Source organism: Thermobia domestica, chromosome 2 (assembly GCF_964235325.1).
Source record: "Thermobia domestica chromosome 2, izTheDome1.hap1.1, whole genome shotgun sequence".
NCBI classification, from domain to species: Eukaryota; Metazoa; Arthropoda; class Insecta; order Zygentoma; family Lepismatidae; genus Thermobia; species Thermobia domestica.
Genome location: NC_137455.1, coordinates 277324921 through 277469099, shown reverse-complemented (window position 1 = coordinate 277469099; position 144179 = coordinate 277324921).

Below are 144179 nucleotides of genomic sequence, written 5' to 3'. Positions count from 1 at the left end.
TAATTAGTCACGAGAAACAAGCTTTACACAGACGCGTTTTAAAAAAAGAAAAGCATACTTTCATAAGCTGTATTCTTAACCCTACACAAAATATAAGCAGATTTTTAAAATTATACACTATACTCTTAACCTTTTCCAACTTTTTTCGTTACCATAGGGATCAAAATTTACCACCTGTGGTCGCAAATAGAAAACATTAAAAAAGAAAGTGGATGTTTAAATTTTATTGTTATTATTCAGATTTGGTTTACTTTCATTGTTAGCGTGTGCACCTCGGAGTGCATGGTCCGTGGTTCTATTCCCGCTGTGAGCACTAACATTTTCTGGTATTTACCCAGCAGTATGAGACAATTGGGAAGTTATCACGATTAAGTGGTATCGAACTCCGACCCAGAAAGCCAGAAATAATGGCCACGAGAACCCATCGTCATCAACTCTGACACATGATCCACGCCCTCCTATACTGACTGAAGAGTTTACACTTGTAATAAAACAAGGCTGTGAAATTATTTCTAATCGGAGATTGAATCTCTACGATCAATCGTTCAAGCACCACTCTGTTACAATACCGGTGGATCTGACCTTTACGATATAAAATGGTAAAGTGTTGGTCATGGGCCAATTATTAAATTTAATTATTATATATGTAATTATTTCCTTGTTGCATTACAGAATCATTTCAATGAAAAATTGGTGGAAATTTGAATGTCTCAAATCAAGGTATATAGGTCAAAGTAAGGAAGTTCTATTGCTATTATTACAATTACAAATAACAATATCCAAAAGTGCCTGAAGTTCTTTTTTCACTTAGATATATTCATCTCTGGTAAGTAAATATAAACAAATGAAAAAAGAAGAAAAATGGTGACATTGAAAGCAAAACGTAAAAAAATTCACCAATGTTCAGACGATGCTGTCTACAATACACTGAGCAGAGTGGATCGGTAGGTAAGAAGGGGTCCAAGTGGTTCAGGGTGGATGGTGGGTCACATCCTGTGTTCCACAACCCACTGACTCACTCACAAATCTTCATCCACTTAACCCACTGAGCCACTTCATCTCTGGTAACCACTGCATTCTTTCCCTACCTCTTTTCTATTACTACTAACTATTCCTATTTATTACTTAGTACCTACTTAACTATTGAATTTTCTAAACATGTATTGTCTCAAGAGATGATAGGTAAGTCTACAATACAACTTTTCTGTTGTCATTTTTTTTCTAAATTAGTTGAACTATAAAATTTTTCAGAAATGTATGTACGATATAACACTTTTTTTTTTAAAGACGAAAGGCATTGTAATTACTCAACGTAATGAATGTAACTGGAAAATTCATGCCAAATATGTGCCATTTTTTAACCAGCGGTAGCCTATACAGTACTTATGTAAATGAACAAAACTTTAGTTTTATATTATGTTTGCAACAAGTTCCAAAAACTCTGATTTCGTTTCGTTTTCTAACAAACACTGCAGACAACAATTTTCTTTTTATGCAACTTGTTTACTAGATAAAACACTCTTGCTTTCAATTTATGCAAAATATTATATAACAATCATATTTTATATCATCATCATAGGTATTCTGCCTTTATTGGCAGGTCACTTGCCGCAGCTGAGAAGCTTCCATGCTCCACGGTCCTCCGCTAACCTCTTCGTCTTCGCGTATGATCTTTCTGTTTTAATATCATCCATTAATTGTAGTCTCCTTCGCCTCCACCCTCTCTTTCCCGCCACCATACCCTCTAGGACGTCCCTCATGATACAATCTCTTCTTAGGCAATGTCCCAACCAGTTTCTCTTCCTGATACTATCTAAAAGTGTTCTTTACTCACCCACCATTTCTAACACTCTCTCATTCGTTTTCCGCTCGACTCAACTAATTCTTTCCATTCTTCTCCACACCCAGATTTCGAAGGCTTCCAGTCGATTTTCGTCACCTTTACGTAATGTCCATGTTTCCGCCCCATACAGTACAACACTCCACACGAAGTATTTTATGAGTCTTTTTCTCAACTCTTTATTCAAGGTCCCACAAAACAGACTTTTCTTCCTCCTAGAGGCTTCTTTCACCATTCCTATCTTTGCTTTAATTTCACGTTCGCACTTCATGTCATTAAGCCGATAAAAAAAAGAAAGGCAAGAAGGAAATTGTAAGCTGTAGTGGCAGATGTTTACCACAATATAATTGGCTCTTAAATTTGTCCCTTGACAAAATTTGAGGCAATCATCCCCTTTGCAGTATGAATTATGTTTTCCCTTGTATTCCATCTTGTCATCATTATAAAATATGTCAAAAGCGTCAAGATTCGCTGGCTCTAACTTTTGTAAGTAATTTGGAGCTCAAAATCATTTCAGTTGAGCTTACCTCCATCAATCTTTTGAAGGTAGCCGCCGCCAATAATGACCTGTTTTTCACCTCCAGTTCCTTCCGTCGTGGTCCCATTTAAAAGTTTTATATTTATTTTTATCACATCAACCAATACAGAGAGGATGTCTTCATTAGCTGTTCTTGGAAACATGTGGCAGAACTCAATTCCCAGGAGGTGGGCAAAGGTTTGGCTTCTTTTATTTTCCATCATGGCGGTTCATCGTGACGAATCCCTGCAGTGGCGCCCTCCGGCGGAAACAATCAACAGGAAAACAAAAGACAAACATCAAGCGTAAGAGAACCCCACCTATAAATAGATGAGAAAAAGAAATATAAAGATGAGAAGGGATGCTAAAGAAAGGGGATTCATATTCTAAAATGCAAGAGTCCCTGCTGCTGAATTTAAAGAGTTGAGAGTCGTTGTAGAAATAAAACAAGATATGTTGAATGTTTTGTGAAGAACTTTGCTTTTCCTTTTTTTAATCAGTAGGTGGTTTTTCCGAAGCTCAAAAGTTCTCAGGTTTCTTTTCAATCTTGAACGCAACCATCTTGAATACGATGGGTAATGTTTGAAGTACATGTAGAAACACTTCTCTTAGAAATACACTTATATTTATTATATGAAACACAATTGGAATGTCTCAATATTGTATGTGTGAATTCAACTAATATTCACTTCACGGTTCTTAGTAACCTTTTGGATTTGGTATTACTCCATACCTTTAGTACAGTAGAAACAGTTATGAAGGTTAAACCATCAAAAGAGCATAAGACCAGGATTGAGTAGATTTGCTGTTTTTTTTTTTTTTTTTTTTAATGGAGTTCAGTTTAACTTGCACATTACACTTTAGCTTACAAATTAAGACTAGCTTATTTTCAAACTCATAATTTGAAGGAAATCTCCTATAAAGACAACTCGGAGTGAAAAGGGTGAGTTAAGTTCACCTTCAATTCATAATTTAAAATGGCTTACTTTATGTAAGATACGCTACTTTAATCTCATTCACGTGAAATCAGAGATAAAGTTAATATGTAGTTGCAATATTTGTTTCAACATGTAGAATGTAATACATTTGTGGAAAAGTATTAAAGAACTCATGGATCTCGTCAAAAGTGCGTACGTTAGAAGACGGCAATTAATACGAATGTTATTTTAATGTGGTGTCCGTAATACATCCCTAACATGTTGTACAGGATGTTCAAAACATTCTGTACTCACCTTAAAAGTAACCTCTGCGAACAATAAGAAGTTGAATGCCCATCTGGGAGATCGTATGCCACAGTCCCTGTACATCGTGCCGTAGTTGAGCGATTACTGTTCCGAAGTCAGAACGTTCAGTTCTGTTCAGTTCACGCCGGTGGTCAAGCGAGTCCTACCTTATACCACATGATCTCGAAAGGTTTAGGATACTGAGACTTAACAAGCGAGGGTAGGAGGTGTAGAGTCACACTAAGGGTGAAGAGAGTAGTGAGGTGAAGTAGGTAATTTTAACGTTACGGTGAAATCGGAACGCAGCAAAACAAAGTTTTGTAGAAATCAGAATTGTTGTTAAAGCAGACAATATAAAGCTAACAAATGAGGAAGTGAGACGAACATTAAACTAACTGAAAAATGCAGAAATTAGTTTGTTTAAAGATGAGTAAATCCCACTTCTACAGCTTTCAAGTCTGACAAGCTAAAAAGTATATTATCGCATTTCTTGTATATTATACATTTGAGATTTTATAAAATAAGAAGTTAGGGTATCAGTGTGTTCATGAAGCATCTATTTTGCTATCCCTATACAATTAAATCATTTTATTGCTTGAAGAAATGTAAGCAGGTGAGGTGGAGAGAAATGGAGAAGTGGGCCTAGTTCCCTTTCATTTATATTGACGGCAATATATAATGTACTTTATGTGTACATGATTAGCTCTTTACATAAGTTACTTGTTTCTTTAAGTCATTTCTATGTGTTTTAGAGACATAAATACATATAAAATGGGAATTATTTGAAATCTAAAGAAATATAGAGGGAGTTTATTTTGGTATTATTTATTAATTGTAATGGGTGATAATTAGTTTCGTAATCAGACAGCTTAGGGAAATTCTCAAACTTTTGCACCGTACAGTTTCAGTTATAATTTTCGCATTACGTTGAATGTTTTTTTTTTTATTATTTTTAAACTAAAGAAGCAGGGATATGTATGTTAGTACATGGAGAACAAAGTTCAAATTATCAACGAACTCCGTTGACAAAATTTGCTTGTAAGTTGCAATTGCTATGTTAACGCATTATCGGACAAATCCATCTTTATATATTTCAGATGCCACGGAAGCAAGAGTACTGAATGCTCAAGGGAGAACAGAAAATATGTAAGCAATAGTTGAATCCATATGATTTGGGAACAATTAATTGAGTTAGCATAGTTTAGTGATTAACGTTCCTTGTGAAACATTATGCAGACATGTAATCAGATGCAAAGATAGAAAAGGTGGAGTAGACATTAAGAGCCACATTGGTTGCAGAACAATAACAGAAGCACAGTTCAGCTACCTATTCGGTCAAGAATGAGGGAACGTTAATGCAGTGGCAAAGGAATCGCTAGCTTCCGAGTCCCTGGAATTCAACCATTAAATTGCCGGATCATACAGAACGAACACAGTTGTTCGGTAAATTTTCCGTTGCAACTGAAAATCCTACCTAACGATAAGCAAAGAAGCCAGGAAGCAGAGATCCTATTTTAGGCTCGCCGATATACGCTGTTAGAAGGTAAAGGAAAGTAGAGAAGGATTGAATTGTAAACTGACATAGCAATATAGTCGACTGTGTCCTACTTTCTCTTTGCACTGCTAGCAGCTTTCTCTTTAAATTTTGGATGAGGTGTTGTAAGGGTGAATAACACATGTACGAGTATGTGTCTTGCATGATGTATTGTAGGAATGAATGACCATTTTATTTTTATTATTAACGTCACAAGATATTTTAACCGGGGTGAGTGACATCACTTCCTTTTACAGGTACGTATACATTTTTAATTCTCTCGGTCAAAACGGCTTGCATGTAAATATCAGAATGACGTCGTTTAAAAAATGCGGGAAATTTTATTTTTCTTGTTTTGTCAATATGGATTTGTTGTAAAATTGGCGGGAAAATATTTAATCATGCAGGATTTTCTTTTAATTTGCACGGTCAATATGGTCTTCTTCTACTTTTACTGGTACGTATACATATTATAAATTCTCCGTCAGAATAACATCGTTGTAAAAATTGTATCATTGTAATATAATTTTTACGTATACATTTTTAATTCGCGCAAACAGCATGGACGCATTGTAAAAATGCAGAGAACATATTTATTTATCGGGACACTGTTCTAATTCGCTCGGCTAGCATAGCATCATTGTAATTTTTAACAGGTATATATGTCACATGGCATATATTATTACGGGGATTTGTAGTGAACGATGAGAGAACTGTAATGGTACGTCCGCTTCTGACGGACTCTCTGAACTGACTGAGTTTTGGCGCGCTCGGAACAAGCTTAGACGATGATAACCTGCATTGGTGAAACTTCTCACAAGCTGCATAGGACAATAACTTTGACCTGAACGGAATAATGACATTGATGAAATCCCTTGGTGGTGATGGTGATGGTAGTGGTGAAACTTGTTATAACATGTATAACGTGCATAGAACAATAGCCCTGTTTTGTTGTTGGTGGTGAAAACCTTGCACATGAATGTCTCGCGGGTAGAAAAATGTTTACATACAAGCCTTAAGAAAATTTTATATATAGATACACCATGGAGTCTTTTAAGAACGCACGGGTAGTTAGTCCAAACGAAATTGTTGATGATCTGAATTTAGCATTAGATATCAAAAAATAAATATAGTACTCTCTAAGATGAAATTGTTAATATAGTCCAGAAACATCGCCACCCACAGTGTCGCCAACACCATGGGAATCCCCGATAAAACTTCCCCTGGTAAGTGGTAATTGTGGTTCTAGTTAGTATTATGTTGGGTTTTAGTGGTTAAAGGAAGCCGACAATTGCAGAATCTGTTAGTTTTAAAGGTTTCATCATGTCTTACAAGCTATAGAAAGTGTTTTAGTCTTAATTGATTGACCGTTACAGTGGTCTGAGTGTTTCCTGGAAAAATTGAATGACATTAGATGATGTGAATGACCCTTGTCGTCATTAGGACCATGGTTCCTGGTTTGAGAATGGTTCTTGAAGAGTGTCCCTGTGTAGGGACCTCCTATAGTCTTGAAGATACCCCTGGCTTCTCCAAATGGCACCCAGAAGCTTTTGAGGCTTCGTATGCCAAAGCATACTCGTTGTTAAAGTGTTCCCTGACTTCCCAGATTCGATCCTAGGTAGTGTATAAAAACTTGTTGTTAAAACCTGACCCTTTAGCATTGGGGCCCCATAAATTTCCTGTAGCCCTTGTATTGGTTAGATCCCTCAAAAATGGTTCTTCCAGGACGCTCTTATTTGACTTATAATTTTAAATTACTCGCTGTTAAAAATTCCTATGGAAAGTCGGATTAGAAATTGTTTTGTACGAATGTACAAGAGTGGGGATGGAACTTTAGTTCATGACAAAAGCACTTCTAAAAACCTACTAAAAGAAATCCTTTCCTGCTCCGGAGAATAACATTTCCGGCGTGTACGTTGAAGAAAATTAAAATAAGTGCGTGCATCCAGTAACGTGATATGCAGCTGGAAATATAGTAAAGTGCTGGCTAGTAGGAAAAGCACTGTACGATGCTTAGTGGAGGAAAAAAAATGAAAGTCCGGCAGGAGCATATGATTAATTTGAAACTGTACACTCGGACGACGAGTGATACGACCCACCATCTAATGCAAGGCGTTCCATATCACTGGTGCTCCCTCACATGTTGTAAACCGGTAAGCTAAAGTGTCCTCAGAACAACATATAGTACACAAGGCATCTGGTGCTCGTTGTATTGCATAAAGACGCGCACGTGTTGGGATAAGTTGATGGACTACTTGAAACCATAACACTTGCATATAGGAAGGTAAGATTGGGTTCCAAATGTTAGCCCACACTTGCTGCCACTCTATATGTGGAAACTGTTGTACTACTCTTAATTGAGTCGGCTGAGAGGACAATGGGAAGAGAACAGAATATAATGAGCGAGCATTGTGCTGCTGAGGGATCAAAGGTAACCCGGCATAAGTCCAATATCGAATAAAGATCAAGACATATTTCGGACACTGATCGGCAAATTCAATAAAAGGGGAATTGCCAGGGTGATCTTACTCCGGCCAAAAACAACTAAACCAATGGTTCGTAATAGAGTCAATGGAGAAAAGACCCACGAAGGAATCTGCCATGAAGAGAGTTTGACATTTGAGACGGATATGAACTAAACCTAGACCACCGCGGGAACGTGGGAGGTAAATGTCATTTCTGGGAATGCGAAAATAGTAACCCAGCCATATATGCCAAAGGAACAGGGATTCAAATCGTTTTGCGTAAATCTCAGGGAGAGGAAATACCCGAGCCCTATACCACAACTTAGATGTCACGTATATATTGATAAATTGAATGCGATGCCATAAATGAAGTCTACGAAAACGGAGAGAGAAGAATAACCCACGAATTTGCTTAAGGAGAGGTTGCCAAACTTCTTCATAATGGGGAGTGGGAACTGACGTGAATGAAATGCCTAAAATAGTTAAGGACGTAACATGCGGGATAGTCTGCGTACCTGAGGTAGGAGAGGGTAACTGAAATCCGTGAAATTGTAACACTTGAGTTCTCTTTTCATTAAACTGAAGGCTAGAGCAACTCGAAAATCGCTTGAGAACCGGAATGACACCCTGAAGAGCAACCGCGTAGACCCCTGTGATAGTCAAATCATCAGTGAAACCATCAATAGATGTTTTGACAAGTAAAGAGGGTAGGTCCTGGGGGAGACACAATCGCCAATCGATAGAGGAGAGGGTCTATAACTAAAGAAAACAAAATAGAGCTTAAACTACAGCCTTGGCGCAAACCTCGCTTTAAGGGAATGAGGTCAGATAGATGTCCATTAATTTGGAGACGAAACGTGGCGGTGTTGTGTAAATTCGAAATTACTTGACAGAAAAACCCCAAGCGTCTAGGGTTAGACGAAGGAAATTGTGATCGACACTATCCTAAGCCTTCTCTAGGTCTACTGCTAACGCACCTGCTGGAACATCGCGAGACTGAAAGTATGCAAATAGATCTCGAAGAGTACGAAGGGTGAATTGAATGTTATACGATTCGTGCAGGGCTGCTTGATACGGACTGATATGATAGGTCGTAATCGGGGTGTAAGAACTTTAGTAAATAATTTCAAATCAACTGGCAATAAAGAGATATGGCGGTAATCAGCCACAACCAGCGCCTTGGACGATTTGGGTATAAGTGCAACAACAGCGGTATTAGAATGAAAGGGTACATTAGCCAACCAGGAATTAAAAAGTGTCACAAGTGTACCACTAAGAATAGGCCAGTAATGACGGTAAAATGATACCCTCAAGCCATCTATGCCGGGAGAATTACGTCCCTTAGACTTATGGAGAACCGCCAAGATTTTGTCAGCAGTGATAGGGCGCAATAAATGCTGACAATTGTCTTCTGGCAGCCGCCTGGGAAGGGCTGATAGAAACTCAGGAGCAAAAAGAAAATCCGAATTCGACGCGCTCGTAAAGGCGACATAGTGTCGCGTAAATTCTTGTAAAATCTGTAAAGGGTCAGAAATGGTATCGCCATTGGCCAATATTGACGACTCAATACATGTAGCAAACACCGTATGCGTGGGTTTTCTCGGGGTTCTCCCGTTTCCTCCCACTTTCTTCATTCCACCATTTCATTCATTAGTCATCATCACCGTCTCCTTTAGCCTAACCGGCATAATCGTGGGACGTAAAACTCAAAGATTTCATTTCATTTTTTCAATACATGTAGCTCGTCGCTGTCGAAACAGGAAATCCACATGATACAATGAAGACGATTCTTCCGGAAAACAATGATATAGATCTTCTGAAAAATACGCCTGCAACGATACTCGAGAATCGATTTGACGCATTCTACGTTTAATATTGTTAATACAAGCCTGATTAAGTAGAGACGGCTGTGCAGCCCAGAGGTCACATAGTGCCTTATAATAAAAATCATATGGCTGACGATCGTGCTGTTGGGACAATTTCCCTCTCCATTGAAAGAAACTACGGAATTGGGGTTTACAATAAGTAGTCCACCACGCAGTATCCGTTGGAAAATAACATTGCGTTTTACGCCAGTACTTATAACGCTCGGTAAACTTTTCAACAGTGTCGCCTCTTAACATCACTTCGTTGTTGATCTTCCAGAAGAAACGTCCCCTTCCCGCCGGAAGAAAAAAAGGCAGCTTAAAATGAACTAATACAGCTGCATGATTTGAGAACGATAAAGGCCGTGTATGGACAGCGAGGACAGCCTTACTTAAGCTAGCATCGACGTAAATCCTATCCAAGTTACTCTGTGTCGTAGTACAGGTGTACGTCATTGCATGCTTAGAGTGAGATGCTAAAAGAGCATCGTGGAGTTTAAGAACTCTCACCAACTCAATTAAGGCATGACAGGGAGGTGATGGTGTGAGCGAATCACGTGCGTCGATCACTGCATTATAATCGCCGGCTAATAAACAATAATTAAGACCTGGCGGTAACAATGATGGAATGACACTGGAAAAAAATCTTCCCTCTCTCGTGTTGACTATCATACCACCTGAAACTGAAACCGAAATATTACGTACTTTAATGGTGATCTTTGGAACGATCAAGCTTCTTCCTGTAAGGTTATTTGCACCTAAGTGCACAACGAAATTCATTTATTCTATGACCTAGACAGAAATTAGTGCCCACTAGTAAAGGAAACAACAGGAAAAATTACAGAAATAAAAACATATTATGAATTAATTTCGCCCTGCAACTTCAAAAGTACACGAATAATAATAATAATAATAATAATAATAATAATAATAATAATAATAATAATAATAATAATAATAATTATTATTATTATTATTATTATTATTATTATTATTATTATTTCTAGCATCAATTGGCCGTTTTGCTGAGCTAAATTGAGAAAAAAATAATAATATGCTCCGTTATTCAATCACTTTTTCTATTACTAATGCGCTCTTTGATATCGGTCATTTTCGATGAGGTTTATATTTCCCACGTTGCGGAGCACGGCATCTTTAGTGTCACTGTTCATCTCAGCGACTCCAAAAATTATATATTCGATATTGATATCGGTCATTTTTCGTTCTCTTTTAAATGTTGCTATCCTTCCCCCTTCCTTTAGTTACACCATGAAAATGATATGAGTAAAACCATCTCGGGTTCGAACTTCATCTAGGTTAAAAATTTTATATTTCTAGGTTGAAGATTGGTACTGTGGTTCGAGACTTATTAAATTTTATTCATGTATATATATATATATATATATATATATATATATATATATATATATATATATATATATATATATATCCCATTCTCTAAGTTCTAGCGTCAAAGTGAAATAATAAAAACCATATCAGGCCCGAAGCTCATCTATGTTAAAAATTTGATCGAGATAAGTCGCGTGGCTCAAGAGTTATTAAGTTTTATTTATTTTTAATATCTGTCCACTCCCCTCCTCTCCCCTAAGTTTTACCGTCAAAGTTATATGATGAAATCTACTCCAGGCTCGAACTTCATCCATTTTGAAAATTTGATTCAAATCTGACCGGTAGTTCAGGACTTACTAACTAATTGGCATAGTCACTTTTATTTTTATTTGCATTGATTTTTTATATCTCCCCGACCTACCCGTTCACTACACTCCTCAATCCAGGTGAAGTGGTTAAAAGCATTCCATGCACAACGTATTCTATGTTGCAAATTTCATCCAGAATAAATGAATTTCATTGTGCACTTAGGTGCAAATAAGATTACAGGAAGAACCTTGATCGTTCCAATGATCAAGGCTAAAGTAAATAATATTTGGCTTCTAGTTTCAGGCGGCATGATAGTCACATTCGTGCTCGTGCCTTCGAGCAGCTCAGGTCGCAAAGCCTGCTGGGAGCATAATTCATAAGATTTTCACACATTGGTAGTGTGGTGAACTTAGTGTCATCTTTTTTGCCTATTTAGGCTAGTACGTTTGATATTTGTGGTGATTCCAATCCCTGTGTCTAGAAAATTTGAGTGTCATGTCTTATAAGAAAGAATTACAATACAAATTCATGTTTGATAAGCGTTATCGGAGTTCTCGACCTAATTCAAGTCAAGTTTATCAATGGCTGTTGGAGAAGTTTCCTCGCCTGTTTGATCAGATTTGTGCTCTTCAACTTCATGAAGAAACTTTTAGTATTTATATTAAGTTTAAATCACTCAAAGATTATGAACAGTTTGCCTCGACAGTGCCTGAGACTGTGACCTTTAATCACATGGACGGTAACGTAAGTACAGTACGAATTTTACCGGCTGAAGATCCTGTAAAATTGGTGAGAGTTTATGATTTTCCATTGGAAGCTCCAGTGCAATTATTGGAAGAACATTTTCGTGCCTATAAATTGGTAAGGCGAGTAGAACGACAATTTTGGGCGGCCCCGTTTCCTACAGGCATTGACAGTGGTGTGCGGGTCATACATATTGAACTAACTAAGCATATTCCGTCTAGATTGATCGTTCAAGGTTACAAAGTGAATGTTTCATATGATGGTCAGCCAATTACTTGTTTTTTTTGCCAGAGCACGTCACATACCGTGTCTAATTGTCATTTAAAGAAGAAGAATAGTGCTATGGGGGAAAACCGCCCCCGCCGCCAGTGATTATGACTGAATTGGGGAAGGTATGGCGATCTAATCCGCTTCCGGCTTCTTCCGATCACGTAAGTGACGAACCGAGTTTATCTAAGACTGGGTTTGCAAAGGATAACAGTGTTCCCGACGAATCTCAGTTTCCTGCTTTACCAACGGGATCCGTCGCGCCTTTACCATTACCAACCATGTCGTTAGTATTGGAGGAGAAAAAATCTTGGTGTCTGAGCAAAAGCCCTCAGAGTCGCCTCTGGTCTCTACGATACATTCGGAGAATCTCAAGAATGCAGATGTGACAATGTGTCTGAGTTACCCCCCCTCCCAGGGTCTTGATCCTTTTATCAATTCTGTTATATCACACAGTGCTACGATGATTGCCGTTGATCCGGCTTCCCAACAAAAACGCCGAAGGGTACCTAGATCGACTACAAAAAAGAAAGAACATACAGCTGTTGTTGGTGGTTCTCAAGGTGCGATACAGTCCAAGTCACGTGACCTCAGTTTCAAAGGCCGTGCTACGTCTAATTCCGAGATAGAGCATGCCTGCATAGTGTGTTTCTTTTTTCTTTTTTACGCCTTCAGTTCACGAGTGTTTTTCAGTTTCATTGAGTTGTGTGTTTAGCAAGGTGAAGATTTCTTTTTCAAGTTTTTATGTGTCATACATTTATTGTCTACTGCAGTGTTTTTCTATGGGCGTTACAAGTAAGTTTTTGTTTGTACTGCTGTTAGTGTTTTTGTGTGGGAGTATGGCGCAGATCAATGCTTTTACTTTAATTACTCTCAACTTTAATAGAATTATTTCTGCACAGAATTTAGCGTTATTACAACAATTTATTGAAAGGAATCGTGCAGATGTTTATTGTTTAACTGAAGTCACTTTTCATACATTTGACTTTCTCTCTGACTATAATGCTATAGTGAATTCTGAAAAAAAAACCACTGGTGTAGCGTTGTTAATACGAAAGGGTCTACATTATGATAGGATTATGCTATCTCCGGATGGGAGAGCCATCCGTTGCTATATTCACGGTATATGTATTATATGCTTATATGCCCCTAGTTGATTTCTTAAAACACGAGAGAGGGAAGATTTTTTCCAGTGTCATTCCAACGTTATTACCTCCCGGTCTTACTTATTGTTTATTAGCCGGCGATTATAATTACAACGACTCACCAAAGGTAGTCGTCAACCCTGGTTCGGCTAATAATATAAGTAAATCTTTAGTGGCAGTAATCGTTTACACCTTAAAATATCTTCCGTAATTATATTCACTAGTATTATCACCTTTTCTACTGAAATTACAAGTCCATGATAAGTATTAGATAATTTATTCATTGATACTCTTTTAACGTATATTCACACAAACTGACTTGCAATCATAACATGTCCATTGAGTATCTATAAACAACTACATAGCAACCAACTATACAACAATAATGTATATTTCTTACATATATTAAAAACATTCTTCTTTTGTTATTTTTAGTTAACACTATATCAGGTATAGTGCTTGTGTAGAAGCACTTTCTGCCCAAGATACAAGTAATTATCAACCGATACAAAGTATCTCGTTGTATAAAATGTCGCCCGATGATGGGACTGAATATAAAAGTTACAAGGTAGCTTGATTTTTATATTTAAGAACCACTGGTCCGTTTATAATAATGGTATTCTATTAATTGTGTCCTTTACATTTTGATCGACCCTCGTATATAACTTTATTAAGTTTCCTTCATATAAATACATTTATAATAAGTCTTTTATTCCTTTAATATTTATCTTTTATTATAAAAACGTCGTCGCTTACTAATATAATCAACGAAGGGTGCGAAGTCAAAAAATGTAAGAGGTAATTACAATTTTAAAACATAAATCACAATGATCAACAGTTTCAATCATCATTAAAAACGGTGATGTTAACAATGTTTGATTTTTCCAGGGCGCATTATATAACAGCTACGTTAGATGATATTTTTAATGTATACATCGTATCAATAAGGCGTCAGAATACAGAAGAATCTTATTCGAGTAACATATAAGGTGGCGCATGTAGACAGTCGTCGGATAATTAGCTTAATAGAATGAACCTTATACTTAACATAATCCTTGATAATTAAGTTTCAACACAAATCAATATAATATAAATAACCTTTGCTTTTAATCAATTATAAATCGAACTATAATTCTTCACATTAACAAGAAAGAATTAAAATCATTTGAAAATTATCATTTGTTGAAACAAACGTGATAAAGTATCTAAAAGTCATAAGGGTTGTTTTCATTATTGACATTAACACATAAATTTGAAGATAAATGTTCATAAGAATCTATAACTGATATGGGTTTAGCCCTTACTACATCAACTGCAGTCAGTTTAAATTCGTACTTGCATATGATTCTAATAAAGTACATTGTACTGCACAATCGTGATTATGTTCCGCATTATTTTGTACATGAATTGCGTCATTGTTTTGATTTTGATACGAAGTGCCATCTCTTGAATTACGATTACGTCTATCCATGTAGTTTACTGTATTTCTGGAATTTCGCCATGTATTTCGACTGTTTTTGAGTCTACTTCGATTAAGTGATCTGACATAATTATTGTCACGAATGGTTAGGTTAGGTGGATTCCCAACATATCTTTGCCTATTTTGCTCGTTCTGATTGTTTAAATTTGCTCGAATTAGGTTATGTTCCGTATTGTCTGCATTACGGATATTTAGATTCCGAACAGGTACAAGGTGATCTGAATTGTTTTTAATTTTACCTATTCCCGCTTGATGATTCAGTGCCTGGTATTGAGTTTCATAACATTGGACAAGCATTAATAGGTGATTAAAACTCATGCATGGCGTAGAAAACAGGATTTGTTGTAATTTAAACGGTAGTAGATTTCGAATAGATGCAATCACTCTAGATTCCGATTGCAACGGATTTACGACTTTTAATTCGTTATACGTATTTACAACAAAATCAACAACATATTTGTGCAAGCGAGGATTAAAAGGTTGGTTTCTAATCGTGGCATCTCTGTTTGCAAGTAAAAAGTCGTTTTCGTAATTTGCAATCAGCGCTGCTTTGAATTCCTCATATGTATTGACGTGATCTCGTACTGCTTTAAACCATAAAGAACATGGTGGGAGTAATAAATGAGGGATTAGTTTCATATATTGCGATTTATCTATACACATTATACTGCACTCGTCCTGAAATTTTTCTAGGAAAGAAGTAGCATTTTCATTACATTTACCACTGAACTTACTCATAGCACGTATTTCGCTCATTTTTACACTTAACTTTACATTTCTTTCACCATTTCGTGTTTGTGTTGAGTGAAAATTTCTACCTACTGCGTTATGTGTGGTTCCACCATCTCTTTTCCGCCCATTTGTATTCCTTGGTTGAATTCTTTCCAAAATAATATCCTCATCGGATGGGTTACTTGAAGAAGAGATAACGCAAGGTCCACGTCGATCTACTGCGGGTGAATGCGAGGTCATCTCTTGTGAATGAGGGAACTCCAAACGATCATTAACCATGTTGTTGTTGTATGCGTTGTCTTTAATCTGTAATGTCCTAATTTCCTCCTGTAAGGTAGATATCAATTGTGTATTTGCACGTATTTGGTTAGAATTATCTGTCACCTGAATCTTTTGCTGACGAACAGAAGATTCGATTACTTCAAAATCTTTTTTTACAATATTAACCTCTTGGATTACATGATTGTAATTATCCTTGCAATCTTCAGATAATCTTTTTAACTTCTCGTCGAATTGTAACGTGATGTCTGTCACAGCTTGTATTACAGATTGTTTCGCTTCTTCGGACTTTTGATCTATTTGTTCTAACTGCCTACCCAATTCTTCATGCTGTCTCTCTAATCGTCCATTCAATTCTTCATACTGTCTTTCTAATCGTCCATTCACTTCTTCATACCGTCTACTCAATTCTTCAGATTTTTGCTGTACTGTTTGCTTTACTTCTTCGGACATCTGGGCTAAATTTTGTTTCATAATTTCTAAATCATCCTTTCGGCTTTGTTCCTGTCGTTGTTCCAGTCGCTGCAATGCTAGTAGAATTCTGTCTTCTAATGTCAACATTCCGGGTGCAATAGGAGCTATATTCTGCTCGTTGTTAGCACTGTCAACAGTTTCATTCTCTACTGTCTCACCAATCATGATTTTTCTTGTGATTACTCTGCCACTTCTAAGAATAGTTGAGTTCGTATTCATGAACCTTCTTACTAAGGTAAATTCACCCTTACTTTAGACTTCGGGATATGAATTTACAAGATTCCCGGGTGAGGTAAACCAAAAATTTTACAACGACTCACCAAAGGTAGTCGTCAACCCTGGTTCGGCTAATAATATAAGTAAATCTTTAGTGGCAGTAATCGTTTACACCTTAAAATATCTTCCGTAATTATATTCACTAGTATTATCACCTTTTCTACTGAAATTACAAGTTTATGATAAGTATTAGATAATTTATTCGTTGATACTCTTTTAACGTATATTCACACAAACTGACTTGCAATCATAACATGTCCATTGAGTATCTATAAACAACTACATAGCAACCAACTATACAACAATAATGTATATTTCTTACATATATTAAAAACATTCTTCCTTTGTTATTTTTAGTTAACACTATATCAGGTATAGTGCTTGTGTAGAAGCACTTTCTGCCCAAGATACAAGTAATTATCAACCGATACAAAGTATCTCGTTGTATAATGCGGTGATCGACGCCCGTGATTCGCTCACACCATCACCTCCCTGTCATGCCTTAATTGAGTTGGTGAGAGTTCTTCAGCTCCACGATGCTCTTTTAGCATCTCACTCTAAGCATGCAATGACGTACACCTGTACTACGACACAGAGTCGCTTGGATAGGATTTACGTCGATGCTAGCTTAAGTAAGGCTGTCCTCGCTGTCCATACACGGCCTTTATCGTTCTCAAATCATGCAGCTGTATTAGTTCATTTTAAGCTGCCTTTTTTCTTCCGGCGGGAAGGGGACGTTCCTTCTGGAAGATCAACAACGAAGTGATGTTAAGAGGCGACACTGTTGAAAAGTTTACCGAGCGATTTAAGTACTGGCGTAAAATGCAACGTTATTTTCCAACGGATACTGCGTGGTGGACTACTTATTGTAAACCCCAATTCCGTAGTTTCTTTCAATGGAGAGGGAAATTGTCCCAACAGCACGATCGTCAGCTATATGAGTTTTATTGTAAGGCACTATGTGACCTCTGGGCTGTACAGCCTTCTATACTTAATCTGGCTTGTATTAACAATATTAAACGTAGAATGCGTCAAATCGATTCTCGAGTATCGTTGCAGGCGTATTTTCATAAGATCTATATCATTGTTTTCCGGAAGAATCGTCTTCCTTGTATCATGTGGATTTCCTGTTTCGACAGCGACGAGCTACATGTATTGAATCGTTAGTATTGGCCAACGGCGATACCATTTCCGACCCTTTACAGATCTTACAAGAATTTATGCAACACTATATCGCCTTTACGAGCGCATCGAATTCGGATTTTGTTTTTGCTCCCGAGTTTCTATCAGCCCTTCCACAGCGGCTGTCTGCAGACGCTTGTCAGGCTTTATTGCGCCCTATCACTGCTGACGAAATCTTGGCGGTTCTCCATAAGTCTAAGGGACGTAATTCTCCCGGCATAGATGGCTTGAGTGTATCTTTTTACCGTCATTACTGGCCTATTCTTCGTGGTACCCTTGTGACACTTTTTAATTCCTGATTGTCTAATGTGCCCTTTCATTCTAATACTGCGGTTGTTGCACTTATACCCAAAACGTCCAAGGCGATGGTTGTGGCTGATTACCGCCATATCTCTTTATTGCCAGTTGATTTGAAATTATTTACTAAAGTTCTTATACCCCGATTACGACATATCATACAGATACTTATCAGTCCGTATCAAGCAGAACTGCAGGAATCGAATAACATTCAATTCACCCTTCGTACTCTTCGAGATCTCTTTGCATACTTTCAGTCTCGCGGTGTCCAAGCAGGAGCCTTAGCAGAAGACCTAGAGATGGCTTAGGTTAGTGTCGATCAAAATTTCCTTCGTCTAGCCCTAGACGCTTTGGGTTTTCTCGCAGCTTTCTGTCAAGTAATTTCGAATTTATACGCCACCGCCATGTTTCGTCTCCAAATTAATGGACATCTATCTGACCTCATTCCCTTAAAGCGAGGTTGGCGCCAAGGCTTAGTTTAAGCTCTATTTTGTTTTCTTTAGTTGTAGACTCCCTCCTCTATCGTTTGTAGCTTGTGTCTCCCCCAGGCCCTACCCTCTTTACTTGTCAAAACATCCATTGTTTGGCTGATGATCTGACTATCACAGAGGTCGACGCAGTTGCTCTTTAGGTTGTCTTTCCGGTTCTCAAACGATTCTCGTGTTGCTCTAGCCTTCAGTTTAATGAAAAGAAAACTCAAATGTTACAATTTCACGGATTTCAGTTACCCTCTCCTACCTCAGGTACGCAGCCTATACCGCATGTTACGTCCTTAACTATTTTAGGCATTTCATTCACGTCAGTTCCCACTCCCCATTATGAAGAAGTTTGGCAACCTCTCCTTAAGCAAATTCATGGGTTGTTCTTCACCCTCCGCTTTCGTCGACTGCATTTATGGCATCGCATTCAATTTATCAATATCTACGTGGCATCTAAGTTGTGGTATAGGGCTCGGGTATTTCCCCTCCCTGAGATTTACGCTAAAAGATTTGAATCTCTGTTCCTTTGGCATATATGGCTGGGTTACTATTTTCGCATCCCCAGAAATGCCATTTACCTCCCACGTTCTCGCGGTGGTCTAGGTTTAGTTCATATCCGTCTCAAATGTCAAACTCTGTTCATGGCAGATTCCTACGTGGGTCTTTTCTCCGTTGACTCTATTACGAACCATTGGTTTAGTTGTTTTTGGCCGGAGTAAGATCACCCTGGCAATTCCCCTTTTATTCAATTTGCCATTCAGTGTCCGAAATATATTTTGATCTTTATTCGATATTGGATTTATCCCGGGTTACCTTTGGTCCCTCAGCAGCACAATGCTCGCTCAGTATATTCTGTTCTCTTCCCATTGTCCTCAGCCGACTTAGTTACGAGTAGTACAACAGTTTCCACATATAGAGTGGCAGCAAGTGTGGGCTAACATTTGGAACCCAATCTTACCTTCCTATATGCAAGTGTTATGGTTTCAAGTAGTCCATCAACTTATCCCAACACGTGCCCGGCTTTATGCAATACAACGAGCACCAGATGCTTTGTGTACTATATGTCGTTCTTAGGACACTTTGGCTCATCGGTTTACAACATGTGAGGGAGCACCAGTGATATGGAACGCCTTGCATTAGATGGTGGGTCGTATCACTCGTCGTCCGAGTGCGCAGTTTCACATTGATCATATGCTCCTACCTGACTCATTTTTCCCCCACTAAGCATCGTACAGTGCTTTTCCTACTAGCCATCACTTTACTATATTTCCAGCGGCATATCACGTTACTGGATGCACGCACTTATTTTAATTTTCTTCAACGTACACGCCGGAAATGTTATTCTCCGGAGCAGGAAAGGATTTCTTTTAGTAGGTTTTTAGAAGTGCTTTTGTCATGAACTAAAGTTCCTCTCTCGTTTTTTTTTTAAATATGCATTTATTTATTTCTAGTTCTTAGCATTTATAGTTGTAGACCCAGAATTGGTGATTTTTATTTTTATGTCTAGTGCTTTTCTTGTATAGACTCAGCTAGTCGAGTTCCTTTTGTATTTTTTCAAGAAGGTAATAATAAAACTGATAGTGTAGCGGTGACGTGCTGGAGTTACGATTAGTACAGCTGTCCAGCATAGGTTCGAATCCTGTTCACGCTACACTTGCATTTTTTTACAAAGTGATAGTGAAGAGTCCATTTCTCATATTATACGACAATGCTTAAAAATGTGGCAGCAAATACCTTCATCATGACAGAGACGATTTACGAATGTTTTGTTGGGAAAGGGCAAGGGATTTACCAGGATATTCGAAACACTTCATTGATCTGCACTAAACACTTTTCGTGTTATCGTTCTCAGAAAGAAATATTACAGCATTTGTTGGACAAAGTTGGATAAAGCAATCGGTGGTGTAGTGGTAAAGTATCAGGCTTCCAAGCGAAAATTCTAGGTTCGATTCCCCGTCAGGAAATAAAATTTTTCGCATAAAATAATGGCTGCAAACAGAGATTTATCTGCTGTTGGAGAACTTACAAAGCATCACTGGCGAGAATTCGAATAAAAAATGTATGTCTTCTTCATCATACAGTGTAATGATAAGTGTGTTTCATATTTATATTTGTCTCTCTCTCTCTCTTTCTTTGTTTCTTGACGTTTCCCTATCCTCTGTTTCATCTTTCACTTCTCTTCCCTCTCTCTCACGTACATACGCACTTCATGTGCGTGTGCATGTTCCAAAGTTAAAACGGAGTAAGAGACCGATAGACCTGGTCTGGAAAATGTAATTAACTGCCAACTTCAGCGTCGAGTTTTTGTGCTCTGGGGTAAACATCTCCAGTCCTGATCATTTCTGAAAGAAATACTGTTTAAACGCAAATGAATAAGCAGAATATCTTTTTTATAATCTGGGTTACCGAGTCTCAGTCGAGTCTCGGGTCACTATGGCTTTGAATCCTCGACCAAGTGGTGGTCCATAAGCTAACCAACATCATCTGATTGGCACCATGATCCGTTTGAGCTCTAGCGTGTTCATTCTATCTGTGCAAATTACAACGTTATATCCGCAAGAGATGAAAGTGATGCTGGATGTTCGGAACAGATAAATCTTCGGAAAAGACTAGAAAATGGCAACCTCTTTGGTTATTTGAAAACAAAATTTTATTTATACTAGTTCGATACGAATTTGTTTCCATCCTATAATTCAATGTGATATATTCACGTTGAAATTTGAAACATGCAAGGTTTGCTACATCTATAAGGAAGATCCAATTTTCCATTTGAACATTTGTAACTTTTCCATTACGATACTCTTTGGACTTTTAATATAGGATATTTCAGATAAAAATTTACCAGTAGAAAAGCATTCATTCAATTTTATCTTTCTTTCTTTCTTCCTTTTTCTTTTCGTTTTTTTTTGTTGACTTTGCATTAGTAGTCTGGAATGGAAGATATGACCTACAATACCTACTGAGTTTATTAGAATGTGGTTTGCATCAGTACGTCATATGAACACTACCGAATTTACAACCGAACTACGCGGAAACAAAGCATGTGTTAAACTGTTGACATTATCTTAGATGTGTCTGTGAGATCTAGAGTTCTACTGGAAATTGAGTATGCTATCCTTTTCGAAAGTGACTTAATGAATGTTTCAAGCATCCTCTATATATTCGAATAGTCCTGAAAAAAGTAAAAAAGAAACGTTATTTTTATATTACTGTTGGATTTCTGGTAACGGAACTTTATAATGTTAGGTTGTTTTCTTACTAAGTTTAAAATTCCACATTTTTATCTGTTCTTCATTTTCTTTTTCTTCTTCTCTCGCCTTCTCTCTCTCTCTTTCTCTTTCTCCCTCTGCTTCATTTCTGAACCTCTGTGTAATATACATCCATTGGTTTCAATTTTTCATTGTGTGTGTTTCAGTTTCTCCCTAAATCAACTTATGAATCTTGTTTCGTCTCTCGGTTTTGTTATTTCATTTCATCGATACTAATGCATGTGTAGTTTGAAATTAGAATTGCGTTCATGTTAGCTAATTTTAGTTACGGAGAGAAGAAAGGAGGAGAGAAAGCTGGTCTCTTTACAAGACACGATTATGGGATAAGAAGGTGTATATTTGGGTGGCCTAGCTGCACGGCGTTAGGTGTCGCAATTTTTTGATGCGGAGTGTACATTATCACAAATTAAAATATGACAAACGAAGTGTATGATGTCTATGTGAAATCACATTTTAATAGTGTAATAAATGAACTCTTGTATGATGAACAATATAGTCAGTTTTTAAGAAATCCTGAATATATTAAAGATTTATTAAATTTACTGCTGGAGAAGGACCGAAGTGAAAGTTGTAATATGTATTTTTTCTGTATACAGTATCATGATTTACATGTTTTGTTTCTTTTTATCTTCATATGTATATATTTAATGCTCATTATTATTTTCTATACTTGTATATATATTATGTTGATTATTATTATTATTATTTTATGCTTTGTGTACTTGTTTGCTATATGTAAATAAATATGTATAGAAAATTATATTTCTGATTTTTATTTAATTATGTTAAAAACTTTTCCTGAATAAAAGGTAATATTGGTATTTTACAAGGTGAAACTTGCCATATATAACTTCATTTTTTATACTTTTGATCTTATGGTACAGGATTTAATTTTTTCCTTTCTACAACTTTGATATTTCATGAGTATTTTAATTACTACTACTTTGTATTATTTAAAAGTTTGATGGGTCTTGAAAAATTTTACTACTACTACTAGAACTACAATGAATTATTTTAAAGTTTACATTTTGCACCAGCATCCGATAACTACTTTACTTTTTATAATTGAAAACGAATTTTGAAAGTTCACAATTGTAGTATTTTCGCAACAACTTTAACTACGATTTTCCAAAGGAATTTTAGTTTCTTCACATTCAATTTTGACAACGAAGTTCTTCCAGAACTGAATGAATCAAATTAAGAAAAAGATAGCAGAGTTTGTGTAACAATTATTTGACGGATCACATTCAATTTTGATAGCGATGTTCTTCAGAACTGAATGAATAAAATGAAGAAAAATAAAACGAGCTTCTGCAAAAATTATTTGACGGATTAAACTTTACGAGTGTTCTGTTAAGAAAGAAAGAGAAAATTAAAAAGTCATTTCTCATATAAATACACAAGTTAAAGTTTCGTTGCAAGAAGTAATTCTTCTTTATAGATTTTTCAAGTACGATATTGTATATTGTATTTATATATAAGAAAATTTTTAAAACTCGTGTAAGGAAATAATAGAAACAAGTAATATATAAAGTAATAAAAAATTGTATTTACAAATTTCAATATCATATTCCTTAAACTATTTTTAATACAATAAATACTTACAATATCATATGTACAATTACATGTTGGCCAATTTAAAGCTCAAAGTTTTTTACAATTTTTTTCTTTAACTTACACACATTGCTTTCTAATTGACTTACAGAAGATTTTTCATTTTCCATTATTGTTATTATTATATATTATTATTATTATTATTATTATTATTATTATTATTATTATTATTATTTGTACCTTTTTAAAAATGCATATTATATTGTAAATCCTATTGTAGGAATAACTCCGTAATTAATTGGATATTTTCCCTGCTTAACAATATGTTATATAATACATATGTAAATGACCAATCATCAATTTCAATATCAGAATGTATGTACTGTTGCAAATTCTTCACATGTCGTCAAAGGTTTGCATATTAACCAGAGCACGCCAGGCGTTATAGCATAGCATATCATAGTCTAAAGTAATGCATTCATGTTTATCTAAAATACTGCGATTTGCAAAAACAGCCATAACATAAAAGTTTACGCTGTGGCTTCCATCTTACAATACACAGTAACACATATTGGTCATCTAGGGAAAAAGAAGTGCACTGATATTCGCAATCATCATATGCACTAAGGGAAACACATTGATCCTCACACTGACGATTGTTGAAACACATTTTATCATGTTCAAGATACGCTTCTCTTAAATCAGAAATATGATAATCATTAAATATAATCTCTTACATTTAAATATAAGAGATAAGAGATATAAGAGAGATATGTATAGTTAAATTTGTTTGTAAGATATGGTATAATATTTACATCAATATATTTAACATGCGTTTTCAGATACTGTTTTAATATTTGGTCTCGTGTTTATTTTCTAATTACGAAATTTCACACACTAGTATTTAATTCTTCATCAGTTTCAGTTTCATATTTGTGAACACCCTCATTTTCACTACAACTTTCACAAAGTAGAGATTCAGAAGGTTTATAATTTTCTAAAAATTGTTTTACACAAAGTTCACTCACTTCATTAGGGGTACATTCAGACTTCAGTTCATTGAATATTAGAATATCATTAAAAATTGCATTTTGATCTATTGCTTCTTCTTCAAAGGGTATTTCATATGAATATCTGAAATTTCTTGTATACACACCATCTTGTATTATATCGTGCGTAGAGTAGATAATTTTAAATGCTTCTCCTTCTTCTTCTTCAGGAATATCAGGGTCAATTGGATGTACAAGCTTAATTTTCTTTTGTTTTTCAAGTTCAAAACGTTTTTCACGTGCTGAAATATACTTAGAGTTTACACGTTTACTTTGCGAAAATTAAAGATTGGTTTGAATCAAACTCTTCCTTTGCTAATTATAAGAAGAATATGTATTTTATATGTAAAGCATTATGTAAGTCTTTATTTATTTTTTGCTTTGCATCCGCTGAAACAGCTGACGTTTGACTGTACATCTTAACACGTCTAAATCACTTTATTGCACTAGCACAACCACAACCATGCGCTGATTTTATAGTTACCAACCTGGGCAAAAGATTGTGCAGTAAGATATTTAATTTGACCCGTCAGAATGAGCTTACTTTTAATTCGACACGTCACCTTTTCATTGATTACGATAACTTAAGAAATATATTAACCTTATGAAGATATTATGTAAGGAAATAGGCGTTTTTTATTGATGTAATAAATTACTATTTAGATGTTATGAGTAATGTCTCACAAAAACAATACGCATACACAAACTAAGAAAACACTTCAGTACTTTAGTAAGATATACATCATGTCAAACCAAAGGAGACGAGAAATAATACATAGCAGATTATTATGTTCAACTAACGCATATAGCTAAATGAAAACCCTGACTTAAGGTACGTAGCTAAGCTATTCATCAACTTATTACATGAGAAATGAGACAAAGAATGGATTTATCACATTCGGTGGTTGCTGACACACAGGAAAAGCTTTACGGCTACTTATAGGTATTGCAGTACGAAGTACATAATGTACTAATCATTGGGGAAAAACATGCTGTAGTCACACACAAAGATATCGAGAATGAGAATAAACCCTGGAATAAACCATGTAATTTAACACATTAATTTGAAATAGCAGATACAAACTTCTGAGAATATGTATATATTATGTGGACAGTTGAAACCCATGTTCAGGCTTTATTTGATTTCATAATGGTCCATACATTAAAGAATATTGATAAAAACACCTTTGTAGGAATAGCTATCGAGAGCACTGCCTCGAAGTTGAATAACCCAATTCATTTTTCTTGGCACAGGAAATTGGAATTCATCCCGGAGGTCCTCTTCTTGTGTGAGAGAACAACCTCAATTTAAATGATTTTTTTTTATTTGGAGGTAGTATGATCCATTATGCTAGCCTTTACAAATGAAAAGGTGAGAATCTAACTGAAGACCTTCAGAACAGTAGAAAACATGCTTAGTAGTAGCAAGCATTGTTTCTTTTTGGGGATCACACTGCAAATCCTTTCAATATGGAAAAGGTAGAACATGTGGTACTAGTACTAAATAAGTACGTTGATCTTACTATTCATCGAGAACAGAGCACCATCCCAACGGAGAAATATGTATACAGCCTTCAAAAGAACATCATCCTTGGATTGGGTAAAGGAAATCATAATTATAGACCAATATATAAATTTAAAAAATCACCCAGAACGATTATTGAAACAAGTCATAAAATAACAACTGACTTTGATGTTAACATTTAAGAATAGCAAAAATGTACTAATGAAGATGTGTGCTATTGTACTATGAGTACCAAATAGCCGTATATAAAAGAAACACTCTGAAGTTAGAATACCATATTATTTATCTATGATTAAAAACAAATCCTTATTCTATATAAGAATTCTTACAACAAATTAATTACGTGTATCACAGGTCTAATGGGTAAACAGAGATATTGTAAGGATTGTGAGATGGAATTTGTCATATGTGAAACTTAACTTTTAAGAATGTATCATCCACCAACATACTTGGAATAGAGTTAACAAGATAATCACAATCTTGTCGTTTGATTTTCATTACATACTGTAAATATATACATATTCTGTTATACGTATTTGAAGACATTATTATTATTAATAGTATTTTTTGAATTTCATACCACATCCTAAAAACATATGAACACTTATTTCTGGTTCACTATAATAAGAATCACACTCTAGCTTCCATATGTACAACTTTATAGTTTATCGTGCAACATTTACTCCTCCAGCTCCCACTTCCTATTAAGAGCTCTCCATTATTATTGTAGTGTACACTAATCATTTTAGGCAGGTATATCAGCAAAAACACTTGTTATCAGTTGAAGTAAAAATAATGGAAATAGTCACTTGTACAAAATTTACCCACCCCCTCCTATTCAGAAGAAATGCTTAATATTACTGTACGCTAAATATTTTTAAAACTTTTTAAACAGTTATAAGAGCAGGAATCCCTTGCTAACAGTTTTACGATCGCAAAACACTACAACCATCAGCCACTAAAACATAGTTTTATCAAATGGCGGATTTTTTCAATTGTAAACACAGTTTATAATTTAATCACTTTGAGTTCTAATCACAGTGTTCTAAAGTAAAAACTTTTTAAATTTTTTCTAAGAATATTTTTATCAGTTGTTTAATAAATGTGTCATTATTAATCGCTTGTTCATAAATGTTAAAAATATGTTGTAGCTTGTTAAATGTCTTTCCATGTGTCTTCTGAAATTCTCGGAGAACTACATTTTGTATTTCAATATCGTTAGTAATATTTATCAGAGTTGTTTTTAAACTATATCTATGAATAATAATACATTCATGATAGATAGATTGTTTGTATCCTTTTGAATATCCATTGCACAGCAATAAACTTCTTCTTCTAGGCTGCCACAAATGGAAGGTGTTTATTAAACATTGCATCTTTATATAATTTTCATTACAATGACAAATAAGTACATTTTGATCACACATTTTCTTGTCTTCTAATCAGCAACGCGTACAAAAACAAGCAGAAGCAGAAGCAGTTTTTTTCAAAATAAAGTCCTTTTTATGCTGATTTTTTCTTTTCTTTTTGTTTTTTATTTACATGTACATACACGAAAACGAAGAAGAAATTAGCGACTAGAACTACGGAATTATTTTTCAATGACTAGATACGAAGAAATAATAATCTTCAATGACTATAACACTCACTGATTTCTTCCTTTTAACTGCGGTATTTATATACTTTTTAGTGACCTCATTATAGCATTGAGCAAGTTTTAGTGGTTCATTTATATCAAACGCCCACTTAAAAACAGGATTTCAACAAGTAACAATTCTCCCAGCAGCCTATAGACTTCTTTCTTCTTATGCAGGGTTTGCAAACAACAAATAATTAGCACGATCACACTTTTTAGGGTATTTTTGAAACATTTTTCATAGGGTCAAAACTTTTAGTATTTTTGAAATATATTTTATCTGAGTTTTTAATAAAAATAATAATAAAACAAAAGCTGAGCTTGTACAAGTAAATCAGCAGAAATTGAAACGACCCGTAAAAGAATAATGATCAACCACTTTGTACTTCTCTCTTTTCTAGTTTTTGTTTACTACATTTTAACTAACTAACTAACTAACTCTATGGCTTTTGGGAGTCGGAGGTTCAATGCTGCGTTCACAAAAGCTCTGCATTAACTTCTATCCTTATCCAACTGGGCCCAGTTTCTATTTTCAATTCTTATTTCAGCGAGATACATCTTAATATTGTCCTCCCATATACGCCTAGGTCTTCCTAATTTTCCATCCTAGCTACATGATCTGCCCACCTAAGCCTCCTACATTTGATGTCCCTAAAAGTGTTTGGTACACCGTAAAAATTATGTAGTTCCTCTTTCCGCCATTTCCCATTCCCATTCCTCTTGGCTCCGAATATTGGTCTCAAGATATTGTTCTCCAATACTTTCAGTTTATGTTCTCTTTCAGAGTAAGCACAGCCATATAGGACAAAAGTCATTATTATCGTTTATATATTTTAAGCTTCAAATTCCTCGACAGAATTCGCAACAAGAGATTTTAAACTGAATAGTAACATGAATTCCATGCTTTTAGTCGACATCTAATTTCTTCGTGAACCATCCTTAAGTCTTTCTAACAGCCATTTTCTTACTTTGAGCATAGCTAAATATTTCCTACTGATCATTTTTTCTAGTTTCGACTATCACACATTTTAAGAAATATAATTATAATTATAATTATAATGCTTACTGGTCCAGCTGCATACTTTTACTGTACATGGTGATATCAATCCCATGTTTACAGCAAGTATTTATGCCTTTGCTAGAACCGTTTTCAAGTTCAAATTGTTTACATTTGGTAAATTTCGGAATATTGTCTAAGCTTTATTTATAACTTATTTCCCAATATATAGTATAAATTCAGCATAACTAATATATTTTTAAATGATGAGATCACAAGTTTGATTTCCGTTAGGAACGCTCTGTTTAAAAAGTGTAAAACGCATTTTCAGAGCAACCAACCACCGCTGTAAGATTTTCCAGGTTTTTTCGTCTGTTACAGCATTTAAATGCGGGTGTGGTACCTAACCTATAGGTCCCAGACAGGTTTCTTCCTTCCTCCTCCTTTTTCCCTTAAGTTCCCTTTTCCTTTTCCCTGGATGACATACTCGGCAAGGGACGTTATCCGTTATACGTCAAGGTCCAAACATGGTAAACGTTCAAAAATCTAAATCCTAAATAATCTTAGATGATAAAAAAAACTCAAAGAAAAACTCTAATTCCTAACAATATCTTAGTAAACTCTGTAAATTATAAAGTTTCTAAGTTTACTACCTACCCCTCCTCTTTCCTTACATGTACGAATATTTGTTTATTTTTACGGAAAAAGTCTGTTTCATGAACATTCAAAGAACATCTACTTATTGAAATACTTTTATATATATGTGTGTATATGTAATAGGTTGTACATATCCAATGTAATGGTCTTTGGCTCGATCCCCACACACACTCATATGTTCCTTCATTTCATTTATTTATTTATTCTTTATACTAGCTAAAAAGTCAAAGATATAAGTTCTAGTATAACTTCTGAATGTGAGTTTCTTTTCAAAACTTTTATTTTGCCAACACGCGATATCTTTAACAATATTACACACAATATGCAATAATCATAAATTTTGTAGTGCTTACCCAACAACAACAACATACTTTTTACCTGCAACATCGTGTTGAAAACGGCTGTTAAAAAAATGAGAAGCTACACAAATTTTGAACTTGATCCTAACAGTTTTTGAAAGAATTGTTCAGAAAATCTATCAGCACGTTAGGTATTGATCTGTATTACTTTAGTGAATTTATTTCTTATTTTTTATTCATTTGGAAGCTAATCTTATTTATATTTTCATTTCTTGCAGAAACTCTGCTTATGTATTCTATCGTTTGTTACACAAACTCGTTGTTAAAGATGTTGGGATCCGATAAAAATTATACAGTGTTGGACCATTAAATATTTCGTTTTCGTTAAAGAAATCTCAGCTTATGAATTAGATCTTTTTTATTTTAAATTGGACCAGTTGCTTTTGCAAATTCATAATAGCCATGCTGTGATCATAATAAAATTCCGTAGAAACGTCAGCTTATGTACTTCTTCGTACGCCAAGGGATACTCGATGGAAAGAATATTCGGAAATATTAAAAAACAGTGTGAACCATCAAATTGTTGTTGGGAAAAAATTGAAAATGGAGAGTGCGTTGGCTCAGTGGTTCCTTTTATGCATCTGTTTTGAATGATATTCATTTTGTCAGCATCATTCATCTCTCTATTAGCTTAAAATATATTCAATGTGACAATCGAACAAAGTTGTATGTTACTAGTCTCACATTATTAACGTATATGAATTCAATTCCTTCTTTTCTTACAAGACATGTTATCTTAAATGAAGTTTTTCTCAGTCCTATCAAGTAAATGCCAGAATGGTACAAGTTCTGAGCAATACCTGCCTAATTATTTTTGTCGTTATTAGATATCCATCATGATAAATAAATAAGATTGTTTTTGCCTTTCGTGCTTGCAATGCCAAAGTTCAAAAGACTTACAAGTCATACAAGTTATAACTTACATTCTTAATTTCTTGTACACCAAAACTATCATTTCCAAGACCTTTCATGTATATATTTCAAACTAGTTGTTTAAGTATAGTATACCTTTGGTGTATCGTATCCCGGTTTTATCCCGGTCCCTCAAAATAAGTCTTTTAAATGTTAACAGCAGCAAAAGTTTATTTGTATTTGTTCAAGTATAATACACCTTTGGTGCATAAAGCCATTGGTTCGATCCTTGCTAAAAGGAAGCTTGTGGTGGACAGCATTGTGCCCGTGCGTTTTCTGAGGGCATTCCCGTTTCCTCTCACTTTCTCATTAAACATTTTTCCATCATCATTCACATGCTTTAATCATCGTCATCCTTAGCCTAAAGGAAAGGACGTTAAACTGAAAGATTTCTTTTTTACTTAAAGAATATTATATTTGAAACCATTTTTTACACATACACCAATAGTTGGTATACTAAAGAACCAGCATTCAGTTAAATTCTTATCATTACTTGAAAACTCTGAAGAGTTTAGTACTACTACTACTACTACTACTACTACTACTTCTACTACTACAAGACAAAAAAGAGAATAGCATTCGAAACCACTGTTTTAATTCTTTTTGAAGTAATATATGGTTCGTCTTTTACATTCAGCGTTCATATGAAAAGCTCATTTTAAAGCTGTAAAACAAGAAAATAAAAAAGATTCCATTTTCAAAAAATATTTACCAAGGTCCTTTATAGCTAAGCCGTTGGCGTACGCGCTTTTCGCGTGGAAGAGCCAGGTCCGATTCCCGGTGGAAGCTCGTGTAAACCACGTAAAGCTGTAGGGCAACGTCTCATGTAGCCTCGCTGCTAAAATCACTACATTCTTGTGAGGATATACAATTATAGTGTTGTCCTTAGTGTTGAAAGGACCAATAAACTCAAAATTTATCCATTCATTTATCAAAAAATACCTACCATGATTTCAAGTAAGACTCTACACTTTGCAGTCTATGAAAGAAAACTATGTCTCCTGCATAGAATGAATTTTCATCATATAATATTTCACACTATTATCAATATACCTCAGCACTGTTAAGCAACTCAAAGTAATTGAGCTGAATAATGGTATTGTTAGGTTTTAAAAAGAGGTTAGGAATTCAGAAAAGAAAAAAAATTTTACCTCGCCCAACACCAACACCAACACCAATACATAATTTATTTTACAAATATATATATATATATATACAACTATTCACAAATATTTTAAAATTTTCTCTCTGTTTTTTCTTAAAATTTCTTTTCTGCAGTCTCATATTTTTCCCACGCCATTACTATAATATCATCTTCCCCATCGTTCAGGTACATATCAATTTCATTATAACTCCCCTCCCCCATCAGTGCCACTGATGATGTTGATGGTTCAGCATTCATTACATGTTGCACTGGTGGTGCTTTTGGGATTTCTCTAAACCTTTACAATAAAAGGTTGAATTCTTTGCACATAATCGATATACAAGGTTCCGTATGCATGACACAGTATATCCAGTTTTCCTATTCCATTTAATACCGTGTAAATTTAATATTAACCAATCAATTTGTTTTTGACAACATAGTGATCATAAATTATAATCTATTGGTGATTTTACCAAGCAATGGAAATTTACTGTGCAGAATCATGATAGGATCCTTCTCTACGTCCGTCGCAAACTAATGTATCGTTAAATCTCATTTTTCAATAGCCTTCTTTATACATTCACGATCCACTTTTTGACTATTACAACAACAATCTAAACCCCAAAATCGGGATGTTCTTGATAATACAACTGGAGATAGCGGTGGGGTTGGTGAAACTGTTCGCAGTGGTGATTCTATTTCATCAATATCATATTTTTCATCTGACGATGATTCGTATATTTCTGTTTCAACATAAGACAGTGCTTCAGTATTAATTTCGCAGGGTTCCTCTTTTTCAAAGGAATGCATGATATCTCTCTATATATATATTTCCCGCTATAAGCCGTATTTAAAGTATTTTCATACCCGCAAGGTAATCACGTGTTCACCATTTGTGGCGCCAATCAACATTTCTATTGCCAATTAGCATTGGAGCAAGTTTCAACATGTTCACCTACCGCAACCTCAATTTTTGTATTCTCCGCCGACATTGTCTTATGTTCACCTACCGCGGCAACAAACTTGTTTTTATTACTCTGACGGCATTCTGTGATGTCTACCCAGCCGGGCCTCGGTCTTCTTTTGTATTTGTGTTCATGTTTTGACACGTACCTGTAAGGTCACTACCCGACAACGCCATCTTTCAGTCCCACCAAACTGGATTCCAAAAAGCGTGCGAAAAGTTAAGTTCGTCTCTTGAGTTCACCAGCAAAAGACGTACGAAAACCATACATATACCAATATCAAGAGCTTCCATAAGTTCTTAACAACGAGTATGCTATGCATACGATCCCTCAAATAAAGAAATAAAAATATGTCCCGCATGAATAAAGTTTATTCCCTCCCATTTATAACAACGAGTATTATTACAAATAATACGAAAGAACAATTAAATTGATCACAGCATAGCTGTTCTACGGAGTATGCTTTACCATACGATCAAATAAAAAAATAATTGATTTGATCACTGCATAGCTGTTCTAATCAGCTTCATATCAAATCGAAAGAATAAAAAATTAACAACGAGTTTTTAATATTTCGGAATATAATTCCTTTGAGTTTTTTTAATGAAAACGAAAGAATGAAAGATACAGGTCATTCAACCTTTCTAGAAACCCTCCTAACGGTCAACCTTTCCAGGAACCAGTGTGACCACTTAATGGTCTGGCAATAAATCCTTCCCCCTCCTAATGACCAGCCCGACCACACCTGACAAGAAAATACACAGAGTACCAGTGTAATTAGATCCCCTGCGGTTCTATTCAAGTGTAGAATCACGTCTCTTTCTACTCTCTACTGAGTGAGACAATCTAGGTAGTGATCACTACAGCCCAGATTTCTATGTAATTACATATATTGTTTCCTGTACATGTACATGCTTGAAATTTAAACAATTAACGAATTACGTCAGTAGGGATATTATAATCAAGTTTTATATTACATATTTTTATATATTTTATTCCATGTTACGTATTATTGTGATATGAAATATTCTTTGCATTAAACTGCTCTTAAGAGGAAAATTAATTTGACTTTTGACCTATATATTAGTGAGATAGATAAAAGCTAAAATTTAAATCGTCTCCTCTCACTTTCTGCTCTCCATTTTTAGGTCCTAATAATACACTAACTTCAAGTTCGATTTGTCTTCATTGTACCTACGTTCCAGGTCTTTGATTCGCCGCATCGTAACAATTATACCAGGAATCGACGGTATTTTAGCTTCCACCTAGCAACAGGGAGTGGCAATCAACACACAACGAACGAAAAGAAACAACAATTCAGAAAGTACAAAGCTGAGTAGTACTTATCTTCCATCACTACTTTGTTGTGAGCGTGTTTATTTGTGCAGCCGGTCGATTTATGTTCGGATATCACGAGTACCGAAAGTCGAGTCGTTAAAATTCCTTCCGATTCGTGTTCCCCGTGGTCTAATTTACAAAATATATGAAAATGAGTTTGGGTCCAGTTTGCTTCCCTGGTCACTTTATGTTTGGATATCTCGAGTTTCGAAAATCGGATCGTTAAAATTCCTTCAGATTCGTGTTCCCTGTGGTATAACTTACAAAATATATGAAAATCAGTTTGGGTCCAGTTTGCTTCCCTGCAGTCCTCCTGATTGAAACATTGTTAACTCAACCATAGGATTTGACATACATAATTCGTCGGTTTTTCATATTAAGAGTTGAAGTTATAAGAAGAACATACGTCAGTAATTAATCCTTTGAGCTATACAAAGCCGGAATAGCTCCACCTGCCTCCTCGTTACCTCAGTAGTTGCGCTACTGAATAGCAGTCGACCATGCATTTACCACCAATGGCAAAGTTATATTTTTCTCGAGTTGCGATGAAACTGTTAGGTGCTCTATGAAGTCTCAGTTAAATCAGCAAATTTGCACTTCCTTTCATGTAAAAACAAACAACTGCGAAGTGGAAAGAAGCAAGTTCTAGTGACTCCCAACTGCAAGATTTTTCATTTGGTATGTTATAAAGGAAATGTGTGAAGCAATGATTTCAGCAAACATCGCTTGGAACAAAGTTCAAGTACCGAAACTCTGGGATTTCTTTGATAAATATTGTGGGCGTAAAGTTCCTTATGAGTCAACCTTTCGAAAGGGAGTTCTTCCAGTTTCCTGCAAAGAAGCTTTAGAATTAATTAGGGCAGAAGTATATAGTTCTTATGGATGGATTTCTGTCGACGAGACAACTCATGCTTTGGGACGGTATGTAGCTAATTTCTTAATTGGAAAGCTAACTGTTGATTCTCTATCTACACTGCGTCTCACTGTATGCATAGTTCTGGAGCTTACAAATCATTCCACCATAATATGATTTGTGGAATGATAGAATTGCAGTGTTGTATCCGAATCCATACAAGGGGAGAGGATTGCTTTTATGTTCATAGACATTGCATCATATATGTTGAAAGCTGATCGGGCACTTGTAGTATTTTATTCTAGCTTGATCCACTTCACTTGCATGGCACATGCTATTCAATGTGTTATTGAGAAGGTGAAAGCGAAGTTTCCGGAGGTCAACCAACTTATTTTTTCCACGGAATAGGTGTTTTTGAAGGCACTAGAACGTTCACAAATTAACAAGGGATAACTGCGAGGCGTACTACTTCCTCCGGAACCTATTATTACTAGATGGGGCACTTGGATACGGGCAAGTGAGTTTTACAACGAACGTTTTGAAGAAGTCAGATACTACGTACAAGCACCAACAAATTTGAAGCTGTTGGGCATCCTCTCCTGGAAGCGATGGATGTATTCGAGGATGTAATATGCCATTACAGTCTAATGTGATGATGTTTTAATAGGAGGGTGCCCGAAATTTTTTGCACCGACTGTACTTGACGTTTAACAAAAAATTTCTGGCTGTTCATATAATTCGTAATTTTGTTTGTTATTCTATTTCAAATTAACATGGAAAACTGTAAAACTTCATTAGGAATTATAGTTTTGGGAATCAATATCTTTATTTATATTTTAAATTAGTTATAAGTCTTGTATATGGATATGTAAATGGATTATTACAATTCTTACGGTGTCAGTGCGATCTGAAAATATAGATCCACAATTGGACGGAACTTTTCGAATAAATAACCAATCTAAAATTCGACAGAATTTTCAGGACCACCCTTCACCTCTCTTTTAGATACCTAGGTCCTTCTGAAATCTAGTTTAATCCAGATTTTACCAAATTTTATTCGTTTCAAAGCCCCACCGCCAAAAATGCTTTGTTTTGATTGGAGGATTCACCTACGATATGATATTAGAGCGCGATTATTCCCATTCCATGCCTGAAATTGTGTTGAAGACATCAAACCTAGATCTTCCAGCTCAGAAAGGTAAAAAGGAGCTAGAAAAGCTGCAGTAAAAGGTAAAACTAATATAACAGTTGAATAACTACCAAGCAGGAAGCTATGGAGCCATAATTTGCTAGATTTTCATAGTAAAAAACCGGACTGAAGAACTAAAATAGGAAGCATAACTCGGTGACGCCATGTTGTGCAGATATAGTTAGTGATGGACAGGTTCTGCGAAGTGCATCAGTTTGCGAGTTGTTCTTAGGGATCCACAAACAGTTTCGGAGGAGTAGTGTTTTCTCCCTTAAAATATTCTTATCCTAAAAACTATTTCTTTTCGAGTTACGTAAGGCCTGCCTCACTGCCGTTTGTGTTCGTGTATGTAGCGGATGTGATTTCTTTTTGTATTTATTTATTAGTAATATGGCGGTATTTAATTTCTTTGTAGTTAGGATAGTAATCATAATGCACGTGTAAAGTTTCAAGAGGGCTCCTGTCTACTCCCAAATTGGGGGTACGGCTTCCAGCGGGATGAGTTGAACATGTAGTTTGTTCCGGGTTCCTGCCCCTTCAGGGCAGGGGTCCTATTGTTAGTCAACACTTTGATATGTCCCCTCGGGGGCATTGATTAACTAAACAGCTTAAGAATGTGATTTAGTGAATACAAGGGCCAATTGGCCCTGTCCCTTTCTTTCCCTTTCCGTTCGTAAACCGATAGAGCCGATTTAAAATGGTAAAATCTGAATGTTGTCTGTGTATATTTATTAGTATAACATGTATTAATGTAGTGTGTAGTATGGATGTGGCATGTATGTGTTCGTAATGTAGTATCAGTAGTAGTGGTAGTTAAGTGATGAAAGAGTGTGTGAGATAATTAAATATGGACAGTGTAGTATTTACTATGCGATATTTTTTTTATTATTCCGTCATTAAATGAACTTATAAACAATATTTGAAAGTGAACGTAATATAGTACAATAATTCCGTGTACAAGGTCACATTCAGTGGTTCAAGGGTTGATTATATCGTCGCTAGCCCTCTAGTGTCAAAAGTCAGTACTAACCGTCATTCTTATGTCGATGTTCTTAGTGATTTAGTTTCCATGGAATTGACCCTTCTTTTCGAAATAAAACCTAGAAGGTATAATTCCCAGCCCATATGGATGTACAGTTAGGTTAAGTGACCCAAAATTAATATATTCTGAAAATTACAACATTCTGCTTAGTCTAGAAATCGAAATATTTAAGTAAATAAACAATACGTACGTAATTTCTTAACAGAAGTCGGGCGATATGATGCTAGTTCTTCGCTTTGAAATTATATTAAATGTTCATTTTTTTTGTGTGGCTGCAGAATAATTTCATTGTTGTCAGAATTTCATAAACATTAAATATTATCGCAGATAATTCTATTTTTCAGTGAACATACTTATGATTTTTCCTTTCTTAATAAAGCTACCAGGTATTACATAGTATTGTGTGTGTGGTGAAAGAGTCTTGAGTTCGAGTGAGGTTGTCGTGCAGTGATCGGAATGGGAAATGTTTGTAGTGACTATAGATTTTAAAGTATTATGATGAAATGTGTATATAGGCTGGGCGTAGATAGAGGAGACAGGGTGTTTGTAGAATAGAGCGTCGTAGTAAATGAAAAAAAAGATGAATATGAAGTATATGAATATTGTAGTAGATGAATATAGAAGATAGGACACCCATATAGTTAAATATATAGTAGCCCAGTGAATACTTCGCCACGTGTTGATATATATATATATATATTGAATAGATACGTATAGCTACAAGCATCTCAGGTTCTGACCCCTGCACCGGAATATCACACGGACCGGAGGGCGATATATAGTCGGACTATGGTAATACTTTGTAGTTTAATGTGTTATAGTAATGATCAACTATAATATCATCTGATAGCATGGGTAGCATCGTGCAATCGCTGACTAGACATATTTAATAATCAATTATACAAAAGACAATAGTAGCTGTAGAACGGAGCTGTAGTGAATTATATTTTCTGGTCGGTTTTAAAATAGAATATCCTGCTCCGTGAGATTTTTTTTCCTTCACGTTACCTACTCGGGCTAGCTTACAATGTTCATGGAGGCGACAGCTCTGACAGGGTTACAGAATCAAAACAATTAGTTATTAAAAATTTATTTTACCGTACCCGGGCATCGACCCCTCCCCCTTGAATATTTTCGTTTTCTTTTCTTAGTTTTCAAACTAGATAGTGATGGAAATTAATCGATGCCTCAGAATTTAGCGCATTCTGCGAAGGGGAGCTATCGGTGAAGTTTGGCAATAGAAATCACCGATCCAAAATCCAGTTTATTTAATTTCTTTTTGGCAAACCACTAATTAGGGATATCTTAGCTATTACTCTAGTTTCATTACTATTCTGGATTCTTTTACTTTCCGAGAGGTTGGATGAATTTTTTTCTTTTGAAATTCTAAATTAACGCCGTCTCTAACCTTCCGGAGGATTCCGGGATCTGCAAGGGTGTTGACCGGATACGGTGAGTGGTGGGATTTCCCTAAAGTCTTTGTCTTTCCGAAAATCCCATCAGGGACACAGACTTGTCTCATTTTTGCAGACATCTTTTATCGGCTATTTATTTGGTAAGCCGAACCCTTTTGGCATAAAAGAGAATATTTGGTTATAGTATGTTGTATACGTAAATTCGACCCCTTATCTTTCGTAGTTGTAGTGTTCTGTCTCCTCTCTTTTTACCTATACTTCTTCTACTTCTTCTCTAGAGTTTTTTTTTAATTTCAACCTCCCCCCCCCCCGATTTTTGAACTTGTTGCTTACGATTTATTTAACGTACAACTCTGATCTGAAATTACCAGCTGAGACGTTGCAAGACACGATTCATGGATAAAGTAGATAATGATTGGGTCCTCCATCACATTTTGACCTATCGCCGAAATGAATAAAGACTTCGTATTTGACGACACTTCAATTACGTTCTTTCACCGTCGTCCCTTTAAGTTTTTTTTAATCCATTGGTCACTTTCCTTTCTGTTTTGGTTTTTGTTTATCTTGTAGTTAATCTGGGCCCAGAAATTGTATTTTGGTTTATCTATTTATATCTTTAGGAATGTTTTGTGTTACGTGCCTGCCTCACAAAGTTCTTTTTTTTTAAATTATTTAAGCACTAATTGAATATATGAAAGTTAAAATTTATAGACGCGCGGTATCAGATAAAAAATTCAATTCTTTTCTATATGTAATGTCGGAAGTCATTTGTTTTCTTGTACAATGTTTGCAACCTTTTCTAAAATTATTGTTGGGGTTATTACTTAAAATGTGTGCGCGATTATTAAATATAAAAGTATATATATAGAGAGATAAATGAATACGTCGAAATGTACATGTACGTAGTATGTGAATATGATTTTAAATAAAAGTATGATATTAAATGTATTATATGGATATATGTAAGAGCGGTCGTGTCTGTCCCCCCAAACGTGTATTGGTTGCTATAGTTTACCAGTAAGTTTTCCGACGAATATAAGAATATAGATTTTGTCAAGAATACCGCCGTGCACTCAAATAATTTTCCTTTTCTTCTGAATAGATGTAAATGATAACCTATGTAATTATTTAATGGCATGTATTAAGAAGTAACGGCAGGTCTAAACGTAACCCACATCATAATGAATATTATCCCTGAACTACCAACCAAAACCATTGTGGAAAGTGTACCTTTAATCCCTCTCACCTGCATATGTATCCTGTGACTTGACCAGTTTTTTTTTATCCTCAATTTAAACCATCATACTCCTTACTCCTGTGGAAGATCGTTTTAAATCCGAACCATGTATACATATATACAAAAGTGACCCTGGATAAAGGAAAGGTCTCATGACGTGTCCCAGTGTTAAATAAGTAACTTGAAATTATTCAATTAATAAATTTGTGAATGGACTGTCTAAGAGGAGAAACATCCTCTGGCGAAAGTGATTTTCCAAATCCCTAGATGGGCATAAACGTCGCAGTGTGCGAGTGCAGATATAAACTGCTAAGAGTTACAAACTAAATATAGTTGATGAATGGTTTTTATAAACCAATAGTTATATATATATAGATATATATATAGATATATATATAGATATATATATAAACACAAACTAAGTTAAATGGAGCGAAATATTTTGGACGCTACGAGTAGTGCGTGATTTGTGATTTGAACGCTCAGAATTATTAATATTTTATTTCTCAATGTGAGGTAGAGACTCAAAAGTTCTAGTACACCTAAAAGTTTTTTTCTTTTCTTTCCTCTTTGTCCATATTTTTTTTAAGTGAAATAAGTGTCTCCTTTGCGTATGTCGCAAATCATAATTTTGCTTTAGCATGCCTAAGATATAATATATGTACTTATTTTTTTTTCTTTCCATTTGTCAATATGATTGAACATATAAAGATTTACTAAAGTATCACTTTATGTGTTCTATTGATATATAACCAAGAACTTGTGCTTTTAATATTTTCTTCATAATTATTTGTTTTGTCTTTTCTTTTCACTATGGATGTAATAAACTATTTGTATCCCTGTAGTTAGTTGGTTTCCTTTAAACATATATACACTGTCCTGAGTGAGTGAGCGTGTGAATGCATGATAGATTTAATTTAAGTAATTTTAGTTATATCATTTGGTTATATTAACATCTATAATATATGTGTCATGTTTTAATATATGTATTAAGGTAAATAACCTAGGTCATGAAGGACCGCTACTAATGGTTTAAATCGGCTCTAGGAGTGAAACGAAAATAGCAGGATGAGCCTAAATACGACATCTTTCTTCCAGGAAGTTGAAACTCTTATTGATACGATACATAAATTTATATTGAGTTTATAAGTTTGATTTTTTTTTCCTTTCTTTCTTGGCTAATTCATATGTGTGGTCGATCCTAGAGAACTTAGTTCAGATGCTGGATGGTTATCAATCACCGGTTGGAATAACAGCACAAAGAATGATTTCAATTTTCTCCTTTCCTGGTCTAGGTCTGGGCAACCCCACGATCGTGGTGCCTGGAGCTAGGTCTGGGTGGTATGAGGGAACATGTGTCTATTCCGAAGCATTCCAAAATTGAGTAGTCGTTAATAACATTTAGAATGATTCGTCTTTCAACGACTTTCCCGACCTTTTACTATATTTCCGGAATTATCCAGTAATCTGTTTCTTAATAAAATACTCTATTTGTTTCTTTTTCTTTCTTTTCCTCCCCTTTTCCTACCTCCTTCTTTTACCCTTCTACTTTCTTCTCTTTCTTTTTTTCTATTTCTGAATGAAAGAAAACGGAGTCATAACTGAGAGTAGTCGCTATTGGCACGGTCAATAAGTTGTTTCGATGAGTTTTCTTCGGGAGTCCGATATGGGATAATTAACCATGAGATGAGTATGCATTAAGGGACGAACAATAATAAGAAAGTTTATTGAAATTTACTTTATTGGAAAATAATCAGGATTTCAATTAGTAGGTGATGTTTCGTAATCGCCCTCGTTAAAGAGAATTAATTTTAGCGACTCCTCTACATTGCTCTTCTTCGTTTACTACTTTTTTTTATTTTTACGTTTTCTTACAATTGGCTAACCGTGACAAGATCTGTTGCCCTGGAAACGGCGGTTTCTATGGCAACGGACATCGTTTTCTTTCAATTGGCGACCGTTGACTTTGGACAGTTACCATGGAAACAATTGTTTTCCCTGGTAACGGATCTGAAATTATTTATTAAACACTGTTTAGGATCGAGCACATATTGACTTGGCCACAAAAGGGTGAATAATTAAAAAAAGAAAAGTTACAGTGAGATTAAATAATTTTAGTCATTGGCTGTTCTGCTATCTTTGTCTCTCTCTGTAGAAAGGGGGAAATGAAGGAATTTGTCAAAGTGAATTCTAAAATTTGAAAATGCTGGAAGTTGACCCAAGGAGGGAATTAGATAGGAGTCCTTTAATTTATGAACAGTATCTGAATAGTAAGTTTTGTTAGTCTGTAAGTATATAATTGCATATGTGTTTATATTGTGTCTTTTTTGTACGGAAACTATGGCAACCAATAGAGAAGTTGTATCACACGAGAACGCGGAAGTCTCATGTACACAATGTACGTTAGAAAGTAATGAGAAAAGAGCTCGCGTCTCCCGTAGGCTAGTGAGGTGTCACGAGTATGGGCTGAAATGGATTCATTTCAGTTGTACCAATTTAGAGGATACTGCTGAAAATGCAGAAAAGGTCCGGGCTGGTGAGATAATTAAATACTGTAAAGAATGTGAGGGGAAGCTCCACCAGTCGCGTGAACCCATGAGTCTATCCTCTGAGAAAGAAAATGAACATCCCGATTCAGACGGTGAGCGAGGGTATAGTACCCCGAAGAACCGAGGCCAAATATCTCCAGTGGAGATATCTGACCTCGATGATGATGAAAGAAATGGGGATTCAATTGGTGATAAAACCAAAGAAGAGCAAAGGAAGACTGTGTCATCTAATAATGACACTCTCCTCCTTTAATTACAACAAATGTTACAAAAAATAGATGAGAAAATAGATAAGAATAGCCTGGAAATGAGACGCGAAATACATGAGAAAATAGACACCTCGAACCGAGAAACAGAATCTCGATTCGAGGTACTAACCCAGAAAATAGACAACATATGTTCGGACTTTGCTTCTTCAATAACCACATTGAGGGAGCAAATGTCTAATGAAATTGACTTGGTCAGATGCGAGGCTCAGCAATCTATAAAGCAACTTCAGCAGGAGACTGAGGGTAAATTTGATCATGTAAATTCAGAGTTTGAACGAATAGATACCAAATTACATAAGGTCAACAATAAACTAGAAACACAGCAGGCCGAAATTGATAATTTAAAGTCAACTTTGTCAAATTTATCACTGGCAACCAAACGGGAAGTAACTGACCAAAAAATTTTGAAAATTCAGGATGAAATAGTGAATATTCAAAAAGAAATAACGAAACCAAGTCGCGAAAAATCAGAGGTAGCCTATCCTTTCCCCGGTAGCGATTCCTCAGAAATATTACCTGCTATAACAACTACCTGTAGCGCAGGAAAAGAAAATTTAATGTCAGTTGATGCACGGGATATTGCGACGCACTACCCCATGCATCGGTCAGAACTAAAGTCGTGATTTAATTCCAATAGTGTGCAGAATCAGTCGAGTGTTGTGACGGCTACGGTCACTAGCGTGATTGCTCCCTCCTTACATGGAAGTATACAATCACATAGCGTGTTGCCGGGAAGAGGAGATGGGTACCATTCTGAGTCGTTGTTCACGGGTGCGGTTGGTCCGGGGATGGAGCCCAACATATTCAATACGACCAACAGAATCCCTTTCAATTACATGAGTAATTATAACACCGCTACGACGTCGTCGGTGGTAAATCCGGCGACTACTCCGATTGTGCAGGATAATATGTTAATTCCCACTAACTATTCCCCTGCTTATGTTAGTATGAGTTCCAAGGTTTCGCTGAGGGACATCGAACGCTTTCCCACGTTTGATGGGAATATTACCAATGGACAGCCTCGTGTTTTCCTGCGCAGATTGCAGCAGTACTTGGAAATGTATCGGCTGACTGATAGAAAACGTTTGCAAATAGTTGAGAAACTTTTAATTGCAGCATCAGGCGCATGGTTTGCTTCTATTAAATACAGAATCCATACATTTGGCGATTTTCTGATCCTTTTCAAGGAAGAGTACTGTAACGAGCATATAGAGAGGCTTCAGAAACGCAACCTCCAATCTTTAAGGTATGATCGAGCCAAGTATGGGTCCCTTTTGGACTATGCTTGGAAGATCATAGAATTGTACTACCAGATCGCTGAAAATCCATCGCAAGCCGAACTAGTAGACATTATAGTGAACGCTCTTCCACCAGATGAGTCGCGGGCTATTGCTTCCCACTTGTGCCAAACGGTGCGAGAAGTTACGTCACGCCTAGCTGCCCTGTGTGGGAAAGAAACTGGAGGCCCACCAAAGAGGTATTTCGCCCGGCAAGCAAAAATTGTGAAACCCGTGAAAAGCAAGGCAACGGCTAGTTGCCAAACGGACTTTCTGAGTTACACCCAAGCTGGATATCGTTATCCGAGTGGGTGTGGCTCAGAAAGCAATCAATATAATGGTCGACGTCTGTACCGTAACCGACCGATGTTTAACAATCGCCGGGGTTATCGCCCCTATGACCGCACAATGGGGGAATCGAACCCGAATAGGGACGATAATAGGAGGAACTTTAATGGGGCCTACCGGAGAAGAGAAAACGGTAACTGTCAAGGCAGTAATGTTAATAATAATAGTGCAAATAGATCTCAGAATTCTGCCCCTTCGCAAATACAAACTAATGGCGGAAATGGAATTCTAGCGAATCGAGGGATTGATAGTCGCGAGACCGCTGTCAAATCGACAAACTAATTCCGCAACTACCTAGTGAAATGGGGGAGGATAGTTGCGGGAAATTATACCCCATTATTTTGAAAAATCAAAGTGACCACGAATATAAATCTAATTTGTGGACACAAAATTCATCATTTCGGGACTCGTTAAAATTTGTTATAAAATTTGTCATAGATGAGGAACCCTTTGCTTCAAGTGAAGAACGCTATTTTTCTACCTCTCCCAGCCTAAGAGGAAGTATCGGCGGCGTTGAAATTGTCGCTACAGTAGATAGTGGCTCGGAGCTCTGCCTAATGGACTGGGAGGTGTGGAGAAAATTAAAGCAACGGTTTCCATCCGCTAAGTTGAGACCATACACGGGCCTTACACTTGGCGCTTTCGCTGGGAAAGAGAGTTTTTCGGTTCAGGGTGTTCAAAATTTTAACTTAAACATACAGAATCATATATTCGAAATAGCCATTTTCGTCATAAAGTATTTGCGAACGGACCTAATACTGGGATGTCCGTTTCTAGACAAATTTCATTGCATTATTGACCGGGAAAAGAAAGAGATTAGAATGAAAGATAGTTTAGGAAACACTGTTGTCGTTCCTACAGATCGACCGAATATAATGCTAGTAAAATTACCAGTAGAAGAGATTGCAATCGGTGAATCAGGATGGCCGGTGGTGGATCAACATATGCTTGACCCCAGTTTAAATTGTCAAGCTGCCTGTGCAGTGACACCTCTCCACAAGGGAGGGGTTAACAGGGGAGATCAGCTGGATCCACTCCTGGGCACCGAATGCAATGTCTCGGAACAAGATATTGATTCGTATATTGCTACTCGGGATGACTTACCATCACCGATTAAATCAGGTCTTCGGAAATTATTAATAAATTACCGTTCGCTTTTCTCTGAGTACCCACGCCGCGCTAACGCGCCTCCCTATAAAATACAATTGAAGGATGAAGAACCAGTTGTTGGACCATGTTATTCCGTTCCTCAGGCTATACAGCCTGAGTTTGAAGCAGAGTTGAATAAATGGTTGCGGTTGGGAATAGCCAAGGTCCGTCGACCCTACTGTTCCGCGCTTTTACAGGTCCCTTCATAACTCCCTGTTTCTGCGTAGCCACTTTCTCCAGCTGTAGTGTGACGTCACCGCGGTGAAGCAGGGACAAATATCGTGTGCTAAGCCTATGTTCCGCCGTAGCGATTTGCAAAGGAAAACACATTTTTAAATGCAATAAAAATAGACTACATACAGATACAATATGTACTCACTATAGCATTGAGTAACACTTGAAGAATAGCTTTGCATCCACTATCTTAAAGAACATTCCTCCTGCGGAGTTCCTGTGTTTTTCTATTCAAAAACCGAATTCTGAAGTATGTCTCAGCCTTGTCGAATAGTTTCAAAAGCGAATTGTCTTTCTTAGGACATAAAACGGCCGGCCAATCACATTCTTTTTCTTATCTTCGATTCACAGTTTTTTTGTGAAATGTTCGAAATATAACTTTATACTATTTTATTGCTTCCATCCACCTGGAAGAAGGTGAAACGAGATCACCACATAGCCCCATATTGCCACCATTGAACTTCGAAAGAATCGCAACTATCTTGAATCCTGAGACTTAAACTTTCGATATGATTTCGAAGAGTAATTTTTTACTTTTCATAGTCTTATCGAAATCATAATGCACTGGCTGTTTCCACACATCTATTAAGCCTCGAATCATTGCCACCTGGACATTTCTGTGTGGTCCTAAAAATAAATAAACCTCTTGGTCATAGCATACGCGCCTATTAACATTCAATTCATCAAATATAAGCACCGAACATGTTTCCACACTCTTTAAGTAGCGCCCTTGCTAAGTCAAAATTTTCAAAATTGGGGTAAGAATACCAGGAAAAAAAAACGGTAATTTTGCATACAACGTCGAAATGTTGACACATTGGGTACGGGGATTCGAACTTATAACCGCAGATGATTGTATAATTTATCAATGAGGCGTGTTGTGTTAATGCACGAATGATATCTTAATCAATCCATCTTAGTTTTTTCTTGCCATTTATTAGCATATTTACTTGACCTAGTGTAAAACTTTTTCGTAATAATATATCATCACCCGGTTATTAACCACTTTATTGAAACGATCACAATATTATATTTTAGAACTGGCCTTTGAAATTAATTCTTTATTATATTTGCTTTCCAATTCTTTTAACTTCGTTTGTAAACATATTATTTGGCTTTGTACATACTGTTAGACTTCAGTTTTTCGTTCTCTTTACGCAAAAAGGAGAGCTCTTCTTTTGGTTTATGCCCCTCACTCTCCACAGAACAAACGGAAAATAACATAAACAAAGAGTTATTTTTTGTTTCAGTCACAATAGTTATTTCATCTGGCTGCACCCCAATGTCTGATTTGTTTTTTCTTTAAACACCTAATTTCCGTACATTTAATTATTTCATTATTTACATCAACACGGTTCCGTATGGTAATGGTAAGTTTAGTGAAGGCACATCTTGTTTAAACTTTTTCTTGGGTAGAATATTTAGAAGCTCACATTTTAAATTATGTCCATAAGCTTCGGGAATAAAATGATCGGAATAGACGCTGGCGTTTTCAACTTTAAAGATGTCTTTCCGACAGCATTTCTTTTTCCAAACTTTCCACAAAGGATCCGAGGGAAATACATGATAAATAACTTTGGAACCCGTAGTATTTCTACTATAATTGCGACTAGTACTTAATGTACAATTCGACATGCTTATAGGCTAATACGAGCACGTCCAGTAATTAATGTTTTCTTAATACAGGAAAGCAAGAATCACTCACTTTCCTGCAAAAATCAAAGAAACAAGGAAGGGTGAATGACAAGGACCTTGGGCGAAAGCTGTTTCTGCTCCCGCCGTGACGTCACAATTTTACTGCATCTTCGGTTTTCAAAGAAGGGTAGTTATGACGCGACCTTAAAAGAGGAAAGGAACAGTAGGGTCGACGGACCTTGGGGAATAGCAATAGAACAAATGTCTCCATATCGAAACCCTATTCATGTCGTCCGGAAGGCCTCTGGCGGTGTACGTCCAGTTTTGGATCTGAGGGCTACTAACTCAAAAATTATCTCTCCACAGGTGCAGGTAGAACCTATCAATGAGTTACTACACCGTGTTTCGCAGGCAATGTGGTTTTCGTCGTTTGACGCGTCAAGTGCATATTAGGGGATCAGTTTACACCAAGACTCTTACCAATGCACCAGTTTTGTGTACAAGGGAAGACAATATTGCCTTACTGTTCTGCCACAGGGGCTGAAAAGTAGTCCTGCTCTATTCCAATCAGTAATGACAAAATTTTTTAATGACTCAACCCGTTCTTTTGTTGTTTTGTACTTAGACGATGTTCTAGTAAAATCAACTACTGAAGAAGAGCATTTGGTTCATTTAGAGAGAACTTTCGAAATCTTTAAACAAGCAAATTTTTCATTAAATTTCAAAAAGTGTAAATTTTTCGCACGGGAAATCAAATTCTTAGGACATATAATTAGTGGCAGAACAATAAGGGTTGACCCTCGACTCAATGAGCCAATTCGTTGTTTTCCAGTATCGAAATCCAAGAAAGCATTACAGAAGTTTTTAGGGCTCATAGGATGGAGGCGAAAATTCATCCCTAACTTTTCTGGTCTTACTGCTAATCTATATCAACTCCTGAAAAAGAATCAGAAATTCGCACTGGATAACGAAGCCTTGGAAACTTTCAATAAACTGAGAACTCTTCTTAGCAATCCACCTGCATTAAGTCAGCCAGATTTCTCCTTGCCTTTTCACATCCATAGTGATGCGTGCATGGAGAATTTGGCTGGCCTACTTGCACAATATCCTTCAGATAAAGATAATCCTAACGTCATTGGATATGCCAGTCGACGGGTGAAACCCTATGAGTTGTCTCTTTCAATATCTCAGCTGGAACTCCTGTCCGTCCTGTTTCTTTGTGAACAGTTTGAGCAGTATATCATGGGTCGTACTACTTATGTCCATACGGAAAACGCGGCAGTCACACATGCATTCACCCAAAAGAACCTTGAGCCACGAACCACCCGCATTCTATTGAAATTGCAGAAATTTGATTTAATTTTCCAACACTGCCCGGGCAGAGACAATTTTGTAGCCGACACAATTAGCAGATACCCACCTGAGGTATTGCTTGAGCCCAAAACACATTATGTTCATTTTTTAACTAAAACGCAGGATGCTGATATTAATCTAGATTTTATTCGAGAAAATCAAATAACAGATGAGTTATGTAAGAACCTGTTAAAGCAATATGAAAACAATCGTAATCTGGATAGAGTAACAATGTACTGTGGGTTAATTTATATTAAACCTTTGCGTATTCAGAAATGGCTCCTAATGATACCGCAGAGTTGTATACCCCAAATTATCAGTGTTGTCCATTCTACCGGTCACTTTGGAGTTCAGAAGTGTTATCGTTTTTGTCGAGCTATATTTTATTGGAAAAATCAAAAAACTACGATTAAAAACTTTATTCGAAATTGCATAGAATGTGCCGAAACAAAGTTCACAAACCGTGCTATAGCTAAGCAGGAATATCATATCCAAGCGACCGTACCCCACAAGACTCTGGGGGTGGACCTCATTGGAAAATTGCCACCTAGTCAGGGATATTATTATATTTTATCTTTAACAGATATCTATTCTCGTTTCGTTACTTTCCTCCCACTGAAAAAGGCTCATACCAAGGACATAATCACAGTATTAGAGAGACGATACTTTCACCTATTGCCGTATCCACAGGAATTCTTATCCGATAAAGGACCACAGTTCCAATCCAAGTTATGGCAGGACTTTTGTAACAAATATAAAATCAAACATAAAAGAACGGCTAGTTATTCCCCTCAGGCTAACGGCGTTACAGAACGTAGCCATAAAGAACTCAATAGATTAGTCAGATTATGGTGTCATGAGGATCAAACCACTTGGCACAAATACTTAGTTAAAATTCAAGACCTTCTGAATAATTCATATTGTTCCAGTATTGGCTGTACGCCTACGGAACGCTTTCTTAGTTACTCTGCCGTTGATAACTATAGGAAAGTGTTCCCATGGCCCAAAGAGTTAGATTCTGTAGATAACCGTTTCCGATACGCTGAAGTAGAAGTAAAATTAAAAAGTCATACTAAACAGTCGTCAAACGCTATAAATCTGCAAGAAGAGCAATTAGTGATGTTGAAACTGCATAACTTATCCTCACTTATAAAGCATGAGTCAGCAAAATAGATGAAAGTCTATACCGGCCCGTTTTTAGCAGTTAAATTATTGAAAAATTACGCTGTATTACACAATCTAAAAGGTGAAAGTATCGGAACTCACAATTTCCAGAATCTTAAGCTTTTCAACTGTACCGAGGACAAAAAACGGGAACTTCTATCTCAATACCCAAAATGAATGTTACACTGTCTCATTTGAGTGTATGAGAGTATGAGTGAGTAGTTAGTTTATTAGTATTAATACATGTTAATTCTATTTAACAAAATTTTGTTATTCAAACAAAATTTTTTTAACGACGCCGGGGAACTGTAGTATGCCATTACAGTCTAATGTGATGATGTTTTAATAGGAGGGTGCCCGAAATTTTTTGCACCGACTGTACTTGACGTTTAACAAAAAATTTCTGGCTGTTCATATAATTCGTAATTTTGTTTGTTATTCTATTTCAAATTAACATGGAAAACTGTAAAACTTCATTAGGAATTATAGTTTTGGGAATCAATATCTTTATTTATATTTTAAATTAGTTATAAGTCTTGTATATGGATATGTAAATGGATTATTACAATTCTTACGGTGTCAGTGCGATCTGAAAATATAGATCCACAATTGGACGGAACTTTTCGAATAAATAACCAATCTAAAATTCGACAGAATTTTCAGGACCACCCTTCACCTCTCTTTTAGATACCTAGGTCCTTCTGAAATCTAGTTTAATCCAGATTTTACCAAATTTTATTCGTTTCAAAGCCCCACCGCCAAAAATGCTTTGTTTTGATTGGAGGATTCACCTACGATATGATATTAGAGCGCGATTATTCCCATTCCATGCCTGAAATTGTGTTGAAGACATCAAACCTAGATCTTCCAGCTCAGAAAGGTAAAAAGGAGCTAGAAAAGCTGCAGTAAAAGGTAAAACTAATATAACAGTTGAATAACTACCAAGCAGGAAGCTATGGAGCCATAATTTGCTAGATTTTCATAGTAAAAAACCGGACTGAAGAACTAAAATAGGAAGCATAACTCGGTGACGCCATGTTGTGCAGATATAGTTAGTGATGGACAGGTTCTGCGAAGTGCATCAGTTTGCGAGTTGTTCTTAGGGATCCACAAACAGTTTCGGAGGAGTAGTGTTTTCTCCCTTAAAATATTCTTATCCTAAAAACTATTTCTTTTCGAGTTACGTAAGGCCTGCCTCACTGCCGTTTGTGTTCGTGTATGTAGCGGATGTGATTTCTTTTTGTATTTATTTATTAGTAATATGGCGGTATTTAATTTCTTTGTAGTTAGGATAGTAATCATAATGCACGTGTAAAGTTTCAAGAGGGCTCCTGTCTACTCCCAAATTGGGGGTACGGCTTCCAGCGGGATGAGTTGAACATGTAGTTTGTTCCGGGTTCCTGCCCCTTCAGGGCAGGGGTCCTATTGTTAGTCAACACTTTGATATGTCCCCTCGGGGGCATTGATTAACTAAACAGCTTAAGAATGTGATTTAGTGAATACAAGGGCCAATTGGCCCTGTCCCTTTCTTTCCCTTTCCGTTCGTAAACCGATAGAGCCGATTTAAAATGGTAAAATCTGAATGTTATCTGTGTATATTTATTAGTATAACATGTATTAATGTAGTGTGTAGTATGGATGTGGCATGTATGTGTTCGTAATGTAGTATCAGTAGTAGTGGTAGTTAAGTGATGAAAGAGTGTGTGAGATAATTAAATATGGACAGTGTAGTATTTACTATGCGATATTTTTTTTATTATTCCGTCATTAAATGAACTTATAAACAATATTTGAAAGTGAACGTAATATAGTACAATAATTCCGTGTACAAGGTCACATTCAGTGGTTCAAGGGTTGATTATATCGTCGCTAGCCCTCTAGTGTCAAAAGTCAGTACTAACCGTCATTCTTATGTCGATGTTCTTAGTGATTTAGTTTCCATGGAATTGACCCTTCTTTTCGAAATAAAACCTAGAAGGTATAATTCCCAGCCCATATGGATGTACAGTTAGGTTAAGTGACCCAAAATTAATATATTCTGAAAATTACAACATTCTGCTTAGTCTAGAAATCGAAATATTTAAGTAAATAAACAATACGTACGTAATTTCTTAACAGAAGTCGGGCGATATGATGCTAGTTCTTCGCTTTGAAATTATATTAAATGTTCATTTTTTTTTGTGGCTGCAGAATAATTTCATTGTTGTCAGAATTTCATAAACATTAAATATTATCGCAGATAATTCTATTTTTCAGTGAACATACGTATGATTTTTTCCTTTCTTAATAAAGCTACCAGGTATTACATAGTATTGTGTGTGTGGTGAAAGAGTCTTGAGTTCGAGTGAGGTTGTCGTGCAGTGATCGGAATGGGAAATGTTTGTAGTGACTATAGATTTTAAAGTATTATGATGAAATGTGTATATAGGCTGGGCGTAGATAGAGGAGACAGGGTGTTTGTAGAATAGAGCGTCGTAGTAAATGAAAAAGATGATGAATATGAAGTATATGAATATTGTAGTAGATGAATATAGAAGATAGGACACCCATATAGTTAAATATATAGTAGCCCAGTGAATACTTCGCCACGTGTTGATATATATATATATATATTGAATAGATACGTATAGCTACAAGCATCTCAGGTTCTGACCCCTGCACCGGAATATCACACGGACCGGAGGGCGATATATAGTCGGACTATGGTAATACTTTGTAGTTTAATGTGTTATAGTAATGATCAACTATAATATCATCTGATAGCATGGGTAGCATCGTGCAATCGCTGACTAGACATATTTAATAATCAATTATACAAAAGACAATAGTAGCTGTAGAACGGGGCTGTAGTGAATTATATTTTCTGGTCGGTTTTAAAATAGAATATCCTGCTCCGTGAGATTTTTTTTCCTTCACGTTACCTACTCGGGCTAGCTTACAATGTTCATGGAGGCGACAGCTCTGACAGGGTTACAGAATCAAAACAATTAGTTATTAAAAATTTATTTTACCGTACCCGGGCATCGACCCCTCCCCCTTGAATATTTTCGTTTTCTTTTCTTAGTTTTCAAACTAGATAGTGATGGAAATTAATCGATGCCTCAGAATTTAGCGCATTCTGCGAAGGGGAGCTATCGGTGAAGTTTGGCAATAGAAATCACCGATCCAAAATCCAGTTTATTTAATTTTTTTTTATTTTGGCAAACCACTAATTAGGGATATCTTAGCTATTACTCTAGTTTCATTACTATTCTGGATTCTTTTACTTTCCGAGAGGTTGGATGAATTCTTTTCTTTTGAAATTCTAAATTAACGCCGTCTCTAACCTTCCGGAGGATTCCGGGATCTGCAAGGGTGTTGACCGGATACGGTGAGTGGTGGGATTTCCCTAAAGCCTTTGTCTTTCCGAAAATCCCATCAGGGACACAGACTTGTCTCATTTTTGCAGACATCTTTTATCGGCTATTTATTTGGTAAGCCGAACCCTTTTGGCATAAAAGAGAATATTTGGTTATAGTATGTTGTATACGTAAATTCGACCCCTTATCTTTCGTAGTTGTAGTGTTCTGTCTCCTCTCTTTTTACCTATACTTCTTCTACTTCTTCTCTAGAGTTTTTTTTAATTTCAACCTCCCCCCCCCCCGATTTTTGAACTTGTTGCTTACGATTTATTTAACGTACAACTCTGATCTGAAATTACCAGCTGAGACGTTGCAAGACACGATTCATGGATAAAGTAGATAATGATTGGGTCCTCCATCACATTTTGACCTATCGCCGAAATGAATAAAGACTTCGTATTTGACGACACTTCAATTACGTTCTTTCACCGTCGTCCCTTTAAGTTTTTTTTAATCCATTGATCACTTTCCTTTCTGTTTTGGTTTTTGTTTATCTTGTAGTTAATCTGGGCCCAGAAATTGTATTTTGGTTTATCTATTTATATCTTTAGGAATGTTTTGTGTTACGTGCCTGCCTCACAAAGTTTTTTTTTAAAATTATTTAAGCACTAATTGAATATATGAAAGTTAAAATTTATAGACGCGTGGTATCAGACAAAAAATTCAATTCTTTTCTATATGTAATGTCGGAAGTCATTTGTTTTCTTGTACAATGTTTGCAACCTTTTCTAAAATTATTGTTGGGGTTATTACTTAAAATGTGTGCGCGATTATTAAATATAAATATATATATAGAGAGATAAATGAATACGTCGAAATGTACATGTACTTAGTATGTGAATATGATTTTAAAGTAAAAGTATGATATTAAATGTATTATATGGATATATGTAAGAGCGGTCGTGTCTGTCCCCCCAAACGTGTATTGGTTGCTATAGTTTACCAGTAAGTTTTCCGACGAATATAAGAATATAGATTTTGTCAAGAATACCGCCGTGCACTCAAATAATTTTCCTTTTCTTCTGAATAGATGTAAATGATAACCTATGTAATTATTTAATGGCATGTATTAAGAAGTAACGGCAGGTCTAAACGTAACCCACATCATAATGAATATTATCCCTGAACTACCAACCAAAACCATTGTGGAAAGTGTACCTTTAATCCCTCTCACCTGCATATGTATCCTGTGACTTGACCAGTTTTTTTTTATCCTCAATTTAAACCATCATACTCCTTACTCCTGTGGAAGATCGTTTTAAATCCGAACCATGTATACATATATACAAAAGTGACCCTGGATAAAGGAAAGGTCTCATGACGTGTCCCAGTGTTAAATAAGTAACTTGAAATTATTCAATTAATAAATTTGTGAATGGACTGTCTAAGAGGAGAAACATCCTCTGGCGAAAGTGATTTTCCAAATCCCTAGATGGGCATAAACGTCGCAGTGTGCGAGTGCAGATATAAACTGCTAAGAGTTACAAACTAAATATAGTTGATGAATGGTTTTTATAAACCAATAGTTATATATATATAGATATATATATAGATATATATATAGATATATATATAGATATATATATAAACACAAACTAAGTTAAATGGAGCGAAATATTTTGGACGCTACGAGTAGTGCGTGATTTGTGATTTGAACGCTCAGAATTATTAATATTTTATTTCTCAATGTGAGGTAGAGACTCAAAAGTTCTAGTACACCTAAAAGTTTTTTTCTTTTCTTTCCTCTTTGTCCATATTTTTTTAAGTGAAATAAGTGTCTCCTTTGCGTATGTCGCAAATCATAATTTTGCTTTAGCATGCCTAAGATATAATATATGTACTTATTTTTTTTTCTTTCCATTTGTCAATATGATTGAACATATAAAGATTTACTAAAGTATCACTTTATGTGTTCTATTGATATATAACCAAGAACTTGTGCTTTTAATATTTTCTTCATAATTATTTGTTTTGTCTTTTCTTTTCACTATGGATGTAATAAACTATTTGTATCCCTGTAGTTAGTTGGTTTCCTTTAAACATATATACACTGTCCTGAGTGAGTGAGCGTGTGAATGCATGATAGATTTAATTTAAGTAATTTTAGTTATATCATTTGGTTATATTAACATCTATAATATATGTGTCATGTTTTAATATATGTATTAAGGTAAATAACCTAGGTCATGAAGGACCGCTACTAATGGTTTAAATCGGCTCTAGGAGTGAAACGAAAATAGCAGGATGAGCCTAAATACGACATCTTTCTTCCAGGAAGTTGAAACTCTTATTGATACGATACATAAATTTATATTGAGTTTATAAGTTTGATTTTTTTTTCCTTTCTTTCTTGGCTAATTCATATGTGTGGTCGATCCTAGAGAACATAGTTCAGATGCTGGATGGTTATCAATCACCGGTTGGAATAACAGCACAAAGAATGATTTCAATTTTCTCCTTTCCTGGTCTAGGTCTGGGCAACCCCACGATCGTGGTGCCTGGAGCTAGGTCTGAGTGGTATGAGGGAACATGTGTCTATTCCGAAGCATTCCAAAATTGAGTAGTCGTTAATAACATTTAGAATGATTCGTCTTTCAACGACTTTCCCGACCTTTTACTATATTTCCGGAATTATCCAGTAATCTGTTTCTTAATAAAATACTCTATTTGTTTCTTTTTCTTTCTTTTCCTCCCCTTTTCCTACCTCCTTCTTTTACCCTTCTACTTTCTTCTCTTTCTTTTTTTCTATTTCTGAATGAAAGAAAACGGAGTCATGACTGAGAGTAGTCGCTATTGGCACGGTCAATAAGTTGTTTCGATGAGTTTTCTTCGGGAGTCCGATATGGGATAATTAACCATGAGATGAGTATGCATTAAGGGACGAACAATAATAAGAAAGTTTATTGAAATTTACTTTATTGGAAAATAATCAGGATTTCAATTAGTAGGTGATGTTTCGTAATCGCCCTCGTTAAAGAGAATTAATTTTAGCGACTCCTCTACATTGCTCTTCTTCGTTTACTACTTTTTTTATTTTTACCGTTTTCTTACAATTGGCTAACCGTGACAAGATCTGTTGCCCTGGAAACGGCGGTTTCTATGGCAACGGACAACGTTTTCTTTCAATGCAGGATGCAGGATGCAGGTATGCAGGATGCGAGGATGCAGGATGAAACTGGCTGCTGTCTGAGATGTGGGAGAGACAGCTCGAGGAAAATTTGACGCAGTGATTGAAAGGATCCCAAGTTACAACAGTTTGTTGACAATGAGCCACATTCTCAATGTTGAAACAGTAAGCCCTTCTAATGATATTTCCCCCAATCACATTCACCTCCTGAAGTATATTCTGGTTACTTCTTGCGACGTAGAGAAAAATTTTGCTGCGTACAAGAATATATTGTCTGATCAGCGACAAACGTTTACTTCTGCACATTTGGGAGTGTGCGTAGTAATATGTAAGTGAAATAATTGACCATGTCCTGATAGTGTTTGCCTAAGATTAAAGGCGACTTGATTTTTTAAAAGTGGTTTTTGTGTGAAAAAATGTGGGCAACGAACATTTACTCCTGAACATTTTGAAATTTATTTGTAATAACATATTGTAAATTAAATAATTAAATATATTCAAACTGTGGTTAATATGTGACTGTACATTGTAGAATATCAAGAACACTTAATGTAAGTATTCTAACAATATAACTTGAACTTTTGTAAGTTCTTTTAAAATAAACATTTCACTTTGTGCGGAAAGAAATTTAAGAGAAAATAAGAATTAATGTTAAAAGTAAATACAGTACATATACATATGGTACATATTTCATTATGAATTTACATTTTTTTTTTTTTACATATTTCAGACATTTTTATTACACATTTACGTACATATCTTAGGGATTAATATTAGATAAAAATCCGGGCTCTAGTGATCAGAAATATTAACTTTTCCCGACCATGTTATAGAACTGAGAGAGGTAAGCGGCTCACATAAAGGTAAGCGGCTCCAACTGGAATCCGAAATTTTGTTTCCACAGAACGGTGCTCCTAACATTTCGCAAAAAATGTTCTTAAAAATCATTTCCTTGTTCATGCATTTGTAGACGTAACATACATGAATGACCTACTCGCAGTACAGATCTGACTCTCTGGGACTTTTACTTATGAAATAGGTGAAGGAGAGATGTGGAGGTAACCACAAAATAAAGATAAATTAGAGTTCTGTACGTGTTCAATAATATTCTACACAATATTTTGCAGTCGAGAGTTTCTGATGTGTCAGTTCCTTTAAAATAATAATAATAATAATAATAATAATAATAATAATAATAATAATAATAATAATAATAATAATAATAATAATAATAATAATAATAATAATAATAATAATAGCCTCGAAAATGTTGAGACTTGTGTGGAAACTTGAATGATGACAAACAAAAGCTTAAATTAAAATGTGCTATGCCTTGGGTTCAACGAAGTCAAGTAACAAATAAAAGGGTTATAATTACAAGTATTTAAAATTAGGGAATGATTTATCGGACACAATGTATTACAAAATCAAATTGAAACCTTCCTGAAGTCTTCTTTAACAGCAGAACATGTATTTGGGATGGGATGTTTTAAAATAGTACATTGAATCATGACAAACATTTCCTTCCAATATTTTAGAACTTTTGCTTAAGATTGTAAATTAGGTATATCGTACACAATTCACGTATGATCTTTGCGTTGCGTGTACTAATAGGAGTCAAAAAATAAAAAAAAAATAAAGAAGAAAGCTTCTATTGACTTTACGTGAAGCTAGTTCTTTGCTTTGAATAACATGTCATGGTATTAGACAGGTATTAGGGAGAAACAATCCTCTACAGTTCATGGTTAGACACGTTGGTGTCCGCCACCAACTAATCCTTCGTCCCATTCCCTATCCATAATTCTTTACATTTTGTACTGTGTCGCCTACTTCTTTTGCTCGGAGACTATTATTCACAGTCACTGCTTTGCTTTTAATGCCTCTCTCCCTCATCATTCACGATCTCGCTTTTTTTTTTTTTTTTTTTTTTTTTTTTTTTAACTGGTACTAGTATTTGATGGCTAAATCCTGACACATAACCCTAAGCACACAACTTATCAATCTCTATTCACGCTATACTGTCAACACAAAGAGCTAACCTTCAGTTCTTCTTCTTCTTTTTTCTTAACATAAGACCCCAGTGAAGTTGTGATGGTGTTGGTATATGAGGCCTGTTTCGTTCCTGTTAACGTTCCACCTGGCGCATTTGAGGACAATGTGTGAACTCATTGCAAACTACTCGTAAATGATGGTCTTCTCTCTCCCTGAAATCACTTCTTCTTTTTTTTCCCCTCTCTTGCCGATTTTGATAGGATAATCGAGTAAGTAAGAAAACAGAACTGATGTTTTAATAATGGTATCTCTACAGTAACTAGATAGTACGAAATAATATGTTTTCCTAATAAACGTTTGCATATATAGGCCTACATATTGAAAAGTTGCTCGCAGATTTTCTTAGTTCTAAAGCAATATTGAGTGAAGTAATAGTACAGTTGGACTACAACGAAATTTACCATTATAGCTAAACCTTATTAACTCTGTTGAAGAAAGAGCCAAAGTAATGATACATGGCACGTTGAACTCAGTTTTTGTCTATGTGTGTGTTGTGTTTATGCATTTCTGAAAAACATGCTCAAAATCGGCACCGTATGGCAGATCTAGAAGATAAAAACTGGGAGGAAGTTGGAACCCAGACTATGATAGGTATATCATAAGTTCACTAAAACTTTCAAAAGTATATAAATAATAGTTGTATTATTTAACTGCAGAAGCTGTGGCTCAGTGGCAGAACGTTCGCCTCTGATGTGTGTGGTCCCAGGTTCGATCATAGAGAAACATGATTTGCGTAGAGAAACATGGTTTTGCGTAGGTTCTCAATTTCTTCATTCCAGCATTTCATTCATTATCATTACAAAGTCTCCTTTAGCCTCTGTCCATAATGTTGCGACGTTAACTCAGAAAATAAAGGGAGGAAGCTCTTCTCTAGTAAATGTATCATATATTTGGTTTCTGCAATAACTAACTAACGGGCCAACAGGTGACCCAAGCGTAACTGTGTAGGAAAATTACATTGAATCACTGAAAATGTGCTGCCACTCCAGCGTTAAATTACTCGCAGACGTAACTCAGAAATTTGGCATGAAATGTTCTGTAGGTTAAAGGAAATGGATGATGAGTAAAAGTGAATTATAAAATATTTGGTGAAATGAGAATGTGGGAGAAAACGAGAGTGTCTTGAGAAAACCCACGGATATGATGTTGCCCACCACAAACTCACATGTCCTGAAATCGAACCAGGAACCCCTCTCACTACAGTTGAACCGTCGTACCCCACTACTACCTATCAATAATAATAATACCAATCAATCATCATTTATTATATGAACCATATTTTGTTGCTCTTATTTCGTGGCTGTAATTGAACGAGATAATGCTAGTAATTCGTCGTAATTTGACACAATAATCTTACACTAATGTATCAAAGGATTCATCTCATCCAGTGTAATGATTTCAGCAGTAGCTCAGAGAGAATTCTCCTTACCCAGGAGCTACGTAATTTCTTCCCGGAACCACATCTCCATTCGTGTCCAATATAGTTTTCCAATATTTTTTCACAATACTTTTTTCCCACCAAGTATACTGAAAGTCCTCCGTAGGGTAATTTAAAATTATCACTAATCTGATCCTCAATCATTCAGACAAAAACTTCAAGTTCAGTTTACTAAATTTTACCTATTTCCATGTTTCAATACTTGTTTTTTTTTAAATTTTTCTTTAAAAATCAGAATTGTTTAGTATATTTATTTATTTATTTACAAGTGATATTTGTGTTGCTGTTAAGAGAAATCAAACAACGATAGATTACATCTGATCATGATTTTATCTGTAAGATAGATAAGATCATGTTTTTTTTTTTTTTTTTTTTTTCATGCAGGACATAACAAAAAACTATTGCAGCAGAATAACAAATTTCAAATGGATCATTCTGGCAACGAACGACATACTTTTTTATTTTAACGCTATAAAAATTCGTGCCTCTTGATTTTCTCGAGAACTACACATGTTAATTTACCTTCAAATATGTTAGTATGTTCTTTGGATAACATCATAGTTAAACATAAATTAAATGTTAAGAGTTGATCATAATTTGGAGCTATATCTTACTAACCATTCTGTATATTGTCATTTTGCTAGTGTGGTGGGTAGGCGCACACTCAGAATTTTTTGTTGGGAAGGGTCCAATGGTACAAGCCACTAGGTCTATGCAGTATTGAACAGGTATTATTCTGTACCCAAAAAGACGATAAAGAGAGGTAAAACACTTGCACCTATATTTTCAAAAAAAAAAAAAAAAAGTCGTTTTATAAAAGAAAGAGTACACATGAAGTGTAAGATCAAATTTTCATGAACAAGTATAGTTTTATTGAGGAAGTGAACAAATGTTTGTTAGTTACGAAGTTTTAGAGGCGATTCGGGCCCGTTGCATCCTTCTCGTGGATGCGGCCCTGGCGGTGGAGACACTGGGTCAAAAAGATGTTAACATCTTTTTCAGGTCAGCCATTCTGAATGAAATTTTCCTGGGTTTCTGTCATTCACACCAGACAAATGCTGGGATGATACCTAACATCCTAAGTTCCAGTCCGCTCCTTTCTTTCTTCCCCGCAAAGTGTGCTCGCAGAGCGACGTCATCCCTTATACGTGACGGGCTTAAGGTCATAGATGTTGATAATGCCTCAAAATACGTACAAATAAATAAAAATTTTGCTGATAGCATAACAATAGGCTTGAAATGTATATACTTCATTTTCAGTTTTCATCTTGCTAAGTGTCGTGATTATCGTATAGGATACCGGTACATTTTTAGGTTTACAGAAAACGAAACTACTTTTTCTTGATTTTCTCAAAAATTACTCATGAGGATTTACATTCACCCATATAATTTTAGTAAACTCAATGCGATCTATCAATTGTTATATGTTTAATCTTTGGGCATTTATTCTTTCGTTAAACGCTAATGATATAGTGAAATATCCAGTATTTATTGTGTCATGATTTGCTTTTAAACATAACAAATGGTTAGGAGTTTTAAATTCCATTTTAATATTACCAAAGTATATTTGCTTCTTTCGAGAAGCCCAGTTCATCATTACTTCTTTCGTAGATGAGAGTCATATTTCTACCGCACAAGTCTGAAATTATAATAGTTGAAGAAAAATACATTGTATAGCATAAAACGGTAATAATTTTTGTGGAGTGAATATTTCATACGTAATGCCCCGTTTCGTTACAGCATGTCAACTCACAGGCGATATGTTATTTTTTCTGATTAATATAATATTACTTAAAGTTTTATTTCCGTTCAAGTGTGCTGCACTGCAGATGGTTCTAATAATTTATTGTTTCGATTGCACTGTTTATATATTTACGTTGTCATTTTTTAAATCTATATTGCATTTTAAACTCTGTCCTTTTATACTAATCAAAATAATGGATACAATTATAACTGTCTATACCTCCGTCGTGGCTAAGTGGTTAGTGTACGTGCCTTTGACGTGGAGACTCGGGTGCGTTTCCGGCGGAAGCTGATCTGATTCGGATTCCACGTTAATCAGTAGGTCCACGTCTCGCATAGCCTTGCTGCTGAAAGGAACGTTCAACTCAATTCTAACTGCCTACAATAAGAAATTCCGATTACTCTGTAAATTTATGTGTAACTGGTAGGTAGCTGTAGGAACTTTATTAGAAGACATGATCTGATAGTTAACACTTCATTACATAGGTACAGTTTTAAACAATCTGTTCCAATAGACCTACTAATTATGGTTGGCAACCAATGACATATTTTAGCGCATAATTTTTTTTTTTTGGTCAATTTTCTCGGAAACCACGCTGTTAAGTTCTATGCGATCCATCAACTTATAGTTTCATCTTTGGATAATATTTTAGCTTTGGACGATATCGTATTAACCAGACTACGTACTGGTGTCGTGTTAGTATGATAATGAAGAGCTTCACCAGGATATTAGTCTCACCTTAATGGCTAGTGTGATTTTCGTTCAATATCAATTTCTTGATTTACAAAATAATTTGTTTCTTCTAAATTTTCTCGAAAACCACTCATGAGTTTTTCAACTGGCTTTTTCAGTCTGTTCTACTGACAAGGAAACCGATTCAAGTGTGACACAAAATTGTGGACGAGTTTATGCGCAAACGAAGTGTTTTTGTGTACAATTAAACCCATTAGGGGGGAAAAACCCTCGATTTCAACCATTCCAGAGATATAGACGGATAAGGATAAATCTGACGCTCTGGTATTTTATGGATTTTGGCTGTGTTGCGAGTGAATGCACTCGAAAATTGCATTTAAATGTTAAGAAAAATGCACCAGAATAAATAAAAGTAGTGTGGAATGTTGAGGTGAGTGACGTAGCTTTTACCCGGGTCCGGAAAAAGAAGGGGCTATGAGGAATAATAAAGGCAATTGACAGGAACACAAAAATTGTATGATATTACTTGCTAATATATCATGTCTTTAGTTCGTGGGAAATGAGAAAAGGTGTATGAAAATGTATTAATTATAATGCCAAAGGAACAGAGACGTTATTATGTGAACAAAAATACAAGGTCATATTCTGTGCAAAAGCGCTATAGAAAAACAAATCAAATAATATGAAACATAAACACATATTGTTGCAAACGTAAGTACGACAGTGTGTAGTTGTGTGACATACGTACGTATATTAAAACTCAAAGTATGAATCAATAAACAAAAATAATATCTCCCACTTAGAAAACGACAACCTGTACGCCTTATATACTGTATATCACATACAGTTCCAATCGGTTCAAAATTGTACAGATTATAAATGATTGGAAAGTTCGGATAGCCACCATATTTTACATTTTTGATCCTATTTGACTGCTGATGATGCTTTTACTCGATTCAGCGTACCAAGAAACCTGTACATAGACACCTTACATGCCTATTTTAAGGAACAATAGAACTCCGGTATTTTCGCTTCCCCCCCCCAAAAAAAAACATCCTCCCCTTGAATTTTTATGGACTCTTCGGTTTTGTAACTCTCATGTCTAAGGCAGTGTACTACTACAGTTTCGTGGATGAAGGAATTCTTCATTTTTAAGTCTCTTTTACTTGTATTCTACTATCGCTACATATTCAAAAATTGGCAAAATATCGGAGCGCCAGCGTTCACCTTATTCCTCTATATCTCCGGAACGGTTGAAATCGACGGTTTATCCCTCTAATGGTTTTAATTGTCAAAAATAAATAAATAAATAAATAAATAAATAAACTTCGTTTACACATAAACTCGTCCACAATTTCGTGTCACACTTGAATCGGTTTACTCGTGAGTGAGATTTATTGATTGGTATATATCCGACCTTTAGACATTTTTCCAAGTTAATCGTTAATAATATTTTAGACGTTTATTTATTTGAGTTTTGCTATTATTGTACTTTTTATGTGGATGATTGTACGAGGGAGATCGGAAACTAATTTTACAAGGCCGATAATCTGGAGTTTCATTTGTTATAGAGGAAAGCGGAGTGTGCGATAATTTTAATACATGAAGTTGGCAATTGTACAGAGTTTTAGCCACACGTCAGCTACGGCGCTAGTTATAGGTAAACAAATTGGCGACTCGTTTGGAAAACTAGTCTCGCGAAGAAGTCCGCTCAGTTATTCGATTTCTGTGAGCGAAACATGTAATTCACCGGCAGCTGGTAGAGATTTACTACAGGACTGTAATGTCTCGTTGGCGTGTCGTAGAATGTTGTTTCAAGTTTGCGGCTGGTAGAGAAAACGTCACCGACGAGAAGAGCAGTGGCCAACCCAGCATTAACAGATTTGAACACACGTCGCGTGGAGAAGCTGATTGAGGTGCTCCCGACAACCTGGATCTCGCTCTAAGCGACTTTCACTTGTTCATGCACTTGAAGGAGCACGTCAGAGGCCTTCGCTTCGCTTCAGACGAGGAGGTGAAACATGTTGTGACAACGTGGCTGAACACGCGAGTTTTACCAGGCGGGAATCCCATGATGCGACAAATGCCCCAAACGATATGAAGACTATGTCGAAAAATAACCAAGTGTATATACTGTCTGTTGGCTGTATTGGTTGTATGAAATAGTATATACACGCACTGCAAGTTTTGTAACCTTACTTTCTGATCACTTCTAGTATATAAAATGTTGCCTTTTACGGACATAACTATTACAGTCCTACCAAAGAAAAGATAAAAAAGAAAAATTCTACTGGCCTGCTTTGAACAATTACTGAATACTGTAATTGAAGCATTCATTCAGTGTTTGAATTCCGCGGTATTCGCAGTTCTGCAAGTACGGTATGGTATTTACAACTTACCTAACTTCGGTCTCAGTGTTTTCAGAAGAATCAACCAATTTGAAAGCAATTTAAACAGATTTTTCCCCCTCAACAATCTAGAATAAAATTTTAAATCCAAAAAATTATTGACATGGGCCTATATTGAACATGAAACATAAAATCAAAGTGCTGACAACTTTATAATTTTGCAGTGATTTCTATCTAATATTATCACAGGAAAGGAAAGAATGTATTGTTGAAAATTTAAATTAAAATATTTCATTTTGGCAGGTCATTATCTTATTTTACCTGTTCTGAACAACGAATTCCCATTATTTTTTTTTTTTAAATACATTTTAGCACGTCACAAAGTGTTATCAATTTGCTTCCCCTAATTTTTGTTTCCGAAGTTTACAAGAGAAGAGAAGGCAAGACTTAATGCATTGTTATTTCAACAATGGCGGCTTCGGTTATTTCCCATGGTCGGGAAAAAAAGAAAAAAGACATGGCGGAACAATAGCTTCCGGCAACGGTGGTGATGTTTGGGTCTTTCGAGGGGTTGTAGAACTAAACGTATGAATATCTCTTAATCCTCTATAACTATCTATTCACTTTCCTGTCCACGGATCTTCCTTTACAAATGATTAATGTGAGGATTGCTTATAGAAGGTTAAGCGATGAATAGAAAGAACTTAAGCCACGACTCTTTTGTTAGGTGATGACTGGGATCTCTCTCTCCCATCTTCTCCTTTTGGGGTGAGAAGAGAAGATCCCCGCTCTTTTCAGCAAACTTTGGCTTCGATTTCGATATCCCCCTCCCGCTGCATTCCCTTTTCCTTTTGATCGAAAGAAGAATACGACACACATATCAACCACCATTGTGGCCAAAAGAAGGAAAACACACACGCAATACTTAAGTATTATCCCAAATGGATTTGCTGCGCCTTGAACCTGTTTTTGTTGATGGGGTGTGTGTTCTCATTACCTTCAACGGTTGCAGGAAATCGAAATTGGCAAATAGTATAAATGACAGATTCGCTCTGCTGTGTTAGCACTAATGCTAATAAATTGGGGGACACACCACTTCAGCTGAAAGAAAGAAAAGGGGAAAAAGGTATGTCGCAAAGCACCCTTCACAGCTCGTATGTTGGTGGTCAATAGGGAAGTCACTTCGCAGCTACGATTTGTGGCTGTCTTAAATTTTGTGAAATTAGCAGAGCAAAAAATATATTTTAAATTTTTATATGTATAATATATATAACTAGCAGCGTTCACCCCGCTTCGCTGCGGTCACCCCGGAACGCAATAAACTTTGTTACTTAGATAATTTTTACTTTTTCGCTTTCAAATTGCAGTAAATGTTAACATTATAGCGCCTGTCATTTATGTTAACCCGCCGAGTGACACGGTCATGCGGGTTGCATATAAATACGTTTATTTTTACCTATGATGAACTAACAAAGGATTTGTACGTTATGAACACTTGAATGGTCAATTATCTCAAGACACTGGTAATTAAAAATTAAAGTGATATGATAAAAACCATCTAGGGTCCAAATCCTAATAACCCCCCAAAAATAAAAGAAATTGGTTCAGCCGTATTAGCGTGATGAGGGAACAAAGGATTTGTACGTTCTCTTTTATAATATAGATTATTATTCGACGAAAACTTTTTATCACTTGGTAGCAAAGGAAAAGTTTGTTGTTTTTTTCGAAAATGATTCATTTTGAATTTTATTAAATCTCATAACATATGGTAGACTGCCGGATCAATTGACAGAAAAAGTATGATTAAGATCACGTTCTAATTCTAAATCATTAAACCAGACTTTTTTTTTTTTTTTTTTGCTAAAACGATGCTGAATAGTTGTTATGTTAATGCAAAAAAAGTCCCTCTGTACTTTATGGAAAATGCATATTAAGATTATTCCTTGAGCGGACAAACGTAACAGTGAAGTGATTAATAAGTGTGGTAGATTTTAGTAATAATATAAATAATTTTACTTATATATAAATAATAACAAAATATTAATCCGTAACTCAAGTGCCTTCCAACCAAGGACGGCAAATCCAGTTTCGAATATGTCACTGAGCACTCTGTACCGGACGTTATAATTAATCTCATTGTTTGTATTGGTTACATTAAACTTTGTTGTACTATTTTATGCCGAATCGTAATAATCTAACGATTTTATCTAGGAAATTTAAAAGTTACTTAATTTAATCCTGAATCTACTAGGGATGCTCACGAAACAAGCTTTGAGGCTGTCTCGTCTCGAAAATGTGCTGTGAAAGCGATGTCTCGACTCGAAAAATGTATATTTCTCTATTGGAAGAGCTTTGTTTCGACTCGAATTTTGTGAGAAAAATTCTGTCTTGACTCACTCGTCTCGTACGCACCCCTAGAATCTACCATTTTCACTTCCACCGAAGTTAACAATGGTTATTGGAATTATAAACTCTGGTCGGCTTAAGGCATTAGAGGCTTCGTATCAAAAGGCAACGGAGTACATTTACTTATTAATAGCAAAAAAGTAAGTAATAATAAATCTTTCTATTAGTTTATTTGTGAGCTTCAAAAGCTCTGTCAGAAATATGCTCAAAAGTCATTTGTGGGATTAATTGTTTTCTTTGACGACAAATTCTTTTGTAAATCTTTCAACATTTAATAAAGAACAACAGTCAAAACAGATGTGTTGTTGAGAAATGAGTAATCTATTACAGCTTTGTTTTGAACAAGACGAAATCCAATTTCAAAAGTCAGGGATAAAAATCTTTTCCTTGTGCAATGACAAATGCATCCATATGGTCTTTGTTTCAGGTATCTTCTGGGGCAATTCGTTACTAAATGTGTGGGGCCTCAAGCTCTTCATGTGTGCCACCTTGGACGAGTGGAACAGGCAAGCGTTTGTGTGGACGTATTAAAATCTTGCATGGTTATTACCTGAAGCCCACATACTGGGTACAACTTTATCATTGTCCTAACTCATCCGGAAGGCAAAATCGTAACCAGTTTCTTCTCGATGAAGAAGCAACCCTAGCCATCCAACCTTCAAGCTTTCGCCGTACAACTCCAATCTTCCACTCCTGCAAGCCACCGAAGATGGGAAAATGAGTGGGGTTCTCTATCTCCCTCTTTCCAGCCTCCCTGAAGCTTGGTTGCCTCCCAAGGGATCGTGGAGGGTGGCAGGGTTGCCACCTAAGAAGCATCGCGGGCGAGTATTTCTCGCACCGGTTGCCGCCTCATACCATCACCTCTCGAAGGAATGCAGCTGAGTTCGGCCTTGATCGGTTATTGCCGACAGTGTTCGGTTTATCTTATATATATCTGGCACTAGTTTTTGGTGTAATTGCGCAGCCAGTGGAGTCATCTTAAAAACAAGAACACTAACTTCATCAAATGTTAATTTACTTATATATTTATGGAAATATTAAATTTAAAATAAAGGTACTTACTGATTAAACATTTTTTTTTCTTCTAGAAGCTAATTCAGTAAATATTTTAAATTAAATTTGTGGACGATCTCCATTCGTTGTCAATTATTTTTAGAAATCAAAGACAAATCAGAAATTCTATTCTCACATTGAGATAACTAAAAAATAAATGAATAAATAAAGTAATAGTAATAGGATTAGTGCTCTTCCCACTGGTTTAGTGGCTACAGCGCGCGCCTTCGGTGTATGGGATCCCGAGTGTGACTCCCGTTAGGAGACAATTGAAGGATTCCATCTTGAGCTATAGGTCTATGCCTCTTATACGCTCGGCGCTAAAAGGGACGCTGAACTTAAAAAATAAATAATTTAATTTAAAAATTAATAATAAATAACTTAATAAAATTAAATTAAATTAAAAATAAATAAAACTTTACTGTAATCGACAGACTCATCTACTGCAGAAAAATGACACTTTTAAGACGTAAAAAATTAGAAGATATTATCACGCAAAAGTACTTTGTAGGTTGGGGTTAGTTTTTGCATGAAAACAGGTTACTACATTAAGGAACTTTCACAACACCAACATTTTGGAAATTCCATCCTGAAATGCGATTGGTAGAGGCATTTTACTATTATCACGAGTTTCTTTTGAACGTGTACATTTAAAGTTATGAAATTTGCTAAATGAAGAATTTTGATTCGCAGACTTCGAATATGTAATTCAACTTTCCTAATTCACTATGTCGGACGCAGAAAAGAAAGGGCAGTTTCTTCGTTTCGCTGTTTTATCCAATCATTACATTGAAGACCACGAAGAATTTTTCGCACCTGACATCAAACTTCAAAAGAAACGTGGAAAGGTGAAAAATCTTACAAACACGAATCACTCATTTTGTAAATATTTTTTTTCCATCCGATTACTCTGCTCTAGGGAAGTTTTTACAATATCCCGAAACTTCCCGAACAATTATATAACATATACATAGGTCTAAAGTCATGAACTTTTGTATATGAAACTTTTTACTTTTGATCACGAGAACCCAGGATGAGGGTATCTATATGGGCAGGAGGGTATACGCTGGTTTAATTACTAATCTATAACATTTTTAGATACGGAAATACTGAAAATTACATCATCGCTTGGAAATTATTTCATATATGAAATTTAGTCTTTTTTTTTTTTTTTTTTAAATACCAGTCCGAAAGGATAGAAAGGGCTATTTTACTAGTGTCGTATTGGATTCCAATCTCTTTTTTTCAAAAATCTTTTCTCTACGAGAATATGAATGTGACATTTACTTCCGCGAATTCAATATGGCGCGGATGGAAGAGGAGAACTCCCTGAAAGAAGTTAACATTGTTGGAAATTTTGAAGACAAGCATTATAAGATAGATTCATGTACCCTTCATTTCAGAACTGGCCTTGAAATTTCTGAATGCATTTAAAAAAATAAATGAATTTTTATTGTACAGAAGATACTATGTAATCCTTTTTTTTTTAAAAAAAAACAATGCATTTAATTATTTTAGTAATATCAATTCTGACTGCTATTTTTTGCTTTTATCGAAACTATGTGTGTCATTGGACTGAAATTGATTAGTTTGTTTTACGTCGAAAAGTGATGCGTGTTAGCGCATAATATCTTCGTTTCATGCAATGTCATTAGACTTTTCTATCGCTTGACATGCCCAAAGCTTGAGCTGCTCTTACAACCTGTTGCTCCCCAGTGGCGGATCCAGGGGGGGCGATCGCCCCCCCAGAAGAGGAAACTTTCTTATTTTATATATATAAATAAAAACATCCCAGAGTTGGAAGCTCTTAAAAATAGCTCTAAGTAGCAATAAGACAACCTACCGCCCCCTCCAGAAGTCGGTCCTGGATCCGCCCCTGTTGCTCCCTATACATATGTCTTTGAATGTCTTCATTTAATTCTCGTAAAGTTTTGATTTTCTCTAACGAACGAGTTGGAAACACTTGCTATTCTCACGGCTTCCCGATGGGCTTGTTTTGAAAATGAGTGATTCAATGCCGCGTCTTCTATCACTTCTTCCTTCTCTCTCCATCCCTCTCTTCTTTCGCTTTATTATATATATTTTTCTTTTTTTAAAATAAAATTTTCCTAACATCAGAAACTTTTTTTTTTTTTAATGACTCTAGGCTGTGTGTATTTTTGCGTGGTTGTTAATCATGAAAGAGGTTTCAGTCTTAGATTGGGAAGTCATTTTCAAATGAAGTTGTCCTGTCCTCCTTCCACTCTCCATTAGTTTGTCAACATGTAAAAGCTGTTCCTTGATTGATCTTCAATGTCTGCTAACTCGTAAAACGAATTTTGTGGCTAGTTTAGGAAGTCTTGTTATTAACCCATTGTTTATGAGACGCACTTTCTTCCCAGCTTCACCTCTGAATCAATAGAAGAGTCAATTTCAAACCATTATTAGTTCTTTGTATGTGATTTGTCTTGAGATCCTTTGCGACTAATTGGTCAGGATGTTTGCTTTGGTTGGAAGACCCGTATTCGAATCTCGGTTGAAAAACGTGTTTGTTCTGTGCTCAAAAAGACGTTAAATTATCCCTCCGTGAGAGAAAAGAAACTTCTTTAGGAGAAATTATTTCAGCTACTTCCTAGAGTAATTAACAATATATATATATACAAGGGCGGATCCAAGGGGGGGCTAAAGGGCTATAGCCCCCCTTGACGCTCAGGTTTACACTAGATAAAATGGGCTTCAATTTAGCTTTACACTGGATAAAACGGCAAATTATGGTTTAGCCCCTCCCTTGATCATATCCTGGATTCGCCACTGTATATATATATATATATATATATATATATATATATATATATATATATATATATATATATATATATATATATATATATATATATACACCTTCCTTTAATGATTAACTTCTCCTTTGGTGAGAATTATTTTTCTCAGTCTCGATATAGTTGTTCTAGCAAATATGTTTTAAATTTTGAAATAATTAATATATATAGTTTAACACTTTAATGACTTTCCTTTTTTTGAGCCTAAATAAAATTCGACTATAAACAAATACCCAAGTCATTAAGGACTATACACATGAAACGACACCGTGTAATATTGATAATGTTAAGTACTTCAGTTACAGCAGTCATAATATTTTTGAAGAGTACGATATTGACAGATAAGAGACTAACATTGTTTTGATAAAAATAAGAGATGATTAAATTTTTGGAATATAATGGAATAGAATATTTTAGTTCAACGTCCTGCGATTATTCCCTTTAGGCTAAGAGAGACGATGATTAAGGCAAGTGAATGATGAAAAAAGAATAGGTGGAATAAGAAAGTGGAAGGAAATGGGAGTATTCCGAGAAAACCCATAGACACAATGTTGTCAACCACGAACTTACTTCGCGGGGATTCCATGCACCAGAGTTAACCGTTCTACCACTGAGCCAGCGCGCCCCCTTGTGAAATATAGTAAAAAGCAGTTTTTTAAAATGATTTCCTACCCCAAGTTAATCTTCTAATAATCTCTCATTATTTAATACTTCTATTACTACTACAGCTAATAATAATAATAATAAAATAGCTATACTTGGCGAAATAACTAATTTTATACTATTGTACTAAGCTTTACAATGTACAATGTAAATCACATTAACGTGACATCAGTTTCCAACAGAAATGCATTGCTTAGTATTCCACAAAGTAAGTGTTGCAGAAAAATGTCAGATAACTTTTATGTGTAGTTTTACTTTTAGCCTCTAGCAATATTACTTTACATAAGATATAAAATTGGAAGAAATTGCTTAGTAGTAACACAAAGTACACCTGAATGTGAATGAATTCATTCCTGTAATGCGAGAAACAGTACAGTATTTTGAAGCAGTGAAACGGGTGGATATCGTACTGTTCTTCGCATTATAAGAGTTAACTCTTCTTCTTCTTCTTCTTCTTCTTCTTCTTATTATTATTATTATTATTATTATTATTATTATTATTATTATTATTATTATTATTATTATTATTATTATTATTATTATTATTATTATTATTATTATTATTATTTTGTATTACTAAGAAACAGGTATGCCCGCATGATCCTTTCAAAAGGGGGGAGGAAAAAGACAGACATGCAAGTGCAGTCGCGAATGCATGCACACTTTGATGTATTAATACACGTTCATATAATACATCATATGAAATAACAGTTACGCACATATCCTTATTAACTACATTAAATAAGCTATAGTACTGTTTATGTATATCAAAATGCTAGGTTTATATATTTGTGGTCAAGAAAAGTTTAAATATTTGTGGTCAATTCCGTTTATATGTTTGTGGTCAGTTTCTTTCGACGATATCTCGGAAATCACAAGCTCTAAAACCGTGCTTTTTTCACTGGTATATTCCAAATTTTGTGTACCTGCTAGTTCTAATTCAATTAAAAAAAAAACAAAACAAAACAAGTGTGCCGTTATTGTTCTATTCAACATTTTATGGGTCGTTTTGAGCCCATAAAATTAACATTGCCGCTAACATTGTTAATATCATTCTGTTAGGCAACCAGTAGAGGAGTTATGTATGACGGGTTGACGGACATTGCAGGCGTTTTGTTTTAACGTATTGAATGCAGAGAAAATCTATTGTATGCTGGAAGCTTCAAAGACCTCAAGAGCAGCAATGAGGCTTCCTCGGACGGATATGGATTTATAAGGAGAAAAAAAATTGACATCATCTGTCACTTCTCGAAGTTCACTACAAACTCAACCCAACACCTATAATTTAAAGTACTACGTTTATATGTTTGCCTATAGCAATTCAGTCCCTTCCCTTTGTGAGACGTCTTGTCCTTTAATTGTGCGTAAAGTGATATGGACAGCTATAGTGAGGACGTGAGAAGGAAACCCATGATTACGGTATATCAGAATGATGCGGTGAGTAGACAGCGCAGGTTCAGCTAGTAGTTCTATAAACTATTAATGTAAAGTTCTATAAGCTATTAAGTACTATATGTGACTAAGCAAATCTTAATATTAATATTACTAGAGGCCAAAAGTAAAAGTGATATTGCTAATGGATAAAACTAAAAGTGGAAATAAACGTTTCCTGATAGCTATATTTCTGTAAATAAATAAATTTGAAGTTGCAAGTACAGTTAATATGAAGAATTCATTTCTGCATTCACTTGGTGAGACCGAGAAAAAAATCCTTGATATATCAATCAGGATAGTTTTACTGTAGAGCAGATATGAAATTAAATGAAATTTCTAGTTTAACTTTCCATGATTCTGTGGTGGCGGTTATAAAATTGTGCAATAAAAAGACTGAGAGGAGACAGAAGAACCTCGAGGAAACCTATGCACACTCTGTTTGTTCACCACAAAGTTCACCTGGTGCGAGCTGAGATCGAACCAAGAACCCCCTGCACCAGAGGTAAGCGCTCTATTACTTTCCCAACCGGGTCACTTGTCTGTATGATCATCTTTCGTAAATTCTATGTAATCCAAACACGACAGAGACACGAATATCAAAGACAATTAAAAGTCCCAATCACGCTCTTCAAAGGGTTTCGAAAAGTAGTGTGAAAGCACTTGTTTATTTTTGGATTTTCCTAACTATTTGTACTAAAAATTATCTGATCTTACGAGTTTGTTATCCCCAAAACAAACTCAAGGTCCTCTAGTAACTATTTATTTTAATCATGATACCCGGTAGAGTAGAAAAGGAACACTTTCGGATTGAATAAATTAACAAAGTATTATTGCTGTTCTTGAGAATATAAGCAAAAGGAAAGTAATTTGCATAACTATCATCCTGTTAAAAGTGAAGTTTTACCGCGTCCGCTAGTGGAACTATTCTTACACCATTACAGTATTGTGAATTGATATGGCATTCGTATGATGAAAGCTATTGATTTCTTCGCAATTGAGACTACTCAGGTTTAAATTTAAGAATGAAAATGTTGAACACAAATCCGTTAATTACGGAAGAATTTTATTGGAACAGTAGGACACAATCTCGTAATAAGGGAACTATCCCGTAAAATTTGGAACGTACACAGAGCATGGAATCCCATTACCAGATCCCGTCTCATATAACGTCTATGCTGAAAAGTGATGGTATATACATTTCAAATAAGCCAATCTTTAAGATTACACTCTGAAAAACTAATAAATGAATAAATAAATATTTTGCCTCTGCAGATTTTTTTCTACAATTTAAAATATGTGTTTTTACACATTAGCTCTCTTGATTGTCATTATTAATTCTAACAATAGAATCTTAAATTTATGTCGGTGTTTCCCAGATATTCAAAGTCGTGTGAAAATTATCAACGAAGGTGTATCATACGGACAGAACTGCGTGCTTCTTACATAAAATATCACCGGAAACTGAAGTGCAACGAAGAATGTGTGATAATTCATAAGATAATAATACAAACTGAAATATGAGACTTTCCAACGTCTGAAGTTTCATTAACTGGCGGTTAGAAGATGGTATCGAAACCCTCATTGTAATTTCTTTACACTTCAGATACTAACAGCAACAAATTTCGTTTTGAATCGGGAATTTGACATCTAACAACTTGACACACTCTAGAAGCCAATATCATATTACAGATTTCTGTTTCTTCTCACAGGGCGCATAGCTATGGAGATTCTATATTCAGTAGTTGGAAACAAATGCTGTGTTTTTCCCCTGATTGCTCTGAGGAAAATTAAGACAAAAAGCACTTCTAGTGGGGGCAAAAATGAACCAAAAAACTAAGCAAAAGAATGTAACGAGGCTTCCAGTTAACTTTGTATAAAAGGGGAGGGGTTTGAAACTACAGTGATGGGTGGAGCTTGGCCACCAAGATCCTCCCCTTTCATGTGCATGCGCTCCTCTCTCCCGCGCGAAGCCCTCGGGCTTCTTGTCTGACAGCTTCATCTCGCTTGGCCTGAACCACTGACAGCCACCGACCAGCTGCGCCTTCCTATGCACGCTCAACGCCAACTACACATCTACTACCAAAAGACATTGCACGAAGAGGTATTAGGAATATATATTTTAGTCCTACGCAGAAACGCGAAGATTTTCTGTCTTCGAGGCATTATATTTAAACTTATAGCATACTTCACATACAAAGACAAACGTGATAGCAAGCTAATTAACTACTTTGTGCTTTTAGACTGTGGGCTTTTGGGTTAATGTTAATAGGCCCTATTTATTCTTAAATTCTAAGGTTTACAGATGCGAATTGTCTTACTAACAATACTGACGAAGTATATCATCTGCAATATTCTCATATTTCCCGTAACATTTTCTGTTAGAATATTAATTATGATTTGAAAAATTTAAGCGCTGTTTACTCTACTCTTTGCATAGCGAATTTCAACCCTTGATTCCCAGCAAAGAGGTTAAAAGCCAAAACAGGGTAAAGACCAAAACAAACTATGATAATAACACTAATTCTAATGATAGAAGACAAACATGCCAATCTGTGTGCCATGCTATCCTAGAATGTTATACAACCGTACTAAAGAGATTTGTAATGTTGATTCAAGACAGTAACGTAACTAAGAATATTGGTTTTCCTTCTCTTTCTCTTTCCAGTCGTTTAAATAAGTGAAAGACCATGTTGCCAAAACGTTTCAAAACTTATTTTTTGTAAAGCAGACTTATAAACCTAACATTATTTTTTCACACAGCTTAGGAATTCTGTTGGGAAAGATATGTTTAAAGATGTTTTGTTTTTTGCAATTGCTCGTGTAAGTAATAGCACATATACCAACTTGAGTCTGAAACTGCGAACAAAATTTTAAGATTGGAAATAAGTAGGAGCAGAAATTTCAGAATAGGATAGGGCAATCATATGGAAAGTGGAAAAGCATCAGACTAAACCAGAGCTTGAACTATCAAGGTTTAGAGTAATATGAATTGGTTGGTTGAATCGAAATGTAGAATACCTTTCAACACCGAGGCTATTAGAGACGTTGATTTACAGTTTAACATGGGATTCAATCCATTGTAATATTTTCAAATCTTCCAGTGCTGCCTCACCGAGAATGGAGTCCAATATAGCAGGAAACCTTACTCCCAGGAATTATTACCGGCGCGTAATATACTGTACAGAATGGCCCAAAAGTAGGTATACACTCCTGCATTGATCAAGTATAACATTCTAGTTTATGGATCCATTTGCTTCGACTGTTCCTGTTATAAGTAAAAAGACGTTAAGGACAAATAATAAAGAAACTAGGTCTACCTGCTTGATAACAATAAGAAATGATATAAAATACGGGACGGGACTATATACCTACTTTTGGGCCACCCTGTATAATATCCTAGGAAATTATTACCCTTCGAATTAGCAATTATTGTAAAACTTTGAACGCAAAATCGTACCATATCAAAAGATACATCAACGAAACATACCGACTAGGGGGTAGAGTGCTTCGGGTAGAGATGCCTATAGGGGAGAGATGCAAGTTTTGCTATAACTTCGTCGTAACAACAACATATGGCACGAGCTTGTGCAGGCTGTTAGCGGAGGTCAAGAAGAAGGAAGGGACGTCGTCAGTCATGTCTATGAGTATGTTATGCACTTGTTTCATGGTAAAATGTAGAAATTATCAGTAAATTTACGCATGTTTTTGTTTGTGAATAAGTGGTATTTTCTGCATGAGTTTGCAATACAAATAATAATGACGCGAAACACGTAGTTGATGTATAGAAATGGTTACAGTGTTAAAGTGCACGAGATTTCATAACGATATCTTATCATTATCATGATAAAAAGGATGATATTTTAGAAGCCTGCGATTGGTGCGATTTAAGCAACAGGTTTCCTAAATCGCATTATGTGAAGCCAAAATCGCACCACCATTTGAATACATGCAAATTTTACAATAATGTATATGGATAAAACAAATTATCATTTCCATGGAATATGGCATTATTTTATTTATGTTATATTAAGATGAGGTATAATACATCTTTAAAGAGAAAAATACTGCAATGTAAATAATCGAGCACAAAAATAACACCTTAGAAATAAGCTAACAAGGGAAGTATGAATGAGCTCATACAGAAATCTACCGTAAAATTTCACTCAGAGGAAGTAAGTCCCACAGAAAGACCACACACAAAAAAGCAGCTGCGTTTTTGAAGTGGAATGAACCAAAATGGCAGATTGAAATGTCGCGTATCCATGTCGACAATTGCACAATGCGTTCAGTACCACCCCTTGTAAACAGCCTGTTAATAATAAAAAGTCAATAACAACAATGTGGGTACATACTATACCTAAGGAGAAGTCGTACGGTAAGGTAAACCTTGACAGCAGCCATCTTGAATTCAGGTCAAGTTTTGTAAATAGGAATAGGGCAATATGATACATGATTTTGGGCTAGAATTTAAGCAGAAAAACAATGGTAGCAATAGTTTTAAGATACGTGCATTTGCTAAAAAGTTACAGGCATATTTATTGTGTAGGTTTCCATGTGCACAACTCCCGAATGAAGCAGCTGTCCAAAAATAAGTTGTCGCTGTTGAAATGTAACTCCTACTTCATAATTCCACAATACATTTCAATGGGGGACGAAGGAAGAGCAGAAATGAGACAGATCAGAGGAAAATTGCACATACAACATTTAATATAACGATTTTGTTATCAGCGATTTTGGCTAAATTTTCGTATTATCTGGTCTATCTCCGCCCCTATTCAACCAATTCGGACCAAATTTGCAGACTAATCCCCTACAAATGTGTAGCTTTGCTCAACAATATTTGGAACAAATTGGGAAAATATAGAGGGTGTTTCCTATATTTTTGTATTTTACAAATTGTTGGACAGCTGCTTCATTCGGGAGTTGTTCACATGGAAACATACACAATAAATATGCCTGTAATTTTTTACCAAATGCACGTATCTTAAAACTATTGCTACCATTGTTTTTCTGTTTAAATTCTAGCCCAAAATCATGTATCATATTGCTCTATTTCTATTTACAAAACTTGACCTGAATTCAAGATGGCGGATTTCAAGATGGTTACTGTCAAGGTTCACCTTACCGTACGACTTCTCCTTAGATATAGTATGTACCCACATTGTTGTTATTGACTTTTTATTTTTTAACAGGCCGTTTACAAGGGGTGGTACTGAACGTATTGTGCAATTATCGACATGGATACGCGACATTTCAATCTACCATTTTGGTTAATTCCACTTCGAAAACGCAGCTGCTTTTGTGTGTGTGGTCTTTCTGTGGGACTCCCTTCCTCTGAGTGAAATTTTACGGTAGGTTTCGATATGAGCTCATTCATACTTCCCTTGTAAGTATAAATGCAACCTACAAGTAAAACAGATTAATATTTCTATGATATATATCACATTCTTTTATCTCAGTGTTATTAAGGAAGAACATATCATTAAAGAAAAAAATTCCATATTGTTGATCCAATGAGCAATATTGTTCATAATCCTATGAAACGTAAAGTATCCATATTTATGGAAAACAGACAGCTACACCTTATGTACACAAAAATCACATTGGAATGTACGTTCATCTCCAGAAACACCCGCACAACACTCTTGTATTTAGACTTTGCACAAAACCCTCTGTACCATATCTCCGACTAAATTTTGTTGACAAAGGACCCAAAACCAATCTTGTTCATTGATTTCAAAAGCCACATTCGAAACACTGCGAATATGTAGCTCGGAGCATCGTGATTTGCATGTATCTGCTTTTCGAATACACTTTTTGGTGTTAAAATTTCCTGAAGCACGCATGCAGATCTAGCTGACAGTTCAGAAAGATTAGGTCTCTCCTCACGTTTGGACACTCTTGATTGCCTTTGCTGTTATTCTTCAAGATGTTTTTTGTAGGGACTTGATTAGAGTACTTATGTTCTTTGTGGTTGCATGTTGGTAGTTCTATTTCCTCCTGCTATTGGGCTGGGCAGCGTCACTTAATTTTCTATATATTTTTTCAAAGATTCATAGACTCCGGAGGCCATTTTCCATATTGCCATGTGCCCACCTTGGGTGAATTGTAACGAGAAAGAAACCAGGAAAAACAATTCATCACGGGAGCCAAAGTCGCACTGGTGCGATTTCAGACATACGGTAGTAGTGCGATTTGGGAAACTACACCATTTATATATATATATATATATATATATATATATATATATATATATATATATATATATATATATATATATATATATATATATAATGATTCTTTACATACCTCACAAATTAAAAAAGGAATAACTTGAGTTTGTCACTACAATATTAATGATATTTTGTTCGAAACATAAGCTAATTCTGTTACCTTAATCCCTATTCTACTGTGAAATACCCCGAAAATTAGTAAGGAATACGCCAATTATATTGTACTGCAACTGCATACACACACAACTTAGTGAACGTCGTCACTTTACTCTGTAATTATGGAAATATGCTTAAGTACATAATTTAACTACCAGATGGCTTGCTAGTAAGACATACTACGGTTCTTTTTAAACTAGGGGTGGTGCGATTTAGAACCCGGTGCGATATCGGGAACTCTCCCCTATTTTTTGACATGATTTTCCTTTCAAACTTTTTCAGGAATTGGGAATTCGAGGGGGTTAATAATTCCCTAGAGTTTTATTACGTCCGGTAATAATTCCCGGGTGTAAAGCTTCGCTGCTACACCGGGACCCCGTGCATTAAAAATGGCGCGTGCGCTAGTCAGTAGGCCATAAAGTAATGTAAAGTATGGGAATTGATTCATTTATGTCTCTTTTCGATACTCAGGATAAATTACACAAAATCTATTGCTTAAAGTGGAATTTGAATCATTATTCAAGTTTCATTCAAAGATTGACCCATTCAATACGGATTGAACCCGAGTACTCATGCACAAAAAGCATTATCAACTTAGTTACGAAGGAGTATTCAGCTTATATGTATAGAAGAAATACTATGCTATTATTTATACATTTTTAATTTTTAATTTTTAATTTTTTTTTTTTTTTTAATTTTAAATCCACCGAGACCAGACAAAGATGAAATCAAAACTGGGTTCTCGCGACCGAGATTGAGACAAGTGTATGTTATCGACACGAGACCGAGACCAATACGATTATTTTTGACTCGAAACGAGACTGACACTCAAACTAATTTGTTGAGCTCCTTCGTGGCTAAGCGGTTAGCGAAAGTGCCTTTGTCGTGGGAAACCTGGGTTCGATTCCGGCGGGAGCTCATGTGGTTCGGATTCCACGTTAATCATTAGGTCCACGTCTCATATAGCCTCCCCGCAAAGGGCCGTTAGACTCAAAATCAACTCAACTCAAACGTATTTGTCTACTGAAAGAAGACCGAGACTTATTAAGTCTCGTGTCGTGTCATGTCGATTGATAACATATATAGTTCGCAACAGTGTCATATGCAAGAGGGTTTCGAGATTTTAGTCTCCCTTTGAGTAAGATACACTAAAATAAATATTTAACATATTAAGATATGTACACAAACACATGAAATAATATGAACTTGGGACCCTTAACGAAATTTCCTACTGGTTTGCATATGGCAATTATTGAACTTTTTCTTCCAGAAAACTGGCTCACGATGTTAATATTAACATTGCACATCAATTTAAATCACATTACAAATGAATCAGAGGGGATTTGACTTCAACAGGATTTCAATATGCATATTAAAAATTTATCAATTTAATCTAATGTAAATTTATGATGGTCAACCTATGAACGAAACCTGAGCTAGCTCGTGTCAACAATTGAACCGGTAATCCAATCAGTGGAAACATCCTGAATCTACTCGTTTAAACTGTTTAAAGACTGTTCATACACCGCAAAGTGGTTGTGTGTAGATGATGTTCATTGTAGCATACTACATTGAAAGACTAATCCTACATCAATTTGTGCATAAGGGGTAGGCGATCCACGTTGTCCACTGCTGCAATTTTTTGCAACATCACCTTCCTCTTACACTTAAGAAATAGCGCCATCAGTTGCTAACAACGACGCCCATCATCTTAAAAGATATAATTATACAGTTAACGTTGTGCATGGTCTCTTTAACTGACGATGGCAGGTACTCGAACATGCACTGGACATGGATCCTTGCGATTACGATCTCTTTACCAAGATAAAAAGACCCATTTCGCAAGCAGCATTGCGACACAAGAGAAGCCATCATCGGTGCCATAGGGTGGTTCCTGCGAAACATCGACAAAGATGGACGTAGTGATGGTCTACGACGCCTTCCAGAGGTGAGAGAGAATGATAGTAGACGACATTGAAGTAATGTAATTTGTATTTGCTCTTCCAATAAAAGTGGGAAGAATTATGGTAGTGTTACCACTTATTATTTTTATCGAGCCCGAGTTGCTGGATTTCAATGATAGAGATTCACACGCAAGTCACTACCCTATGTCATCCTTGGTTAGCATTTCGCTTCTCATTGAGCTCAGACTTTCTTCATTCGCAGGACTTCAGCACAGCATGATGTACTCTCTTGTAGGGTGTATTCATCTTTTTTTTGCAATGAAAGGTCATTCATGGATCTTACAAGTATTAATATATCACCTTATAGTTTTTGCCGATAATTTCAGCCAGTGGTATACTGGATGAACCATGACGTATCCAATCTTTGATGAATATTTTTCCTTCCTATCTAAAAGCTTATACCCTATAAAATGAGGCAATTTTTTCTGTAATAAAAAAAGATATGGAAGCTTCTAAACAAATACACTTAACCAATACATCTTTTAAAATTAAACTTACACAGAAGTTTACTTTTATGAGCGGCTAGAAACTTGTCAATCAACATCTCTCAATTCCTCACTGAACCCATCATTGTTTTCGATAAATAAATAAACGATACAGATGAAAATTGACAAATTTTGTTAGGAACACAACACAATTTTTGGGCCTGCCTTCTTGCTTCTTAGACGCAATTCTAATTTCTAATTTCTTAGACAAAATTTCATTTTCTAATTTCTTGAAACAGTGGTACAGGAGTTCATGATTATTGGAAACGGGGTGAATGAGTGGAGCAGAAGTAGTGTGAATAAGTATGTTTGTATAAAACATGAAATTCATAGCTATAAAGCATACAGTACGCCACGGAAACCGTAGATGAAATTTACGTTTTGTTAATATTTAATTGGATATTCGGTTATTCTTGGTATGACATCGTTAGTTTACATTAACTGTTATTATCAGGGATCTAGTACACACAAGTATTTGATCACTCTTTTTATTTTCAACTTGAAGTTATTTAAATTTTATTATTTGCAACATCTTTGTCACTCAAGCAATATGCAATCTCATGCATGAGTAGACGAAGTAATGAAGTCCAGTGACCCTTGTGAAGAGCTGCGTAACATTTCCACCAAAAAAAAAAAAAAGTCTTTCTCTCCCGCAAGAACTCCACGTGAAAACAGGAAATGTTTAGACCTTTAAGCAATGATAAGTTAATAAGCTGTCAAAAAAATCGTGATCGAAAAGAAATTCGTTATGCAATTTTTAATTCCTCACATCTACTCTATATATAAAGAAGTAGGCTGTTCATAATCAAGTGACCGGCACGACAGCAATAACATCACGAACAAAATGCAACGTGTTAATATGTATTATTTTTTTTTTCACAACATAGATAGAGTCATTTTCGTGCGTTCTTTGCATGAAAATTTTCTTTAAGTGAACAACATTATATATATAATGTTTCTCACTTAAAGAAAATTTTCGTTATTCCACTGTTCTCGTTATTTCAAAGGGTGTTTATATTATAAAATTTCAAAGGGTGTAAAAAATTTTACAATTCATGTCCAAATTATACGCATACTATCAGGTCGTCTAAAAAGTAAAGTATCAGTATCCGTTGAACCTTTCTGGCACGAAATGGCATTAGTGTCCTATATCCAGACGTGTAACCAAGAGGAAAGGGGGGGTGAGTGGCTACTCCAAAGTATTTCCTGTCCTTCCCCCAAATGGAATTCGTCTCTTAAGGGTTTACTTAAACATGTTTACTACAGCGAATGAAGAGTGTTTATAGAAGAACAAGTTGGAGTGCCCGAAAGAATAAGATTTAATGAGTAGAGCTATGAAACCGAAAATCTGAATATTGAAAATAGTGACCCTCTTTTTCCCTTTAGAAAAGGAATTTTCGAAAACGTTGCAACACATGTTTACCTATTTTTGAGTACGAGTTTATATATAGAATTTCATACCTTAAACTCAAGTGAATTCTGATATTTCTGAATAAAGAATCGAAACATTTTAATACGAGTAATTGTCCCCGTTACCTAGTAGAAACCGAATTTTTTTAAAGAAATGAAACACGTTTTCGAATTATCTCAATTAGGTGTTTATGATCAGATTAGTGACATATTGCATCAGGAAGGTCAACGCCATAGTAATGGGAGACTTCAACAGCGTAGTAGGAGAAGGAGCTGCGAATAAGGTAGTGGGTCCATTTAGACTAGATAGGAGAAACGAACGAGATAAAATGCTTATCGATTTCTGTAGGCAACATGATCTGGTGGTGATGGGCACGTGAGTTTAAGAAAAGAAAAAACAAGACACGTGGAAAAGTCCAGGAGATAACGAACGCTACCAAATCGATTACATTCTTGTGAAGCAACGTTTCAGGAATAGTGCACGAGACGTGAAAACACTGCCAGGAGCGGACATTGATTCGGATCACAATCCTGGTGGCGGAATTGCAAACCTGGTTAAAGTCGATCAAGAAAAATGGGAATAGAAATCGAAAATGGAACTTAGAACGACTAAGAAATATCAACGATGGTGTGAAAGAAGAGATTGAAGAAAAATTCTGTGCAATGGGAGATATGGTTGACAATATAGAGAATAGTCGGTGAAAAGTTAAACAGATTCTACTTCATACACTCCACAATAACATTGGCAGGATGGAAAGAGCACCGAGAAAACCATGGATAACTGAAGCGATGCTTAAGAAGATGGAGGAGCGCAGAAGGCAAAAAAAAAAAAAAAAAAAACAGGGACATCAATGAAAACAGAAAGCTGAATAATGAATTGAGAAGAGAAACGCAACGAACGGAGACAACGTAATGAAAGTACTGACTTCACTTATTAAGAGGATCTACCTGAGTGGAGAATCGCCAATTGATTTTCTTGATGTTACAATGATTGCATTGCCCAAGAAAAAGCAAGCACAGAAGTACAGAAATCACAGAACCATTAGCCTGATTTCCCACACTGGAAAGATCATTGCACGCATCTGAACAGGCGGCTGTAAAGTAAGATAGATGAGGGGTTAGAAGAAGATCAATATGGATTCCGGAAAGGAAAAGGCACCAGAGATGCTATTGGATTGATGAGAATTATATCAGAAAGAATTCTTGAAGTAAAGGAAGAGTTGTGTTTGTGCTTCATCGACTGGCGAAAAGCTTTCGACCGAGTCAATTGGACGAAACTTCTGAAAATACTTAAAGAAATCGTAGTCATCTGGAGAGATCGACGACTCATTCAGAACCTGTACATAGAACAACGAGTGAAGTTGCGCTTGAATGAAGGAGAAACTAATCGTGTGGAGATTGGAAGAGGAGTCGGACAAGGATGTAGATTGTCGCCCCAATTACTCAACATGTACAGTGAATGTTTAATGAAGGGAGCATTAATGGGAATTGAGATTTCAAGATTGGAGGGCAGATCATTAACAAGATCAGGTATGCAGATGATACGGTTATAATAGCTAAAACCGAAGGAGGATTACAGGAGATGAGTGACAAAATAGTTGACACTGGAAAACTGTATGGAATGGAGATTAACATCGAAAAGTAGAAAGTCATGAGAATATCCCTTGGAAACACGCCCTTACGGATAAGAGTAGAACAAAGAGAACTTGAAGAGGTCGATAATTTCAAGTATCTGGGAAGTATTTTGACGAGAGACGCTTATTGCACCAAAGAGATCAGGTCAAGAATTGCCTTAACTAAAGAAGCATCCTTTCCTGTATTAGAAGCGGAATGGTCGAAAACATCGAAACATATATTATATTATTTTTAATTGAGATTAAATACATAATTGCACAAATCTAAGCTGAGTAAATAATTATATTTGACAGCTTTACCATAAAGAGCTGAAATTTTTAGTATAGAAATGGTCTCGTTTTCCGTATTTATTAGTGGAATTTTCGAAATGATTATTAAACATGTTCAGTTATTTTTTAAATGGGAAATTCATATGGCAAGTTTCATCTTCCTAACATGAGACAATTTATTTTTTGAAAAAAGAGTTGAACGAACTTTAATCTCCCTTAAGATGTTTATTTTAAAAATTCCTTTTGTTTCCCTTGTTTTCATGGCAAAAGGAGTTTCCTGTCCGAATTTTATGTTGAGAGGGTTAATTTTACTCTTTCATATAATAGTATAGATATGAAAGAAAAATTTTAAACCACGTCAATACCTTGTAATTACAAGCTTTTCAAATGCAATAATTTGTGCAATTTGGCATAGATAGACACAGGGGCGGATCCAGGATATGATCAAGGGAGGGGCTGAATCATATTTTGCCGTTTTATCCAGTGTAAAGCAGGATTGAAGCCCATTTTATCCAGTGTATATCTGAGCGTCAAGGGGGGGCTATAACCCCTATAGCACCCTTTGGATCCGCCACTATATAGAAACATAACATGGATGGTGCTCATAATTGAAATTACGAAGAAGTGCGCTTGCTCATATACATATACATACAATAAGCATTATGTTGAGTCACCGGCTGATATGTAGCCTTGAAACCTTCCTCCTCCGGATCCAAAAACTTTGTAACTCGATATATATTTGTACACTTCCTTAATAAAGCTATGCTTTGTTAGCAGAAAAATAATTTAAATAGCCTAAAGATATGATTTTACACTTCAAAAGTACTCCTTCTTCTCTTAAGAACAATCTTTCTTTCTTTTTAGGATTCACAATTACTCATCGTTTTCTCGAATTCAGAATAATACCGATTCAATACTACACAGATGTAGTGTCTTATAGTATTGAAACCACGCCCAACCCCGAACTTTGGACCCGTCTCAATAAAAATTTCTGGGTGCGCGCCTGTACTATATCCTGATTTTCTTCTTCCGCCTAACGATATAAATCGCTCCAAATTGTAGTATGCTTTCTTTTGCAGTGTAGCAAAATGTTGCTGCCTTTAAACATAATCAAGAAGAAAACACAAGTTATGCAGATTAGAGACATATTGCACCAGGAGGGAATAGGTAAGGTCAACGCCATAGTAATAGCAGACTTTAACAGTGTAGTAGGAGAAGGAGCTAAGAATAAGGTGGTGGGACCATTTGGACTAGGTAGAAGAAACGAACGGGGCCAACTGCTTATAGACTTCTGCGGGCAACTTGAAATGGTGGTGATGAACACATGGTTTAAGAAAAGAAAAACCAAGCTGTACACATGGAAAAGTCCAGAAAATAAGAAACGTTAACAAATCGATTACATTCTTGTGAAGCAACATTTCAGGAATAGTTACGAGACGTGAAGACACTACCGGGAGCGAATATCGATTTGGATCACAACCTCTTAGTGGCGCTAGTGCAAACATGATTAAAGACAATCAAGAAAAGTGGGAGGAGAAATCGAAAATGGAACTTAGAGCTACAAAAATATGGACAGTGATGTGAAAGACGAGATTGAAGGAAAATTCTGTGCATTGGGCAATATGATAGACAATGTAGAAAATAGTTAGGGAAAAGTCAAAGAAATTCTACATGACATAGTCGACAATGACATTGGCAAGATGATGGAAGAACGCATAAGGGCGAAAACCAGCGACATCAAATAATACGGAAGGCTGAATAATGAATTGAGAAGAGAGACAAAGCCAAAGAAAAGTATATGGAACAGATATATGAAGCTTATAATGAAACTTCAACGCAACCTCGCGGCAGATATGATCTGATGTATGAGATTGCACAAGAATTTGGAAGGAAAACTAACAAAAGTATACGCACGTTTGGAATCGAACACAAACAAGGTCATGTAGTCACTGACCATCAAGAAATTCTTAGAGTTCGGGAGGAATATATAAAAGATCTGTATGATCAGAAGAACCGGGCCAAAGGTATTGAGATCGAAGCAGAGGAAGAGGTGGATGATGAAGAAAAGGAACCCAGTATATTGAAAACTGAAGTAGTACAGGTCATCAAAGGCATTCGAAGTTATGAAGGCCACTGAAGATGACGACATACCAGCAGATTTGCTCAAGGAATTAGGAGACAATGTAAACAACATCTACTTGACTGGTGAATGGTCAAAGGATTTTCTTGATGTTACAATGATTGCATTACCCAAATAAAAAAGCAAGCAAAGAAGTGCAGCTATCACAGAACCATTAACCTTATTTTCCACACTGGAAAGATTATTGCGCGCATACTTAACAGGCGGCTTTAAAGTAAGGTAGAAGAGATGTTAGAGGAAGATCAATTTGGATTTCGGAAAGGAAAGCGCAATAGAGATTCTATTAGTTTAATGAGAATTATATTAGAACCCGTTTTTTATGTAAAGAACGAGTTGTGTTTGTGCTTCATGGATTGGCAAAAAGCTGCCGGATCAATTGGACGAAACTTCTGAACATACTTAAAAGAATTGGGGTAAATTGGAGAGACCGGCGGCTCATTCGCAACCAGTAAATAGGACAACGAATTAAGTGAAGGAGAAACCAATGGTGTGGAGATTGGAAGATGAGTCAGACAAGATGTGGTATGTCGCCCCAATTATTCAACATTTTCAGTGAATGTTTAATGAAGGAAGCATTACTGGGATTTCGAGATCTCAAGATTGGAGCGCAGACCATTAACAAGATCAGGTATGTAGATGATACGGTTATTATAGGTAGAACCGAAGAACGACTACAGGAGATGATTTACAAAATAGTAGTTGTTACTGGGAAACTATATGGAATGAAAATCAACATCGAAAAATCGAAAGTCATGAGAACGTACAGTGGAAATGCGCCGTTACGGTACAGAACAGAACAAATAGAACTTGAAGAAGTCGACTATTTCAAGGTGTATTTTCGCTACAGGCGCAACCAAAGAGATCAGGCCAAGAATTGCCATAATCAAAGAAACATTTAACAAGAAAACATCATTCATAACTTTTTCCCCTTGTTGTTCAGCTCAACCATAGGTTGATGGGCAACATGGAAATTTTAAAACTTTTCTCTCGCTTGGGAGAGCTGTTTTATACTTTGGTAAGGTTTCATCTTCGTAACTGCATCTAGATATTTTATCCTTGGTCTTCCTCTTCCTGGTTTTCCTTCTGCCTTTCCCTCTATCAGCACGGTGATCCAATCGGATTGCCGAATAAGATGGCCAAGTATGCCATTTCTTCTTTTTCCTATTATCTTCATGATCTGTCGTCCTTCAGTAGCTTCCTTTACTATGTCTTCATTCCTTTTCCGTTCGGTCCATGATACGGCCAACACTACATTTCAAATGCTTTTAGCTTGGATATTTCAGCTTTTTTTTCAATGTCCATGTCTCTGACCCATAAAGCGCCTGTCTTAATAAATCGTTTGCAATGTCCAGCGACACATTTCTTGGTGTTAGTAGGCCTCTTTTCCTATAGAATGTTTGTTTAGCCTGCGCTATTCTGGAACTTAACGTCTTTTTCATTTCTTCCATCCGAGTATATTAGACTTCCTAAATAGGGGGGAAGTATTAAAGTCTTCGATTTTCCCTCCATCTAGCCATACGTTTGCCTCTTCCTGTCCTGCTCACGTTCACTTGATCATTTTAGTTTCCTTCTTATTTATCTTCATTTTGCATGTTTTCTCCAGTTGGTCGTTCAAGTTTTAAAGGCCTCTTCCTGCAAGTTCACATCGTTCTCCGCTATCAATAAATACTATGTCAGCAGGAAACCTTATTGTGCTGAAAACCTGATCATTTACTTTTACGCCTTTCTCATTTTTCTCAAAGAATTCTTTCATAGCCTCTTCTATATAGATGTTGAATAGGAGAGGTGAAAGTCCACATCCTTGCCTCACTCCTTTACTTATTCTTGCTTCCTTCTGATCTCTTCCTATAATAGCTGTCTGGTTCCTATAAAATTGGTATATTATTCTTCTGTCTCTGTAATCCACTTCCAGATTCTTCAACGCTCTGAACATGATGTTCCAATCTACGTTGTCAAAAGCTTTCTCTATACCTACAAATGCTATCACAATTGGTTTGATTATTCTAATGTACTGTTCCATGATCAACTGTGGACTCAGTATTGCTTCCCTTGTTCCCCTTTTCCTCCTGAATCCAAACGGGTCCACCGATAGCCGTTCTTCGGTTTTTCCTTCTATTCGTTGTGCGATAATTTTGCACAGTATTTTTGATGCATGGAAAAGCAAACTTAGCGTTCTGTGTTCTTCGCAGTTCCGTGCGCCTTTCCTCTTCGGGATAGGTACCATTATGCTTTTCTCGAAGTCTCTTGATATTTTTCCCAAGATATACATTTCTTTAATAAGATTAAATAGTTTCTTCTTTGTTGCTATTCCGAGATTCTTAATAACTTCCGTTGGTATTTGATCTATTCCTGAGGCTTTACTATGTTGCAGTTTCTCCAAAGCATTGTCAAATTCGCACTGTAAAATTGAAGGTCCTAATTCATTTCCATCGACGTCTTCTTATTTCTCTATCTTTTCTTCGTTCATTCTGTCTCCTTTGTAGAGTTCTTCAATGTATTCCTTCCATCTTCTTGTTATCTGTTCCTCTTCTATAAGCGTTGTTCCGTCCTTATCTATGATAATGTATGTTCTTTTCTTTTTCTCACCGAACTGTTTTCTAACCTTTCTATATGCCTTTCTGTATTGCTTTTGACTATATTTTCCTCAATTTCTTTGCACAAGTTGTTTATCCAGTTTTCTCTGGCCTTCTTTACTTCTCTGTTAATGTGATTTCTGCATCTTCTGTATTCCTCTTCATGTTTGTTATCTTGAACTGTCTTCTTTTCTCCATCATTTCCAATATTTCTGCTGTTATCCAGGATTTATATTGGGTTCTCGTTTCTCTTCCTATGTGCTCATCGGCAGCTTTTGTAACCCCTGCTTTCATGGCTTCCCATTTCGAGTCGATGTCATCACATGCTAAAGCTACCGTAGACGTCTCTTTGTCTGTCGCATTTGCAAATTCCCTTTTCATGTTTCCATCTCTTCTTAGCTTGATTGTGTTCCATCTTTTGTTTGGTGCTATCACTCGTTTCCTCTTTAGTCGGAGTTCGCTCTTCATCAAAACTAAATTATGGTCTGAGTCAACGTCTGCTCCTGAGTAACTCTTACTGTTCTTCACTTGATTTCTAAATGCTTGTCGGACCAGTATATAGTCTATTTGATATCTTTCTTTGTCTACTGGTCTTGTCCTTGTGTATCTCCTTCTTAGTGGTTGCTCGAAGAGAGTGTTAGTTACCGTCAGATTATGGCTTTTGCAGAACTCAACTAATCGTGCACCTCTCGCATTCCTTTCTCCTAGGCCGAAATTCCCAGTTATATTCGTTTCTTTGCCTTCGTTGACTACTGCGTTCCAGTCACGCATGATGATTAAATTGTCCTGGTTTTTAACTTTCACCAATACTTCATCCATTTCCTCATAGGTTTCTTCTACTTCCTCTTCTGTGTAGCTTGATGTAGGCATATATACTTGGGATATTCCTCGGTTCGGTTGCTATCTTCAACATCACTATCCTTTCATTGTATCTCCAGCTGCCTATAACTTTCTGTCCTATCTTCTTATTCAAGACAAAACCGACTCCTGCTGTACCGTTTATAGCTCCTGAGTAAATCAGCAGGCTCAATATTGGACTAAGGAAGAAGTTGGTCAAGTGCTATATATAGAGTATTGGACTGTATGGTTTACAAACTTGGACATTAAGAAAGTTAGAGAGGAAATATTTAGAGAGCTTCGAAATGTTGAGTTGGAGGAAGATGGAGAAGATAAAATGGACGGAGAGAGTAACAAACGAGGATGTTTTGAAACGTATAGGAGAGAAGAAGGCGCTCCTAGCCAGCATCCTTCGGAGAAAGGCCAATTGGATTGGACACATCTTGCGAACAAATTGTCTTCTTGATACCGCCGTAAAAGGAAAAATGGAAAGCGAGGAATAGGAAGAAGAACACAATTGATCGATGATTTGAAAAATACAAGAAAATATTGGGAGTTAAAATAAAAAAAGGAAATTGAAGATCGAGAAAGTGAAAAAAACTTTTACAGGTCCAAACCTAAAACCTAAAATTAAAATTGAAAAAAAAAAAAGAAACCTTATGAGTCCCAGGACTGCCAAAAGGCAGAATACTTCGGGAATCAAGCCGGGTTCCTCTCTACCAAGGCATCTACGGTAGTTCTCCCCCTCATACTAATATTTTACAGAGCACGATTTATTATTATTATTATTATTATTATTATTATTATTATTATTATTATTATTATTATTATTGCGTGGGAGACCCGGGTTCGATGCCCGGCCGGAGCTCATGTGGTTCAAATTCCACGTCAATCAGTAGGTCCCGACTCAGATAGCCTCGCTGCTGAAAGGGACGTTAAAATTAGCTCATTGTTATTATTACAGATTCTTCCTGTATACGACTTTGAACGTGCCATACTTTGAAAATTTAGTTTAAAATGGGAATCAGTAGCTATAGATTAATACTCCACGAAATATATTAAAAATAATCGATACTCCAATGCATCATTTGAATGAGTTTGTGTTTAAAAAGTCTGCAATATTTTAAATAGTTTTCCTTGTTACTTAAGTAAAAAGAAAAAAAAGTACTTTAAATACTGGACTAAATTTGCACTAGTAAGTAGCTTTAACTGTTGGGTCAAAAAAACAATGTTAACCAGAATAGTTTGATTATATAGCATACAATATGTAACTCATCTATACAATCCACGAAATTTTTCACTTTTTGCAAAACTGAAGTACGTAACTCCTTAATGAAATTAGATCTGCATTGATTTAGCCAGTAAAACGTCAACTAACCAACAGACAGCCCGGTTTCGATCCTTGATGGAGTGATTTGAACCAATCTTATCCAGGTTCAAATAGGCTCTGGGATTCTCCTAAGCTCTATCAAGTAGATACCTAGGGACAAAGTTGGCCAGAGGTGCTGCTGACTACTGATTAATTTATCTCTTCTCAATACCGAGGTTATGAAAGTGTAAAGCCGGTCTTCACACTGCCCGTAGGGTACGGAATTTGCCCCGATTGGAGGGCGTATCTATACCTTTTAATTTAATGAAACTAATGCACTTCATTGTGTATCTGTTCTGAACTACAACTAGTCAATTCATAAAGTAAGTTCTTCCCGTAAATCTGTTTTGAACTCATAACTACTGAATTAAGAATGGACATTAAATGTATTGTAAATATCTATTTAACAATGAAATAATGCTAATTTAACTTTTTTCTATGTAAACCTTTAATTCTTTAGATCCTTTTTAGCACTTTTATTGGTTGGTAGTTTTAAAGAAATATTAATATAAAGTTTGTTATATATTTTTTTATAATTCTAATCCATTTTCTGGTTTTAAATAATGCTCTTCCTCTTTCCACGATCTTGATCTATCTTACTTCGGAATACATACTCATACTCTATTCCAATCTGAAGATTTTACCCTAGTTGCAAATGAAAGCCTTTTCTTGCACAAACGGCTGCAGTCAAAAAACAAGAAATTTTTAACCAAATCTTTTCCTGAAGAATTCCTAAACTATATCGACAACTATCATATTAGGAATTGAGACCTTATACGTATATATGCTTCACAAAATTAAGTTTTCCGAATACGTTGGCAAAATACTCTTTAGGTACATATGCAAAATGGTTGCAAAGAATGTAAAGTAATTGAATCCCAACTCAAAATTGTGCGCCCTTTAAAACATTTGGGATCCAAGAACACTGTTACAATATTTTACACATAACTTCACAATGCAACAAATTTCGAGTAGACGAAATTTCAATAATGTTTTGTTCATATTCGAGACGAGACCAAGATTTTCGAGGCTGGGCTTGGTCTCATTTCGAATCACAAGTGTCTGTCTCGATCTCTGTCTCGAGTCGAGTTAGTCCCGATACCTTGAGTCTCTATCTCGTATTACTTTTAAGCACCCGTCCCGATCTCGGTGTTTTTACTTAATCGCTATAGAATAAAAATTTAATAGATAACGACTAGGGCTTTCTAACCTTCCCAGGAATATATCCCATCTTTATTCTAATTACTTTACTAAATCCGAAAGTAGTAGAAATCTTCCAGTTTCAATATTAGTTGAGAAGGTATCACGGCATACAAACCAAACATCTTCACATGGTGTACACATGACACTGCTATTTGTTGTTTCATACAGTTTCTGATGTCTGCTTTTGTACGAGTAGAGCAAGATATTAATGACAATTAGCACCGTAACTTAGATTTTTTGCTAGGAGGGCAAGCATTAATCTTTGGGCCCCCTAAAAAGTTGTTTTGGGTCCTCCCACAAGATTAAAAAATAGGCCCCTTGTTTCCATCTTTATTTTACTCTTTGTGGACCTCGGAGAATGTGGGGTCCTTCCACATGCCCCTGGTCCCGTTCCATACATGACAAATTAATTAAGGGGACACTATTGATAAATCTCAAAGCCATACGAATAAATATTATTTCTTGGGCCCTAATAGTAGACATTTTTTACTGAAATGGCCCACTTCTCATCTTTTTTTAAAAATTTACGTTTTGTGTGATGTTTTGTTTATGTCATGTTGTAAGCCTGTTTGATGCTTCATTTATAATATCATATTCGTATCGTATATGGAATAAGAAAATTTTGTCTTAAAGTGGGCCCCCTCGAACGGCGGAGAGCTTCCCTGAGGGGTAGTTGCCCTCCCTGCCCCCCACAAGTTACTTTGTTAAAATAAATGTACTAGTGTTTTTAGTGACAATATTAGAAAAATTGTTTTGCAGAGTCGAAATGAAGGTTGAAGATATACAGTATATTATATTAAAAATAGAAAGGAAAGAGAAGTGTCCAGTGACAATTTTGATTGCTCCAGGTATTTGAGTTGTGTTTGTTGGTTTGAAGTGTAACGTCCCTTTTCAGTGTGGAATACTTTGATCCCAGAGTCCGGTCCGAACTATACCAGTACTGGGAATTTACTCAAAAGCTTTTTGAACCTCAACAATACAATTTACAAAAATAACTTGTTCAAAAACATAATACATTCATCATTGTGAATATTTCTGTTTGGCAACCTGGTCTCTTCTAAGAGAATGTTCATTATTTCTTTGACCATAATCATTATTATGGTCGTAATCATCACAATACAAAGTGTGTTCAAAAAGTTTTGCACAGTGGTCTCTAATTTTTTTATTTGTTGCAGGAGGAGAATGAAATTTTTTGTGAACATACTTGGAACATTTAGCTATAAGTTGGTATATAATAGTATTTTCTTTTATTTACAGGTGAGCCATAATGGACCGTGAAGTAGATGTCAGGTTGCGACAACGGTTGGTGATGGAGTTCCTCTTCAAGACCGGCGATGACTCTGCCACATCGATTCACAGGCAGAGTGATCCTGTTTATGGGGAGGACACATTGGATAGCAGCAGTATCCAGCGATGGTTGCAGAGGTTTAAAGAAGGTGATTTCTCTCTACTGGACAATCCACGATGCGATAGACCATCGACGGTAGTGAGTGATGTGAATAAGACCATTAATCAAATCATCCAAAATGACATGTGTGTGACGACACGACAGCTTGCTGAAATGACTGGTTTGTCATTGGGTAGTGTGGTATTAGTGATACAGTCACGAGGGTACAGAAAAATCTGTGCACATTGGGTGCCTAGATTATTGACAAGAGAAATGAAAAAGATGAGGAAGGATGTGTGCGAGGGTCTCATAACGACATTTACTGAAGAGTGGAAACAGTGTTTTGATGGCGTCATTACCCAGGATGAAACATGGTTGTTTTTGTCCGAACCTGAGAGAAAAAACACGTCTAAAGGCCCACCTGCGCGGTAAAACATTTGGTAGTGAGAAAGACCTTATTTCCTGTGTCAAGCGATGGTGTAAATATCAATCCCCAGAATTATACCAATGTGCATTTACATCATGAAAAAAACGTTGGACCAGATGCTTCACAGCTGATGGAGGCTACATTGAGTAGGCTCAGTGTATAGCTAAATGTTCCAAGTATGTTCACAAAAAATTTCATTCTCCTTCTGCAACAAATAAAAAAATAGAGACCACTGTGCAAAACTTTTTGAACACTCTTTGTACAATGAAAAAATGAAAATCAGCTTTGGGACATTTTTCAAGAAACGACTTTGGTAAATTTTTAACATGTCGAAAAATGTCCTGAAGTGTTCTATTAGTGAACAAAAATTATTTGGCATGAATCCTAACAGCGGTTAGTAGGAACTGCTCTAAGAATGTTCAAAATGTGCCTGAACTTCAGATGTGTTCAATGAAAATACGGCCGGATAAACTACTTTTAAACAGGGTTAATGCACTCAATATTTATAAGTCGTTTCTGCCCGTACATTCATTGAACACATCGGAAGTTCAGGCACATTTTGAACACTCTTAAGGGCAGTTCCTATTAACCGCTGCGCTGTTAGGATTCATTCTAAACAATTTTGATTCACTGATAGAACATTTCGGGACATTTTTCGACATGTTAAACAATGACCAGAATAAGTAGATTCTAAAAAACTTTCCAAATCATATTCAAACACTGTTTTATATTTTACAATATGAATATTACTGGTCGAGACTTGCCGCACATCCAGTATGGTGCTGCGCTAAAACATATTGTTTTCATCTAAGAATTGTTCTATTTTGTATCATCTATCAACATAATGATCTTGTTTCTTTCTTTCATGCTGCTACACCCTCCATCACATTTGTCGAAATACTGTTCCTTAAACATATTCTAAAACATGTTTCCTTTTAGATTTTCTAAAATAATTCATTGTTCTAACAGTTGTTTAGTGCTTTTTTTTTTTCATTTCACTGGTTCTCTCCGTTATTTTCAACATTCGCAGTTTGAATCATTCATCGCCTTCTCGTAGTGTCATACATATGATCTGATCTTTATAATACTACACCCTAAATAAGCGATGGACAAACTATGGCCTCCGGGCCACAATCAAACCCTGGAAGGTTCTGTGATATAATTTATAATTTGGCAAATTTAACTTTACTTCTGAGAATCCAGTTCAAACCATTATAAGTAACTTTTCGAAATGCACTCAAAATTTCATTGATTACATTCCCTTTTATAATCATTAACAGGGCTTAGTTGAGTTGAATTTGAGTTTAACGTTCCTTTCGGCAGCAAGACTATACGGGACGTGGACCTACTGATTAACGTGGAATTCAAACCACATGAGTTCCCGCCGGGAATCCAACTCAAGGCTCCCATTAATATGACTTAGTATTGCAAAAAATAAAAAAAAAATTGTAAAATATACCAATGTTGATTTAAATAAATCATTTTGGTCCGTTTATAGTTTTTTCTTTGGCCTTTTAATAAAAAAATGTTGCCCAACACTGCTGTAAACAAAATATTAGAGTAATTCTTTTCTTAATTCTTTGTTCAAAGATTTACAGACCCTATAATACATCAGTGTGCCTTTCTGTAGGTGAATGTTCAACCACTCCTACTCTTGATTTTATTTTTAATTTGTTCTTTATATCCTCGTTAATAACAGATGAAACCGAAAATTAGTCACCTGCTCCACTTTGTTGTTTCCAATTTCTATAGCTGATACATTTCTCTGTCTCAATTTTCATTGCTTTAATCTTTTTAGTATTTATTTTGGCCTCTCTTTTATTCTCTTTCTCTCTTAACATCTTATGAAATAAGATTGTCATTAAGTACCATACATGAGCCAACTTTAGCTAAGTGTAGATATGTAACTACTGTTTCATTTTACTGTGTTCATCACTGTGTTTTTCTTCCGAATTTCGAAAAGCAAACTTCCACATCTAATTTCACATCATTGATAGCTACTGAAACACTCGCTTGTTGAGCTTGTCTTCGTTATAGATACGTCCAAATGTTTATGTTTTCCTTTTCTTATACGAAATCCTAGAGAGACAATAGAAGCCCTTGAACTTTCGCGGTAAACTCCGCCTGTTGCTGTCAGGCAAGACTCTCATTAGACATGAGATGAGGTCATTTTGCGAGAACAGGAAAACGCTACAGCTCAAATGACTTCTTGATTTACGATTTGTTACCTCTGTCCTGGAGCTACGTTCCTCTTCTCCCTAAAAGCATCCCCGACAATAATAGCATTTCATTCTCCAACAACAAAGCCTTTTCCTTCCTTTTCCGCACTTTAATTTAGCATGGCCAGAAAAAAAAATCCCAATTATCACGTCATCTTCACTGTTCTGTGTAATTTCGTTCCCCGCTTTTTCATGAAGAGTGGTAAACATTGTGGCTCGTGGCATTTTTCTCCCTTCATTCTTCGAGTCTTTTGTTTCTTGTGGTAATTCTCGTAATTGCAACAAGGGAAGAAAAAGAAATATGTATATCTGCATGAGAAAATTCGTAATCATCCCCAAGAGCAAATCAATGAAAACTTTATAACCGAAATCATATTTTAAAACCAATACTTGTAAAGTAACAAATTGGGGAAATGTGTTTATTTGGTCCAAAATGAAATATTGGCCTTTAGGAAACCTATTAAATATATGTAACTAGCATATTTATGATTAACAACATTAACGATCTGCATAGTTTATACGCTTAGACGCTGATAGGAATGAATAGAGGCGTCCTTACGCCCTTGCACAACATATTTTTGTCTCTTCTGTGGGAAAGATGCTACAAGACAAGAAAAAATATAAGGTATTTTGATATGAAATAGAACGAAATTTGACTTAAATTGAGCTATTTTCTGTACTCCTAAGTGTCATCATAGGTATTCTGCCTTTATTGGCAGGTCACTTGCCGCAGCTGAGAAGCTTCCATGCTCCACGGTCCTCCGCTAACTTCTTCGTCTTCGCGTATGACCTTTCTGTTTTTATATCATCCATTAATTGCAGTCTCCTTTGCCCCCTCCCTCTCTTTCCCGCAACCATACCCTCTAGGACGTCCCTCATGATACAGTCTCTTCGTAGGCAATGTCCCAACCAGTTTATCTTCCTCTTCCTAATAATATCTAAAAGTGTTCTTTTCTCACCCACCATTTCTAACACTCTCTCATTCGTTTTCCGTTCGACCAAACTAATTCTTTCCATTCTTCTCCACACCCACATTTCGAAGCCTTCCAGTCGATTTTCATCACCTTTACGTAATGTCCACGTTTCTGCCCCATACAGTGCAACACTCCACACGAAGCAATTTATGAGTCTTTTTCTCAACTCTTTATTCAAGGTCCCACAAAACAGACTCTTCTTCCTCCTAAAGGCTTCTTTCGCCATTCCTATCCTTGCTTTTATTTCACGTTCGCATTTCATGTTATTACTAAGAATACTACCCAGATATCGAAAACTATTCACTTGTTCTATTTTCTCCCCTCCTACTTTTGTATTTGACACCGACCCCTTCGTTCCAATCACCATGGCTTTTGTCTTTCTAACATTTATTTTCATCCCATATTCTTCAAAGCCCTTTCTCATTTTTCTAACATTTTATTGATTTTCTTTTCAGATTCTGCAACAAGCGCCATGTCGTCTGCAAATCTTATGCATCTAATCATTCTACCTCCTACCGAAATGCCATCATCATCATGTAAACTCTTTTTCACTATCTCTTCTAGATAGACATTAAATAATGTTGGCGAGAGGCAGCATCCTTGTCGAACTCCCCTTCCAATTGCACTCTCTTCCGTCAGTTCTTCCCCTATCCTAACACTTACTTGTTGGTTCATGTATAAGTTTCTTATGAGTCTTCTATCTTTCCATTCCAACCCTATCTTCGTTAGAACTCCCAACAACAGTTTCCAATTCACGCGGTCAAAAGCCTTTTCCAGATCAATAAATATAACATACACCTCTTTCCCTTTTTCTATAAATCTTTCACCGATCGCCCTTAATAATCCAATTGCATCTCTTGTGCCCTTGCCTCTTCTGAACCCGAACTGCTCTTCCTCAACTTCTTTATTTGTTCTTTCATATAACCTTCTGTTCAGCATTCGGAGCAGAATTTTAGCTGCATGAGATATGAGACTAATATTCTATAATCCTCACATCTCTTTGGGTTCGATTTCTTAGCCATCGGTATCATGATCGTTTTCAGAAAGTCTTTTGGCCATTCTCCTGTTTCATATATTTCATGTCATAGTCGGAACAATTCTTCCTTTCCCTTGTCTCCTATATTTTTAATGAATTCGATTGGTATGTTATCTATTCCGGTTGCCTTTCCATTCCTAATCTCAGATATAGCCTTTTCAAACTCATCCCTAAGAATACTAAATCCTTTATCATCCTCGCCTACTTCATTTTCTACTTCAACATTTAGGCTGTACGGTCTATCCCTACTCTCATATAAGTCTTCAACGTATTCTTTCCACCTTCCTATGACCTCATTTCTCTCGCTGACTACCTTCCCATTCTTATTTTCTCCTGCCATCATAATACCCCCTTGTTTCCTCCGAAATTCCATAGATTTCACCTCCTTGTACATATCCTCATATTTCCCAACTCTTTCTAATTCTTCTATGTCCTCGCATTTTCTTTTGTAAAACTCTTCCCTCGCTCTGTCTGTTTCTCTTCGTAATTCATTATTTAACTTTCTGTACATCTTTCTGCCCTCATCTGTTTCAACCTGTTTCCACATCTTCCTCTCCCTCATTTTCTGTAACATCTGCTCTGTAACCCATGGTTTCTTAGCAGTTTTGTGTTCGCGGTAACCTACTGCTTCTTCTACAGCCTGCTGTAAGCAACGTTTAATATGTTCCCACCGTGCGTTACTACCTGCACCTATTCTTTCCTCGTTTGAACATTTTTCTTCGAATTTTTTAACAAAAAGATTTCTTATTTCGTCGTTTTTCAACTTTTCAGTATTCAACACTTTGTTACCTACTTTTCTTCTGCCTACATTTTTCAGTTGAATATCTACTTCGGTCAGCACAAGATTATGATCAGAGAAAATATCAGCCCCGGGAAGGGTCTTCGCGTTCTTTAAGCTATTCCGATACCTGTCCTGAATCATAACATAGTCTATCTGATATCTTCCGCCGTCTATTGGTGATTTCCATGTATATCTTCTTCTCTTGTGCTGATTGAACCAAGTGTTCCCAATTACTAGTGAATTCTGTCTACAGAAATTCACCAGTCCCTCTCCCCTTTCATTTCTTTCACCTAAACCATATTTGCCTACGATACTACTTTCCTGTTTTTCTCCCACAACTGCATTGAAATCTCCCATTAGAATTATGCATGCACCCTTTTTCTCCCTATCTATAATTTCTTCTATTTTCTCATAATTTTCCTTTACTTCTTCAGCTGCATGCGAAGTCGTCGGTGCATATGTCTGCATCACCACTAGATCCTTCGTTTTTCCTTTAAGTCTTAACATCATAACTCTATCATCAATAAATTCTACTTTCACTACCTTCTCCTTTAAGCGCTTTCCAAGAATTATTCCTACGCCATTATGACGGCCCTTTTCATTACCTGAATAAAACATTCTATATCCTTCAAACGCCTACCAAATCTAAATTATTTTGTTTCATTTCTTCTTTAAGATTTTCTAATTTTCCTCCCTGTAACGTAGTACGTACGTTCCATGTCCCTATCCTAAACCTTTTGCTCTTCCTTGTCTTTCTTTCTCTGTCTGTCTTCCCCCCATTATTACTTTCTCGTCCAATAGTCCTACCCAAGCCATCCCCCTCCCGGAGGTCCGAATGGGGGGAAATTTTACCTCCGGAACTACATTTTGACCTTCGAAAGACCATTGTTCATATGTTCTCTTTTTGCTGCCAGCAAACTAGGAAAAATAGAGTGGTGGTTTCCCGTTGCCTTCCACCCCGCAGTATCCCAGCCGTTAAAGTCACTCTGACAAAGCCTGGGATTAATGTCCAAGTTGCCGTACCAATCACTATGATTTCCGCCAACTTGGCTACTGGAGAACTGCTGCCTTCTCCGAGAACACTCTTCGTCTGGCTACTCCATTTAGACCAATTCGGTAGGGGTGGCCCTTCTGGTAGTGAACTACCACCGACATAGCTCTAAATTTCACTGTAGCACGCAATCCTCCCCACCCGACACATAAGTGTCTTCGTAAAGGTGGTGTTTATCGGGGAGGACTCCTAAGTGTAGGCTTGTATAAAAGACGGCGGTTTTTAAATCAAAAACCTCTGAGAAATCTAGGGTTCACATATATGAGAAAACTACACACGAAATACTGACAATCGATCAAGATATAAGGTGGTTATTCATCAGGAGAGCCAAATGATGAAGAATTTGAACTTGCTGACACATCTTGCTTTTGAACTGGCTCGAAATTCTGTTACATTGTGGGCCATGAACTATCAAAAATACCTTCCTAAACTCGTAACTTAAACTTCAAGTGTTCATCGCTGTGACTTTTTTTTCACTCACAGCAATTGGAGAGTATTATCGACAGAGGCAGCGTTCTGTTCAAACCATTATACGAGTACAAGTGAAACGAATAAAATGGAAAGAAGTAAAAGTAATAATAATGTATTAAGTAATGCTTATGTAGCGTATGAAACTATAATGTATATGAAACTGTGATTTTTCATAAGATGATTGATATACATATATATTGTTGATGAATTATAATATGATGACTCACGGCATTGACTTCAGATCAATATGTTATAATATATAGGTCTGCATATCACAGAGAAATTATCTTATTTTTGCTAGCAGTTAACGATTCTGTATTGTATCATGATACAGAATAGTTGGAACTAGAAATGCAAAAAGCCGGACTTTTGAGATGGAGTTTCTTTCCCCATAAAAAGCTGCAGTTTCTTTTTATATTTTCTATAATTTTCTTATTTAAGTACCATAATCGTTTCCATGTGGTAGATTCTACAAGTAAAAAATTGCCTTTAAAACAATTACTACATGTGAGCCTTATCTTGATGCTGAACTGGCTATTTTTATTGGTTTTTGAACTGGCATGTCATTGGCGGTAAGCAAGTGTATGTTATGCAACACAACATATCACAAGGATCATGTTGGTTGTCTAATTACCTTATCAAATTACTGAAAATTATAGATCTTGTCATGTGTGTTGTACGGGTTGCTTATATTCAAGCTGAATACAAACAAAAAAAGTATCATAAGTTATTGGTGGCTATATTTGTTTCACAAAATGAATTTTTCGAAAACGAAAAGTTTTTCAAAACGCGGAAAGAGAAAATTTTCCTTTAGACGGAAAAATAAAAAAAAATCTTTTGAAAAGCGAAAAACGAAGAATCGAAAACCGAAAATCGAAAACCGTAAAACAAAAAAACTGAAATTATTTTTAAGATTTCCAAAGACTTCCAAATTGTATTATGTATAAGTATAGGAAATCTTATAGAACGGAAGTCTTATGTTCGTCTGTGTGTCTGTCGACAGGTGACAGGGCATAAGCGGTAAGTAGTAGTGAGAAGCTCAGTTTTCGTACATATCTAATCCATTGACCTTCTATTTCAACCGGAAGTGGTAGAGATTTATCGCTTCCGGCCATATCGTTGATCACCATAGAGCACAAACGGTAATAGCTAACAATAAACAGGTTTTTAGAATGGATTAAGTATCCCAAGAATAGAGACTGTCTCCATTTTTACGTCCCTATTAAAGCCAGAAGTTCTAGCAATAAAACCACGTCAGTAGTACTGGGGTCACCCTATCGCACTCTTGATTATCCAATTTGGGGCCCCATGGACCATAGCGTTAATGCGAATGAATTAGGGATGCTTTTGCCCGGGATTGCGTTGCCTACTGAAATTTTGCTTATGCTTACTCAGGGGCCATGCACGCTGGTGCGAATGAGTTAGAGGTACCTTGGCCCGGCTAATGCTTTTTTATGACGTCATTGAATTGGGATTTTTGGATTAGAGATTATGATGGTTCTTTTATGGATATAACATTATTAAAAACATATTCTTGATGATTTATTACGTTATGAATTAGTACAGGTTTATGAATGCTTTTTATTTTCGTTCCCTTTTATGGCATAAAATGTGGAGATTGTTATCCATTTGATGAGATGGTATATAATTGGATTAACACTGGTGCAAGTGAAATCTTTAGTTTTACGTCCCAAGGTTATGCCGGTTAGACTAAAGGAGACCGTGACGATGAGAAGTGAATGAATTGGGAGAATGAAAGTGTAGGAAAAAAGTAGAGTATCCCGAGCATAATGTTGCCCACCACAAAACTACTTTCGCGTGGTTTGGACCAGGGGCCCCATACAGCAGAGGCGAACGCTCTACCACTGAGCCACCGCGCCCTCTACTGGTGCGAATGAATTAGAGGTATTTGGTTCGAGCTAATATGTTTGTATAACTTCACTGAACTGGGAGTTTCAGCTGGGAGGTTATGATGGCTTGTTTCGTTTTCTTTTATGGGTATAAAATTACTAAAACAAAGTCTTTGATCTCTTCCTTGGTGATCTATTGCATTACGAACTAGTAGACCCAATAATAGTATGAATTAATATTAGTATTAATATGAAACTTGACAACTTTGGAGCTTCTCCATGGCTAAGCGGTTAGCGTATGCGCCTTTAACGTGGGAGACCAGGGTTCGATTCCCGGAAGGAGCTCATGCGGTTTGGATTCCACGTTAATTAGTAGGTTCTATTCTCGCTGCTGAACGGGACGTTAAACTCAAAATCAACTCAACTCGAACACTTTGGAAGGAATATTTAACTTTTGTTTAAGGTTTAGTTTTTATTCACGGGACTTATGGGACTTGAACCACGATATTGAATTGTCAAAAAGTGTGTCCAGGAAAGCATACATTTATTGAGACGCATAAAAGAGGGGGACGGGCGATCCCGGACCTAGTTAACAACAATAATTTATATCGTATTCGTTTGTGGATTAAATAAAACTGTTGGAAATATTTAAAAAGTTTCTTTGTGTATTGACTTATAATCATATGTTGAAAAAAAAAAAAAAAAAAACGTCAGCTATATCGTGTTATCTATGCTTACGTATTCGTTGTCACAGTATCATTGGCATTGTTTGTTCGAACAAGTACGGTGTTTAATTATCAAATAGTGTGTAATGGTTTACTTTGAAAAGCTATATTCGTTCTTTGAGAAGAACAAAAGGGATGAGATGAGGTTATTTTGGACCTAGTTAGTACCTCTAGTTTTCGTCTGTAGATTAAAATAAATGACGTTACATTTACGTTTTGCTTAAATCTGATTGGTTCATTGTAATAACGATTAATCATACTTATGTAACGAGATAACATTGAGGAGTTATTTCTTATGACAAAACAAGAACATATATGTGTAATGGTTTACTTTGAAAGAATACATTCATTCCTAGAGAAGGTAAAAGAGGGAAGTGATGAGCTGAAACCTAGTCACTACCTTTCGTTCCCGTTCGTGGATAAATAATAATGGCGTCATGAGTATAGGCTTTTATAGGACATGGGTACATGAACGAACACAAAAATTTCATGATTGATGGGTTAATTTGGCAGAACCAAAGTCATGATCTCCAGAACTAATTTCAGTATTTGATCACCTAAAATTGCTAAAGATATAATTTGGGAAGGTTTCTAACCTCATATATTCTCTTTATTGCGTTATAGGCATGCACTGTCTTGATTTAGTCTTCGAAGGTCATGAGTTTGATTCTCGATGAGAGCTTATATGACTTTAATATTAACTTAAAATCTTGTGCTGTTTAGGATATATGCTCTACATAGACGTTGTGGAGCTATTCAAAGTAGAGTTTGCTGTCATTTTACTTACATATAATGAGGATATGCGTACCTTAATGCATTCCTCTTAAGCTTTTTGATAAGAGAGAACCACGATACTTTAAGGTTACCTTCTTGGTCATGTTAGTTCATGTAATTTATATCTTAAATAACATTGACGGTTTAGTTTAAATTAGTGCTGTTGAATTTTTGTGACATTTGCGGTTTTCAAAACCGAAACTGCAAAGGTGGTTTCAAAACCGAAACCGAAAAAGCGGTTTTCAAAACTGAAACCTAAAAAGCGGTTTTCAAAACCGAAACCGCAAATGCAGTTTTCAAAACCGAAGCCGCAAATGCGGTTTTCAAAACCGACATTTCGGTTTTATGAAATTTCACTTTTTTCAAAAACCGGTTTTCGTTTTTTTCAAAAACCGATTTCGACAGCACTAATCAAAATATACCAAAGGTAAATGGATACAGTTAATTAAAACGTTAGTTCCTTCAGAAGTTTTATCTAGGATTAGCATAGATAATGTCGAGTTTACAGATTGATTCTTAATATAATAATTACTTTATTTGTATTGTTCCTAGTTATGATATTGATCAAGTCTTATTTTGTTTCTGTATTGTTATGATTTCTTTGTAATTCGCTTCGCTTATCAATATTGTGCTTTCAAGGTCTTTTATAATCATCTTAATTATGCCCAAATGGAAGAAATAAGTCATGTAGTATTTTAATATACTTTAATTTAATCTGTCAATGAGCTCGAATGATATTGAGTTAAAGAATCTATTTTAGGACCTAAATAATTAGCAAAAGGGTCGCATTTTGAATAAGTCCTCTTCGTCGATACTTTTATAGAATTAAAATGGAATTGATTATTAAATGAATGTAAGAATATTATTGAGACAAAATGAAATTAATATATATGTATTATAATTTATATATGTGAGAGCTATTAGGAAAGTAAGGTAACCAACTATGTAAAATACGTAACAGTCAAGGATTCTTTCTTCAATTGTAACCAATTAAAGAAGACCTAGTCGGAGCCATAACAAGATATTGTATATCTGATATATGTGAATTACTTCCAGTTTTAATTGTAACTATTTTGGACAACGTTACTTAAAAGTGCACAACTGTTGTGAAGAAGAAGAAGAAAAAATGTAGAATATATGTTGAGATAGATAGATATTTATATAATGATAGTTACAGTTTCTTGTTGCTATGACAACAGAAAGCTTTTCATGGTGATTTGAGAATAAAAGTAAGTTGTGCTGTATATTATTTTAATGTGTGATAATAGATGGTACTAGCATGTGCTAATGGTGGTCTGTTATTTATTTTAATCTTGGAAAATATACCGAAAATCTCGTTATAAGGCATGCCGAATGGTATTGTCGCGGTGGCCTCCAGGGCCGCCATTCATGGAGGCCCAGGGCCCAACTTCAAAAGTTTAAAAGGAAATATGAGGCGAGTGATACCTCGTTTGATAGATCTTTAAAAACTAAAGAGCGCTGTGGCAAAAGATTTTTCATATCGATGGCCATTTTCAAAATGGCCGCCAAGACATGGTGCCTGTATCAGATAAAACGTTCAGTACCACTAATATGAAAACCTTTGGAGATAAATTAAGAGAACAACAATTAAAACAGGAAAATCCTATGTCACAGCGCTCTTTAGTTTTAAAAGATCTATCGAACGAGATGTCACTCGCCCCATGTCTGCATTCAAACTTTTGAAGTTGGGCTCTGGGATTCCATGAAGGGCGACCTGAGGAGCACTGTGACAATATCATTCGAAGTGCCCTATGGCATTTCTTATTTGAGTTCTTGTTCATTTATCTTCAACTATTTTCGAGATATTTCCGTGGAAAGATTAAAATGGGCCACCCTATATATATATATATATATATATATATATATATATATATATATATATATATATATATATATTGCGTGTGTGTGTGTTCACGATTCTTAGACATGGCAATTTTCATGTTAACCCCACCTCTTGATGAGTTTCTGTCTACGCCACTATCTCACATGACTGTCAGGAAATGATTTTTATTTATAAAAAAAAATAAGCAAAATATCCTGAGTCGTTTCTTGAAAAATCATCCAAAAACCCCTGTCCCACCATCTTTTCTAAACCTCTCGTAAAGAAATGACTTACTGTAGGGTTGTCGGTAGAATCTTTATTTATGAAATATGGTTAAAGCCTAACACCGTATACGTTAAGTACCATAACACTTATAAGTTAAGTACCATAAAAGTTACTCCTGAATTTTTCCAAGAAAATTTACTTGTGCCATGAAATTCTTAATGAAATATTGGCTTATGAAACATAATCAAATTCGTTACAGTAATTTTCGATTTTTATTTTCTAGTAAGCTACCCTTAATTTATGGTAAAAAGACATATGAACTCCGTAGGATAATAAAAATGAAATGTCCTCTGCTACATTAGTATTGTTAATGAAGTAGTCATGTATGAAATGCAAACTAAATCGCATGTGGCATTTCCGAGACGAGGCATCACTTTCATAGCACGTCTTCGAGACGAGACAGCCTCGGCCGCTGTCTCTTTCATAATTAACCCTAATTTTCGGAAAGATCAGCAACACGGAATTGATTGTTTATGTTAACAGAAAATATCTGAAATAATATTCAGTCATGATAGAGCGAAACTGATACTTTATATACGTTGGTGAATTAATATATTCCGTTATCTTTGTTGCTTCACTCTCTTTATGTAGTGGTTTTCAATTTTCATTTCACCTAAAGTTACCAATTATTTTGTACATGCTAGTGAGATTTGTTTAAGATGATCACGAAGAGTCCATTGATTGAAGGAAAACTTCTGAACTTAACCTTTAGATAAGTATAGCAGGTGCATCAGAATTAATAAGGATGTGAGGTTTCTGTGAAAATTGTCGGAAAGAACTTCCCTCTTAATTGTCTGTATAGGTCGCGATATTTGACCTTCAGACTCTTGAAAGAAGAAACAAGCTCTTAACACTTCACCTGTAGTTTTTCCTCCACCTGTAGTAAATGATTAAAGAAAATTCTTCCCACAAGTATTAAGTGGCTAGAATTTTGGTCTAACAGCTCCATTAACAAATCAGCAACAGCGCAATGGAGTTCAATTCGCAGGATAGAAGCCAACCATTAGGGGCTTCCTGTTATGAGCCCTGTATTATTTAGAGACTCTTTCATATTACCTTAAGGCATACATAAAACGTCTCAATTTTCTGTAGCATCCGGAACACCGTAGCAAACGTAACTTGTTTGGCTGCCCTAACAAACTGCGGTTGTGTTCGCTACTAACATCCCGTTTCAATTTTAAGTTAGTAGAAGTCGTTATCATAAAGGGACAAAAATGAGCCCATAACCAGCGCCTACAAGTATGTAATTACACAGTGAAGAAAAATGAGAAAAGACAAATCTAACCTGTGTGAGCAAATTGGACGGTAGATAGCTAAAATATAGCCTCTAATAACATCTTTTATTTTGTGGTGGTTGTACGGTTATGCGAAACTAACTTGTAAATGTTTTGCTGAATAAATGAAGATTGCACTCAAAGGTGAACAAACTAATGCCTGATGAGTAAGTCATAATTTCATTTGCTGATTAAGGCATGAACAAACTGCTGCTTTTATATCATCTTCTCACCAAATACATGATTCACAGAGTCAACTTTGACATTTGAAAGCAATCACTGCTTATTTAAGTCAAGGCACTCATTGTATTTATACCAAGTTCTACGAATTTTTGTACGCACATACATACTTGCTCTCCTCCCGAGACTAATGACTAACGCACATGTCTTTGGTGTACAAGATCCTGAGTTCGATCCCCGTTGAGAATAATAGAGTGCAATACAGTGGTTCAGATTCTACTTTAAGCTGTAAGTCCACGCCTCGATTTTGTAGGACGTTAAAGTCCAAATCAACTAGGTGACCTGTGTATATTCGTCGTCTATACTCTACTACTAAAAAAGAACATAAAATACATATCAATCAAAACATCCGCATACAGTACATGCAAACAGGGACTGCGATTAGGGGGCCAGTTACCCCCAACTTTTTTGAAGTGACCTCTTAATGTATATAGTTTCATTTGGAAATGTAAGGTTTTTGTATGTATTACTGGTTCATAGTAAAAAATGGTGCCATATAATGTTTGCCGTTGCATGAGTACGTATTGGTTATTTGTCTTCCCGTGTAGTTAAGAAAGCTACAGGAATTGCGTTTTAATTGCAATTCAACGCAATTAATATTGCAATTGCGTATTTCTTTAAATGGTGTAGCATATGCAAGTAGGATTTACTGTCTTTCATTTTCTAAAAGTAATAACATACATTTAATGCAATGTGTGGAATTAAAAATATAAGTTGTTCATTAATCTCCAGTTTAAACATAACACCAGTGGCCCCGCGTGGCGTAGTCGCTAACGCTCTTGGCTTTGGTGTCCGGGTTCGGTTCCCAGTGGGGGACACTCGGTCGAAAAAGTGTAACAGCTTTTTCAGGCCAGCCATTTTGAGTGAGTTTTTCCAGGGTTTCTCTCATTCCCACTAGGCAAATGCCGGGATGGTACCAAACTTAATGGTGCCAGGTCTCTTCCTTCCCTTTCCCCGGCTAGTGTGCTTGCCGAGGAACGTTATCCCTCATATGCATGACGGGTTAAATGGCCTTAGATGCCTACAACCCAGAAATCTAATCCTAATCAACATAACTTCTACAAAACAAACCTCATTATTCATTACTTTGATTAATATTATCCTTTCTATTTATTTGTTTTGCAAATTTTTTATTAAATAATCTGATCACACAATTTTTCAGACAGAATTTTAAGATGTTCATCAGCAAGGAATCAAACCTCTTCTTACACTTTCGTTGTTTAAGAATACAAAAAGCTAGTACCTATTTGCGTTGCTCCAGTCAACTTACTTAATAAAATATGAAACGATATACGGTATTTTAACTGAAAATGATAGTGGTAGAATGTTCACTTCTGGTATATTGGGGCCTGAGTTCGATCCCAGCTCGCGCCAAGTAAACGTTCTGGTGGACAGATATCATATGTATGGATTTTTTTAGGGTTCTCCTTCCACTTTCTTTATTCCATCATTTCATTCATTTCTCACCATCATCGTCTCCTTTAGCCTAGCCGGCATACACGTGGGACGTAAAAATTGAAGAATTCGTTTCATTTTCATTTCACTATGCACTTGGGTATGAACAAACTTGAGCTGACAAATAAAGAATCAGAATAAAAGAGGAGACGACAAATGAAATGAAGCTGGGACAAAAGCTCGACAAAGGGTTTGTCTTTCACCATTATTCAATATAAGAATATTTAGAAGTAGTAGTAAAAAATGTTTCACTCAGAAAGATGGTAAGTAATTGGGTTGAAGGAAGCAAAATTAAGTACTTTTGCATTGCAGATTGTATATACATATAGGTTGGATAAAAGTAGTGGCAACATTATTTTCACGGCAGAGGACTCTGTCTCAGAATTACAAGAGTTCTGTAGCTGATAAGGAACGTGAGGCGATAAAGTATGGTGAGTGGTAACGACTATGTCTTATTCAGTCCAAAGCAGCTATACAACAATGTAGAGGAGGAAAGTAGAAGTGCCATAACAATAGGCTTATATCGGAAAGTCGTAAAACCTGCATGAATCAAGATTGAAGTGGCATGTAGACGCAGTGCACAGTATTGTTTTTAGAAACTTCCTGACGTCCTTTACGCCGAAATGAAGGAACCACTGCACGAGGAGCATTATGAAACAAGAGAAATTCCATACCATATGGCGGTTCCTTCCAGGGCATCATCAAAGATTAACACCGACGGTGTACGACGCCTTTCACACATGTGACAGAAGAGAGATGGGATTGATTACATTGAAAGGATGTAACAGGTGTTCTTTTGTGCATAAAGCCAAATATGATTTATAACAACATTGCTATTACTTGTTATCCAGGTCTTGTATTTCTATTGCGAATTCTGATTGAAAATTAATATGATGTTAGAAAATTTGAGAAAGAGCTACAAAAAGCATGGAATGAAGATAAATACTAAAAAGGCGAAAGTCTTGGTAACCAGAATAACAGCAATTATGGCAACTGTAGAAGTGAAGAGGAGCAACTAGAACATGTGATTAATTTCTGACATCTAGGTGATGTTGTTGATGAAGATACAAAGTGCGAACAAAAATGAAGCCGAGAATTAGAATTGTGAGACAAGCTTTGAAGAAGACGAGAGCTATATTTTGTAGATCGTTGAATAAAGATTTGTTAATAGGTAACAATTAGAATAGGAGAAAAATGACAAAGGAAACTGTAACTGAATATGATCTTGGATAGAAACTAGAGAAAATATCCAACTTTTTCGTTGATATGAAAATAGAAAATTCGTGCGTAAAGGCATAGAGGTTAGCGGAAGACCGTGGAGCATGGAAGCTTCTCAGCTGAGGTAGGTGATTACCAGTAATGGCAAAATACCTATGACGATGATAATAATGCTGAAATGAAATAGTGAAAAGGTGTTTAATTACCTAAAATAGTGGGACAGCATGCATAGTGACAGAGGTCTTTTAGAAGAAAGAAAGATTAATTTTTGGTATCATATTCTATGAGACCATATGATATATGCATTCCGCTTAATATGGAATCACGTCCGTAGCTAGTGAATGGCTAGATGACTGATCCTCCTACGAACACTTTCAGTTGTTTGTAGCTATGTATGTGTGAATGTAATGTGAACTCAATCTGGTTCTAAAAGCTGATCTCTCCCCCTGTATTACTGTTTTGGCTACGAGTCTGCGAGGAATTCGAACGCATTTACTTCCACCGGGAATCTATCCCTTTGTCCCACGCAAAGGCAAGAATCCTAAATGTTTAATTATTATGATGGAGTTCTCATAGGCCGTTTACTTATATGATCATTAACATACGTATTCTTACATTATTGACAGGTCACTTGCTGCAAACTGAGAATCTTCCATTCATCACGGTCTAAAGCTAATCCCCTTGTCTTCACGCAGACATTTCCTGTTTTAATATCAATCATCAACAGCAGCCTCCTGCTCCTCTTCCTCTTTTTCATTCCACCAAACCTTGTAGCATGTTTCTCATGATACAGTTTCTTCTCAGCCAATGCCTCAACCGGCTTTTTTTCAATATTTTCTCCTCCACTTTCTAACGCTTTCTAATTCATTTTCCGTTGAGCCAGTTAATTATCTCTATTCTTCTCCATACCCAATTTCAAAAGCCTTCATATTTTTCATCACTTTTGCAAAATGTTCATGTTTCTAACCCATAAAGTGCAATACTCTACACGAAATATTTTATAAATGTTTTTTCTAACACTTTATTCGAGGACTCACAAAGCAGACTTTCCTTCATTCTAATTGCACCTTTCGCCATCAATATTCCTTCTTTTATTTCATATTCACACTTCATGTTCTCGTTAATAATACCATTCAGGTATCGAAAACTAATAATCTGTTTTATTTTCTTTCCTTCTACTTCCATACTTGACACCGATCGCTTCGTTACAATTATGATGTCTTTTGTCTTTATGTTTCGTGAAGATCCAATAAAATAACGTTTTACGTGGAGTATGGGATTGTACGGAACAGATACATAAACGTTAGAAAAAACTGGGAAACGAACATAGGACTTAATTATACGTTTCAAACAATGGGGAAAAAGAGCTAGGTGAAATAGAAAACCAAAGAGAAAGAGATACAGCGGGGAGAAAAGGACAGAGTTCAGGATTATTAAAAAGTACAAATCGATTGGTTAGGAGATAAGAGAAATTTTAATCTAAGTGAAGTGGTAGTTGATATGGCGGAATGTAAACGACAGAGAGGAATAAAGGGGGAATTGAAGAACGGCACTGAAGAGTATCTTCTGATCCATCGATCCCTTATACCACATCAGCCGGAGAGACATATCATCTTGCATCAGCGTTCCACATCAAGAGAGTATAGTACTTACGAGTGTACCGCACAACAGAAAAGTCTTTGTTGTTAGTTCTGTCAATACAGATTGCTACATAACAGTACATAACAATACAGAATAGTATTTTTAGATAATTCTATCAGCCGCCAAATACTAGTACTGCGTACTCACAAAGATGCAACTCTTAGCAAATAGAAACAACCCAACTGAGAAACTCTCTCAAGCTTCAAAATACGCTTTAGACCTGGTGTATGTTAGGGTAGGTTGAATTTCAACTTTTTTCGAAAATCGGTTCGATGAAGTTGTTAAAGTGTGTCAGATTTTTTTCAGAATTTTTAGTCAACGTCTTCATGTGCCGCATCGAGGTTTTATTGAAAATGTACACAACACGCACTACATGGTACCATATTCACGTTTTTGGCTGTATAAAATGCATATATTCTCGTGCTTTTTTAGATTAAACCTTAGGGACAGCTTGAATTATACGTAATTCACCTTCCCAAAGCCCACTTATGTGTAGTTCTTCGCTTAAATTGCAAAATTTTAACACTTAAGGCAAGAATTTTGGGTTTTTCCATATGTAAGTATATTTTCTATAAAAAAATGGATTTATTTTCTTAAGCCCAAGAGGTTTTTTTTTTTTTTAATTATTGGACAAAATAACAGAACTCATCACGAGGAGATGACTGCACTTCCTGTTCCGCCCATTTTTAAGGTATGTTGCAAAATGATACGAACGATCCAAATATGTGACATAACTTTAATAAATGCATGTCACGGATGGAACACATAATATGTAGAGATGCACAAGGAGGATATGTATACAGACCATGGATAGTTCACTCATTTCCGCGGCTAACCAAATTGAAAACAAAAATCAAACAAAACAACACAATAATAAATGTTGCAAAATGATACGAACGCAATACAAAAGCCAATTCTAATAGCCAATAAATGAGCCTTTTCGTAACACCAACTTGAACACTCGATCAAACATGCTGTCTACCAGCGTTTGTAGCAGAGTCATATCAATTTGATTCCATGAAGCTATGATGGCATCCTGCAGCTCACGAACATTCTAGTATTGGGTATCGTTGGCGTACACTAAGCGACACAATATTCCCCATAGATTTTCCATCGGGTGTATGTCTGGGGAATTGGAAGGCTAATCAAGGACAATCACACCTTTGTCCCCCGAAACCAATCCCTAGTAGTTCCAGCAACATCCATAGTGGCATTGTGGCGTTGGAAAATCCATTCGGGACCAGCAATTTGCGTGGCAAATGGCAACAAATTGTCTGCAAGTGTTGTATGGTACGTGGTTGATGTCATACTAGATGTAGGAAATGCCAGGTTCGTTGTACCATAATAACCAAAGCCCCTCCACACCTTTACCGACTGTCCTCCTTGCTGTCGCTTAGAGAACATCTGCTCCTCCTTCCGCAGATCATGCCAATAGTATCGTCAGCCATCGGGACCATCCAAATTAAATTTCTTTTCGTCACTGAAGATGACACGACGCCAGTTCTGCTTCCAGGTCACATTTGTCTTGTCCCAATTCAACGTCGCTCCTTGTGCTGTGCGGTGAGTCGTGGCTGTCGCTTGCACTCCTTATATCGGAAATAATTGCAGCGTTTCACAGCTCTTGATAAGGTAGATTTATGTACACGAATATTAAAGTTTCGTGCCAACTGTGTAAGGGATATTCCACCACATCTTAGCTTTCGAACAACCTGTCGTTCATGTTGTGGCGTTAGTTTACGCGGCCTTCCTGATGATTTCCTTACTCCATACTGCATCCCAAGTTTAAGAAAATTGTTCACGACACAAGCACTCCGCCCAATTTGACGTGCAATTTCATTAACAGATACACCTTGTTCTTTATATGCCACTATTTGCCCCTTTTCGCACTCAGACAATACTTTGCCACGGCCCATTATGCTTCTGTTACTCGCCACCTCACCCAGACGTCCTCGCTGTAGCACACTACCTTATACTTATATCACTTGTCTGTTATACATCTCGCCTTCTCGTCCAGCGCCCTCTATGTTCGTAGCAGCGACCTAGCTATGTGTTGTTACGCTAAACATGTCTACGTTCGTATCATTTTGCAACACTTCTCTTGAGCTGTTTTTTCATTTTTGTTTCGCCCGGTCGTCTATACGCGTCTATTTTTACAATACCTGTTATCGCCTAATATAAATACGACACTGTGTCATTCACCCACAGTTTCATTTTTCGGTTTCCTTTCCGAACACATAATATGACTATATCTTGTATCGTTCGTATCATTTTGCAACGCACCTTAGTTCCGCCCTCCTACCCTGTTTAATTTTCTGCCATGGCCTTGCCTGCTTGCGTCTTCACTCACTTGTTTTACTTTCCTAGATGACATAGTCTTTCTTCGATCCGAATGTTGGCATTCCCTTGCTAGAAAGCAAGGCACAGCGTATGAATCCGTCGCGACTTGCTGGCCCACACACGATTGAGAGGCTGGGTCACTAAACGCACCATTCGCTCTACTGCTTGGGTATGGCATGGGAACGCAGTTATTTCTGCTCCGGGCAGTTGCACTAATCGCTAGTGCAGTACTTCAAGATGTAGGACTCATTTCGACGGTGCGTAAGGACCTTTTACTGATAAAAATAAAATCAGGATGGAAAAGAGAAAATTCAGCGCAGCTGTTGGACTCGGAAGATGGAAGTAGCAATTCGGCAATGGTGTCGCCAGTAGCCACCACAATTCTTCGCCGATGGCATGAAAAACCATGTTTCGCGTTGACGCAAGTGTGTTTCCGTAATAGGGACTGTATTGAAAAATGATGCCACCATTTGTAGCTGACATTGCAATTTTTCCACTAATACATGTATCAGTGCTATCACACACAAATAAAAATATCACTTTGGAGGCATTACTTTTTGAATCACCTTCGTAGTATGTTAAAAGCCAGGAACTATGAAAAAGTTATGCCTCCCTTATCTGGTTACACCTCTGAATATAATACAATATATATTGAATTTAATTTTCCTTGTTGCAATTTATCAACAATTATTTATTTTTCATTTGCAGTATAGTGGTAGCGATTTACTTACTTCAACAAGGAACAGTGGAAAATAGCGTTTGAATTTCTTCACATCTTCATCATTAATTGATTTTCAAATGATGTAATTATACTGTAAAAAAAATAAAAATAAAAAAGTGGAAACTGTTTCAGCATTCAAACATAATCCTTGGTCATGATTCTGGAAACAAATGATATAGACCCTAAAAATAGAACTCTTGAAGTAGCAATTGTATATTTCCACTTCTCATACATTTGGACAAATTCGTGTTTCAAAGGGTGCTTTATATATATACTTTAAAGAGCAAATTCTTTTTCTGTTATTCTGCTATTCACAATGTTCCATTTGTATTACCAAAAGCAGAAGCATAGACGGGAAGATTTGTATTTCTTTTGTGTGGCATCTGGTGTAGATGATAACATTGTTAAGTACATCATCTTTTGATTGAAAGGTAGCCATCTGAAGAAGCTTTATCATTCTTTTCTTCGATTGTTTACTTATTCAATGAAAGCAAACAAAAGGATCTTCTTCAGTGCTGCTCTTTCACGATTGAATGAAAAGATTTCGTTCACCTTCCTTTGAGAAGTGGACAGTTCATTGTCAAATTTAAGAGTAGTTATAGATGCAAAGCAAAAGATAGAAAATGCATTCATGGGAAAAGAAAATTAAACACTTTATCTTAAGAAGGGTGTCTTTTAATGTAATTTACTTCGTGATCTAGACCGGGGCTTTTCATTCAAGAAAATTAATTTATTTTCTGATTAAAAGTTCCTTTTCCTATTGAAACCAATTTTGCATACAACTGTAAAGAGAAGAACTTCATGAATTGTATATATACAATATATAAAATACATTACAATGAAACCTTCCGTAACGCACACCTCTGATTGACGGTCACCTCAGTAATACGGACAAACTTTTTGGTGCAGGTGGTATTACAGGGTTAGTCAAAATTATGTTAGCACTGAATTGAAAAAAAAAAAAAAAAACATGTATTCAAATTGTACATACATCTCTACACGAAAGAATGTCTGTGATATGATATACTGCAAGTGAATGTTTCCGACATGATATACCTACTGCAAGTGCTAAATACCTGCGAACTCACTCTGAAGTCGCCTCAACCTGTTCACCATTACGTTCAACACATAAAAACCAACGACGATCAGTCATATAAAGCACTTGCACACATTTCACGGGGAATGGATTATATCACACCTCGTATACAGTCCTTTAGATCATTAATGTCGCGAACTTTCGTACTATCAATGCTCTCCTTTACCATGCCCCATAATCAGAAATCGCATGGTATTAAGTTAGGGGATTGTGGAGGTCAGCGCAATGGTCCGTCACGACCAATCGATCGACTGGGAAACGTATCATTGAGATAGTCTCTAACAGTTTGGGCCCAGTGCGGTGGAGCACCATCTTGTTGGAAATACCCTGCAAGGTGGATTTCTAGTGCTAGTTCATCAAGAGTGTACTGCTTTAACATCCGTAAGTACATGTCTGCGGTTACTGTTCTTTGTGTCAAAGAAGTAGGGTCCACTGACTCCATATGGGCTTTCACAGCGCACCAAACATTTACTTTGGTGGAGTCACATTCATGTTCCCGAATGACCTGTAGGTTTTCGGTGGCCCAGAAAATCGTGTTATATCGGTTCACAAACCCACTAGTGTGTAACGTGGCTTCATCGCTGAATGCCATTATATTCATATCTTGCTGGATATTGGTCATTTCAGCTAAAATATGACAACATTTCACTCGCTTACGTTTCTGCGTCAAAAGCTTGAGTAACTTGGATGTAGTACGGTTTCATTCCAAGGTCGAGTTTCAAGATGCGCCACACTGTTTTTTGAGGTATTTCTGTTTCCAAACTGCATCGAACGCTTGATTTCGATGGACTACGCAACACAGCTTGCTGTACAACAGCAAAGTTTTGTTCACGTCGTCCTGAACTTGGACGTCCTGCATTGCCTCTATAGTTGTCTGCTACCGATCCTGTAACCCCAAACTTATTGTAGATGCGGTAAAGTGTTAAGCGGCTTGGTGGATCACGTGTAGATCGTTGTGTAAACTTTTCAGGACCAGAGTAAGTGAACTGTACACTTTCATTAGGCTTACTACAAATCTTCTTTGCTCCAGTATTAATCGATCAGCCATTGTGTTTCAACTGAAATGAAAGAGATTGAAGATTTTGCTAAACAAAACAATGCAACAATACAATACAATATACTGACATGCCAAAAATGCATCTTATAAAACAATACATTTTAATAGAATACAGTATTTTTTTCCTCCACGTGGTATGTTCATTCAGTGTTAACATAATTTTGATTAACCCTGTATTATGGGAGTCAATCCATCCTTTTATGAACACCTATAGTTTTCTTTTACTTCCAACGTTTTAGTAATCTCTTCATAACTGACAGGAATTATTGTCAGCTCATGTGTATTTTGCGCAGAAAATTCTTCCTACAATTTGAACATAAATCTTCAAGTCATTCCGTCAACCGAACCAGCAAGTACAAAGAAATTTGGGACCAGGAACTAGCATCTGCAAGATTACTGGACAATTGTTGCAGATTTTCCCAAAAGAAACTCATAAACCATCATAATTGGTTAGTTTTCCCTACAAAATATACATTATTGGACTTCCAAACTATGCTACGCGTAAATGTCGGAAGTCGTATACTGCAAAACAGCTATATTCATCTGTCCGTCCGTCATCTGTCAACGGGCATCAGGGCAAAAACGAAAAGACATATTGAAACACGGTCTTTCCGCAATGGATTGAGCGTCCCAGTAATGTGTTCCATCTCCTCCCTTAACCCTCTATTCAAACAGGGAGTGATAGAAATCAACCATTTCTAATTTCAAGGTTTATAGTCATAGAACGAAAACAGAAACTTACACACAGAACTACAAGTGCATCATAGCAAACCTGAAACATTTACATGCATCAAATGGGGCATCAATATGTATATATTTCGTTTTTGTCACTGATAGGCAGCATTTTCAACCCGAGAAAACGAACGAAAATAAAAACGAGTCAGTTGAGACATATAAATGCATTGTGGTTTAAGATTACTGAATTGATGCATCTTTCTTCTGAAGCATTTCTTTTTGATCAGGGCGTCATTTGTCATATTTTATTTGAAGCTAGTTTCCAGCACTTTCAGCTCGTGCTTGACTGGTTTCTGTGTTGTTATGGAGCGAACTATGATTGTTCTTTGTGTGTGCAATAAGTTGTAGTGTTGATAAAAGAAAAAAATTAATATGACCGACGTAAATAAATTAAAATTTGATATCATTAAGTCTTGTGGTTACTGTTTATGATGATGAGCTAGAGTCAGGTAGTGAAAGTACTTGGTTATTAACTTAAGACAACTGACAAACGCGTCAAGTCTTCTCTTCCCCACCAAAAGTTGAGAAACGAGAAAATAGATAAAGGATCCGCACAAATCCACAAAGGAGTGAACAAATATTTAGGTCAACTATATATATTCAGAAAAGACATCTATTTGTGATTCATTTGCAAGAAATGACAAAATCACTTGACAAATAGGTGTATTTCATCGTATCGATACACAAGTAACCCGTGACGACTGCATGCCATTGTGATTCATGCGACCGATTGAAATAAAAGTACGTATAATTTCGAAATTACTTTCAGCTTTAAAACAAAAAGGTGCTGGCTGCTAGGTTTTCATTAAAAACATCCAATGCATGCGTGTACTCTTGAGTGATAATAATAATAATAATAATAATAATAATAATAATAATAATATAGTAGTAGTAGTAGTACTTAATATGCTTATTATTAAAAAAACTTCATTTAGCTCGCATAAGTTGGTAGTCCTGCACCAAGGGCGTTGAATTTTTTGGGGGGGTTAGTGGCTTAGGATATTTTTCACAATTCCTTTTTCTCGATTTCCCCGCCTCAAATACATGATGGAAACATGTGAATAGTGCCGTTTGAAAAGTTGTTCCATTCTGAAGAGAACGTGGTACGAACCATTTTTCTAGGATAAATAGGGATGTCTCAGGAAATGTTTACCTGATATCCTGTTTTATACTGGAATTTATGGTATTGTGGGCATATTATATTTTGGCGGGCTTACTTTTGCAGCTTGAAGATTGAAATTTGGTACATACATTCAGTGTACGCCTTAGTATTTTTCAGATTTGTTACAGGTCTTTGCGTTGACACAGGGGGGTCTAGAGGGGAAAAATGTAAAAAGGAATATTTTTAACGAATCCCTTTTTTGCTATTTTCCCGCCTGGCCAATTTGACCTCACGCTCACTTCGTGAGATTGAGATCGAGTGAGCGTGAGTTTTGAACTCATGAGCGCCGACCTCATGAGTTCGGGCACCTATGGTTGAAGGAGGCTATTTTTATTCTTGTTCAGTTTAGTAAAAGGAGTTGAGATGTGAAATTTTTTGAGGTTATCGCTTCGTTGCGGAAGGGGCCATCAAATATTCCTCCCGGCCCGGTGTGTCAAAATATATATTGCCACCACTAGTCGACACAAGCACTGACATACCCTTTATATCAACTTCAAAATAACCAACGAGATTGAACATATCCTTACAGTTGCCGTTCTATTGTCTTCTAAACATTCGAACTTGCAATTCAGTCTGTAATATTAATAGCTTAATTTCTTTTAGTTATTTTGACATATCGGTTACGAAATTTCTTTCGATATCTGTTATAAATAGAAGTAAATAACGAAAAATCAAATGATATATAACTATATTTTGTAATTTAATAAAGTAAGGATTGGATTTTTGGTGGAAAAAGTACTGAAATTTGTGGGTGGAAGGATGAAAAAAGAATCGTTTTGGGTAGAAATTTGATGGACTGAAAACTAAATTAACCCTTTCCGCACGGGAGTAGAAATTCTTAGATTATTTTCATTAAACCGGTTTTTCCACACTACATGAAACATGTAACGAACATTTTTATTAAAACAATGAGTGGGTCCATCGTAGGTTCTAAGAAAGTGAACTCGCACAATTGTGCGTGTTTTGAAGCCGTAGTGAGCGTGAAAAATGAAAAATTCTCACTTGTATTATACAGAAAAGCTACCCGCACGATTATGCGGGTTCGGGCGGAAAGGGTTAATAACACTGTTTCACAATTGCCATATCTCTAAGATGAAAATCTGTAATTCTCTAATAATTTATTACGCTGAATTCAAATCTGAAATTAGAATTTCGCTATCGGGCATAGTTTTTCAGTAATACGAGGTGTTCCATAAGTACATGTCACGTGTTAAATATTAAAAATAGTATAGCATAGTTCTGTGTTTCGATAAGTCTATGAGGCTGTGGAAGGCAGCAAAGAAAATTTATGCGCTGGAATTATTAGTAACATAGGACCCCATTGAAAGAGTCGGTTCCAGGGCCCCAAATGTCTTAATCCGCCTCTGGATGAATTACTACAGAACTACAGTTGTTTTTATCCCAGAAATATAATTTTTGTATTTTTTGTGGAACATTGTAATTATACCATATAACAAAAACACAATTTTCACATTTTTGTACCTAAGTGTTCAGATATTTGTCCGTTTGCATAGTATATCTTTAGTAACTAGACACCGAAAATGTAAGTGAACAATTCTTTCAGATGATTTTAAAATGAAACTTTGTATGTCTATGTTCTCTGAATCTTTCGTATCACTTTCTATATGAATACATTTTAATATACTAGATCTAGAACTGGAAATGAAGAATGAATTAAACTGAATATGAGTTGATAACTAACAGGTGAAAAAATACAAAATAAAATTTAAGCTGGTAGCTTCCCCCTTTTTTTTACTCTATATAACTAGGTAGTTTTCTGTTTCACATCGCTACATTTGCTACCGGTAAGATTTTTCTAACATTCACCCAAGCTCTTTTATTTTATCGAAGAAAATTTGGGGTATTAGCTTTAGTGAATATGGCAAAACTGCTCTTGAAGAATAATTCGTAAAACAAACAGCTATGTATTATAAATTGGGTTGTTTTCCTTTTTTGATTTGTGGGATATTATTTGAAGGCCTTATGGATGTAACAATTTTCTCATAATTGTTGGGACGTATTTTAGATACGTCTCATAAATTGAGTGGCCTAAATTGTACGTATAGTGCACATGTGATATATACGGTTGTCAAGGGTGAGAAAACGATTGAATAAATTTAGAACACTACCAAAACTATGAAATCGAGGTTGGTTGGTTGGTGTGATAGAATGAAAATATTCCACATTACAAGAGAGCCTCTGCTACCATTTTGGAAGGTATCCAGAGCTGTAGCTAGGGTGGAGGCGGGCGGGGCGGTTGCCCCGGGCGCTGATAGCAAGGGGAAGCCGAACGAGCAAAGGTCTAGAATTGGCGCCCTATTAAATTAACATTGTTGGTTTGCAAAGAAATACATTTGTTAAAAATTTTCTTGCTCGCTCCGCTCGCTACCCAAGATTTTCAATAAGAGTCACAACAAGTTTTTACTTATTCCTTAAAGGAAGTTATTATATACGATTTGTTAATGACGATGTGATATAGGCCTACAAAGTGTCGAGTAATGACTTATAGTAAACGCAGGAGCGTCTTCAAAATCGAAAACGGTTAACGTCTCAATATACGTGTTCAGCGTTGTGATGGTGATGAGTTTCCTTAGTTAATAACGCTCATCTACCCAATCGGATTAATCACAATGCTGAGAATGAAGGTGTGAAAATGAGAGGAGTGAAGAGACACACGCAACCTGTTGTTTGCAAGGGAATATTAAAAATTAAGGTAAACAAGGGAAATAATAACATATTCGAAATCGTAGAGCAGGGACTAAAAGGGTCAGAACCTAACTCAACGAATTTAATCTTTTTCAAAAGCTAATCACTACCAGTGATTTTTTTTATTCCATTGACATTTGAAATACTTCCAATTTGAAGGAATTTATTGGGATCCATCAACTACTCGTATCGCAAGGATATGTTTTCTGTGCATACGTATTAGTTGTGCTCTGCTTTATTTATCTACATACAAACTAACATAAACCTTCTGAATTTCCGTTATATTCCACAAAATATTTTTTACCGTAAAAGAACTAACTAACTAACTAACTCTATGACCTATAGAACCCGAAGGTTCAATGCCGCGTTCATAAAACCTCTCCAATGACTTCTGTCCTTACTCAACTGAATCCAGTTTCTACTTTGAATTCCTATTTCTGCGAGATCCATCTTAATATTCTCCTCCCGTCTGCACCTAGGTCTTCCTAATGCACGTTTTCCGATTGGAATTTCAGTCAAAGCTTTGAAAGCATTCTGCTTCCTTTCATTCTCGCTACATGACCTGCTCACCTGAGCCTCCTAGACTTGATGACCATAACAATGTTTGGTGAAGGCTGTAAATTGTGTAGTTCCTCGTTACGAAGTTTCCGGCATTCCCCTTGAATTCGAATATTCGTCTCAGGATTTTGTTTTAAAATATTTTTAGTTTATGTTTTTCTCTTAAAATAAGCGACTGTTTCGCAACAATGCAGAACAGACATGATTATCGTTCTATTTTGAGCTTCAAATTCCTCGACATAATTAGCGACGACAAAAGATTTTGAACTGAATAATAACACGAATTACTTACTTTTAGTCAACATTTAATTTCTTCGTCAATATGATTTTGGTCTGTTAATATTGATCCTAGATACTTGAAAGTATCCACTTTATCGAAAATGTTATTTGATACTTTGACGCATCCATAATTTGCAGTATTATGATTCCAGTGAACTTCCATGTATTTAGTTCTGTTTGTATTTACTTCTAAACCTACAAGCATTTAATAATTTCTCTGCATTTCTCTCTGTTGATCTTGCATCGTTTGGCCTAATCCTCGTTTCGCCTAACCAATTATCTGACACTTTTATGACAGATAAAAGATAAGCTTTATTCCCGCCATTTTAGGCGAAATAAGGATACTCGTTTGGCCTAATCCTTGTTTTGCCTAAAATGGTGGACTATAGAAAAAATCGCGGAGATAAAACTGGAGGGAAATTTTTCGAAAAAAAAATCCCTACTATGTGAAGAACTGAGAAATACAAATTAGTTTTCCCATAACTAATTTGTAATAGGACTATTTGCTTTCGGAAAAGTGTTTCGACAATTGTACCAGATTTCATTCCAGTTTCAACGCAATTTTGTAACTGTTAATGCATTACAAGGGATCCTATTGTGATTCTATTGTAATTACAATTCGTATGAAATTTGTAGCTATTTCGAGCTACATCTGACAAAAGATCCGTAAATTTGCTCATAACTTAACAATGGACAACTGTGATCGAAATGAGTGATTTGTGACAAATCGCTCTGCTGACAAATTGCTCTTTGGATAATTCCACAATTCAAACATCTCAATGTGTTACTGGCAAAGAAAGAAGAAAAATATATTTCATTTCTTATTATTACTTTTGAAATTACAACTTTTGAGTTGAATTTCCACTCGTTTCATATACTACCGGTAATGTCCATAGCATAAGTCTCTGAGAAGTACAATGAGACTGAAATCCGGGCTTCTCGGTGGTTGTTTCAGCAGGAAGAAGTTGAATGTTCCTCCAAACAGATGGTGGCCAACCGGGATCTGTTACGAGGGTGGTTGTCCTGCTGGTACACTCCATTTCCACTCGTATGACAGAAATAAAGATATAGTTGACTCTGGTGATCTTCGTACTTCGATACAATACGGGTGAATAGTAGGTACCAAAGGTCCAAAACATTGCTTACAGAAAAACACTCTATAAATCAACATGGTCTCCGTTATTTTGTACAATTCCAACCTGACATGATTTCGTTGGGCTGGCACCAAATTATAGATCACTATCGGCGTGATGAGATTGAAAACGAGACTCATCGCACCAGGGTTTGCTGGTTTAAACCAGCTGTTAAAAATAAATAAATAAATAAAACTGGTTTAAAGCAAAACACGAAAAATGTTCGTAAAAGTGTTCGTAAAAGTGTTCGTAAAATCTTGATGAACACACACTTATGGGTTATTACGTTTCACTCCTGTACATTATTCGTATTATATTCAGACCTAAATTTCCCATTCATTACTCAAAAAGATTATACTACAAAAGTAACTTTTGTATTTTTTTTATAAGTTTATGAATGCTTCTTTTGTGATTTTTTTTAATAGTTTGTTATTATTGTTATGCAATTTCAATCAAAGAAAAATTCTAAATATTGTTTCGTTCTAATAATGTTTACTATTGACAAAATACATCGAAATGCTGTAGTTTGGGGGGGGGGGGGTAGGGTTCATACAAATCCCACGAGAGCCATTTATTGAAATCAGAAGTATCTTTGGTATTTATTTATGTATAAATATGTCAGAGGCAAAGTGGACTCAAATAATTCGTATCTTTATTCACTTTTCTTACTGATATGCAAATTAAGTCTATTTCTTCTTCTCGTTGTATTTCTTTAACTTGGACTAATAAAAGTCGTAATGAACTAACTTGGACTAAATCAGTTCTCCTGTACTCTGCAGCATTTTGAAATTGTCCATATGTAATTCTGTATAATGGTTTCACTTATGCAACTGGTTATCTTTTTGTCCTTCTGAAATGACTCTTGACAGTTACATTAACAAGTACCTAAAGATCAGCACAACGTATTTTTACTAGGAGTCGTTCATGAGTGAGTCGGCAGACATATCACATTTGTGGTCAATTAGTCCCGGTTTCGAGTTCAAATGGAGGACAATTTCTCTCGGATGTAAGCCGAGAAGCGGTTTGATTCCGCTTTAAGCTTATGTGACCTCTTCCAGCATAACCCGGTTGTTGCACAATAACCCAAGATGAAACAAACTTATTTCTCTATATATGATATAAATACATACAGCAAATTATTTAAACAAAAAACCTGGTTCAAACCCAAAAAATACCGGGTTTAAACAAAACAAAAAAAAAAAAAAAGGTTTATTGATTTGTTTCTTTAAACATGGTTTTTGCCAACCCTGCATCGCACCATGCTACTCGTTTCTATGGTCCAGTCACAGCATTCTGTTGCCAGTATAAAACATTAACGGTAGTGACATATAATGACAAGTAGTAACCTCGTGGGTTATCGGCTTCTGAAGTCCATACGATGAAGCGAACGTTGTCTACTAACTATCTGGCCGAACCCCTTATTCAGTTGGGTGTCCGTCTTGGCTAAGGTTTACTGGTGTTCTGTGCAGTGAGCAAAGTTATGAAAACATTTATACCTTGTTCTCTTACATGTGAGTTTCTTTTACATTGTTAAATTACTGTAGATTTCCAAATTGCGCAGATTCAATATTGAAACCGGAAATATATCTATAACTTACGGCAGGAATAGAGTGATAGTGTGAGACATGCAACCTGTTTATCGGAAGCTGAATTCTCATCAAAAACGATTTCCCATTATCTCTTACGATTTTAAATATTTAGGAATCAATATTGAAACCGAAAGTTGTACTAGTTCTTACTTTAATAGAATACTCAAGCTGAGATGAAATATATTCTTAAGATTTGGAATCCATACCATAAATCATTTGGATCGTTAGAGAACGTGTCGATATATATGCGATATATGAGTAGGCCAATGGCAAAACCCGTTAAATTCACTTTAAAAAAAAATGAGATAGTGGTTGCTCTGGAAACCTTAGTTGGAAAGCTATTATTTCCAAACAGTATTCAGTAGAAAAAGCCATTTCCCATTATCTCTTACGATTTTAAATATTTAGGAATCAATATTGAAACCGAAAGTTGTACTAGTTCTTACTTTAATAGAATACTCAAGCTGAGATGAAATATATTCTTAAGATTTGGAATCCATACCATAAATCATTTGGATCGTTAGAGAACGTGTCGATATATATGCGATATATGAGTAGGCCAATGGCAAAACCCGTTAAATTCACTTTAAAAAAAAATGAGATAGTGGTTGCTCTGGAAACCTTAGTTGGAAAGCTATTATTTCCAAACAGTATTCAGTAGAAAAAGCCATTTTAACTAGTTGAAAATTGAGACTGAAATATGTGCCTATTAGCAAAACTTGTTAAATCCATCATGACAACAGATGCAAAACCAGTTAAATTCCTCTTCCATATTCAGTTTCATAAACTGTTAAATCCCAAATCTGTAAATAACCTCATGAGAAAAGCAGAATCAAACCCGGTTAATTCCATATTTCAAACAATTTGATGTTTCGTACTATATAGGATTATCTGAATTTAGTTTAGTATATGAGTTTATGAGTTCAGATTAAACTATATGAGTTTAGTAATCTGAATATTTATTGCAACTCTTCGTAAATCATTCGAAATTTTATTTGGCAGGATTTGAAGTGTGTGCTTTCATTTTTTTTTATTTTTGGACTGAAAATTGAAAAAAAAAAATGAAAATGAAATATTTAGTTTTAAGTCTCACGGTTATGCCGGTTAGGCCAAAGGAGACGGTGATGATGAGAAATGAATGAAATGGTGGAATGAAGAAAGTGGGAGGAAACGGAAGAACCTCGAGAAAACCCACGAGCACGGTGTTTGTCCACCAAAAAGTCCACACGGCGCGAGCTGGGATTGAACCAGGAACCCCAAGCACCGAAGGTGAACGCTCTACTACTGAATCACCGCGCACCCTGGACTGAAAATGAAGACACTCTATGTCTTAACCTAACTGTTCGTGAAACTTTTCTGTGCTTATATTCTTTTCTTTAATAATTACTAGACAAATGCACGCAAAATCGAAAGTAAACGATACTTTAGGCAGCGATGATCATAATTTTGTTATCAGACAACACCAAAATTGTCTAGAAAACGTACAAGACACATGAAAAACTGGAAACGAAATGTAGCCTAAAAGACAAGGTGAGTGGACTATCCTATGCTTAAAAGTCGTTTGTTTTGTATTTCAGGGTAACTCTTTACTTTGAACAGAACATTGTTGGATTAGGTTCTTCTCTAATCAGTCTCTTCAGCTTCAGCAGAACCTCTTTATTAAAATGTCTCGTGTCAATTATCATTCAAAATTTTAACATGCTTCTGGTACAACATGTTTTTAAAAAATTGCCACTTATTTACCATTTCTGATTCTCTTTCTGCCGCTGTTTTGCTCAAACTCAACATTTGCACATTTTGTTTTGCTATATTTCAAATTCATATATTGGGATAATTGGCAAATTAATATGCACCCTATGTTAGTCCATAAAAAGTTACAAACTCTTCCAAAATATAGCATTCAGTTTAGAAATGTATACAGATAGGTATAATTAACTCCGCTTGTAGTTACGAAGGGTTTGACGATTGAAAGCAGCTCAAAGCTCACGTTTTACAAAGAGGTTTTTGAGGAATAGAAAACCGAGAAAATGATGATGCACCAGAGGACGACGACGATATGGATTTCCATTTAGTAGATGATGATGGAGAGGAGGTTACATAACTCAATTTTTTGCACATTTGGGTCCATTGTTTTCAATTATGAAATTGGGTCGAACTTAAACCTCAAGACGGGAGATACGAGAAGTGCAGAATTTTTACTTCAGCGTATTAGTTTAGCAATACAGAGAGGTAATGCGGTCAGCATTTTAAGTTCGTTCCCTTCTTCAAAAATGGAAGAAGTTTTTTATTTGAGATGAACCTGAATTTATGAACACTTTCGACTGAAAAGTTTGTAAACTAAATTTTGTCAACTCCGTGATATTTTCTCCTGTTACTTCCAAACATGTGGAGGATGGACTTATTCGCTATTTTTAGTTATGAAGTCAATTTGTTTTATACACACACACACACACACACACACACACATACATACATACACACACACACACACACATACACACACACACACACACACACACACACACACACAAATTACTAGTTGCATTTTTCATCATTGTTACTGTCATTATCCATATTATTTATTTTGTAAAGTATGTGTAGCAACCAGCAAGAAATATGTACAATGGAAAATTAAAATTAAAGTTAGTAAAAATTTCTTTGAGTTTGTGTAAAATAAAAAAAGTTTAGTATTAATAGTTTTGTTATTACATTATTTACAATATTTTATTGAATAAATTGTTCATTTACAAAACAAAACAAAAAAAAATAGAACAAAATTAATGTAGCATTTTTGTATCCATATTCATTTGTGCCAATCTTGTGCAATGTATTGTTGGTAATACATTCCCCCCCTTTCCCAATATTTTAGTAGGCATAATACTGATTTCTGACTCTGGATCCCTTTCTTTTTGATAGGTTTTGTATCTTGAGCCTCAACAAAAATGGCCGCTAGTCCAGATGCAAAAGCTGTTATTTCCATTTACATACGCAAAACCTGTTAAATCCAAACTATTTTCTTCAATAACGCAATTCACAGACTAATGTGATTATACAGCTTTCCACAGACCAACACTCACATTATTCTTAATTGTTTAATTTTCTCTAGTTTCTAATGTTATTTTACAATTATGACGTGTTTAAACAGGTTTTCTCCATTTGTCACAAATTTTAAAATGTGAATTTAACGGGTTTCGCCATTCACTTACTTATATATATTCGTATATATCCATGGTCCTAGTAAATACATAAACAAGTTTTGGTAATCCTAACTCCTCGAAAATAGTTAATATAATATTAATCTATATATTTTGCATTTCTTAATTCTTTATATACTAGGGAATTTTCTCTTATATAATTTCCCTGTGTTGAATTTGCACGGTTTTTTCTTATTGTCAGCCATTTTAGGCGTAACGAGGATTAGGCCAAACGAGGATCCTTATTTCGCCTAAAATAGCGGACACAAATCTTATCATTTATCTGTCATAAAAGTGTCAGATAATTGGTTAGGCGAAACGAGGATTAGGCCAAACGTGGCGACACGCTCTCTGTTGTTCTCTTATTTTCCCCTATCAGATTTACATCATCAGCATATCATACGCCATAACCTGATGAATACCATTCAGCTCTAGACGTTGGCTGCTATCTTTGATTTTACTTATAGCGTACTCCAGAATAAAGTTGAATAATAATGTCGACAACGTATCTCCTTGTTTCAGTCCATTCTCGACGAGGAAGCTTGTGGATAAGAATTTTAATATTTGGACTTTACTTTGGGATTCGTTTAAACACATCTTAATTAATCTAACTAGCTTTTTCCGGTATTCCAAATTCATGTACCGCGATATTGCATTCCCATTTCTTTTCGAATATTTGCTGAAATAGTAAATATCTGATCCATAGTTGATTCATTTCATCTAAATCCACACTGATAATCTCCAATAATTTGATCCGAGTATGGGATCAATCTTGCTAATATAATTAGAGGTCTGCGCGGATATAAAATATCGCATCCGCATCCGTACCGCATCCGCAGCATCTCTATCCGCATCCGCACCCGCATCCGCAACATCTCTATCCGCACCCGCATCCGCATCCTCAGATAATGAGATAGCAAATATATACAACTTACATATTCTATAATACACGTAGTTTTCTGAATCAAACGAAACAATATATTATATCAGTTTCCTCGTGATCAAATACCAACTAGGATAAATAAAATGCAATATAAACCGTGTAGATACAAATTAGAAATTAATGAACAATTTATGTATTTACCCAAGATCTTCAAACGCAGATATCGGACCAAAATAATGCCACGTAGGTAATATCCTCTCAATCGACTAATTTTAGAGACGTCACTAAGTTTTTAAACTTCATCATTACTCATAAAAAAAGGGTCATTTTTTCTAAACACAAAAGCGAAATAGAAATAATCGTTATTAAGAAATAAAAATTATTCACAGGAACGCAAACACATCCACATATCCCGAACTGACACTAGCACCAGTAATTGCACTAAATTTAAAAAATAAGTGACGAAATTAACAACGCAATACAATGCATGCTTTCACGATCAAACTCCTTCGTGGCTAAGCGGTTAGCGTACGCGCCTTTGACGTGGGAGGCCCGGGTTCAATTCCCGGTGGGAGCTCATGTGGTTCGGATTCCAAGTTAATCAGTAGGTCCACGTCTCATATAGCCTCGCTGTTGAACGGAACGTTAAACTCAACTCAAGCTTCCACGACCACGCTTTTACTGAAACTAGAAGTGAAAATAACTTCGAATACAAATAGGAAGTCTACACTGTTAATTTCGGGAAGAGGGGGGCCAATCGGGGCCAGGCCCCCCCAAATGACCAGGTTTTAGAACATCATCGTAAAATTAACTAGGTTCAGTCATTTAAATATAATAAAGTACGGTAAAATAGTATGGAAAAATAATATTTTACCATATTGATCGACTACGACTATAAATACTATCATAAAACAATGCTACCTAACTAATTTGTAAGTACATTATATTTTTATATGCTGTAACTAGTGTTTTTTAAAACATTTTTATCATGGAAAATCATAGAAATAACGTTCTTATTCAGTTTTTCAGTTTGGATTTCTTTCTCTTTTTTATCTACTTGGTGTAAAACAGAAAGTGAGATATTGCTGTTATTAAAATAATTGGTTTTTTAGCCACGAATAATTAATAAATATTTTTGTTAGGAAATCTTAAAGAAATTAAGTGCAATTTCAAAGAAAATCAATCTTATGTAGATAGGTTCTGTGTACAAGGCCTTAAACTGAAAGAGTTATGCACAAAGGTATAGCGTTTGCTCCGGGACAATAGTTCTTGGTTAACCCTCGAAATGACAAGCTTATTTCATAACGAATAAGCTTGCGATATTTCATAATGACAAGGTGAGGCTATGAGGCTCATACAGTACAGCGTCGATTATCCGAACGTCGGTCAACCGAACGACCGCTTAACCGAACTGTGTACTCGCTCGCACCTGTTACTCTCCCACCCTACCGTCCATCATCCCCCTCACTCCCAAACCAAGTTTCCCACAGTAGTCGCCGCACTGAGTCACCACTGGCGGAACATTGCTTCTAATGGGGCCTTCATAAGGCGCTGCTGACCGGCCAAGCCGCCAGTCGCTGTGTTTCAACAATCAGCACACTTCTGTCGGTTTGGCACTGGCTGTAGAAGTACAGTACAGTACAGTTCGATTATCCGAACAAACCAGTTTTCCGAACCCATGTCCCCCAATTACTTCGGATAATCGATGCTCTACTGTATATATTTTCATTTATTACGATACCTACAGGTAAATGTTTCTGTTTTATTATAATTGTGTGTACGTACTTGTTAAAAACTCTATCCCTGATTACCACTGTTATAAATAGTTAGTGTTTATTCGAATTTTTGATCAAACTTCACTTGTAATTGTAAGTGATAAAAGTTTGCAATTCGTCAGATAAAATAATGTATAATGTTTTGATAGTATACATGTTTTTGGTATATATAGTTTAGAAGAACCTAAAGCTAATTGCTCACAGAGAACGGTTCACTTCTTTTGACAACGTGCACAAATTCTGCTCATCTTGCTGAGCTGTTTGCAGACATTTTTCTTAGATATATCGAATGTTTGTTGCTGCATTCTTGACTTTATTTTTCGGATCACACACATGGCAACTTCTATGCTTCTCTAACTCCGCTTGATTGTCACATATCTGTGCACTCCTGTAAATTACGGCAGTTCCATAGCCAATTTTGTACCATTATGTAAGCTAATGATGCTACGTCAATTGATGTTGAAATATGCACTAACAATGCAATATGTTGAAATATGCACTTAATATGCACTAACAAAGCAATAAAAGAGAACATTTTCAAACATGCAGCAATGTTGTGACAAAATTTTGTAGGCGAAATATAACATCGAAAGTTTACTTTACCTTTCAGGGATAAACAGTTACAGTTTATATCCTACTAACTTCTTAAAACACACAGACTATGAGATTAAAATAACACATTGTTATAAGAACACGATCTCTAATTGTTCTTCACATTTGTATTTTAGAGTGCATTTACTTTACACGAAATAATACCTCACTTTTCTACACCTTCCATTATATATATGATTTATACCTTCCCATAATTAGCTTTACAGTATATCACTAGACGCTTCTATTTATTTTTTGGTGTCAGTTTATGACATTTGTAGACTGAAAATGACCTGTTAACATCAATAGATATTACTGGACAATATTTTAGAAAGGAGTAAGTTTAGTATCTATATTTACTGGCAAGTTGAAATTTAACCCTTGAAGGTATTTCCCATAGTTTCAATTGTTTCGTAGTCGGAGTTTTTGGCAATAACATCCGTCAATATTTCTTTTCCACAAAACGCCCGATTTTAACAGGAACTAACTGGAGCTCGTGCCGAACTTCATCAACTAAAGCTAAGCATTTACTGAGCAGCATTCCTCGCGTCTTTTGTTTCTGAACTGATGTGGACATGATATTACGTCTTTATCATTGTCGGATCTCTCTTAACGTCTTAGCAATTGTAAGCGTCTTTGCTCTTCTGATCGGTTGCTAACGATATTGGTCTTCCCATAAACCATGCATTCTTCCATTCTTCCATGCAAAACGACGTTCTATTGCATTAACATGTAAATGCACAGAAAATACAAACTAAAACTGGATTTATTCCATGCTATAAACATACACATGAAAAACTTGTAGAAAATGCGAAATATGCTCTTAAGCACTAATATAAGCTCTAACCTTTGAAATATGCATGTATATGGATCATAAAAGTTCAAATTCGAGCAGTATTATTGTTGTTAGAAAGCCCTACCAAGTTTAACAGAAATGCATATATGCAAACAAAATATATGCATTTGCATAAACTCCGAAGTCCAGTTATTATACACGAATAAAGATGTATGAGGCTCTCTGTGTTGCATAAAATATGGCCACAATCCCTTAGGTGAGAAAAAATGTACTGAACAGTAAACTGGTAGAAATACCCTGAATTTTAAATAACCTGCACATAAAAAATATATTCACTGCCAATGCTGCCATCTAGTAACCACTGAATATTGTAATAACGAAGAATTTAAAAGAAAAGTGCTGACCTTTCATTTTAGCTTCAGAGGCTCACTTTGACATGATTAAGTATGAAAAAAACTGAAACAAGTAATTAAAATAGCATTAAAGCTGAATGAGGCATATCAGAAATGAATATACAGAAGACGCTGTGAGAATTCATAAAATATTAAAAATTTTCAACTTTAATCAAAGTAGCTTCTTAATAAAAATGGTGGTCATGAGGTTGAAAGACTCACCTTGTCATTTCTAGGGTTAAACATAATAAAAACTATCTGGAATATAATTTATTGAGAAAAAGCAAAATAAATAAATAAATAATACTAATAATAATAAGCTAAAAAACGGAAGGAAACCAAAATTTTCCGTTTTTTTCAGACTAAAAAACACTAGCTGCAATACAATGTTTTTGGCTTTGTACATTGTAGCTGCTCCTTCCCCTCAAAAATGACGGGCCCCTCCAACATAAACCTGCTGTCTACAGCCCTGCTTCAAACACACTTATATTTTGATTTTAGTATTTTTCAACTGGATTTAAAACTTTTAATTTAAAATGAACGTTTCTAGTGCTATTTCCACCATTATCAGAAAATTCATAGCATTTTTTTAGGTAGAAAAAATGTAGGAAACATTATCCCTAACTTTATCCGCTATCCGCACAGAAAAGAGATATATATCCGCAAATACCCATTTTGATGCGGATATCCGCACCCGCGCAGACCTCTAAAAATAATGTTTGAGAGGATTTTATAGCATTTTGACACAAATGCCTCGAGAATTATTACAATCCGCTTTGTCGCCCTTCTTGTGAATTGGAACAATGATTCATTCTTTCCACTCTTGTGGTAATTCCTCCTTGTTCCATATAAGGAGAATGCGTTTGTGTATCTTGTTCCACGATTTTCCCCTCTAGCTAAAATTAACTCACCCAGAATTTCTCCTACACCCGGAAATTTGTGTTTCTTTAATTTCTTTATAGCAATTTCTACTTCTGTTTTCGGATAGGCTCTGAGATTTATGGCTCTGCTGTGCATTTCCCTTTCCCTACGAACACTAGTTTTTGGCTGTGTGTTAAGAAAATCGTCAAGGAAATCTTTCCATCTATTCAAGATTCTATCTGTCGGTAAGATTTGTTCCGTCGTCTCTCTTTAATATATACGCGCGAGGTTGATACCCTTCCTCAAATTCGTTGATGCCCACCATTTCCACCATTATCAGAAAATTCATAGCATTTTTTTAGGTAGAAAAAATGTAGGAAACATTATCCCTAACTTTATCCGCTATCCGCACAGAAAAGAGATATATATCCGCAAATACCCATTTTGATGCGGATATCCGCGGATATCTGCACCCGCGCAGACCTCTAAAAATAATGTTTGAGAGGATTTTATAGCATTTTGACACAAATGCCTCGAGAATTATTACAATCCGCTTTGTCGCCCTTCTTGTGAATTGGAACAATGATTCATTCTTTCCACTCTTGTGGTAATTCCTCCTTATTCCATATAAGGAGAATGCGTTTGTGTATCTTGTTCCACGATTTTTCCCTCTAGCTAAAATTAACTCACCCAGAATTTCTCCTACACCCGGAAATTTGTGTTTCTTTAATTTCTTTATAGCAATTTCTACTTCTGTTTTCAGATAGGCTCTGAGATTTATGGCTCTGCTGTGCATTTCCCTTTCCCTACGAACACTAGTTTTTGGCTGTGTGTTAAGAAAATCGTCAAGGAAATCTTTCCATCTATTCAAGATTCTATCTGTCGGTAAGATTTGTTCCGTCGTCTCTCTTTAATATATACGCGCGAGGTTGATACCCTTCCTCAAATTCGTTGATGCCCTTGAACATGTCTCGAATTTTTTCTTTTGCTATTATCTTCAAATTCATTATTTTAAGCTTTCAAAAATTTGCGTTTCTTTCTTCTAAGCATTTTGGAAGTTTCCCGTTTGATGTCAACGAAATTTAGTGTAGATATTGATTTGGTAGCCAACGTAGATTCGCCTATTTTCCCTTCTCCGTTAGTTTGGCGCATTCCTGGTCGAACCATGATTTGTTCTTACATATTTCCGCGTGCCCCAATTTTTCTCTTGCTGAAATTTTAATGTTATCCCTAATTTGAGCCCAAGTATCCTCAACATTAGAGCTCTCAAAACCTTCTAAAAACGATAATTTGTTTCACTTCAATCTGATAATCCCCTCTCACCTGGTTCTCCTCTAATTTCTTTAAACTAAACCTTTCTGTTTTCAGATGTTGAATATTCTCTTTATTCAACGATAATCTTTCTCCCTTATTATCGCTGCTACCAGATAATGATCAGTATCATAGTCGGGTCCTCTGAACGAACGAAAATCAATAATTATGTTAAACCGTATTCTGTCTATTAAAATATGATCAATTTGAATTGTGTTCTTCCATTTGGCGAGGTCCACGTGTATTTATGAATGTCGCAATATGGGAATTTTGTACTCTTCACAATAAGGTTTTTGGTATCGCGGGACTTGTTCGAATACCCGTGATACTTCTTCTTAAAACGTCTCTTTGATATCTCATCCTTATCATCTGTTGGGGCATATACATTTAAAACAATAGTATCACATCAGCCCGGGGAAGAAAGTAGCTTCAACCTGCAAACCGACAACCACCTAAGCATAGACAATGGACATCGAGATGGAGAAATTGCATATTCAAAAAATAACAGATTCTCACTAACAATATACCTCCGAATTACGGACAACACAGCTTTGCATAAATATAATAGATTAAGTTAGGTTGTAAATTACAGATAATTCATTAATTTATTTTTACAGACATATTTGCATGGATTTTTGCCACCCCTTTCAGTGTAGTTTCGCTATGTAAATACTTATGCATGCAGCATTACCGACTAAGTGTTTTTTTCTGGATTCCAGGTTTTTTGTTCCTCTATCTAATCTTACACAGTAAAAAAGCTCTTATTGCGTTCTCTTGTCTTCTTCTGTACCCTTCTTGCTTTCTATCTACACATTTTGCCAGATTCGCGAGTAAATGTCTTCCGTAAAGATGGAAACCTCGACTTACACTTCCTCGACAGATACTTTACTGTACTAACTTTATGTGAGGAGAGGCATGTAAACAGATGGTTGATACCTTACTCTCTGTCAGGAGGCAGACTTTACTGAGGGGCGTCCTTGTTTTATATTTCTGTTTCCGTTTCATAAATGATATCAGTTGTTAACTATCGTATCCTATCTATCTCTGCAAGTTACAAGGGCGCGAGAGACTTCTCTACTTTTATCTCTGAGCTCCAACGGGCAAGAAATATCCTCACCTTTCTCCGAGCTGCAACGGGCAGGAGATATCAATCTACCTTGAGCTGCCATGGGCAAGAGGTATTCTCACCCATCTTCGAACTGCAAAGAGAAAGAGATACCACTTCCATCTAAGCTTCAACGGGCAAGAGGTTCCTTTGGATCCAGCTGCAATGAGCAGGGTAATTTTTAACCGACAAACCTCAAATCTCCGAGCTCCAACGGGCAGCAGGACCAATTATAGAGTAAAGAACTGTTCGACACTTATTTGTAATCTTGTGTATCATATTTTATAATAAAATAAAGTGAGGGAAAATTCGTGTACCGTTAATCTACAGAATAATACAATATACACTTTCCGAGACGAGATGTCACTTTCACGATACATTTTCGAGAGGAGGCAGCCTCAAGTCTTGTTTTGTAGAGAACCATATACTACATTTTTGTACTGTTTTTTTTTATTTCCCCAACACACTCGATAAATTCCAATTCTTCATCACTACAATTAGAAGTAACACAGGAGTTCTGTAGGAATAAATTTATTTCCTCTTTTGTGTGCTGTACAAATCCATGAATAACAACCTTTTAGTTAGATTTTTAGGTAGAATTAACTTTGTTTCATTAAAATTAGATGTACACTAGAGCAAGTAACTTTTGCGAAAGTGATGTTACTACCTACTTTCTTTGAAATCAGGCCTCATATAAAGAATTAAAATAAAAATTTTATTGATAATTATATTATTTATTTATTTATTTAGACTAATGGGAAGAACAATTAATAAAAGAGAATTAATATGAAAGAATTGTTTGAATGACAACGTGGGAGGAAACGGGAGAACTCCGAGAAAAGGCAGGACACGATATTGTCCTCTAAAACATAAACTCACAAGGTTTAGGATCGAATCAGAAACTTCTTTCACCAGAGGAAGGTGCTTTAAATAATAATAATAATAATAATAATAATAATAATAATAATAATAATAATAATAATAATAATAATAATAATAATAATAATAATAATAATAATATATTTTATGGTATTTTTCTACAATTTTTAATTTTTTTTTGTATTTTTCTTTGTTAAGAAACATTATTTATACTTATAAAACTTTTCATTGTTAAGGTTTACAACAATTTATTACGTATTATGAATCACATAGTAACTATATTAACATAAGAATACACATGGTATATTCATAAAAGGGATCAATTTCGACCGATTGCTGAGGAAAAGTAACAGAATTATCGGTAAGTTCTGTTAATTTGTTATTTGCACTAGTGATTGCTCAGTAGTCATGGTACAAACTTAACATTTGGTCTAAAATCTTTACAAGTTTTAAGAAAATTTCTTGGCTGTATTATTCCATTAAGTTACAATTATTATTTTAGAAAGAGCATTTGAAGATTGTAATGGATTTAATATTTGAAAATGAAAAAAAATTGAAATCGATATTTCCCATGGATTTTCAGGTTTGCTGATCCCTACATTCTTTAAAAAAAAAAAAAAAAAAAAAAAAAAACAACTACATCTCTACATGCGTCCGTTGGTTCATCTGTACACTGACAAGGGAGGGTCACGAAGTTGTTCGGCTGAGATCCAAACGAGACAATTGTATTTGCATTTGATACGTTGTAACTACACGAATCCCAAAATTATACGTGCCACCGAGCGGAGTTACAACATATTTTGTAATGTAAAAGCAACAAAGCTGGCAGAATAGTTTGAACCGGGTCATTTGTTTGGAAATGGTTGGGTAAGTGGGGAGCTCGGCGTATACGTATCCCATCATTTTCAAGAACACACTTTTTGAGGTAAAAGACTTTGCCTCAGGATCCCCCACAGGTCCCAGACAGGGTACAACTCAAAACTTTCAAATGGCAAGGGGGGTGAAGTAGCACATCGTTTGAAAGCTGTTGTAAAATGAAAGAAAATGAAGCATGTCTCGACTCTCTACGACAACCCTGTGCAAAATGGCGGCGGGTCAAATTGTAAACAAAAACTTAATTGAAAAGTCCATGGCCACCCCTATAAATCAGTGAGACAATTGTAAAAACAGTAAAGGACGTGTGGCATTATTTTCAAGTACAACAATTTAAGTTAAAACGTCTTGTCCCAGGGCCTCCAGGTGGGGTCCAGCTAAATGGTTTCAAATAGCAAAGGAGGTTAAGTACCGGTAACACATCGTTCGAAAGCTGTTGTTAAATTAAAGAAGATGGAACAAGTCTCGATTCTCTACGATAATCCTGTGCAAAATGGCGACGGTCCAAAGTGTAAATACAAAGTTAATGAAAAGTCTATGGCCGCCTTGAATCCAAGATGGCCGCTTAAAACCTGTGATTCATAACAGTAGAAATCTAAATCTCTATTTTTCTCTATTATGTATTTAGAAACAATAGGAAGACTAAAGAACAGTTGAATTTCGATTCACTTCAACTATTATTTCATTCCGTAACAACACATATATGTTTTGTTCCTAATGCAAGTTCGTCACGGTTCTCTCGATATCATTTATGTGAATATAACAAATATGCGATGAACACTTAACTCTGACTTCTTATTAATATTGCTAAACAAAAGTTGAATACCTTTTGGTATTTTTCTAATGTTGTCATAGATAGTTCATACATAAAGGACTTGCTGCACCAGTCAGGTTGGAGACTCTATGTAACGTATTCGTGATGGTTATATTTGTATGCCATTCGATGGTTTGATCGCAATATTTCAATCAATACCAAATATACAAAAAAACATTCATTTACAAGATTGGCGAGCAGTACCAAACCACGTGTAAGTCATGTCAGTACATCAAGCTGCGTCAAACTTTGTTGGTTTGGTCACAATATTCCAAGAAATAGTATATTAATATACAAACTCATTTTTCACGCTGGCAGCCATATTGGATTGTAGATGATACTATTTGATATTATGTGGATATCTACTATTGACCATAAACGTAAATACCACATTTCGCTTCTCCAACACCAGTGTTTTGAGCTGGACATGCGTTCGGATACATAGTGCGACATTTTTAATTCAAGATGTCACGTTTTTGAACATTTCGCATTTTTTTCGTCACCTACTGATCAACATTCATGCCAAATTTATTTTTCCCAGCTTCAGCAGTTTGATATGCATATCCTTTCGATATAGGTTTTAAGCGGCCTTTGGATTCAAGGTGGTCATAGATTTTCAATTAAGCTTTTCTTTACAATTTGACCCGCCACCATTTTGCACAGGGTTGTCGTAGAGAGTCGAGACTTGCTCCATCTTCTTTCATTTAACAACAGCTTTCAAATGATGTGCTACTTAACTTCCCTTGCCATTTGAAACTTTTGAGTTGGACCCCACCTAGGACCCTGTGGGGTCCCTGAGACAAGACGTTTTAATTTAAATTGTTGTACTTTGAAAATAATGGCATATGTCCTTTCCTGTTTTCACATTTGTCTCACTATTTCCGATTTATTGAGATGGTCATAGACTTTTCAATTAAATTTTTGTTTACAATATGACCCGCCGCCATTTTGCACAGTGTTGTCGTAGAGAGTCTCGAGATATGCTCCATTTTCTTTCATTTAGAACAGCTTTCAAATGATGTGCTACTTCACCCCCTGCCATTTGAAACTTTTGAGTTGGACCAAGTGGGAAACCCTGGGTCAAAGTCTCCCCCCTAAATCCGCCCCTGCCGGTATACATCACTGTTGAGCAACCAATTACATGGAAAGCGCGATTGATGTTGCTATGAATTCTAAGGTTGTAATGTGTTTCAAATATGATCATCATTTGTAGTGTTTGGTACAACCCAAAGAAAATGCTTATATCATGGAATCAGAAATGAACTGTATGTTGTATGGCATGACTGGTTTGTAAGTGCAGAAGCCCGGTTTACCTAATATGAACTAAGTATTTTTTTTTTTTTTTTTTAATATAGTTTCTGGTCACGGTATTCATTATCATGCTTTCTCTACAGTTTTTGCTTATGATAATATTTCTATGATTTGAAAATTTCTTTTACTTTCTTCGTTTTAATGAGTTCCGATTAATGATACTTTCGAAGTTACCTATACTTTTAATTATTGCTATTTATAACCCTTAATGTAGATTAACTCATTTAACTTGAGTTTCTCCTAAACTAATGATATAAAAATACAATGAATATATTTTCTTTCTAGCAAAATAGATGATTATATTTAAAATAGACTAGCATCCTTAGTAAAATAAGGAAAATAAGTAATATGTTCCGTGTATGTGCTCACTTTTCACTTTTCACTTTCTGATATCGGTCATTTTCGATCATTTTTATATATATCTCCTCCTCCCCCAAGTTGCGAAGCATGGTATAGGAAGTGTTACTGTTCATCTCAGCGATCCCGAAAACTATGGATTCGACACTGATATTGGTCGGTTTTGATCATTTTTTATAGATCTTCTCCGCCCCTTCTCCAATTTGCGGGGCCAAATTTAGATTTTAAAATGAAATGAAATGAAATGAAATCTTTAAGTTTTACGGTCCATGTTTATGCCGGCCAGGATAAAGGAGAGGGTGATGGCGAGAAATGAATGAAATGGTGGAATGAAGAAAGTGGTAGGAAACGGGAGAACTCCAATAAAAACCACGCACACGGTGTTTGTCTACCACAAAGTTCACTTGGCGCGATCTGGGATCGAACCGAGCACCCCATGCACCAGAGGTGAATGCTCTTCCACTGAGCCACCGCGGCCTAAAAAATAATCAAAGAAACACGCGACAAGAGGTATAATCATTTGAGTGCGGTCGGCTGGATGGTTCAAGAGATTAGGAGTCACATTGTCACTTTCAATTTTATAATATAGATTTTGTAATTTTGCCTGTCATTTATGGTGTTTATTTTGACACAATTGCTGGTCTTTATTGATGACCTTATCATATAATTTGATGCACTTCCTTCTGAGGAAACCAAGAAATACTAGTTTATTGATAGGAAATGGCATTAAGATTTGCAATATGCAGTAGTAGTAACATTCAGTAATTTCGGGAGAGTCTAATAGGGCATTTACTATTGAGATTGGGATTTGTTTAATCATATTTCTGAAAATAGCTATAACTATCTTGTTCAAAAATTTTGCTGTATATTTTATCGTATAGGGCTTTCAAAGTACAAGGAAATCAAGTTCAGCTCCCAAAGTTGTAAGAAGAGACATAAAATTTATACGGTGCGGAAAAGTTATGACTCCTTTTTATATTAGAGAGTTCTTTACAATATTTAGATATGAATCTTTTAAACTCTGAAAGAGCTTCAGACAGAGATGTTAAAGATGAAGTATCAAGTTGTCCAAAAAGTCCGAGTTAGACTTTAGAGGTCAAAATGTAGAATGCATTTATTGTTATTTGCAAATAACGTTATAGAACCATTACATCATATCCATCATTTTGTTTAATGACCCGCAAATTTTCTGGCCACCATATTCCCATCACTATATTTAACTTCTGTGGTATTTGGTCAAAAAATGGACCTGGGGTTTTCACAGGTTATCTTTTCAAATCAACTCAATACCATTCATGGAGTCCAGCTGAAACTTCGACTTCTGCCAGAATATCATCCACTTTTGCTGTAGTTGGTTGCCCACTGCGAGGAGTAGCTTGGACATCGAAATTTCCAAAACGAAAGTGAATGAACCATCTTTTGGCTGTTGCTTTTGATAAAGTAGTTTGGGTAAGAACAGCACAAATTTCTTCAGTCTGCACAGCATTTGAGCCTTTATCCAAATAGATTTGTGAAATGTATCTCAGTATTGTGGAAATTTCACTCACCTTCACAGTGCAATAGCTTCCGTCTGATTATCACAGTTTCACAACTTTCTCACATCTCCTAGCTTTGACTGTCACTTGCAAATGACGTTAGACCTGACCCGCTGTGATTGATACACCCTGAGATTTGGAAGACTAACGCCATCTCATGCGCAAAGACTCACTACTTTTTAGACTACCTGATGTATCAAAAATAACAACAAAAAAAGTGGACTTGATTCTCTCGTGTACTGAACGTGCCATATCCCAGGAACTTCCTTCTCAAATAATATATTACAAATCCTTCACAGCTAAGCTTTTAATGCGCGTGCAATTTGTGCATTAGCCCTGGTTTGATATAGCACGGCCCTAAAATTTCGACATTAAGGCAAGTGTAAGTGTTCGACTATCGGCAACAGATGACAACACGTTATATGCGATCTTGCCAACGTATTTTGATTGAATATTCAAAATATTTCAATCAAATTCGAGAGATCAACATTCAAACTTTGACTTAAAACAAACTGAATCATTCATCCATCCGTTCATCCATCCGTTAATAATCCGTCCAGTTTCCAATACTGAAACTCTTATAAAAATAAAGAAACCAAACATAAGAAAAAAACTGCAGGGGTTATTCCCTGGTCAATGATTCATTTTTTTGTGGAAAAGTTTGAATATTAATCTCTTCAATTTGATTGAACTCACTTGAATATTATCTCTCCATCTTTATTATTATTATTATTATTATTATTATTATTATTATTATTATTATTATTATTATTATTATTATTAATAATAATAATAATAATAATAATAATAATAATAATAATAATAATAATAATAATAATAATAATAATGTGTATGTCATCAGCTTTTTCCATAGATAGGAATGCTCTAGAGACATCAAATTTTGTACATCGATAGATCTTAAGTGCTTCTAATTGCGTACGAAGCTTTTATTTTTAATTTTCGGATTGAGGGGATCAGGGTCAGAAAGGATCAAAATTTATGAACGTTTTTTCTGGTCAAAAATTTATAGATTTAACATGTTCCGGAACGCCTTCCCTATATGCAACCAACATGGCAGTGGTTATGCGGTCTTACATAACAGGACAGGATAAATGTTTTGCTCTTTGTTCACATAAACGCCAGCTTACATAAAAGGTGAGGATAAATACCCGGGCAATGGAATGGGTGTGAGGACATTTCTTTAAGAATGTTCTTCTCCCTATATTTTTATCTGGGTTGTGAATTAAGATGTAGCAACCAACAGGTTCTTACAGCTGGTACAAAATACATTATAAGGCTAGGAAAATGTGCTGCCATTTATTGGTTAATTGTTCTCCTTTAAATTCACCATAAGCCAAGTAATAGTTGATATCCCACAGCATAGACACCATCTTGTGTAACTTCTGAGTCGAAAAAAATATTTTCCCAACAATTACTAACAATTCTTCGTTG